At 38.8% G+C, this 144179-nt stretch overlaps 1 protein-coding gene across 1 annotated transcript; it reads left to right on the top strand.

Moving 5' to 3' along the window:
* Positions 1-47973: 47973 nt before the first annotated feature.
* LOC110778338 (RNA cytidine acetyltransferase 1-like) lies at positions 47974-114613 on the top strand. The gene is made up of 13 exons (XM_056831858.1): positions 47974-48078; positions 48326-48417; positions 72390-72561; positions 72659-72781; positions 73212-73322; positions 76194-76529; positions 76644-76853; positions 79167-79288; positions 80188-80260; positions 81784-81813; positions 97042-97140; positions 113988-114124; positions 114292-114613. The coding sequence occupies exons 1-13, from the start codon at positions 47974-47976 to the stop codon at positions 114611-114613; spliced, it is 1932 nt and encodes a 643-aa protein (XP_056687836.1).
* Positions 114614-144179: the final 29566 nt, after the last annotated feature.

Below are 144179 nucleotides of genomic sequence, written 5' to 3'. Positions count from 1 at the left end.
GTGATTTGAGATTACTTGTTTGAGAACTGGTTGCTTTGACGTTGACCAACCGTCGCACCGTAAAAGGAGGCTATAAAGGCAACGCTCAGGTAATCACCTATCAAACGAAGTCTAATCTCAAGATCGCAAGATTGGGATTGTCCTCCCATAAATCGGGATGAGATGCTTAAAAGTTGTACAAGGCCACTCGGAGAGCTAGAAACTGTGAAATGCATGGCCGTGCTCGGATGAATCATAGGCTATGATTATCTGTTTATTTGATCAGTTGAACTCTGAAACCGAGAAACACCTCTGGACATAATAAGGATGACAACTCTTACCTTATGTTCAAGAGCAAGCATCGAGCGACAAAGGAATTAGGAAATGCACACTTGTCCCTAAGGACAAGTGGGAGACTGAAGGAAATAATGCCCTTGGTCCAAGTATGCATTCAATGTTAAGTCTAATAAATGCGGTTCAGTATTAATTAACAAGTTAATAATTCAGTGAGATCAAGTGAGCTGAATGCCTAGCTAGAGGCCGCTTCAGTTCAAGTGGAATTAATGATATTAATCCACAGCTTACTCTTGACTGAACCCGTAGGGTCACACAAATAGTACGTAAACGGATCAAGTATTTAATGGCATTAAATACTCCATCTATGGATATTCGGAATCGACGGATCTTGGTTTCAGTGGGAGCTAATATCGTCACAGGCAAGAAATGAATATTCCGGAAACGATGATATTGCCGGAAACGGAAATATGGATCGTATCGGAAATATAAATATTTTCCAAGACTGTTAGGTTATGATACATATGACAATTCATAAATCATGCGGAAAAACCATAAAGCCAGGAAAACATATTATTTACACATAATCATTTAGCATAGTTTAGATGCATACTCTTTGTTGCGTGCCTTCCCTAGCTGCGCCCGAACCGAACAAGAACAAATCTTTAGGACTCCAAGTGTCGTCCCTCCGTAGATAGTCCACAGCACGTCCGGATCCGCCTTAAGATTGACCACTAGAATCGCCCTTAAGGTACTTAGAATTTTCGGCACTTTATAGGCAATTGTATGACTGAATTTTGCTCTCAAAACTCACTTTGAATACTTGAATGCTCGATGTAAATATGTGACCCTAGGCACCTATTTATAGAGTTATGGAAAAGGATTTGGAATCCTATTAGGATACTAATTTATTTAATTATAATCCTACTAGGACTCTAATTAAATAAACTAAATCTTATAGGATTAGATTTAATCATATGACAAATCCCGGTAGCTTTAGGATTCGAGTAGCACACAAACACACACGCACGCACAGCAGCCCACGAGGGGCGCCATGCGCGCGCGCGCAGCCCGCGAGCTCGCAGCCCACTGCCGCAAGCCCACACGCTGCTGTAGCCTTGGCGCGCGCTGGGCCTGCCTTGCGGTGGGCCTGACGCAGCCTTGGCTGGTGCGTTTTGAAGGAAATAATGCCCTTGGTCCAAGTATGCATTCTATGTTAAGTCTAATAAATGCGGTTCAGTATTAATTAACAAGTTAATAATTCAGTGAGATCAAGTGAGCTGAATGCCTAGCTAGAGGCCGCTTCAGTTCAAGTGGAATTAATGATATTAATCCACAGCTTACTCTTGACTGAACCCGTAGGGTCACACAAATAGTACGTAAACGGATCAAGTATTTAATGGCATTAAATACTCCATCTATGGATATTCGGAATCGACGGATCTTGGTTTCAGTGGGAGCTGAGATCGTCACAGGCAAGAAATGAATACTCCGGAAACGATGATATTGCCGGAAACGGAAATATGGATCGTATCGGAAATATAAATATTATCCAAGTCGTAGATGTTGCCGGAAACGGAAACATGGTACGTATCGGAAAATATTATCGGAAATGGAAATATTGCCAGAATCGGAAATATTGCCGGAAACGGAAATATTGTCAGAATCGGAAATATTATCGGAATCGGAAAATAATTCCGGAAACGGAAATATTAAATATTTGTTCGAAACGGAAATTGATTCCGGAATCGGAAATATTAAATATTGTTCGTATCGGAAATGAATTCCGGAATCGGGAATTTAATCGGAAGCGTATCGTACGAATTAGCATCGGACGAGGCCCGCTAGACGAAGGCCCAGCACGAAGCCAGGCCGTCGCCCAGCGAGCCAACGCGCACCATCGCACGCCAAGCCTCGACCAGGCCCAGCGCAAGGCCAGGCCCAGCCAAGGCCTTGGGCGCGCGCGCAAGAGCACATCAATGGGCCGAGCGCTGTGCGCCTAGCGTGGGCCGCAAGGCTTGCGCGGGTGTACGGTGCTCGTGCAATTCTTGTGCGGGAATCCTGAAGCAATCGGGATTCGAAGTGTGATTAAATCCTAAAACTATTAGATAATGATTATTTAATTAGAGTCCTAGTAGGGTTATAATTAAATAAATTAGTATCCTAATAGGATTCCAAAACCCTTTCCATAACTCTATAAATAAGTGCCTAGGGTCACATATTTTAGAGATTATTCAAGTATTCAAAGTGAGTTTTTGAGAGAAAATTCAGACACATTCCTTGACTATAAGTGCCGAAAATCTTTAGTACCTTAAGGGCGATTCTAGTTGGTCAATCTTAAGGCGGATCCGAACGTGCTGTGGACTATCTACGGAGGGACGACACTTGGAGTCCTAAAGACTTGTTCTTGTTCGGTTCGGGCGCAGCTAGGGAAGGCACGCAACAAAGAGTATGCATCTAAACTATGCTATATGATTATGTGTAAATAATATGTATTCCTGGCTAAATGGTTTTTTCCGCATGATTTATGAATTGTCATATGTATCATAACCTAACACGTTTGTGGCGCGCTGGCTTGCTGGGCGATGGCCCGGCTTCGTGCTGGGCCTTCGTCTGGCAGGCCTTGTCCGATGCTAATTCGTACGATACGCTTCCGATTAATTTCCCGATTCCGGAATTCATTTCCGATACGAACAATATTCAATATTTCCGATTCCGGAATCAATTTCCGTTTCGAACAAATGTTTAATATTTCCGTTTCCGGAATTATTTTCCGATTCCGATAATATTTCCGATTCTGACAATATTTCCGTTTCCGGCAATATTTCCGATTCCGGCAATATTTCCATTTCCGATAATATTTTCCGATACGTACCATGTTTCCGTTTCCGGCAACATCTACGACTTGGAAAATATTTATATTTCCGATACGATCCATATTTCCGTTTCCGGCAATATCATCGTTTCCGGAGTATTCATTTCTTGTCTGTGACGATATCAGCTCCCACTGAAACCAAGATCCGTCGATTCCGAATATCCGTAGATGGAGTATTTAATGCCATTAAATACTTGATCCGTTTACGTACTATTTGTGTGACCCTACGGGTTCAGTCAAGAGTAAGCTGTGGATTAATATCATTAATTCCACTTGAACTGAAGCGGCCTCTAGCTAGGCATTCAGCTCACTTGATCTCACTGAATTATTAACTTGTTAATTAATACTGAACCGCATTTATTAGACTTAACATTGAATGCATACTTGGACCAAGGGCATTATTTCCTTCAGTCTCCCACTTGTCCTTAGGGACAAGTGTGCATTTCCTAATTCCTTTGTCGCTCGATGCTTGCTCTTGAATATAAGGTAAGAGTTGTCATCCTTATTATGTCCAGAGGTGTTTCTCGGTTTCAGAGATCAACTGATCAAATAAACAGATAATCGTAGCCTATGATTCATCCGAGCACGGCCATGCATTTCACAGTTTCTAGCTCTCCGAGTGGCCTTGTACAACTTTTAAGCATCTCATCCCGATTTATGGGAGGACAATCCCAATCTTGCGATCTTGAGATTAGACTTCGTTTGATAGGTGATTACCTGAGCGTTGCCTTTATAGCCTCCTTTCACGGTGCGACGGTTGGTCAACGTCAAAGCAACCAGTTCTCAAACAAGTAATCTCAAATCACTCAGGTATTGAGGATTTAGTGTCTAATAATTTTAATGAAATTTACTTATGACAGATTTTCATCTCTTACAGTAAAGTTTCATAGGTCTTGTCCGATACTAGTATTCCCAAAGTAAGTATCTATGCAAATGATTATGACATTGCCATGTCCACATAGTTCAAGAAACAGAACTACTAGTCATCTTGCATTCTAGTCGTCTAACGTTTTCTATGCGTCCAATTTTATAGAAAACTCCGACTAGGGACCATTTTCAACCTTTGACATTCAAGTTCACTTGATAGACATTTCTTAGTCACAGGACTGGTCCTGACAGTCTATCTTGAATATATCGTCAATTTGAAGGGACTCATCATTTAATAAACCATAAATTAAATGGAAAAATGAATTCTTTTCATTTATTGTGAATGATTAACCAATAATGTTTTACAAATATTTAAACTCTAAAACTTTAAAACATTAAACAGGGTCATCAAAGCCATTCTCCAATATGCTTGATTCCCATAGCTGCAGTGTGCGAGTTGTGCTTCGCCTGCGGCAGAGGTTTAGTCAATGGATCTGATATGTTGTCATCAGTTCCGATCTTGTTTATCTCGACTTCTTTTCTTTCAACGAACTCTCGTAGAAGGTGAAATTTACGAAGTACATGCTTGACTCTCTGGTGGTGTCTAGGCTCCTTTGCCTGTGCAATAGCTCCGTTATTATCACAATACAGGGCTATTGGTCCTTTAATGGAGGGGACTACACCAAGTTCACCTATGAACTTCCTTAGCCATATAGCTTCCTTTGCTGCTTCATGTGCAGCAATGTACTCCGCTCCAGTTGTAGAATCCGCAATGGTGCTTTGCTTAGCACTTTTCCAGCTTACTGCACCCCCGTTGAGGCAGAAGACAAACCCAGACTGTGATCTGAAATCATCTTTGTCGGCTTGGAAACTTGCGTCCGTATAGCCTTTAACAATTAATTCATCATCTCCACCATAGACCAGGAAGTCATCTTTGTGCCTTTTCAGGTACTTCAGAATATTCTTGGCATCAGTCCAATGCGCGTCTCCTGGGTCTGACTGGTATCTGCTCGTAGCACTGAGTGCGTACGCAACATCCGGGCGTGTACATATCATATCATACATTATTGAACCAATCAATGATGCATATGGAATCCCATTCATTCGTCTACGCTCATCAAGTGTTTTTGGGCACTGATTCTTGCTTAGAGTCATTCCATAAGACATGGGTAGGTAGCCTCGCTTGGAGTCCGCCATCTTGAACCTATCAAGCACCTTATTGATATAAGTGCTTTGACTAAGTCCAATCATCCTTTTAGATCTATCTCTGTAAATCTTGATGCCCAATATGTACTGTGCTTCTCCTAGATCTTTCATCGAAAAACATTTCCCAAGCCAAATCTTGACAGAGTTCAACATAGGAATGTCATTTCCGATAAGTAATATGTCGTCGACATATAATACTAGGAAAGCAATTTTGCTCCCACTGACCTTCTTGTATACACAAGATTCGTCTGCGTTCTTGATGAAACCAAAGTCACTGACTGCTTCATCAAAACGTATATTCCAGCTCCTGGATTCCTGCTTCAATCCGTAGATTGACTTCTTTAGCTTGCATACCTTTTTAGCATTCTTTGGATCCTCAAAACCTTCAGGCTGTGTCATAAACACAGTTTCTGTTAAAACGCCGTTTAAGAAAGCAGTTTTGACATCCATTTGCCATATTTCGTAATCGTAATATGCAGCGATTGCTAACATTATCCGAATAGACTTTAGCATTGCAACTGGTGAAAAGGTTTCATCGTAATCCACACCGTGGACTTGCCTGTAACCTTTTGCAACCAATCTAGCTTTGAAAACTTCAAGTTTCCCATCTTTGTCCTTTTTCAGTTTGAAAACCCATTTGCTTCCAATGGCTTGGTAGCCATCTGGCAAATCGACCAAATCCCATACTTGGTTTTCTGACATGGAGTCTAATTCAGATTGCATGGCTTCTTGCCATTGCTTGGAGCTAGGGCTCGTCATAGCTTGTTTGTAAGTCGCAGGTTCATCACTTTCAAGTAATAGAACGTCATAGCTCTCGTTCGTCAAAATACCTAAGTACCTTTCCGGTTGAGATCTATATCTTTGCGATCTACGCGGGGTAACATTTCTAGTTTGACCATGATTCTCACCAGATTCTTCTAAAGATCTCTGAGTTTCATCGTGAATGTCATCTTGAGCATTCTCTAGAGTTTGTTGTTCGACTCGAATTTCTTCGAGGTCTACTTTTCTCCCACTTGTCATTTTGGAAATGTGATCTTTCTCCAAAAAGACACCATCTCGAGCAACAAACACCTTGTTCTCAGATGTATTGTAGAAGTAATACCCCTTTGTTTCCTTTGGATAGCCCACAAGGATACATTTGTCAGATTTTGGATGAAGTTTGTCTGAAATCAATCGTTTGACGTATACTTCACATCCCCAAATCTTCAGAAAAGACACATTTGGAGGCTTTCCAAACCATAATTCATATGGAGTCTTTTCGACAGCTTTAGACGGAGCTCTATTTATAGTGAGTGCAGCTGTATTTAGTGCATGTCCCCAAAATTCTAATGGAAGTTTGGCCTGACCCATCATTGACCTGACCATGTCTAGCAAGGTTCTGTTCCTCCGTTCCGACACACCGTTCCATTGTGGTGTTCCAGGAGGAGTCAATTCTGATAGAATTCCACATTCTTTCAGATGGTCATCAAATTCATAGCTCAGATATTCACCGCCTCTATCAGACCACAGTGCCTTAATCTTCTTGCCTAATTGATTCTCTACTTCACTCTGAAATTGTAATCCCCCGTAATTTTATTATATTTTATTTATATACTTTAACGTATATTTAATATATTTAAATGTTATTTACGAATTTTAGAAATGAATATGTAATTAAAATATAATTATGTTATTACATTTTGAATATTTTAAATGATTTATGAAATCAAAATTGATTTTTGAATTTTACGTTGAAACGAATTCGGATTTTGAAATCACGTTCTATTGAAATTAGAAAGCAAATCCTAAATTCTAAATTCTACTCCTAGCCCAATTGGGCAAAGCCCAAACCAACAAAACCCCAAAACCATACTCCCTTCTCTTTTCTAATTCACGTAAAACAAATCAAGCCCTTCTCTCTCTCCCCTCCATACTCACGTGAAACCAAAGAAAGAGAAAACCTCCACCCTTCCTCCAATCTCACGCACCAACTCACAGCCGTCCTCTCTCCCTCCACGCCGTCGCCGAGCCGCCGTCGCAGCACGCCTCAGCCGCCGCCCAGCACGGTAACACCCTCCTCTTCATCCTTCTTTTTCGTCTTCTCTCTTTCTTTCCCTCTGTTTTTCGAGCCACCCTAACCCTTCGTGTGTCGCAGCAGCCCGAGTCGCACAGCCGCCGCCAGGTCGCGCCGCCGTGCCCAGCCCTGCCGCGAGCCACCTCCGTCCGCCAGCTCTCTCTCTTTCCTCCTTATTGAATTGGTTACTTTCTTAAACCCTAAGTAACTAATTATTTTAAATTAAAGCTTGTTAATTTAGATTATGTTCTTAAATTAAATTTATAATTTTTATGGTGAATATGATTTTCAGATTTGATGTTGAGATTAAAAACGAATTAATTTTCAGTTTTGATTAATTAAAATTAAATTAGGGCTTAATCATGATTTATTAGTTTGAATTATGTTTTCTTGAATTAAAGCTATGGGTTTTGTGATGTAAATTATAAATTTAAGATTATATGAATTTTATAATAAAGTTATTGATTTTCAGATTATCTAATGACATTGAAATATTGGTTTTGATGGTTTAAAGTATGAAATTCAAGGTTTTTATGATTTTTAATCATGATAGGTTGAGTATGAATTATTGAATTGGTTGTTTTGAGATACTAGGAACGTAGATTGACCTTGGTGAAGCTTTTAAATGAATTAATATTGCTGAAAATTCAAAGTACGATGTTTGCAAAAGTTTTCAACGAATTTCAATCACTGGTTCAATAATTATGATGCTAGGAAAGCAAATGTTCAAGTTTTGATATTGGGGAAAGTTCTAAATCTATTTAGGATGCATTTAGAATACTTTATTATGGTTGTCAATGATTAGAAATTGATTGAGATTACTTGTTGGATTGTTTAGGCGGAGAATTCTCTTTAGGCGACTTTTGAAAGTGTTAAGGTGGCCTATCAGTTTGTTTACACAAGGTACGTACATACCTGTGTGCTTGGAATGTGTGCTAATTGTTGAAACCATGTTCAATTGTTGATGAACTTGGTTATGTTGATATCGTTGCTGAATTTAGTCAGGTTGAATATTGCATGTTTAATACTGTTGGTTGGACATATTGAACCTATATTGCATTTTGAGGATTATAGCATGTTAGTATGGATGGTTGATACAAACATGTTTGATTGGGAACACTAGATTACTTTGTATATAATTCAGATCAGTGGATTGTTGTTCCCTTTTAGCTTTTTCACTTCTTTATGAGGGCCGAGGACCTCATTTAGTAAGTTGAAACCTTATACCCATATACAGGGTTGATCAGTATTAAAGGAAGGATTGGAGTTAATTGGAATGAGTCTTGTTTGATGCCTTTGTGATCACTTACTTAATTCCAAGATAAAAACAGTTGTAAATAAATTTGGATTGTATGCCTTATGTGATTGTTAAGTCATAACAGGGTGTCAATTTGTAAATCATGTAAAGTGAAACTGAGTAGCAATAGCTTTAGACTGTGCACGTCTAAAGTGACGGACAAACATGAGTTGGGGTTCATGGTGGTAGCCCATGGCCTTTAACTCGGACCGGATTGATCACCGTGTCCTATTTTTATTCAAACGTTCCTCGATATCGCAGGTCATTGAGGTTACGGAGTCGCGCCCGTACCTCGTCTTCCTTAGTGAAGCATCTAGCTAGAAAACTCGGTCCATTGTCTATTTCGATTAAAATAATATTATTGTTATAAAAGTCCAGTCCAGTCTAGCCTAGTCTAGTTAAGTATGGTCGTTAAATTATCATATTTTGTCTGCCCTTGTTTATGTTCATTAGTATCATGTTAGGGTTGTTCGTTAATAGTATCATATTAGGATTATTATTGTTTTAGTATGTAGTACTCAGCTTTGCTGATTACGTGCTTTGTTTGTGTGTGTTGATTATGGCTATGCCTTATTGATCCTGTGATGACCCATCTTTGGTGAGCAGTCTCTAAGGATCAATAAGCGTTGCCCATCTACAGGTTTGAAGATGATGCATCATTGGGATCGGGATTAGAGAGCTTGTAGTTATATTTTCTTTATTAAGTGATTTAGTTTGTTAACTTAAATTTGAAATTTGTCGTACTATTCGCATTTCCTTATTTCAGTTAATTGGTTTTGGACCTAATATGTAATAAGATTATTTATGAACCTAAAAGTTAGTTTTATGTTTTCCGCTGCAAAATTCTGAATAAGCCGTTACGTTTTCACACGGGCGATAATACTTTGATAATTCCCTACAGTTATATTTAAAAAGGGTTATTTTAGAAAATGGGAATTGTCGGGGTGTTACAAAGTGGTATCAGAGCTAAAGGTTTTACTGACATTTCATGTCTACCTTTTTAAATTTTAGGCACCTAACTAACTAATTAGTTACATAAAAAGAATTTCGTTGAAGTAAACTACAACTAGTGAATAAATTGAAATTTATTAATTAGAAATGTTTGAATTTATTTTAAAATTAACTCTGGAATTACACGCTTTGAAATACGTTCCTATTTGTGTGACTTCATGTATTTCGGTTGTTTTAAATTAATATTTTCGTAATTATATATATAAAAAAAAAAAAATTTACTGCTGCTACAGTACCGTGAAAAAAAAACAAAAAAAATATTGTATTTATTTATTAATTATTTGTCGTTTAAATAATTATTCGTTTAAACAAATTAATTCTTATAAATCATTCTCGTTTTATTCTTTTATGCTTCAATGTTTGATATACTATGTTTATTTTGAGAGATGGGTAGCATAGGAAAGGGCATATAGAATAGAAACATTGTGTCAGCATTATGTCAACATGATTGTACTTTTGTGCCTGCTAACTGTCGTGTCTTTCCTATGCTTTGCCATTAATACATATTCTTACTTGTTGTGTATTGTGGGATCATACGGTAAGCGAGAGTACTAATTACTAACATAGAAACTATGTTTAATTGTTATAGATCACTAATCATGTCTGGCATACAAGGAAATAGAATAGGGAGCAATTCTAACCCTATTGTTCTAAGCGATGATGAAAATGAAATGGATTACGAGTCTGACATTAACAGTTACACCAACCATGAACTTGTTCTGCGTCAAGTTTTAAGACCAGGAGAACCTGATAGTGATGGTGAAGCCCTTCGTGAATTTGATCGTGCTAGAGGGCAAACTAGGGTCGATATTTATCAAGCTGTTTTGAGACCTGAAAGCGATTCGGAGCCTGAGTTTGAGCATGAATTTGGGTTTGAGTTCGAACATGAATTTGAGTTTGAGTTCGAGCATAAATTGGAGGTTGAGCCTGAGTTTGAGTTTGAGCCTGAACTCGAGCCTGAACATGAACCTGAACCTGAGCCCGAGCCAGAGGAAGCTAATCATCAACTTCAGGGTCTACGAAGATCCTCTAGGCCAAGAAAGGAAGCTTATTATTTTGATATGGATGATGATGATGAACTTAAATATGAGTTATTCACCCTAGAAGGTTATAGCGAATCAAAGGACAAGTCTGATGATGTTTCCCTTTAGCTTTGCTTACATATTTAGTTGTGTGTGAGAAAAATGTTGGACAATCCGCCAAACCATAGTTTATGTTTATATCGTAGAACCTTTTTACTTTATTTTGAGAACAGGTGTGTGTTAATATTTAGGATTGTTATTGACATTCTTCTGAGGAATAAAAGTTAGATTATTGACTATCTAAAGGATCAAAGTTTTACGGGCACGCAAGGGGAATGTTTTCTTCTTTTACTCTAACTTATTATTCGTGATGATTGAAGTTATTCCTTGTCTCTCAGTTGAATGTTTTGCATGATTGTTCATTTCGTGTGCATTTTGAATGTTGATGTGATATTGCATTGCTAGAGGATAATGTAAGTAAAGTTTTGAACCTGAATTAGAGTATATTAATTTCAGGTCGCGCTCTAGGATGGCCAATAATAGTGACCTAGCTGCTGCTATTCGCCTCTTGGCGGAAAAACTAACCCAGGAAAGAACTGAGCACCCCGATTATGCAGGGGACATGTTTGAAAGGCTTGCGAAAGTTAAGCCACCATACTTTAAGGGGCAGGCAGACCCCACCTTCCTTGAAAACTGGGTCAGGGAGTTTGAGAAACTATTTGGGGCGGTAAACTGTCCTGAGCATATGAAAGTAGGCCAAGCTGTCCTCTACCTGAAAGATGAGGCCGACCTTTGGTGGAGGGAAAATGGGACTAGACTAAGTGCTGCTGAGGGATTCAATTGGGATTCTTTTATTGTTGCTTTGAGGGGGAAGTTTTATCCTCCTTTTATGAGGAAGCAGAAAGCCCAGGAGTTTATCAACCTTAGGATGGGGAATATGACCATTGCTGAATACTACAGTAAGTTTATAGCTTTGTCGAGGTTTGCACCTGAGGTGGTAGCTACTGAGGAACTAAAGGCTCAGAGGTTTGAGCAGGGGTTAACCGATGAGATCCAACTGGGATTAGGCGGGGAAACCTTTACGTCCTTAGACATTGTGTATGGAAGAGCTGCTCATATTTATGGCCTGCAGACCAGGAGAGACAAAAAGAATATTGTTGTTGGGGATAAAAGGAAAGAGTTTAATGCTGGGGGAAGTCAGGGGAACTTCAAAAGGAATAGAAATGGGAATGGCAATGGTAATGGTAATGGTAATGGTAACGGTAATTTCCAGGGAAGAAATAACCAGGGGAATAACTACACCAACAAAAACCAGCCTAACAGAGTGCATCACTGTAAGATGTGCAACAACAATCACCCTAGGAAGGACTGTAAGGGGGAATTGGTAACTTGCAACTATTGTCGTAAGAAGGGGCATAGAGAGTATGAGTGCTTTACAAAGCAGAAGAGAGAGCAGAATGGTAGTGGGAGTAGTAGCCAAGGGAAACCAGGATTTAACCTTTCGGGGAACCAAGGTTCGAAGCCTGCTGGGGCACCAAATAACCAGGGAAACCAAAACAAACCTGCCAATGGAAACAACAATAACAACAAGGCTCCTGGAAAGCTGTTCGTAATGAGTAGAAATGAAGCTGATCGTTCTGCAGATGTAGTTTCGGGTACTTTCTCTGTTCACTCCTTACCTGTTAAAACGTTGTTTGATTCAGGGGCAACTTATTCTTTTATTTCGTCCTCTATTGTTAAAAGTTTGAAGTTAGTAGATTTTGAGGCAATTGATTTACCTGTTAGTATGCCTACTGGTGCAACCATAAGGTGTACGAAATTATTTAAGAACTTGCCCTTGAAGATAAAAGATTGCACTTTTCCATCTAATTTGATAGAATTTAGTTTGGGGGACCTAGATGTGATTCTGGGGATGGATTGGCTAAGCTTATACAAGGCCAGGATAGATTGCGAGATTCAGAAAGTAAGCCTAAAGAACCCTACTGGGAAATCAATATCATATAGACGTTTTGGGAAGTCTAGGAACTTTGGGGTGATCTCCGCATTACAAGTGAGGAAATTGGTCAATAAAGGGTGTGAACTATTTTTCTGTAGTGTTCAAGATGTGAGTAAGAAAGTTGGGGTAAAGATAGAGGATGTCCCAATCGTAAGAGAATTTGTAGATGTATTTCCGGATGAGATTCCGGGTATGCCACCGGCTAGAGCCCTTGAATTTACCATAGAGTTAAATCCCGAAACCGCACCTATATCCAAAGCACCTTATAGGATGGCACCCCTAGAAATGAGTGAGTTAAAGACACAATTGCAGGACTTGTTCGACAAGGGGTACATTAGGCCTAGTGCATCCCCGTGGGGAGCTCCAATATTGTTTGTCAAAAAGAAAGATGGGAGTATGCGGCTATGTATTGATTATAGGGAGTTGAACAACGTAACAATCAAAAACAAATATCCTTTGCCTAGGATAGATGACCTGTTTGACCAGTTGAACGGGGCAAGTGTATTCTCAAAGATTGATTTGCGTTCGGGATATCACCAATTGAGGGTAGCTGAAAAAGACATTCCTAAGACTGCATTTAGGACTCGTTATGGCCATTATGAGTTTACAGTAATGCCTTTTGGGTTAACCAATGCACCCGCCATATTTATGGATCTGATGAATAGGATTTTCCATGAGTTCCTAGATAAGTTTGTGGTGGTATCCATTGATGATATTCTGATCTATTCGAGGAATGAAAAGGAACATGATGAACATTTGAGGGTTATCTTGGAGACGCTTAGGAAGAACCAGTTGCATGCAAAGTTCTCTAAGTGCGAGTTCCGTCTGGAAAAGGTAGCATTTTTGGGGCATTATGTGTCAAAGGAAGGAGTCTCTGTGGATCCTGCCAAGATTCAAGCTGTGAGTGAGTGGCCTACTCCGAAGAATGTGTCTGATATTCGGAGTTTCTTAGGTCTAGCTGGGTATTATAGGAGATTTGTGAGAGATTTCTCAAAGATAGCAAGACCCATGACCAACTTGATGAAGAAAGAATCAAAATTTGAGTGGAGCGAAAAATGTGAGGAAGCCTTCCAAATTCTCAAAGAGCGTTTAACCTCAGCACCTGTTTTAACCTTGCCTGATGGGAATGAAGGGTTTGAGGTATATAGTGATGCGTCGAAAAATGGGTTGGGGTGTGTATTACAGCAAAATGGGAAGGTGATTGTGTATGCGTCGCGTCAATTAAAACCATATGAGGCTAATTACCCTACCCACGATCTAGAGCTAGCTGCGATTGTTTTCGCTTTGAAAATTTGGAGACATTACCTCTACGGGGCAACATGTAAGATCTTCACAGACCACAAAAGCCTAAAATACATTTTCACCCAGAAAGATCTCAACATGAGACAAAGAAGATGGTTAGAGTTGATCAAGGACTATGATTTGAACATCCAGTACCATGAGGGGAAAGCAAACGTAGTTGCCGATGCATTGAGTAGGAAATCTAGCCATAGTATGAATGTCTTGGTAGTGCCTGAAGAGTTGTGTCGAGACATGCAGAGACTTAGCCTGGAAATAGTAAATCCTGGGGAAACCAAAGCAAAACTGAGTGCATTATCGTTGGGGTTGTCTATATTCGAGGAGATTAGAGAAAGTCAAGCTGGGGATGAGTACTTAGGGAAGATCAAAGAAAAGATGGGTCAAGGGAAGGAAGTGGATTTCAAGATTCATGAGGATGGTAGTTTGAGGTTCAAAGGGAGATGGTGTGTACCACAAAAGTGTGAAGAACTCAAGAGACGTCTTATGGATGAGGGGCATAATACTCCATATTCTGTGCACCCTGGGGGTGACAAGTTGTACAAAGACCTGAAGCAAATCTATTGGTGGCCTAATATGAAACGGGAAGTTGCCGAGTTTGTGTCTAGATGCCTAACCTGTCAGAAAGTCAAAATAGACCACAAAAGACCCATGGGGAAAGTTCAACCTTTAGAAGTGCCTGGATGGAAGTGGGATTCCATTTCTATGGATTTTGTTACTGCCTTGCCTAGATCAAAGAACGGAAATGATACCATTTGGGTTATTGTGGACCGTCTAACAAAATCAGCCGTGTTTATTCCGATTAAAGAGACATGGAAAAAGAAACAGCTCGCAAAGACTTACATTAAGCATGTAGTGAGGTTGCATGGGGTCCCAACCGATATTATCTCAGACCGTGATTCAAGATTCCTCTCGAAATTTTGGCAAAAGGTCCAGTTGAACCTTGGGACAACTTTGAAAATGAGCACTGCTTTCCACCCTGCAACCGATGGTCAGACTGAGAGAACTAACCAGACTATGGAAGATATGTTGAGGGCTTGTGCGATTGACTTTAAGGGTAGTTGGGAAGACCATCTAGACTTGATCGAATTTTCATACAACAATAGCTACCATGCAAGCATTAAGATGGCACCTTTTGAGGCACTATATGGGAGAAAGTGTAGAAGTCCCACCTGCTGGAATGATTTCAGTGAGAATATAGTCTTGGGAACGGAATTCATTGAGGAGACTGTCAGGAATGTAAAAATGATTCAGGCTAGAATTCAAGCTGCCCAGGATAGGCAAAAGAGTTATGCTGATTTGAAAAGAAGAGATGATGAATTTGCAGTAGGTGATAAAGTGTTCCTGAAAGTATCACCAACCAAGGGTGTGATGAGATTTGGGAAAAAGGGCAAGCTAAGTGCCAAGTATGTAGGCCCATATGAGAATCTGCAACGAATAGGGAAAGTAGCATACAAGTTAGCCTTGCCAATGGAGTTCGAAAAAATGCACGACGTGTTTCACATTTCCCAACTAAACCGCTATATCCCTGATGAGCGTCATATCTTAGAGCCTGAGAGAATCCAGATTGATAGTAGCCTCACATACGAAGAAAGGCCTGTGAAAATCCTTGATAGAAAAGTGCGTAGTACACGCAATAAGGACGTCAGCATAGTGAAAGTGCTTTGGTCGAACCACGAGTACGAAGAGGCAACGTGGGAAGCCGAAGCTGAAATGAAGATCAAGTATCCAGAGTTATTTTCTGAGGTGAGTTACGAGGGCGTAACTCGTTTTCTTTAAGGGGGTAGAATGCGATAGAAATTCACGCTTTTTACCTATTTTTATGATATTTTATGCATTTTATGCTTATTTCTAGCAACCTTTACATGTTGATGCAAGTAAATAGATCCTCCGCATAAGAAAATGTGTTCTTGAGTATTGCAAGTAACGCTTAGTTGGCAAAAGAGTGCACAAGAGTGGCACAAAGTACTTCTACAATAAGAATAAGTTGAAAAGTTTGGAAAGATATGTGAATTTCCGTGTCAAGTTTCGGGACGAAACTTCTTTTAAGAGGGGTAGATTGTAATCCCCCGTAATTTTATTATATTTTATTTATATACTTTAACGTATATTTAATATATTTAAATGTAATTTACGAATTTTAGAAATGAATATGTAATTAAAATATAATTATGTTATTACATTTTGAATATTTTAAATGATTTATGAAATCAAAATTGATTTTTGAATTTTACGTTGAAACGAATTCGGATTTTGAAATCACGTTCTATTGAAATTAGAAAGCAAATCCTAAATTCTAAATTCTACTCCTAGCCCAATTGGGCAAAGCCCAAACCAACAAAACCCCAAAACCATACTCCCTTCTCTTTTCTAATTCACGTAAAACAAATCAAGCCCTTCTCTCTCTCCCCTCCATACTCACGTGAAACCAAAGAAAGAGAAAACCTCCACCCTTCCTCCAATCTCACGCACCAACTCACAGTCGTCCTCTCTCCCTCCACGCCGTCGCCGAGCCGCCGCCGCAGCACGCCTCAGCCGCCGCCCAGCACGGTAACACCCTCCTCTTCATCCTTCTTTTTCGTCTTCTCTCTTTCTTTCCCTCTGTTTTTCGAGCCACCCTAACCCTTCGTGTGTCGCAGCAGCCCGAGTCGCACAGCCGCCGCCAGGTCGCGCAGCCGTGCCCAGCCCTGCCGCGAGCCACCTCCGTCCGCCAGCTCTCTCTCTTTCCTCCTTATTGAATTGGTTACTTTCTTAAACCCTAAGTAACTAATTATTTTAAATTAAAGCTTGTTAATTTAGATTATGTTCTTAAATTAAATTTATAATTTTTATGGTGAATATGATTTTCAGATTTGATGTTGAGATTAAAAACGAATTAATTTTCAGTTTTGATTAATTAAAATTAAATTAGGGCTTAATCATGATTTATTAGTTTGAATTATGTTTTCTTGAATTAAAGCTATGGGTTTTGTGATGTAAATTATAAATTTAAGATTATATGAATTTTATAATAAAGTTATTGATTTTCAGATTATCTAATGACATTGAAATATTGGTTTTGATGGTTTAAAGTATGAAATTCAAGGTTTTTATGATTTTTAATCATGATAGGTTGAGTATGAATTATTGAATTGGTTGTTTTGAGATACTAGGAACGTAGATTGACCTTGGTGAAGCTTTTAAATGAATTAATATTGCTGAAAATTTAAAGTACGATGTTTGCAAAAGTTTTCAACGAATTTCAATCACTGGTTCAATAATTATGATGCTAGGAAAGCAAATGTTCAAGTTTTGATATTGGGGAAAGTTCTAAATCTATTTAGGATGCATTTAGAATGCTTTATTATGGTTGTCAATGATTAGAAATTGATTGAGATTACTTGTTGGATTGTTTAGGCGGAGAATTCTCTTTAGGCGACTTTTGAAAGTGTTAAGGTGGCCTATCAGTTTGTTTACACAAGGTACGTACATACCTGTGTGCTTGGAATGTGTGCTAATTGTTGAAACCATGTTGAATTGTTGATGAACTTGGTTATGTTGATATCGTTGCTGAATTTAGTCAGGTTGAATATTGCATGTTTAATACTGTTGGTTGGACATATTGAACCTATATTGCATTTTGAGGATTATAGCATGTTAGTATGGATGGTTGATACAAACATGTTTGATTGGGAACACTAGATTACTTTGTATATAATTCAGATCAGTGGATTGTTGTTCCCTTTTAGCTTTTTCACTACTTTATGAGGGCCGAGGACCTCATTTAGTAAGTTGAAACCTTATACCCATATACAGGGTTGATCAGTATTAAAGGAAGGATTGGAGTTAATTGGAATGAGTCTTGTTTGATGCCTTTGTGATCACTTACTTAATTCCAAGATAAAAACAGTTGTAAATAAATTTGGATTGTATGCCTTATGTGATTGTTGAGTCATAACAGGGTGTCAATTTGTAAATCATGTAAAGTGAAACTGAGTAGCAATAGCTTTAGACTGTGCACGTCTAAAGTGACGGACAAACATGAGTTGGGGTTCATGGTGGTAGCCCATGGCCTTTAATTCGGACCGGATTGATCACCGTGTCCTATTTTTATTCAAACGTTCCTCGATATCGCAAGTCATTGAGGTTACGGAGTCGCGCCCGTTCCTCGTCTTCCTTAGTGAAGCATGTAGCTAGAAAACTCGGTCCATTGTCTATTTCGATTAAAATAATATTATTGTTATAAAAGTCCAATCCAGTCTAGCCTAGTCTAGTTAAGTATGGTCGTTAAATTATCATATTTTGTCTGCCCTTGTTTATGTTCATTAGTAAAGCATCGAGCGACAAAGGAATTAGGAAATGCACACTTGTCCCTAAGGACAAGTGGGAGACTGAAGGAAATAATGCCCTTGGTCCAAGTATGCATTCAATGTTAAGTCTAATAAATGCGGTTCAGTATTAATTAACAAGTTAATAATTCAGTGAGATCAAGTGAGCTGAATGCCTAGCTAGAGGCCGCTTCAGTTCAAGTGGAATTAATGATATTAATCCACAGCTTACTCTTGACTGAACCCGTAGGGTCACACAAATAGTACGTAAACGGATCAAGTATTTAATGGCATTAAATACTCCATCTATGGATATTCGGAATCGACGGATCTTGGTTTCAGTGGGAGCTGAGATCGTCACAGGCAAGAAATGAATACTCCGGAAACGATGATATTGCCGGAAACGGAAATATGGATCGTATCGGAAATATAAATATTATCCAAGTCGTAGATGTTGACGGAAACGGAAACATGGTACGTATCGGAAAATATTATCGGAAATGGAAATATTGCCGGAATCGGAAATATTGCCGGAAACGGAAATATTGTCAGAATCGGAAATATTATCGGAATCGGAAAATAATTCCGGAAACGGAAATATTAAATATTTGTTCGAAACGGAAATTGATTCCGGAATCGGAAATATTGAATATTGTTCGTATCGGAAATGAATTCCGGAATCGGGAAATTAATCAGAAGCGTATCGTACGAATTAGCATCGGACGAGGCCTGCCAGACGAAGGCCCAGCACGAAGCCGGGCCATCGCCCAGCAAGCCAGCGCGCCACAAACGCACCAGCCAAGGCTGCGCCTGGCCTACCGCAAGGCAGGCCCAGCGCGCGCCAAGGCTACGGCAGCGTGTGGGCTTGCGGCAGTGGGCTGCGCGCGCGCGCATGGCGCCCCTCGTGGGCTGCTGTGCGTGCGTGTGTGTTTGTGTGCTACTCGAATCCTAAAGCTACCGGGATTTGTCATATGATTAAATCTAATCCTAAAAGATTTAGTTTATTTAATTAGAGTCCTAGTAGGATTATAATTAAATAAATTAGTATCCTAATAGGATTCCAAATCCTTTTCCATAACTCTATAAATAGGTGCCTAGGGTCACATATTTATATGGAGCATTCAAGTATTCAAAGTGAGTTTTTGAGAGCAAAATTCAGTCATACAATTGCCTATAAAGTGCCGAAAATTCTAAGTACCTTAAGGGCGATTCTAGTTGGTCAATCTTAAGGCGGATCCGGACGTGCTGTGGACTATCTACGGAGGGACGACACTTGGAGTCCTAAAGACTTGTTCTTGTTCGGTTCGGGCGCAGCTAGGGAAGGCACGCAACAAAGAGTATGCATCTAAACTATGCTAAATGATTATGTGTAAATAATATGTTTTCCTGGCTTTATGGTTTTTCCGCATGATTTATGAATTGTCATATGTATCATAACCTAACAGTGGTATCACGAGCCTCTTATTATTTTCATAATCTAAAATTGCATGAACATGGTTAAATATTACAAATTTGCAAGAATTAAAAGGGGTGATTAATTTTCGTAATTGTTAATTAATTGCAAATTGCGTTTATTTAATTATACGTACGCAATTTTTCGGCAGTTTCTTCGTTACTCATCCAAATCGAGTGATTTTTGTGTCAATTCCGCATGTAAAAGGCATTCTAAAATTTTGACAAAAATATTGTTTTTCTGCCGAACCCAGAATTCTCAAATTCGAAGCCTAACTATGACTTTTCGGAGGTTTTAGTTTTTCGAATGCAAAATTTCGTATATTTAAGATGTTAAATTAAATATTTGCGATTCTTGTTGATAAATCTTGAATTTTTGATTGACCTACTGTATATGTTTAACAAGTTTGAATGCCTAGCCTTGTTAATTATGCAATCTAATTTGTAATTATGATTAATTTGTTGAAAATTAGAATAATTTAGAATTAATTTGATTTTCATAATTAATTATAATTTAATTAGATACCTATGATTAAAAACCACCACAAAAATTGTAAATTTATGTTAAATTTTAAATTTTTATGACCTAGACTTGAATCCATGTTAATCGGAAACCAATTGAATAATAAATTTTCGATTTTTCGCCCTAAAATTATGAAATTAATATTATTTATTAATTTGTCATTAATTTTAAATATAAATTTTTTAAATTTTATGCGATTCGCTCATATAACTTGCACGCACAAAGCAATGGACGCTACGTGTTACCCTTAAGGGGTGTTGTATAGTGCGGGCATGTGACGACGAGCAAGGGAGCTCGTCGCCCATGCGGCACGAATGTAATGAGCAAGGCCATGGTGCACGAGCACAAGGCAGCAGCCCTGCCTTGTGTCGTGGGCTGTGAGCAATGGAGGAATGGGCGAGGGCGAAAGCAAGGCACAACAGTCGCGTGTGGGCAGCAAGCGAGCTACGCCACAGCGCGCACTGCCTCGCGCGCAGCGAGCGCAAGCTCGCGTGCCACGAGTGCTACGCCCAGCGTCGATGCCTCGCGCAGCGAGCGAGGCTCGCAGGATCGAGCGCTGGCAAGCGCGCGCAGCGAGCAATGGCCCGCATAAAGCGAGCGCTGGCTCGCATGAAGCGAGCATTGGCGAGCGAGCGCAGCGAGCGATGGCTCGCGTGTATCGAGTGCTGGCGCGCGCAGCGAGCACCAGCTCGCGTGATGCCTTGCGAAGGAGAGCAGCAGCAGCGATGCGACGCAGCGCATGGGCTGCGCGCACATGGCCAGCAATGGCTGTGTGCGTGTGGCCCATGGGCGTGCGTTGCGTGGGGTTGTTGCGTTGCGATTGGATCGTTTTGAAATTTTAATTTTAAATTTTCAGTTTACGTAATTTTAATTAATTTTAAAATTAATAATTTAAATTATTTTCTTGGATTTTAATTTTGAATATTGTAATTATAATAAATTTTATTTATTCTAATTATTTTACTAAAATTAAAATCATGAATTAATTTAAATACGACTGAAATTAAATTAAACTTTTTGGATTCAATTATAAATTTATATGAGCTTTAAATTTTAATTAAATTTGTATGTTTCCGGTTAGACTAGAAATACATTTTTATGTTTAAAATTAGTAAAGCATATGAATTTATTGGTTTAAGTGGGAGCACTTTTAGTCATAAACTCTTGATTAGGTCTACAAATCCTTAAGGTTAAAACAACTTGATTAGAATTAATAAGGGCTGAATAATTGGTAGATTATTGGCGCCCTTGATTAATTGCTGCAAATATTTATGTGATGCATAATGTGTTTTACTAACCAGCTATGTGGGCCATTCATGATAATGAATGGGTGAATGGTATATATTGTATATGAACTGTTTTGCAGGTTATGAAGTGACTAGTATGGCCCAAATAGGATAGAAAATATGGTATGCGTACCATTAATTTGAATGTAATTGGTCTAAAGTACCAAAGTTGTTTTTCAATTCAAATATGGTCTGCGTACCATCAAATAGTTGTAATTAGTTTTAATTATAGCTTATCCTATTTGAAGAAAATGGTGCCTCCCACGGAGATTTTCAAGACGGACTTTGAAGTTAAAGCTTCAAGATGAAGTCGGGCCATACTAGATCACATTTATCTTATGCATGTTTTAAGTTATTTATTGCTTTTAAATATGTCTTAAAATGCATGAGATCAAAAGCTTGATTATGTTGCATGATTAAGGATTTTAGTTCACTTAAAATCTAACCAACATAGTAAGAGCCTTAAGTTCCAAACTTAAAAATTGAGTTAAAAGGTGCCATGCCAAAATATACACTTGCTTGGATATCCTTTACATCAATCTAGTAATAGTTTTCGCTCAGCGAGGTGTTACTTATTGGTCCTAAAGGGGCAAGGTACATAAATAATTGTGAGTACATGTTAGTTTTGGTGAAACTCAACGATATAAGTAAGGAGTCCTTTTATGTCGTGGCAAAATCGATAGGTTTACCTAATAAGTTCTTAGACGTACCTATCAACCAAGAATAGTTTCTAGACTATTAGCAAAAGGCTTTTGCTTACCTAAGATGTTTTAGGATTAAGTCGACAAACTGTGCTTAGTTCTTCAATGATTTTAGGATCTTGGAATCATTTTATTCACACCTGCCGGAACACATAACTTGAATAAAATGCTTAATAAACATTGAATTATGCATGTATGCTAGAATTTAAGTTTATTAAGAGAAACTGTGAATGGTTATTTATTTGTTTATTCTTTTCGATTGTAGTTTTTAAATATGGCAAACAACAATCAAAACATCATCATAGGTTCTGAGCTTATGGTCAAGCTGAACCTGGCAAATTTTCTTGAATGGGAAGCTAAGCTAGTTGAAATAGTCAAACTCAATGGACTTGAGTATGTACTGTCACATCCCATGCCAAGCTACTATGCCAGAGACATGACCCCTGAGAGATTTTACGCCTGGGATGCGGATCTCAAAAAGGTTATGAGTCTCATGCTGAACAATATCCCTGATGATTGGGCTAGAAGGTTTGTAGCCTATGAACCTTTTACGCTCATCAAGAATCTGAGGGATATCTGTCGTGGAAGCACGGAGGACAGGGACCTGAACGTCCATGAGTTGATTGAATCAATGTCTGGTCTAAAGGTTAGTTCTCCCAACAGGTGTTATAGGATGGAGGTCCAAGAAACACATGTTCAGCTCCTTCGCACTAAACAGAGGGTAGGCGTCCCACTGAGGTTCCATGTGGATCTTATGCGTTCATACTTTGATCGCCTAAGTCTACTAGGAACACCAATAAGCGAAAGGATGGCAGTCTCTATCTTGCTCAATTCACTACACAGTGGGTTTGGTCGCTTCAAGCAACTATACCTAAGTGAACCAAGAGAAGAAACAGTCGCAGAATTTGTTCACCTTGTCAGAAAGGCTGAAATAATACTGGACTGTGAAGCCAAAGATTTACTCAAGGCTAGAAGGAGACCGTTCAAGAAAGGTGGAAAGTCCAAGGGCAATGCTAAATCAAAGCAGGACAAGTCCACATCAAGCTGTCTTTATTGTGATGGAATAGGCCATTACAAAAGAGAATGTCCAAAGCTAAAGGAAGATCAGAAGAACGGAACAGTCGTTCCATCTTCAGGTATTTTCGTTATAGACTGTATACTTGCTAATTCAACTTCTTGGGTATTAGATACAGGTTGTGGCTCACACTTATGTTCCAATCCACAGGGACTAAGAAGAAGTAGAAAGTTAAGCAAGGGTGAAGTCGACCTACGAGTGGGAAATGGAGCGTGGATTGCTGCATTAGCTGTAGGAACTTACTATTTGTCATTGCCCTCCGGGCTAATTTTGGAACTGGAAGAATGTTTCCATGTTCCAAGTCTTACTAAAAACATCATTTAAGTTTCTTGCTTAGATGCTAAGGGATTTTCCTTTTTTATAAAAGACAATAGTTGTTCGTTTTATTTTAAAGAGATGTTTTATGGATCTGCTAGATTAGTCAATGGACTTTATTTATTAGATCACGACAAACAAGTATATAACATAAATACCAAAAGGGCCAAAAAGGATGATTCAGATCTCACCTATCTGTGGCATTGTCGATTAGGCCATATAAACTTGAAACGCTTAGAAAGACTTCAAAAGGAAGGAATTCTAGAACCATTTGACTTAGAGGATTATGGTAAATGCGAATCATGTTTACTTGGCAAAATGACAAAGCAACCTTTCTCTAAAGTTGGAGAAAGAGCAAATGAACTATTGGGTTTAATCCATACAGATGTATGTGGACCAATGAGTACAAATGCTAGAGGTGGTTTCAGCTACTTTATCACTTTCACTGATGACTTCAGTAGATATGGTTATGTTTACCTAATGAAGCATAAGTCTGAATCTTTTGACAAATTCAAGGAATTTCAGAGTGAAGCAGAGAATCAATTAGGCAAGAAGATTAAGGCACTGCGGTCTGATAGAGGCGGTGAATATCTGAGCTATGAATTTTATGACCATCTGAAAGAATGTGGAATTCTATCAGAATTGACTCCTCCTGGAACACCACAATGGAACGGTGTGTCGGAACGGAGGAACAGAACCTTGCTAGACATGGTCAGGTCAATGATGGGTCAGGACAAACTTCCATTAGAATTTTGGGGACATGCACTAAATACAGCTGCACTCACTATAAATAGAGCTCCGTCTAAAGCTGTCGAAAAGACTCCATATGAATTATGGTTTGGAAAGCCTCCAAATGTGTCTTTTCTGAAGATTTGGGGATGTGAAGTATACGTCAAACGATTGATTTCAGACAAACTTCATCCAAAATCTGACAAATGTATCCTTGTGGGCTATCCAAAGGAAACAAAGGGGTATTACTTCTACAATACATCTGAGAACAAGGTGTTTGTTGCTCGAGATGGTGTCTTTTTGGAGAAAGATCACATTTCCAAAATGACAAGTGGGAGAAAAGTAGACCTCGAAGAAATTCGAGTCGAACAACAAACTCTAGAGAATGCTCAAGATGACATTCAGGATGAAACTCAGAGATCTTTAGAAGAATCTGGTGAGAATCATGGTCAAACTAGAAATGTTACCCAGCGTAGATCGCAAAGATATAGATCTCAACCGGAAAGGTACTTAGGTATTTTGACGAACGAGAGCTATGACGTTCTATTACTTGAAAGTGATGAACCTGCGACTTACAAACAAGCTATGACGAGCCCTAGCTCCAAGCAATGGCAAGAAGCTATGACGAGCCCTAGCTCCATGCAATCTGAATTAGACTCCATGTCTGAAAACCAAGTATGGGATTTGGTCGATTTGCCAGATGGCTACCAAGCCATTGGAAGCAAATGGGTTTTCAAACTGAAAAAGGACAAGGATGGGAAACTTGAAGTTTTCAAAGCTAGATTGGTTGCAAAAGGTTACAGGCAAGTCCACGGTGTGGATTACGATGAAACCTTTTCACCAGTTGCAATGCTTAAGTCTATTCGGATAATGTTAGCAATCGCTGCATATTACGATTACGAAATATGGCAGATGGATGTCAAAACTGCTTTCTTAAACGGCGTTTTAACAGAAACTGTGTTTATGACACAGCCTGAAGGTTTTGAGGATCCAAAGAATGCTAAAAAGGTATGCAAGCTAAAGAAGTTAATCTACGGATTGAAGCAGGCATCCAGGAGCTGGAATATACGTTTTGATGAAGCAGTCAGTGACTTTGGTTTCATCAAGAACGCAGACGAATCTTGTGTATACAAGAAGGTCAGTGGGAGCAAAATTGCTTTCCTAGTAATATATGTCGACGACATATTACTTATCGGAAATGACATTCCTATGTTGAACTCTGTCAAGATTTGGCTTGGGAAATGTTTTTTGATGAAAGATCTAGGAGAAGCACAGTACATATTGGGCATCAAGATTTACAGAGATAGATCTAAAAGGATGATTGGACTTAGTCAAAGCACTTATATCAATAAGGTGCTTGATAGGTTCAAGATGGCGGACTCCAAGCGAGGCTACCTACCCATGTCTCATGGAATGACTCTAAGCAAGAATCAGTGCCCAAAAACACTTGATGAGCGTAGACGAATGAATGGGATTCCATATGCATCATTGATTGGTTCAATAATGTATGCTATGATATGTACACGCCCGGATGTTGCGTACGCACTCAGTGCTACGAGCAGATACCAGTCAGACCCAGGAGAGGCGCATTGGACTGCTGCCAAGAATATTCTGAAGTACCTGAAAAGGCACAAAGATGACTTCCTGGTCTATGGTGGAGATGATGAATTAATTGTTAAAGGCTATACGGACGCAAGTTTCCAAACCGACAAAGATGATTTTAGATTACAGTCTGGGTTTGTCTTCTGCCTCAACGGGGGTGCAGTAAGCTGGAAAAGTGCTAAGCAAAGCACCATTGCGGATTCTACAACTGAAGCGGAGTACATTGCTGCACATGAAGCAGCAAAGGAAGCTATATGGCTAAGGAAGTTCATAGGTGAACTTGGTGTAGTCCCCTCCATTAAAGGACCAATAGCCCTGTATTGTGATAATAACGGAGCTATTGCACAGGCAAAGGAGCCTAGACACCACCAGAGAGTCAAGCATGTACTTCGTAGATTTCACCTTCTACGAGAGTTCGTTGAAAGAAAAGAAGTCGAGATAAACAAGATCGGAACTGATGACAACATATCAGATCCATTGACTAAACCTCTGCCGCAGGCGAAGCACAACTCGCACACTGCAACTATGGGAATCAAGCATATTGGAGAATGGCTTTGATGACCCTGTTTAATGTTTTAAAGTTTTAGAGTTTAAATCTTTGTAAAACATTATTGGTTAATCATTCACAATAAATGAAAAGAATTCATTTTTCCATTTAATTTGTGGTTTATTAAATGATGAGTCCCTTCAATTTGACGATATATTCAAGATAGACTGTCAGGACCAGTCCTGTGACTAAGAAATGTCTATCAAGTGAACTTGAATGTAAAAGGTTGAAAATGGTCCCTAGTCGGAGTTTTCTATAAAATTGGACGCATAAAAAACGTTAGACGACTAGAGTGCAAGATGACTAGTAGTTCTGTTTCTTGAACTATGTGGACATGGCAATGTCATAATCATTTGCATAGATACTTACTTTGGGAAGACTAGTATCGGACAAGACCTATGAAACTTTACTGTAAGAGATGAAAATCTGTCATAAGTAAATTTCATTAAAATTATTAGGCACTAAATCCTCAATACCTGAGTGATTTGAGATTACTTGTTTGAGAACTGGTTGCTTTGACGTTGACCAACCGTCGCACCGTTAAAGGAGGCTATAAAGGCAACGCTCAGGTAATCACCTATCAAACGAAGTCTAATCTCAAGATCGCAAGATTGGGATTGTCCTCCCATAAATCGGGATGAGATGCTTAAAAGTTGTACAAGGCCACTCGGAGAGCTAGAAACTGTGAAATGCATGGCCGTGCTCGGATGAATCATAGGCTATGATTATCTGTTTATTTGATCAGTTGAACTCTGAAACCGAGAAACACCTCTGGACATAATAAGGATGACAACTCTTACCTTATGTTCAAGAGCAAGCATCGAGCGACAAAGGAATTAGGAAATGCACACTTGTCCCTAAGGACAAGTGGGAGACTGAAGGAAATAATGCCCTTGGTCCAAGTATGCATTCAATGTTAAGTCTAATAAATGCGGTTCAGTATTAATTAACAAGTTAATAATTCAGTGAGATCAAGTGAGCTGAATGCCTAGCTAGAGGCCGCTTCAGTTCAAGTGGAATTAATGATATTAATCCACAGCTTACTCTTGACTGAACCCGTAGGGTCACACAAATAGTACGTAAACGGATCAAGTATTTAATGGCATTAAATACTCCATCTATGGATATTCGGAATCGACGGATCTTGGTTTCAGTGGGAGCTGAGATCGTCACAGGCAAGAAATGAATACTCCGGAAACGATGATATTGCCGAAAACGGAAATATGGATCGTATCGGAAATATAAATATTATCCAAGTCGTAGATGTTGCCGGAAACGGAAACATGGTACGTATCGGAAAATATTATCGGAAATGGAAATATTGCCGAAATCGGAAATATTGCCGGAAACGGAAATATTGTCAGAATCGGTAATATTATCGGAATCGGAAAATAATTCCGGAAACGGAAATATTAAATATTTGTTCGAAACGGAAATTGATTCCGGAATCGGAAATATTGAATATTGTTCGTATCGGAAATGAATTCCGGAATCGGGAAATTAATCGAAAGCGTATCGTACGAATTAGCATCGGACGAGGCCTGCCAGACGAAGGCCCAGCACGAAGCCGGGCCATCGCCCAGCAAGCCAGCGCGCCACAAACGCACCAGCCAAGGCTGCGCCAGGCCCACCACAAGGCAGGCCCAGCGCGCGCCAAGGCTACGGCAGCGTGTGGGCTTGCGGCAGTGGGCTGCGAGCTCGCGGGCTGCGCGCATGGCGCCCCTCGTGGGCTGCTGTGCGTGCGTGTGTGTTTGTGTGCTACTCGAATCCTAAAGCTACAGGGATTTGTCATATGATTAAATCTAATCCTAAAAGATTTAGTTTATTTAATTAGAGTCCTAGTAGGATTATAATTAAATAAATTAGTATCCTAATAGGATTCCAAATCCTTTTCCATAACTCTATAAATAGGTGCCTAGGGTCACATATTTATATGGAGCATTCAAGTATTCAAAGTGAGTTTTTGAGAGCAAAATTCAGTCATACAATTGCCTATAAAGTGCCGAAAATTCTAAGTACCTTAAGGGCGATTCTAGTTGGTCAATCTTAAGGCGGATCCGGACGTGCTGTGGACTATCTACGGAGGGACGACACTTGGAGTCCTAAAGACTTGTTCTTGTTCGGTTCGGGCGCAGCTAGGGAGGGCACGCAACAAAGAGTATGCATCTAAACTATGCTAAATGATTATGTGTAAATAATATGTTTTCCTGGCTTTATGGTTTTTCCGCATGATTTATGAATTGTCATATGTATCATAACCTAACAGAAATCTTTGTAAAACATTATTGGTTAATCATTCACAATAAATGAAAAGAATTCATTTTTCCATTTAATTTGTGGTTTATTAAATGATGAGTCCTTTCAATTTGACGATATATTCAAGATAGACTGTCAGGACCAGTCCCGTGACTAAGAAATGTCTATCAAGTGAACTTGAATGTCAAAGGTTGAAATTGGTCCCTAGTCGGAGTTTTCTATAAAATTGGACGCATAGAAAACGTTAGACGACTAGAATGCAAGATGACTAGTAGTTCTGTTTCTTGAACTATGTGGACATGGCAATGTCATAATCATTTGCATAGATACTTACTTTGGGAAGACTAGTATCGGACAAGACCTATGAAACTTTACTGTAAGATATGAAAATCTGTCATAAGTAAATTTCATTAAAATTATTAGACACTAAATCCTCAATACCTGAGTGATTTGAGATTACTTGTTTGAGAACTGGTTGCTTTGACGTTGACCAACCGTCGCACCGTAAAAGGAGGCTATAAAGGCAACGCTCAGGTAATCACCTATCAAACGAAGTCTAATCTCAAGATCGCAAGATTGGGATTGTCCTCCCATAAATCGGGATGAGATGCTTAAAAGTTGTACAAGGCCACTCGGAGAGCTAGAAACTGTGAAATGCATGGCCGTGCTCGGATGAATCATAGGCTATGATTATCTGTTTATTTGATCAGTTGAACTCTGAAACCGAGAAACACCTCTGGACATAATAAGGATGACAACTCTTACCTTATGTTCAAGAGCAAGCATCGAGCGACAAAGGAATTAGGAAATGCACACTTGTCCCTAAGGACAAGTGGGAGACTGAAGGAAATAATGCCCTTGGTCCAAGTATGCATTCAATGTTAAGTCTAATAAATGCGGTTCAGTATTAATTAACAATTTAATAATTCAGTGAGATCAAGTGAGCTGAATGCCTAGCTAGAGGCCGCTTCAGTTCAAGTGGAATTAATGATATTAATCCACATCTTACTCTTGACTGAACCCGTAGGGTCACACAAATAGTACGTAAACGGATCAAGTATTTAATGGCATTAAATACTCCATCTATGGATATTCGGAATCGACGGATCTTGGTTTCAGTGGGAGCTGAGATCGTCACAGGCAAGAAATGAATACTCCGGAAACGATGATATTGCCGGAAACGGAAATATGGATCGTATCGGAAATATAAATATTATCCAAGTCGTAGATGTTGCCGGAAACGGAAACATGGTACGTATCGGAAAATATTATCGGAAATGGAAATATTGCCGGAATCGGAAATATTGTCAGAATCGGAAATATTATCGGAATCGGAAAATAATTTCGGAAACGGAAATATTAAATATTTGTTCGAAACGGAAATTGATTCCGGAATCGGAAATATTGAATATTGTTCGTATCGGAAATGAATTCCGGAATCGGGAAATTAATCGGAAGCGTATCGTACGAATTAGCATCGGACGAGGCCTGCCAGACGAAGGCCCAGCACGAAGCCGGGCCATCGCCCATCAAGCCAGCGCGCCACAAACGCACCAGCCAAGGCTGCGCCAGGCCTACCGCAAGGCAGGCCCAGCGCGCGCCAAGGCTACGGCAGCGTGTGGGCTTGCGGCAGTGGCCTGCGAGCACGCGGGCTGCGCGCGCGCGCATGGCGCCCCTCGTGGGCTGCTGTGCGTGCGTGTGTGTTTGTGTGCTACTCGAATCCTAAAGCTACCGGGATTTGTCATATGATTAAATCTAATCCTAAAAGATTTAGTTTATTTAATTAGAGTCCTAGTAGGATTATAATTAAATAAATTAGTATCCTAATAGGATTCCAAATCCTTTTCCATAACTCTATAAATAGGTGCCTAGGGTCACATATTTACATCGAGCATTCAAGTATTCAAAGTGAGTTTTTGAGAGCAAAATTCAGTCATACAATTGCCTATAAAGTGCCGAAAATTCTAAGTACCTTAAGGGCGATTCTAGTTGGTCAATCTTAAGGCGGATCCGGACGTGCTATGGACTATCTACGGAGGGACGACACTTGGAGTCCTAAAGACTTGTTCTTGTTCGGTTCGGGCGCAGCTAGGGAAGGCACGCAACAAAGAGTATGCATCTAAACTATTCTAAATGATTATGTGTAAATAATATGTTTTCCTGGCTTTATGGTTTTTCCGCATGATTTATGAATTGTCATATGTATCATAACCTAACAGTGGTATCACGAGCCTCTTATTATTTTCATAATCTAAAATTGCATGAACATGGTTAAATATTACAAATTTGCAAGAATTAAAAGGGGTGATTAATTTTCGTAATTGTTAATTAATTACAAATTGCGTTTATTTAATTATACGTACGCAATTTTTCGGCAGTTTCTTCGTTACTCATCCAAATCGAGTGATTTTTGTGTCAATTCCGCATGTAAAAGGCATTCTAAAATTTTGACAAAAACAGTATTTTTCTGCCGAACCCAGAATTCTCAAATTCGAAGCCTAACTATGACTTTTCGGAGGTTTTAGTTTTTCGAATGCAAAATTTCGTAAATTTAAGATGTTAAATTAAATATTTGCGATTCTTGTTCATAAATCTTGAATTTTTGATTGACCTACTGTATATGTTTAACAAGTTTGAATGCCTAGCCTTGTTAATTATGCAATCTAATTTGTATTTATGATTAATTTGTATAAAATTAGAATAATTTAGAATTAATTTGATTTTCACAATTAATTATAATTTAATTAGATACCTATGATTAAAAACCACCATAAAAATTGTAAATTTATGTTAAATTTTAAATTTTTATGACCTAGACTTGAATCCATGTTAATCGGAAATCAATTGAATAATAAATTTTCGATTATTCGCCCTAAAATTATGAAATTAATATTATTTATTAATTTGTCATTAATTTTAAATATAAATTTTTTAAATTTTATGCGATTCGCTCATATAACTTGCACGCACGGCACGAATGCAATGAGCAAGGCCATGGTGCACGAGCACAAGGCAGCAGCCCTGCCTTGTGTCGTGGGCTGTGAGCAATGGACGAATGGGCGAGGGCGAAAGCAAGGCACAGCAGTCGCGTGTGGGCAGCAAGCGAGCTGCGCCACAGCGCGCACTGTCTCGCGCAAGCGTGCGGAGCCTCGCGCGCAGCGAGCGCAAGCTCGCGTGCCACGAGTGCTACGCCCAGCGTCGATGCCTCGCGCAGCGAGCGAGGCTCGTAGGATCGAGCGCTGGCAAGCGCGCGAAGCGAGCAATGGCCCGCATAAAGCGAGCACTGGCGAGCGCGCGCAGCGAGCGCTGGCTCGCATGAAGCGAGCACTGGCGAGCGAGCGCAGCGAGCGATGGCTCGCGTGCATCGTGTGCTGGCGCGCGCAGCGAGCACCAGCTCGCGTGATGCCTTGCGATGGCTGTGTGCGTTTGGCCCATGGGCGTGCGTTGCGTGGGGTTGTTGTGTTGCGATTGGATCGTTTTGAAATTTTAATTTGAAATTTTCAGTTTACGTAATTTTAATTAATTTTAAATTTAATAATTAAAATTATTTTCTTGGATTTTAATTTTGAATATTGTAATTATAATAAATTTTATTTATTCTAATTATTTTACTAAAATTAAAATCATGAATTAATTTAAATACGACTAAAATTAAATTAAACTTTTTGGATTCAATTATAAATTTATATGAACTTTAAATTTTAATTAAATTTGTATGTTTCCGGTTAGACTAGAAATACATTTTTATGTTTAAAATTAGTAAAGCATATAGATTTATTGGTTTATGTGGGAGCCCTTTTAGTCATAACCTCTTGATTAGGTCTACAAATCCTTAAGGTTAAAACAACTTGATTAGAATTAATAAGGACTGAATAATTGGTAGATTATTGGTGCCCTTGATTAATTGCTGCAAATGTTTATGTGATGCATAATGTGTTTTACTAACCAGCTATGTGGGCCATTCATGATAATGAATGGGTGAATGGTATATATTGTATATGTACTGTTTTGCAGGTTATGAAGTGACTAGTATGGCCCATATAGGATAGAAAATATGGTATGCGTACCATTAATTTGAATGTAATTGGTCTAAAGTACCAAAGTTGTTTTTCAATTCAAATATGGTCTGCGTACCATCAAATAGTTGTAATTAGTTTTAATTATAGCTTATCCTATTTGAAGAAAATGGTGCCTCCCACGGAGATTTTCAAGACGGACTTTGAAGTTAAAGCTTCAAGATGAAGTCGGGCCATACTAGATCACATTTATCTTATGCATGTTTTAAGTTATTTATTACTTTTAAATATGTCTTAAAATGCATGAGATCAAAAGCTTGATTATGTTGCATGATTAAGGATTTTAGTTCACTTAAAATCTAACCAACATAGTAAGAGCCTTAAGTTCCAAACTTAAAAATTGAGTTAAAAGGTGCCATGCCAAAATATACACTTGCTTTGATATCCTTTACATCAATCTAGTAATAGTTTTCGCTCAGCGAGGTGGTACTTATTGGTCCTAAAGGGGCAAGGTACACAAATAATTGTGAGTACATGTTAGTTTTGGTGAAACTCAACGATATAAGTAAGGAGTCCTTTTATGTCGTGGCAAAATCGATAGGTTTACCTAATAAGTTCTTAGACGTACCTATCAACCAAGAATAGTTTCTAGACTATTAGCAAAAGGCTTTTGCTTACCTAAGATGTTTTAGGATTAAGTCGACAAACTGTGCTTAGTTCTTCAATGATTTTAGGATCTTGGAATCATTTTATTCACACCTGCCGGAACACATAACTTGAATAAAATGCTTAATAAACATTGAATTATGCATGTATGCTAGAATTTAAGTTTATTAAGAGAAACTGTGAATGGTTATTTATTTGTTTATTCTTTTCGATTGTAGTTTTTAAATATGGCAAACAACAATCAAAACATCATCATAGGTTCTGAGCTTATGGTCAAGCTGAACCTGGCAAATTTTCTTGAATGGGAAGCTAAGCTAGTTGAAATAGTCAAACTCAATGGACTTGAGTATGTACTGTCACATCCCATGCCAAGCTACTATGCCAGAGACATGACCCCTGAGAGATTTTACGCCTGGGATGCGGATCTCAAAAAGGTTATGAGTCTCATGCTGAACAATATCCCTGATGATTGGGCTAGAAGGTTTGTAGCCTATGAACCTTTTACGCTCATCAAGAATCTGAGGGATATCTGTCGTGGAAGCACGGAGGACAGGGACCTGAACATCCATGAGTTGATTGAATCAATGTCTGGTCTAAAGGTTAGTTCTCCCAACAGGTGTTATAGGATGGAGGTCCAAGAAACACATGTTCAGCTCCTTCGCACTAAACAGAGGGTAGGCGTCCCACTGAGGTTCCATGTGGATCTTATGCGTTCATACTTTGATCGCCTAAGTCTACTAGGAACACCAATAAGCGAAAGGATGGCAGTCTCTATCTTGCTCAATTCACTACACAGTGGGTTTGGTCGCTTCAAGCAACTATACCTAAGTGAACCAAGAGAAGAAACAGTTGCAGAATTTGTTCACCTTGTCAGAAAGGCTGAAATAATACTGGACTGTGAAGCCAAAGATTTACTCAAGGCTAGAAGGAGACCGTTCAAGAAAGGTGGAAAGTCCAAGGGCAATGCTAAATCAAAGCAGGACAAGTCCACATCAAGCTGTCTTTATTGTGATGGAATAGGCCATTACAAAAGAGAATGTCCAAAGCTAAAGGAAGATCAGAAGAACGGAACAGTCGTTCCATCTTCAGGTATTTTCGTTATAGACTGTATACTTGCTAATTCAACTTCTTGGGTATTAGATACAGGTTGTGGCTCACACTTATGTTCCAATCCACAGGGACTAAGAAGAAGTAGAAAGTTAAGCAAGGGTGAAGTCGACCTACGAGTGGGAAATGGAGCGTGGATTGCTGCATTAGCTGTAGGAACTTACTATTTGTCATTGCCCTCCGGGCTAATTTTGGAACTGGAAGAATGTTTCCATGTTCCAAGTCTTACTAAAAACATCATTTAAGTTTCTTGCTTAGATGCTAAGGGATTTTCCTTTTTAATAAAAGACAATAGTTGTTCGTTTTATTTTAAAGAGATGTTTTATGGATCTCCTAGATTAGTCAATGGACTTTATTTATTAGATCACGACAAACAAGTATATAACATAAATACCAAAAGGGCCAAAAAGGATGATTCAGATCTCACCTATCTGTCGAATTGTCGATTAGGCCATATAAACTTGAAACGCTTAGAAAGACTTCAAAAGGAAGGAATTCTAGAACCATTTGACTTAGAGGATTATGGTAAATGCGAATCATGTTTACTTGGCAAAATGACAAAGCAACCTTTCTCTAAAGTTGGAGAAAGAGCAAATGAACTATTGGGTTTAATCCATACAGATGTATGTGGACCAATGAATACAAATGCTAGAGGTGGTTTCAGCTACTTTATCACTTTCACTGATGACTTCAGTAGATATGGTTATGTCTACCTAATGAAGCATAAGTCTGAATCCTTTGAAAAATTCAAGGAATTTCAGAGTGAAGTAGAGAATCAATTAGGCAAGAAGATTAAGGCACTGCGGTCTGATAGAGGCGGTGAATATCTGAGCTATGAATTTGATGACCATCTGAAAGAATGTGGAATTCTATCAGAATTGACTCCTCCTGGAACACCACAATGGAACGGTGTGTCGGAACGGAGGAACAGAACCTTGCTAGACATGGTCAGGTCAATGATGGGTCAGGACAAACTTCCATTAGAATTTTGGGGACATGCACTAAATACAGCTACACTCACTATAAATAGAGCTCCGTCTAAAGCTGTCGAAAAGATTCCATATGAATTATGGTTTGGAAAGCCTCCAAATGTGTCTTTTCTGAAGATTTGGGGATGTGAAGTATACGTCAAACGATTGATTTCAGACAAACTTCATCCAAAATTTGACAAATGTATCCTTGTGGGCTATCCAAAGGAAACAAAGGGGTATTACTTCTACAATACATCTGAGAACAAGGTGTTTGTTGCTCGAGATGGTGTCTTTTTGGAGAAAGATCACATTTCCAAAATGACAAGTGGGAGAAAAGTAGACCTCGAAGAAATTCGAGTCGAACAACAAACTCTAGAGAATGCTCAAGATGACATTCAGGATGAAACTCAGAGATCTTTAGAAGAATCTGGTGAGAATCATGGTCAAACTAGAAATGTTACCCCGCGTAGATCGCAAAGATATAGATCTCAACCGGAAAGGTACTTAGGTATTTTGACGAACGAGAGCTATGACGTTCTATTACTTGAAAGTGATGAACCTGCGACTTACAAACAAGCTATGACGAGCCCTAGCTCCAAGCAATGGCAAGAAGCCATGCAATCTGAATTAGACTCCATGTCTGAAAACCAAGTATGGGATTTGGTCGATTTGCCAGATGGCTACCAAGCCATTGGAAGCAAATGGGTTTTCAAACTGAAAAAGGACAAAGATGGGAAACTTGAAGTTTTCAAAGCTAGATTGGTTGCAAAAGGTTACAGGCAAGTCCACGGTGTGGATTACGATGAAACCTTTTCACCAGTTGCAATGCTAAAGTCTATTCGGATAATGTTAGCAATCGCTGCATATTACGATTACGAAATATGGCAGATGGATGTCAAAACTGCTTTCTTAAACGGGGTTTTAACAGAAACTATGTTTATGACACAGCCTGAAGGTTTTGAGGATTCAAAGAATGCTAAAAAGGTATGCAAGCTAAAGAAGTCAATCTACGGATTGAAGCAGGCATCCAGGAGCTGGAATATACGTTTTGATGAAGCAGTCAGTGACTTTGGTTTCATCAAGAACGCAGACGAATCTTGTGTATACAAGAAGGTCAGTGGGAGCAAAATTGCTTTCCTAGTATTATATGTCGATGACATATTACTTATCGGAAATGACATTCCTATGTTGAACTCTGTCAAGATTTGGCTTGGGAAATGTTTTTCGATGAAAGATCTAGGAGAAGCACAGTACATATTGGGCATCAAGATTTACAGAGATAGATCTAAAAGGATGATTGGACTTAGTCAAAGCACTTATATCAATAAGGTGCTTGATAGGTTCAAGATGGCGGACTCCAAGCGAGGCTACCTACCCATGTCTCATGGAATGACTCTAAGCAAGAATCAGTGCCCAAAAACACTTGATGAGCGTAGACGAATGAATGGGATTCCATATGCATCATTGATGTATGCTATGATATGTACACGCCCGGATGTTGCGTACACACTCACTGCTACGAGCAGATACCAGTCAGACCCAGGAGAGGCGCATTGGACTGCTGCCAAGAATATTCTGAAGTACCTGAAAAGGCACAAAGATGACTTCCTGGTCTATGGTGGAGATGATGAAGTAATCGTTAAAGGCTATACGGACGCAAGTTTCCAAACCGACAAAGATGATTTCAGATCACAGTCTGGGTTTGTCTTCTGCCTCAACGGGGGTGCAGTAAGCTGAAAAAGTGCTAAGCAAAGCACCATTGCGGATTCTACAACTGAAGCAGAGTACATTGCTGCACATGAAGCAGCAAAGGAAGCTATATGGCTAAGGAAGTTCATAGGTGAACTTGGTGTAGTCCCCTCCATTAAAGGACCAATAGCCCTGTATTGTGATAATAACGGAGCTATTGCACAGGCAAAGGAGCCTAGACACCACCAGAGAGTCAAGCATGTACTTCGTAGATTTCACCTTCTACGAGAGTTCGTTGAAAGAAAAGAAGTCGAGATAAACAAAATCGGAACTGATGACAACATATCAGATCCATTAACTAAACCTCTGCCGCAGGCGAAGCACAACTCGCACACTGCAGCTATGGGAATCAAGCATATTGGAGAATGGCTTTGATGACCCTGTTTAATGTTTTAAAGTTTTAGAGTTTAAATCTTTGTAAAACATTATTGGTTAATCATTCATAATAAATGAAAAGAATTCATTTTTCCATTTAATTTGTGGTTTATTAAATGATGAGTCCCTTCAATTTGACGATATATTCAAGATAGACTGTCAGGACCAGTCCTGTGACTAAGAAATGTCTATCAAGTGAACTTGAATGTCAAAGGTTGAAAATGGTCCCTAGTCGGAGTTTTCTATAAAATTGGACGCATAGAAAACGTTAGACGACTAGAATGCAAGATGACTAGTAGTTCTGTTTCTTGAACTATGTGGACATGGCAATGTCATAATCATTTGCATAGATACTTACTTTGGGAAGACTAGTATCGGACAAGACCTATGAAACTTTACTGTAAGAGATGAAAATCTGTCATAAGTAAATTTCATTAAAATTATTAGACACTAAATCCTCAATACCTGAGTGATTTGAGATTACTTGTTTGAGAACTGGTTGCTTTGACGTTGACCAACTGTCGCACCGTAAAAGGAGGCTATAAAGGCAACGCTCAGGTAATCACCTATCAAATCAAGTCTAATCCCAAGATCGCAAGATTGGGATTGTCCTCCCATAAATCGGGATGAGATGCTTAAAAGTTGTACAAGGCCACTCGGAGAGCTAGAAACTGTGAAATGCATGGCCGTGCTCGGATGAATCATAGGCTATGATTATCTGTTTATTTGATCAGTTGAACTCTGAAACCGAGAAACACCTCTGGACATAATAAGGATGACAAATCTTACCTTATGTTCAAGAGCAAGCATCGAGCGACAAAGGAATTAGGAAATGCACACTTGTCCCTAAGGACAAGTGGGAGACTGAAGGAAATAATGCCCTTGGTCCAAGTATGCATTCAATGTTAAGTCTAATAAATGCGGTTCAGTATTAATTAACAAGTTAATAATTCAGTGAGATCAAGTGAGCTGAATGCCTAGCTAGAGGCCGCTTCAGTTCAAGTGGAATTAATGATATTAATCCACAGCTTACTCTTGACTGAACCCGTAGGGTCACACAAATAGTACGTAAACGGATCAAGTATTTAATGGCATTAAATACTCCATCTATGGATATTCGGAATCGACGGATCTTGGTTTCAGTGGGAGCTGAGATCATCACAGGCAAGAAATGAATACTCCGAAAACGATGATATTGCCGGAAACGGAAATATGGATCGTATCGGAAATATAAATATTATCCAAGTCGTAGATGTTGCCGGAAACGGAAACATGGTACGTATCGGAAAATATTATCGGAAATGGAAATATTGCCGGAATCGGAAATATTGCCGGAAACGGAAATATTGTCAGAATCGGAAATATTATCGGAATCGGAAAATAATTCCGGAAACGGAAATATTAAATATTTGTTCGAAACGGAAATTGATTCCGGAATCGGAAATATTGAATATTGTTCGTATCGGAAATGAATTCCGGAATCGGGAAATTAATCAGAAGCGTATCGTACTAATTAGCATCGGACGAGGCCTGCCAGACGAAGGCCCAGCACGAAGCCGGGCCATCGCCCAGCAAGCCAGCGCGCCACAAACGCACTAGCCAAGGCTGCGCCAGGCCCACCGCAAGGCAGGCCCAGCGCGCGCCAAGGCTACGGCAGCGTGTGGGCTTGCGGCAGTGGGCTGCGAGCTCGCGGGCTGCGCGCGCGCGCATGACGCCCCTCGTGGGCTGCTGTGCGTGCGTGTGTGTTTGTGTGCTACTCGAATCCTAAAGCTACCGGGATTTGTCATATGATTAAATCTAATCCTAAAAGATTTAGTTTATTTAATTAGAGTCCTAGTAGGATTATAATTAAATAAATTAGTATCCTAATAGGATTCCAAATCCTTTTCCATAACTCTATAAATAGGTGCCTAGGGTCACATATTTACATCGAGCATTCAAGTATTCAAAGTGAGTTTTTGAGAGCAAAATTCAGTCATACAATTGCCTATAAAGTGCCGAAAATTCTAAGTACCTTAAGGGCGATTCTAGTTGGTCAATCTTAAGGCGGATCCGGACGTGCTGTGGACTATCTACGGAGGGACGACACTTGGAGTCCTAAAGACTTGTTCTTGTTCGGTTCGGGCGCAGCTAGGGAGGGCACGCAACAAAGAGTATGCATCTAAACTATGCTAAATGATTATGTGTAAATAATATGTTTTCCTGGCTTTATGGTTTTTCCGCATGATTTATGAATTGTCATATGTATCATAACCTAACAGCAGGCACCGTACGAGACCGGAACTCAAGATATCAAGGACGTTCCTACCATCGTTTCAACCCCGAAACAATTTGGCGCCGTCTGTGGGGATCGAGAGCAATAACCCATGAAAATCCACATTTTCATACTAACGTGTTCTACCACAAGAAATGGCCAAAAATTCAAAATAGCTGGCCAACAAACTCACGTTATCAAAATGGGTAGTGATGGTAAACTTATCTGGTGTTTACATAAACGGGTTGAAAAACTCAATATGTTTGGCCAAGATCTACCATTTCGGGTACTGCATCTCAAAAGGAACTGAAGTTTTAAGATCGGCCAAAGCCGCAAATTAATGCTCATGCCTGTAATAGTTAACTCACAAATAGTATTTTGTGGCTTAATGGGCGAGTAGTACGCACAACAAGCATCATTTGCTTGATCAACTCAAAGGCTAATAAATGATTGGAGGTGGCATCTTGCCGAGCAAAATATCCAATATCCTCAAAATTGGATTAAATTGGTAGCAGCAAAGCTAAATTATGCTTCTTGTTTTTATTTGCCAAGGAAAATCAGAAGCTCAGAGCAATCTACATCTCCGCCTTCGGAGCCGAAAACGAACTCCCGAAGCAGAGCATATTGCAAGAGAGTATGCCGAGCAAAGTAGCAAAGCAGCTACTATTATCTTGCAAAGGAAACTCCATTATTGCAACTCTAGTTGATGCCCACAAGGTGTTTGTTAAAATGCCCAAATGAAGTTCAGCAGTTGAGGATCATTGATAAGAGTTGTTTGCAACCCCAAGCTCAGTGCAAAAAGAAATGAAAAGGGAAGCTGCATTGCTCATTCAGTCACTTGCGATCTCCAAGCTAAATCTCCTAACTTTATATTTTGATGTTGTGCTTCATCCTACCATAATAAATTTGGTCTGTTAGTTTGGTAGAAAACAGGTGAATCTTACTTATCAACTTCTCGACTGACTTTCTGGACCTTGTAAAGGATCTTCCTCAAGCCATATGCCAGACTAAAGTCATTTGAAAAACCGCCTATCAGGTTACCGAGCAATGCCAAAGCTCCCGGGCTCAGTGCCGAAGACAATGTCGAGGCTCATAGCCGAAGCTCAATGTCGAGGCTAGTTTCCCGAGGTGACAAAGGCTCACTGCCGTGCATAACAGCTCTCTAGCTCAGAGCCGAGCTCAATGCCGAGGTCATGACAATCTCCCGAAGATGGCCTCCAAGGTTCACCATAGCTTCCCGAAGGCCGAGGCAGGACTTCACGAGGTGAACCGAGCCTTGATATTGCTGTGAGCACGAGCTGATAGCACGAGCTCAATCTAGTCCATATTTCTCACTTCGTACTCAAATGAGTACCGAAGGTCAGTGCTCAGGGCCGAACACAGCCGCCTAGTCTTGGTGGATAGTGATGATAATATAAAACCAACATAAATAAAGCAAAATCAATAGCTACCAAGCATGGTGTCAAGCTGACCTCCCAAGGTCTGAATCGAAGCTCCCGAAGCTCATTACTGAAGCTCACTGCGAAGAGAACATCGCCCGAGCATAGCAGCTACCGAACACAGCAATCTCGAAGCTCATCTCCCGAGCTTTGAAAAGTTGTCAGTGCTTTACTTGTCAGTGCCAAGGTGTGGACCAAGGTCCGAACCACAATGCTGAGGATAACCAGAGAGTATGTTAATCCACAACTGCGAATTACAAACCTCATTTCCATGGCCCGGTTGCAAGCTCAAAGCTAAGTTTCTTTATACATTAATGTGATATTTTATGAAATCATCATGCTTTCTTATAACATAACTAATTTGGTTTGGTAGAGAACTAGTACATCTATGTTGTTTGTCATTGATACACTGTTGTTTGGCAGACCTTTTAGTTGAGTTCATAATGATCAACTTGGTCGTGAAAGCTACTGCAAAGGAAACTTCATGCCTACAACTTCAGTTAACACTCACAAGGTGTTTGAAAAAATACCTCAAAAACTAGCCAAAGGTGAAGATCAGTCTCCCGAAGAGCTTCCCGAGGTCCAAACAACACGCCGAGGTAAATACTCAGCGGTCTGAAGGTGGAGCCACGGTTCGAGCCCGCGCTCCCAAGGCCAAACTCAGTACCGAGGTCAATGCCAAAGCTCCCGAGCCGAAGCTCAATGCCAAAGCTCCCGAGCAGTACCGAAGCTCCTAAGCAATACCAAAACTCAGTTCAGAGGCTCAAATTCCTGAGGTCAGTGCCGAAATTGAGCAACTGCTCCCGAAGCCCAGCCACGACTGACGAGGTTCACCACCTAGCCAAACAAAGTCCACCTATTTACTGTCGTTGTTATTTGATTATTCTACTCTTTATTTGAGTGATAATAAATGGTGCAAACTGTCGGCAAAATACAACAAGCAAGAAAAATGGAGTTATTTTACTTGATAAAATTACAAAGCTCATCATCATCTTGATGAAACTACAAAGCCCTGGCATCTCACCTCATCATCTTGAGTGGTCGATATGGAGCTGAAGTCAGCCCGTCCGAGGTTAGCCAATCCGAAGTTGACCACCGAAGTGGGTACCGAAGAGCATGGCTGATGGCTCTTAAAGTAGAAATGCTTCCCAAGGCAATTCCATGGCTCCTGAAGTTTGTGCCGAGGTCCGAACTCAAAGCTCCCGAAGCTCAAAATCATCAATTTGTCTACTGTTGTGATTCCGTATCAAAAAGACAAGAGCCTTGTAAGCAATGCCGAGGCTCATAGGCGAAGTTCAGAGCTATGCCTTAATGCCGAAGCTCAGAACCGAGGTCAGCAAATTCCCGAGCTCCGAGCTCACTAGCAAAGCAGCTACTAACTTACAAAGGAGCAACATGATTACAAAGTTCAAAATGCTCGAACGAGGCTCAACAGTCGAAACGGCTGAGCATGGAATGAGTGTCATCACCGAGCAGGGTCCCGAGGACCATCAAGGTAGATAAAAGCTAGATTCGCGAAGCCGGCGAGAGTTCCCGAACCAAACAATGGCTCCTGCAACCCAAAGCCAACTTCACAAGGGTAATTCCCGAAGCCCAGTGCATCAGATTGAAGGAAATTCTTCAAAGTAGCCAAAACTCTAAGTAGCTGCTCTCCGAAGACCTTCAAAACAGCTAAAAGCTACTTCCCGAAGTAGAAAAGCTTACCAAGTTCAGTCGGCAGAGCTCAAAGGTTGCATCAACCATGTCAGTAGAATGCACAAAGAGGATAATACGGTCTCTATCAATACGAACCAGAGATGTACTAGACCACCGGGAAGATCCGACGAGCTCAGTGCTGAAGCTCCCGATCAGCTATCGAGGCCAGCTTGCAAAGGTGAAACTACCAGAGCCTTCCTGAGGTCCGAACCAAGGTATACCGAGGTCAGGCAATTTGAAAAGCTCAAGTTGGTACCCACAAGGTGTTTGAAAATATCATGCCAAGTTGAGTAGCAAATCTGCTCCTACAACTCACGAAGGCAACTCCATCATCATCAATTCAGTTGTGCCCACAAGGTGTTTGATAAAATTGAAGGAAATAATGCCCTTGGTCCAAGTATGCATTCTATGTTAAGTCTAATAAATGCGGTTCAGTATTAATTAACAAGTTAATAATTCAGTGAGATCAAGTGAGCTGAATGCCTAGCTAGAGGCCGCTTCGGTTCAAGTGGAATTAATGATATTAATCCACAGCTTACTCTTGACTGAACCCGTAGGGTCACACAAATAGTACGTAAACGGATCAAGTATTTAATGGCATTAAATACTCTATCTATGGATATTCGGAATCGACGGATCTTGGTTTCAGTGGGAGCTGAGATCGTCACAAGCAAGAAATGAATACTCCGGAAACGATGATATTGCCCGAAACGGAAATATGGATCGTATCGGAAATATAATAATTATCCAAATCGTAGATGTTGCCGGAAACGGAAACATGGTACGTATCGGAAAATATTATCGGAAATGGAAATATTGCCGGAATCGGAAATATTGCCGGAAACGGAAATATTGTCAGAATCGGAAATATTATCGGAATAGGAAAATAATTCCGGAAACGGAAATATTAAATATTTGTTCGAAACGGAAATTAATTTCGGAATCGGAAATATTAAATATTGTTCGTATCGGAAATGAATTCCGGAACCGGGAATTTAATCGGAAGCGTATCGTACGAATAAGCATCGGACGAGGCCTGCCGGACGAGGGCCCAGCACGAAGCCAGGCCATCGCCCAGCAAGCCAAGCGCGCCACACGAACAGCCAAGGCCATGCCAGGCCCAGCGCAAGGCCAGGCCCAGCAGGCCAGGCCCAGCAGGCCATGGCAGCGCGCGCAGCAATGGGCTGCGAGCTGTGCTGCTGCTCGCGTGGGCTTGCGGCTCGCGTGGGCCGAGCGGCCGTGTGGGCTGTGCGCGGGCATGGCCTGCACGCTCGTGGGTCATGCTCGTGTAGAATTTGTGTTCACATACGAAACCTAAATTGTATAGGATTTGTTTGATGATTAAATTCCTAATCCTAAAAGGATAAAATTAATTAGTTAGAGTCCTACTAGGATTCTAGTTTAACTAATTAGTATCCTAATAGGATTCCAGTTCCTTTTCCATACCTCTATAAATAAGGGCCTAGGGTCATTATTTGCAGGTACGATTGAAGTATTCAAAGGGTAAGTTTTTGAAAGAAAAATCAACCATACACTTGCAAACACATAACCGAAATTCCTAGTAACCTTAAGGGCGATTCTAGTTGGTCTAACTTGAGGCGGATCCGGACGTACTGTGGACTATCTACGGAGGGACGACATTTGCAGTCCTAAATACTTGTTCTTGTTCGGTTCGGGCGCAGCTAGGGAAGGCACGCTACAACATGTATGCATCTATTCTATGCTAAATGATTATGTGTAAATAATATGCTTTCCTGGCTTTATGGTTTTTCCGCATGATTTGTGAATTGTCATATGTATCATAACCTAACAAAAATGCTTCAATGAAGTCAGATTCGCATTCATGCTACCATTCTTCAGTGAGTGGTTATAATTGATCTCCCGGAGTAGAACAAAGTAGTTCCGAGCAGCCTCCATAGCCAAAGCTCATCACGAAAGCTAAGATACGAATCTAAGATCCAAAGCAGCCTCCATAGCCAGATTTTCCCAGTTCATCTCCCGAGCTTACCAGCTCCCGAGCCGAGCTTAGTGCCGAAGCTTCCGAGCAGCACCGAGGTCAGCATGGGCAATGTTTCAAATGATCCATAAAGCTCTCCAAGTTGGAGCTCTGCAACTTACTAGGTGGTGATCAAGCATTCAAGCTTGTTGCCAACTGCCAAGTTACCAAATCACTAATATCAACATCCTAGTCTTATTTGATAATGATGCCAATACAAATCAAGCATCAAATAAAGCAAAACAAATTGCTGACAAACAGAGTGACTTACACCTCCAACATCGGAGTCGAGCACTTCGCTCCCGAAAACCTTCGGAGCAGCTAAAAGCTTCTTCCCGAAAGTCTGCATCGCTCCCGAAGACCTAACCAAGCATCTCCCGAAGCCCATTGGTGGAGCTTAAGGCTGAGCATAGCCACCTCCCAAGGTTCTTGCTGAAGCTCATAGCTGAAACAACAACATCAATCATCTTTACCAAGCTTAGTAATATGAAGTTGGAGATAAATTGGGTAAAAAAAATGGATCGAGCAGAGCACAAGTTCAACTAATTCCAGGACCCCGGATGCTTTGTCCTAGTCCTCGGAGCTCAAACATCCAGTTAATATAACCCACCTTGCAGTCACCCCAAAGCTAAGTCATTTATTTATTTATTTAAGCTTTGTACTTTATATTTTGTCAGCATACAATTTACTTGACTTGATTAATTTGATAAAAATGCAAAATATTCTTAGAGACTTAATTTGACAGACATTGTCTAACAATAAGTCATTTTGCAAGAGCATATACCTCAAATGGTTCATCATGTTCAAAACGAATTATAAATTCATGTTTTACAACACACAAGTACGCTAAATGTAGAATCAAAATTGTGTAGCCTCGTCTCACACCTTTTTGCATAATGGTAAAGTATAGTAGTCAAACATACATACATTATAATATTCACTTGAGTTACCAACAAGACGAGTAAAGCTCATAGTTGGTTAAACAATCGAGTAATGACAAACTTTGTGCATTTTTAAGATAGTATTCCATCAAATGGTCATCTTAGCACAACTACATTATACTTACCTTATCCAATACTACTCATAAGTCAACCAAAACTCAACTCATGAGTGGGGGGCATGATGAGAATATGTATTTCTTTTAAAAACGAAATCAAGTTTCATGAACATATGTCAAACAGTGCAAACTACATATACTCATATTACTTATCTGTTGATGTATCACACTATCGAAATTGCAAGTCAACTTCATAACAGCAAAATGAACAAAGACTAATGTTAAAATTCCCTTTTTGTGATAGAGCATCTCACCTAACCAAGTTTCATCCGCTCGGATATTCAGCAAACTCTTGCCCAGATCCTCGGATTTGAAGAACTTGGAGGGAGCAAGTTATGGAGCGATCTCCGGGTCACCACAACTTGGAGCAAGTCTTGGAAAATTCTGTTCGCAATAAAAGTCGCTCAAATCAAGTTATAAAACTTCGGCTCAGATCCATGGATCGCCAAAGTCATAACTAAGAGTCAGACTAGCGATTTCTTGCCCAGGTTTTCGAACCACAAGAAATCGGAAGAACAGAAACCAAGCAAGTCCCTTAGCAGATCTACGGATCACAAGAAACTTGGATAAACAAGCAAGTTATGGAGCGATCTCCGGGTCACCATAACTTGGAGCAAGTTTTGGAAAATTCTGTTCGCAACAAAAGTCGCTCAAATCAAGTTATAAAACTTCGGCTCAGATCCATGGATCGCCAAAGTCATAACTAAGAGTCAGACTAGCGATTTCTTGCCCAGATTTCCGAACCACAAGAAATCGGAAGAACAGAAACCAAGCAAGTCCCTCGGATAAACAAGCAAGTTATGGAGCGATCTCCGGGTCACCATAACTTGGAGTAAGTCTTGGAAAATTTCGTTCGCAACAAAGTCTCTCGAAGACAGTTATAAAGAGTTCGGCTCAGATCCACGGATCCCCAAAACTCATAACTAAGAGAGACTTGCGATTTCTTGCCCAGGTTTCCGAACCACAAGAACTCGGAAGAACGGAAGTAGACGTTAAAGAGCTCAAAAGTAGACTCTTAACAGATCCACGGATCTGAAGAGCTCAGAAGCAGACTCTAAACATGTCCAACACTTTAAAGAGCTCAAAAGCAGCCTCTTAACAGATCCACGGATCTGAAGAGCTCAAAAGCAGACTCTAAACAAATCTACAGACCTTAAAGGTCCAAAAGCTACCGAGTCTCTTAGCAAAATCTACGGATTTGAAGAACTCAAAGCAAGACGAGTCTCTTAGCAAAATCTACGGATTTGAAGAAACATGGACAAAACCGATCCGAAGGTAAATTCCGAAGGTAAAATCCGAGCCGAGATTACAACTCGAACCGATGTTACAATCCGAGCCGAGGTTAAAAACCGAGCCAAGATTACAACTCGAACCGATGTTACAATCCGAGCCGAGGTTAAAATTCCGAGCTGAAATTAACTTTCACTGCCAAATGATCAAAATCAAAACCCAACCCATTTTTCAAATAGAATTGGGTCTGGGGGGCATTTGTTGGGGTGTTAAAATGGGCCCACCATTTTAACCCAAAAGCCAACAAAACCCACTCAAGCCCAATATCACTTACAAGGCCTCAAAGGCCCAACAAGGCACTATATATACCCCTCAAAGGGCAAGGTAAAAGAGGTCATATTCTCTAACCCTAGAGAAGCCATCCTACTCTCTCTCTCCCCTAAACACCTCATTTTATACATCAATTGTACTGACTTGAGCGTCGGAGGCTCCGCCTCGGGAACCCTCCCTGGCCCGGAGTTCATCTTGCAGGCACCGTACGAGACCGGAACTCAAGATATCAAGGACGTTCCTACCATCGTTTCAACCCCGAAACAATCTGTATTAGGGTTATTATAACGTATTATTGTTTTTATAATGTACTACCATGGTATGTATGTTGTATGCATTGTATAATTGTGATGTAATTGGTGATTCATTATATGTAATTTGTGTCAGGTGTAGTAAACTATGAGGAAGAAGGTAGATGATCGCATCAGGACTTTGATTGAACATGGAGTTAAAGCTGGGCATCGCTCCATGTTTGTTATTATTGGCGACAAGTCCCGGGATCAGGTGAATTCTCAAGCCTGTGTAGCGTGTTTGTTCAATTTAACTAGACCAGTGTACTTAAGTGGTGGTAGGATTTGTGTGTGTTCAGTTTAACTAGACCAGTCTACTTAAGTGGTGGTACACAAAATGGATTCCAACCATGGGTCTTGGACTCGTGGTTCATGTGGGATTAGCGAATTAGGCAACATTGAACTAGATTGTTTCAATATTCTGAGTTTGTTCTCATCCTCGTCGTTGGTATTTCTTGTAGATTGTAAATCTTCATTACATGCTAAGCAAGTCTGTTGTTAAAGCTCGACCAAGTGTTTTATGGTGTTACAAGGAAAAATTAGAGCTCAGCAGGTTATTCCTTATTTATTTTCCTATAGTTTACATGTTGTATTTATCAAGTATAATTTCTTGTCTTTGCTTTGTTTATTCTATATACATATATTGCAGTTGTTCCGAGTATGGAACTGGGAGGATGTTCCGAAGCACCTTGGCCCTGTCAAGCAGAGCAAACGTGAGCTAACCTCGGGGGTTTAACCGAGGAAACCCCCTCCGATGCCTAAGTCAGCAAATAGATAAGAAGTCTTTAGAGAGGGAATATAGAGAGAAGGTGGAGCAAGTACCGTGTGTAAGAATGTGTCCCATCACGAGTGATGTGGGTGCTATTTATAGGCGTACTATTCTGTACTTTGGCCTACTCGGATGCTGCCACGTGTATGACGGTGATGTACTTTATTCCTTGTCGTTGTCGTTTAGCCTGCAGGTCCTTTCTTGGACTGATGCAGCTTTGTCGAGCTATGCTCTGTGTCCTATACGTGATCTGGGAGGTTTGATCTGCCTGGGTCGTATATGCTTGGTTTAGAGCTCGGAGTCTTTCTTTGACTTAGGTGTGTCCTGGGTGTCAGAGTTTGCTCTGCCACTAGTGTTCTGTCCTTGCTGGATATGACCCCGTACAACTAGTCCCTCAAGAGTAGATCTTAATTCTTCGAATTAGGTCTGCTCTTCTATTCTTGGCCTGGCCTCCTCAGGGCTGTGATGCTTGTTTTATCCATTTTTCGTTCTTGCTCTGGTTATATACCTTCTTATCACCAGTCCCTCAAGAGTAGATCCTAATTCTTCGAATTAGGTCTGCTTCTTTTTTTTTTTTTTTTTTTTTTTCAGGTGCGGGATTTGGGCGGGCTTTTCTTGAGGGTGAAATGGTAAGAAATCCTTGGGGATTTTAACCGTCATCTCTTTGTGCCACGCGTTGTCTATCTGAAGGGTCAATTGGAATCGTCGTTGAATCTGGGCCGTCTTTCCTTGTGTTTGAATTTGGTCGAATTGGGGTTTACACGTGTCCTTCATCCTGCGTGTGTAACTGTATCGTTGCTTAAATCTCAGCCGTTCCCCTTTGGCTTTAAAAAGGTAATTTCTTTCTCCGTTCTTCATCTTCGTTTCTTACCTTCTCTCTCCTTGGCGTTTCTGAAGAAAGTATTTGAGTACTCTCACCTTTTGTTGCCTACTAATCTGCAAAAATCTTTCCCAAAATTCGATCTTTTGTTCATTTTCGTGTTTCTCATCGCTTTTTCGGTTGATTACTAGTGCTTTTGGTGCTTGTTCGTTCTTCCAGTTTCTGTTTGCTGTTTCGCGAAGGGAGGGTTTCAGTTGCTGTGTTCTTTTTGATTCTATCCCCATCTTCTTTTTCCGGTAAGTTGCTATCTTTCGGTGTTTTTTCGAGTTTTTTTTGCCATTTTCGTTTGTTACTTGCTTGAATTTTGCGTTTCTGAAGGTTTTTGGTTTCAATTTCTGGTTTTTCGCTATTGTTGAGTAGTTGAGTTTCCGCCATTGTTTTTTTTTTTTTCTGTTTTTTTTTTTTTTTAAGTGTTATTTACCTTGGTACTCTTTTTCCTTTTTCTTATGGCTTTCAGTTCACTATGTCTGATGCGTCTGATAGTCAAAATCCTAGTAGTTCGGAAGCAAAAAGCGTTTCCTCTGCCTCTTATGTTACTTCCTCTCCCTCTTCTGTCTCTTTATCTTCTGATGAGGAGACCCAAGCCTTTGCTGAGCACAGAACTAAGTCTATGCATGACGTTTTGTCTCGTTCTGTGCCTGCTGTAATTCCTATTTCCTCCGATGATGAGTCTCCTGGGGAAAAATCTCCTTCCCCAGATACAGGTGGCCCTGGGTGTACCACCTCCACAGCTGACCTATCACCCTCTTTTTTCGCCAGACCCTTAGGGAAATGCGCCATGACTATCTTTCTCGGATAATTAGGATAAATCCGCCGTCTAATGCCCCTCCAGGGCTTGATGTTCAGCCTCTGTCTGAAAAGGCCTGGCTAGACGTCGATTTTGAGCAACTTGCTGGGGCTAATGAGTCTGAACTGTCTTTGTGTGTTTACAGACGCCGAGAATCCATTTTTCGCTCTATGATGGCAGAGCATGTTACCATTTCTGTGGATGAGCAAGATGATGGTGGGGAGATTCTGGCCCAGATCAATGAGTTAAGGCCTTTTCCTAATTATGTGGAAGAGGACGTCGTTGCTGGAGACCTTTCGCCGTTTTTATCTGAGGCGGTTGCCTTCGGTCCGTTAAACGCTAAGCTGAATGTTAAATGGACCGACGATGCTCGGAAAGAAAACCACGCTGCTGTTGGGAAAGATTTTTATGGCCTGCCTGATGGTTACCAGCTCATAGTGCCTGCTGATGATGCTCGGATTACCCATCCCCCTGAAGGATGTATAGGCGTCTATGCCTATAGTCTGGATTTCGGCTTGCGTTTTCCTCTGGATCCTACTTTAGTGAAGATTCTTCGGGCTTTTAATGTCTGTCTGGCCCAACTTCATCCTTTTGCTATAAGGACTCTGATCAGCTACATCTGGGTCTGTCGATTTTTGGGCTTTCCTGAGACCATTTCCCTGTGTAAGCGTGTACACCATCTGCGTAATAGCGGTACTGGCAGCAAGATAGGTTGGTTTTCCATTTACTGCAATCGTGGGAGGCTGACCTGTCATGGCATGCCCACTGGGCAAAAAGAGTGGAAGGATAGGTTCTACTGGCTTTCTGTCCCTGCTGATTTTCCTGTTGCCCGAGGATTTGTCCGGCCACGGACCCGGTTAGAGGGAGTGGAAATTTTAGAAGGTGCTGCTCTGGAAGAGAGGACATTTGAACATTTTTCTTCTGAGCCTAAGTTTAATGCCTCTGGGAAAGAGGTTGGTCGGTTGCCCAAGGTGTGGCTTCCCCATTCGAGTTATATTTTGCGGAACGATGTGCTTTCCGCAATGTTCCTCTGTTCTACCCATCCTCAAGGTCTGGCTCTGCTATCTTTTTTCTCTTTTCTCTTCTTTTCTTCTTTTTCTTTTTTGTTTTACACTCTATTGTTTTGTGTTGCTTATGTCTTTAGGTCGTCGATTTTTGGACCTTGAATAACTGGGTGTTAAGGCTGACGGTTCTTTTATCTGCGCTGCTCCCCCCGATCCTGCCGCGGATGGATATCAAATTCTGGCTGACCAAATAGAAGGTAGCCGGAGAAGCTCGACCCGTCGTTCTGGTCGGGGTGGGGCTTCGGGCTCTGTACCCAGGGTATCTAGGGTTGCTTCTTCTGCCCCTACTGGTCTGGCTGGTACCCCTGTTCGCCGAGTACAGACTTCCCGCGGAGCTTCTGCTCGAGGTGCTTTGTCTGGTTCTCGCCGTAGCCGAGCTGATTTCGATGCAGAGCTCGAGGTTCCGACGGGAGATGTTGAGCAGGATTTTGGGGAGGTAGCTAATGAGGTATGTGATCAGCCTGGTCGCTCTGGCTCTACGTCTGAACCAGTGGATATCGAAGCTGAAGATACCTTTGTCCAGCGCCCTGGGAAGCAGCCCAGGATTGAGGAAGAAGAAGGCGAGTTGCCTCGGCCTCCTCCTTCTGTGGTAGATCCTAATCGCAGCAATACCTCTAGGAGTTCGCTCAGGCAGTTTATAGAGCAAGAGCTTCGTGATACTGATCCCTTGGCGGATGATCTTGATCTGCATATCAGTGGTCGGCATGGGGAGTTCCTTGAGAATGAGTATCTTGATATCCGCCCTCATGTTGACTCTGAGCTGGCTTCGATCTTTGCTAGTCCCTCTGCCTCTGACCGTACCTTTGCTCCGCGCTGGGATGTTTCGGAATCAGAAACTCTGTATGGGAACTACCCCGAGAAAGGAGGTATGCTTGCCCTGCGGATGTTGCGAGGCTTGCAACTGCCTCGTGATTTGCCCAGGGAGCGCTTGTATGCTCCTGGGGCAAATGCATGCCAGAAGGTTATGGAGGTATACTTAGCTTTTTCTTCATTATGCCTGGTGATTTCTCCTTCCCTTGATATGTTTGTTTATCTCTCTTTTTTTTTTTTTTTTTTTTTTATACAGTGTGGCAATGCTGTGCGTGAGCTGGCAGAGGTGTTCATTGTCTATCAGAGGCGATTGGCGGCTAATGCGGCTCACACGGAGGCTCAAAAGAAAAGGATCGAAGACTTAACTGCTGAGTTGGAAGTGTCCTCCACCTGTCTGACCTCTTCCAATGATCAGCTAAAGATTGTGACTGACGAGCGTGAGCGGCTCCAAAATGACCTTACACAGTGCCAAATTGATCTGGTCTCAGAACGGCAAAAGGCTGAATCTCTTCAACAAGATTTTCTTGCTACTGAGCAGGCGCACGATAATGAAACAGCCCTTTTGCAAAATTCGATCGAAGATCAAGTTGCTGCTGCTGTTCGTGACTTTCGTCGTTCTGACGAGCAGTATGCTCTGCGTACCCAGAGTTATGATGGTGGCTGGAAGGCAGCTTCGTTAATAGTGCAGGAGAGACATCCTGATCTGGATTGGTCGTTGATTGAAACTGACTGGCTGTCCGGTCTCCATGTTGAGCTGCTGAAGAAGAAGAGGGAAGCTGAGCAGGCATCTCTGGCTGCAGGCAACCCAGTGCCAGAAGATGACGGGGTGCCTGACCATTGTGTTGAGAATGTTCATCCTGGGGATATGCCCTTGTCAGACACCGAAGGTAACGTAGAACAATAATGGCACAGGCGGCTGTCCCCATGTTCTTCTTGTACTACCTCAGCTAATGCGTAGTTAATTGCAACTTTGATTATTTTGTCCTCCCTGTGTGGAGAGTAAACTTGTGTTTTGAAGAATATATTTTTTTTTTGTTATGTTTTGATTTGGTCAACCATGGCCATTTTACCAGGCTGTACTTTGTATAAGTTTTTGAGGTATAGCCGCCAGTTTTGTTGCCCGCTAATTTGATGTTTTTGTTTTGGTTATACCGTTGCTTTATTATGGTCCTATTTACCTCGTGCTCTTTTTTTTTTTTTTAATTTGTTGCCTAAGTGATTGCTATGCTCTTTTCCCTCTTCCAAGGGTTGTAGTGCTTTCATACTTTGATTATTCTGATGCTGCGTTCAAAGAGTAACTTCATACTTTGTTTATTCTTACCCTTTTTGGGCTGCGCATCATTGAATTGCTCTGGCTTTGGCCAGAGCAAAACTCGAGGAGTGACTTCACACCCTGTTTATTCTTACCCTTTTTTGGGCTGCGTATCATTGAATTGCTCTAGCTTTGGCCAGAGCAATACTAAAGGAGTGACTTCACACTTTGTCTATTCTTACCCTTTTTGGGCTGCGCATCATTGAATTGCTCTGGCTTTGGCCAGAGCAAAACTCGAGGGGTGATTTCACACTTTGTTTACTCTTACCCTTTTTTAGGCTGCGCATCATTGAATTGCTCTAGCTTTGGCCAGAGCAAAACTCGAGGAGTGATTTCACCTAATTCTCGTTGAGAAAAACTCACCCAATAGCTTGGCTGATCAGACCAAGTTATTTGTGGATAGCGTTTTTCTCTGTACGAGTTTTGGCTACTTACCTTTTACCTTTCTAAGAGACTTGACGCGTTTTCTTTTTATCGAAGGTAGCTGGGCCAATTTTTACTATGCTTGCAAATGTGGAAAATTACAAAACTAAAGAACTACTCTGGCTTCTATTGCCTTGTTATAGTATTAATCTTTTGTGTCTATACATAGTATTTCTTTAGCATGTTGGCATTCCAGCTGTTCTTCAATTCTCTTCCTTCCATCGTCATTAAATGGTACGAGCCTGGGGCTACTTCTTTTGTGATCTGGTAGGGTCCTTCCCAGTTGGCAGTGAATTTTCCTTCTGCCTTTCCCTTTCCAGTGGCAGCTGTTCTTCTGAGGACCAGGTCCCCCACTTGCATAGGTCTGTGCTTTACCCTCTTGTTATATGCCCTGCTCATTTTCTCTTTGTTCGCTGCCAACCTGAGCTTTGCTTGCAGCCTGACCTCTGGTAAGAGATCTAATGCTTCCCTCATACGCTGCTCATTAGTGCCTTCCTCGTAGTACTGCACTCTAAAGCTAGGTAGACCCACTTCGACAGACAGGACCGCCTCGGCCCCAAAAGCTAGTTTTTAAGGACTTTCCCCTGTTGCTTCTTTTTCAGTGGTCCTGTTAGACCACAAGATCTCTGGGATGAGGTCGGCCCACGCACCCTTAAAGTCTTCTACCTTCTTTCGCAGCGCTCCCAGGATTTGTTTATTTGTTGCCTCCGCCTGACCATTGCTCTGGGGATGGCATACAGATGCGTATGCGAATTTTACTCTTAGTTCATCACAGTAATCCTTTATAGGAGTGCAGTCGAACTGTGTTCCATGATCGAAGACTAAACTTTCTGGGATGCCGAACCTTTTCACAATGTTCTTCCAGATGAAGTCCTTCATCCGCTTGGCTGTTATGCTTTTAGTGGGCTCTGCCTCAATCCATTTAGTAAAATAGTCAACTGCCACTATCAGAAATTTTCTTCCTCCACTTGCTGCTGTGAATGGTCCCAGAATATCCATTCCCCACTGGGCTAATGGTATAGGGTTGATGATTGGCTGTAAGTCATTAGAAGGCTGGTTGATCACTGGGGCGAATTTCTGGCACTTGTCGCACTTTTTAACATATGCTTGAGAATCACTTACCATGGTTGGCCAATAGTATCCTGCTCTGAGAGCTTTCAAGGCTAACGTCCTGCCACCTATGTGATTTCCACATATTCCCTCATGTATTTCCTCAATGACTCGTTGCGACTCCTCTGTTGATACACATCTCAGCAGAGGCAAGGAAAAGGATTTCTTGTACAGTTTACCCTGGTAATGACGAACCAATGCTCGTTTCGTTTTACTTTTTTCTGCTCTTGCTCTGCTGTGGGAAGGCCCCTTCCCAGCTTGTATGAAACTATACTGTCATACCACTGTGGCTCAGTGTCTATGAAGTTAACTGCAGGCTTTTTGTCAATGCTCTTTTCTTCCTGGACCTCCGCCATCACTGTTCTTTCCAAGTCCTGTAACGTCGAACTTGCTAATTTTGATAAGGCATCTGCTTGATTGTTCTCTGCCCTGGGGACCAGTTGAATCTCAAAGCTTTCTAGCTGGGCTACTGCTTCTTTCATCAAGGCCAAATATCTCTGCATAGATGGTTCTCTGGCTTCATATTCACCTCTATATTGACTGGCTACCAGCTGTGAATCGGTTTTGAGCACTATTTTCTTAGCATCTGCTGCTTTGCACATATGGATTCCTGCGATTGCTGCCTCATACTCTGCTTCATTATTTGAAGCTTTGAATTTAAATTTTATGGCATATTCGAAAATGTTGCCTTCTGCTGAGACCATTATGATACCTGCACCCGACCCTGTGACCGCAGCGGAGCCGTCTACCGAGATCTGCCAGGTCCCCAATGGCTCTTCCTCCTCTTCGTACGAGGCCTCTGCTATAAAATCTGCCAGTGCCTGTGCTTTTATGGCGGTTCTGGGTTTGTACTCGATGTCATATTCTGAGAGTTCCACTGCCCATTTCAGGAGTCTACCAGAAATATCTAACCTTTGCAATGACTTCTCTAAAGGTTGATTGGTTAACACTTGCACTTTATGTGCATCAAAGTACGGTTTCAATTTCCTGGTAGCTATCATGATGGCAAAAGCCATTTTTTCAATCATGGGGTACCTCTGTTCTGCAGGGTTAAGGATGTGGCTGACAAAGTAGACTGGCTGCTGGATCTTATCTTTTTCAACTACCAGAGCTGCTGCTACAGTTTTCTTGGAAGCAGAGATGTATAGCTGCAATATGTCCCCCACTTCTGGTCTGGCTATAGTTGGGAGGCTTTTCAAATGGTTCTTTACCTCCTTGAATGCTTTCTCTTGTTCTTCTCCCCATTTAAACGTTTTATTTCCCTTTAACACCTGGAAAAAGGGAAGGGACTTGTCCGCGGATTTGCTGATGAACCTGGTGAGTGCTGCCATTTTTCCAGTCAACCTCTGGATGTCTCGTATGCTTTTAGGCTCTGGTAGGTTGAGTATGGCTTCTACTTTCTCTGGGTTGGCATCAATTCCTCTTTCACTGACCAGGAAACCCAAAAAATTTCCGGACTTCACGCCAAATACGCACTTTTTTGGGTTTAACTTCATACCAAATTGCCTCAGTGTTGCAAAGGTTTCTCTCAGATCTTCAACGTGATCAGCTTCCTTTTTGCTCTTGACTATAGAGTCATCTACATACACCTCCACGTTTCGACCTTTTTGCCCTGCAAATATTTTGTCTACCAGCTTCTGGTATGTGGCCCCTGCATTTTTCAGACCAAACGGCATAGCCTTGTAGTTGTAAACTCCCGCGTCTGTAATGAAGGCGGCTTTTTTCCGGTCCGACTCTAGCAAACTGATGTGGTGGTAACCTGAAAAGGCGTCCATGAAACTCAGTCGGGCATGTCCACTGGTGGAATCTACCAGCTGATCTATCCTGGGCAGTGGGTAACAATCCTTCGGGCAGGCCCTATTTAGGTCTGTAAAGTCTACACACATCCTCCACTGACCATTTGCTTTCTTTACCATCACAACGTTAGCCAACCATTCTGGGTAATCACTCCTCTATGAACTTGGCTGGTAGCAATTTGTTGATCTCTTCCTGAATAGCTACATTTTTCTCTGCCGAAAAAGTTCTTTTCTTTTGCTTTACTGGTCTGATTTCCCTGTTAACATTCAATCTATGGACCATGACGCTGGGGTCAATCCCTGGCATTTCGTCAGTAGAGAAAGCAAATATTGTTAGGTTATGATACATATGACAATTCATAAATCATGCGGAAAAACCATATAGCCAGGAAAACATATTATTTACACATAATCATTTAGCATAGTTTAGATGCATACTCTTTGTTGCGTGCCTTCCCTAGCTGCGCCCGAACCGAACAAGAACAAGTCTTTAGGACTCCAAGTGTCGTCCCTCCGTAGATAGTCCACAGCACGTCCGGATCCGCCTTAAGATTGACCAACTAGAATCGCCCTTAAGGTACTATTATTTTCGGCACTTTTATAGGCAATTGTGTAATTGAATTTTGCTCTCAAAAACTCACTTTGAATACTTGAATTCTCTCTATAAATATGTGACCCTAGGCACCTATTTATAGAGTTATGGAAAAGGATTTGGAATCCTATTAGGATACTAATTTATTTAATTATAATCCTACTAGGACTCTAATTAAATAATCATTATCTAATAGTTTTAGGATTTAATCATATTTCGAATCCCGATTGCTTTAGGATTCCCGCACAAGCATTGCACGAGCACCGTACACCCGCGCAAGCCTTGCGGCCCACGCTAGGCGCACAGCGCTCGGCCCACTGCTGTTGTGCTCTCGCGCGCGCGCCCCAAGCCTTGGCTGGGCCTGGCCTTGCGCTGGGCCTGGTCGAGGCTAGGCACGCGATGGTGCGTGTTGGCTCGCTGGGCGATGGCCTGGCTTCGTGCTGGGCCTTCGTCTAGCGGGCCTCGTCCGATGCTAATTCGTACGATACGCTTCCGATTAAATTCCCGAATCCGGAATTCATTTCCGATACGAACAATGTTTAATATTTCCGATTCCGGAATTAATTTCCATTTCGAACAAATATTTAATATTTCCGTTTCCGGAATTATTTTCCGATTCCGATAATATTTCCGATTCTGACAATATTTCCGTTTCCGGCAATATTTCCGATTCCGACAATATTTCCATTTCCGATAATATTTTCCGATACGTACCATGTTTCCGTTTCCGGCAACATCTACGACTTGGATAATATTTATATTTCCGATACGATCCATATTTCCGTTTCCGGCAATATCATCGTTTCCGGAGTATTCATTTCTTGCCTGTGACAATCTCAGCTCCCACTGAAACCAAGATCCGTCGATTCCGAATATCCATAGATGGAGTATTTAATGCCATTAAATACTTGATCCGTTTACGTACTATTTGTGTGACCCTACGGGTTCAGTCAAGAGTAAGCTGTGGATTAATATCATTAATTCCACTTGAACTGAAGCGGCCTCTAGCTAGGCATTCAGCTCACTTGATCTCACTGAATTATTAACTTGTTAATTAATACTGAACCGCATTTATTAGACTTAACATTGAATGCATACTTGGACCAAGGGCATTATTTCCTTAAGTCTCCCACTTGTCCTTAGGGACAAGTGTGCATTTCCTAATTCCTTTGTCGCTCGATGCTTGCTCTTGAACATAAGGTAAGAGTTGTCATCCTTATTATGTCCAGAGGTGTTCCTCGGTTTCAGAGTTCAACTGATCAAATAAACAGATAATCATAGCCTATGATTCATCCGAGCACGGCCATGCATTTCACAGTTTCTAGCTCTCCGAGTGGCCTTGTACAACTTTTTAAGCATCTCATCCCGATTTATGGGAGGATAATCCCAATCTTGTGATCTTGAGATTAGACTTCGTTTGATAGGTGATTACCTGAGCGTTGCCTTTATAGCCTCCTTTTACGGTGCGACGGTTGGTCAACGTCAAAGCAACCAGTTCTCAAACAAGTAATCTCAAATCACTCAGGTATTGAGGATTTAGTGTCTAATAATTTTAATGAAATTTACTTATGACAGATTTTCATCTCTTACAGTAAAGTTTCATAGGTCTTGTCCGATACTAGTCTTCCCAAAGTAAGTATCTATGCAAATGATTATGACATTGCCATGTCCACATAGTTCAAGAAACAGAACTACTAGTCATCTTGCATTCTAATCGTCTAACGTTTTCTATGCGTCCAATTTTATAGAAAACTCCGACTAGGGACCATTTTCAACCTTTGACATTCAAGTTCACTTGATAGACATTTCTTAGTCACAGGACTGGTCCTGACAGTCTATTTTGAATATATCGTCAAATTGAAGGGACTCATCATTTAATAAACCACAAATTAAATGGAAAAATGAATTCTTTTCATTTATTGTGAATGATTAACCAATAATGTTTTACAAAGATTTAAACTCTAAAACTTTAAAACATTAAACAGAGACATCAAAGCCATTCTCCAATATGCTTGATTCCCATAGCTGCAGTGTGCGAGTTGTGCTTCGCCTGCGGCAGAGGTTTAGTTAATGGATCTGATATGTTGTCATCAGTACCAATTTTGCTTACCTCGACTTCTTTTCTTTCAACGAACTCTCGTAGAAGGTGAAATCTACGAAGTACATGCTTGACTCTCTGGTGGTGTCTAGGCTCCTTTGCCTGTGCAATAGCTCCGTTATTATCACAATACAGGGCTATTGGTCCTTTAATGGAGGGGACTACACCGAGTTCACCTATGAACTTCCTTAGCCATATAGATTCCTTTGCTGCTTCATGTGCAGCAATGTACTGCGCTTCAGTTGTAGAATCCGCAATGGTGCTTTGCTTAGCACTTTTCCAGCTTACTGCTCCTCCGTTGAGGCAGAAGACAAAACCAGACTGTGATCTGAAATCATCTTTGTCGGTTTGGAAACTTGCGTCCGTATAGCCTTTAACAATTAATTCATCATCTCCACCATAGACCAGGAAGTCATCTTTGTGCCTTTTCAGGTACTTCAGAATATTCTTAGCAGCAGTCCAATGCGCCTCTCCTGGGTCTGACTGGTATCTGCTCGTAGCACTGAGTGCGTACGCAACATCCGGGCGTGTACATATCATAGCATACATTATTGAACCAATCAATGATGCATATGGAATCCCATTCATTCGTCTACGCTCATCAAGTGTTTTTAGGCACTGAGTCTTGCTTAGAGTCATTCCATGAGACATGGGTAGGTAGCCTCGCTTGGAGTCCGCCATCTTGAACCTATCAAGCACCTTATTGATATAAGTGCTTTGACTAAGTCCAATCATCTTTTTAGATCTATCTCTGTAAATCTTGATGCCCAATATGTACTGTGCTTCTCCTAGATCTTTCATCGAAAAACATTTCCCAAACCAAGTCTTGACAGAGTTCAACATAGGAATGTCATTTCCGATAAGTAATATGTCGTCGACATATAATACTAGGAAAGCAATTTTGCTCCCACTTACCTTCTTGTATACACAAGATTCGTCTGCGTTCTTGATGAAACCAAAGTCACTGACTGCTTCATCAAAACGTATATTCCAGCTCCTGGATGCCTGCTTCAATCCGTAGATTGACTTCTTTAGCTTGCATACCTTTTTAGCATTCTTTGGATCCTCAAAACCTTCAGGCTGTGTCATAAACACAGTTTCTGTTAAAACGCCGTTTAAGAAAGCAGTTTTGACATCCATCTGCCATATTTCGTAATCGTAATATGCAGCGATTGCTAACATTATCCGAATAGACTTTAGCATTGCAACTGGTGAAAAGGTTTCATCGTAATCCACACCGTGGACTTGCCTGTAACCTTTTGCAACCAATCTAGCTTTGAAAACTTCAAGTTTCCCATCCTTGTCCTTTTTCAGTTTGAAAACCCATTTGCTTCCAATGGCTTGGTAGCCATCTGGCAAATCGACCAAATCCCATACTTGGTTTTCAGACATGGAGTCTAATTCAGATTGCATGGCTTCTTGCCATTGCTTGGAGCTAGGGCTCGTCATAGCTTGTTTGTAAGTCGCAGGTTCATCACTTTCAAGTAATAGAACGTCATAGCTCTCGTTCGTCAAAATACCTAAGTACCTTTCCGGTTGAGATCTATATCTTTGCGATCTACGCGGGGTAACATTTCTAGATTGACCATGATTTTCACCAGATTCTTCTAAAGATCTCTGAGTTTCATCCTGAATGTCATCTTGAGCATTCTCTAGAGTTTGTTGTTCGGCTCGAATTTCTTCGAGGTCTACTTTTCTCCCACTTGTCATTTTGGAAATGTGATCTTTCTCCAAAAAGACACCATCTCGAGCAACAAACACCTTGTTCTCAGATGTATTGTAGAAGTAATACCCCTTTGTTTCCTTTGGATAGCCCACAAGGATACATTTGTCAGATTTTGGATGAAGTTTGTCTGAAATTAATCGTTTGACGTATACTTCACATCCCCAAATCTTAAGAAAAGACACATTTGGAGGCTTTCCAAACCATAATTCGTATGGAGTATTTTCGACAGCTTTAGACGGAGCTCTATTTATAGTGAGTGCAGCTGTATTTAGTGCATGTCCCCAAAATTCTAATGGAAGTTCGGCCTGACCCATCATTGACCTGACCATGTCTAGCAAGGTTCTGTTCCTCCGTTCCGACACACCGTTCCATTGTGGTGTTCCAGGAGGAGTCAATTCTGATAGAATTCCACATTCTTTCAGATGGTCATCAAATTCATAGCTCAGATATTCACCGCCTCTATCAGACCGCAGTGCCTTAATCTTCTTGCCTAATTGATTCTCTACTTCACTCTGAAATTCCTTGAATTTGTCAAAGGATTCAGACTTATGCTTCATTAGGTAGACATAACCATATCTACTGAAGTCATCAGTAAAAGTGATAAAGTAGCTGAAACCACCTCTAGCATTCGTACTCATTGGTCCACATACATCTGTATGGATTAAACCCAATAGTTCATTTGCTTTTTCTCCAACTTTAGAGAAAGGTTGCTTTGTCATTTCGCCAAGTAAACATGATTCGCATTTACCATAATCCTCTAAGTCAAATGGTTCTAGAATTCCTTCCTTTTGAAGTCTTTCTAAGCGTTTCAAGTTTATATGGCCTAATCGACAATGCCACAGATAGGTGAGATCTGAATCATCCTTTTTGGCCTTTTTGGTATTTATGTTATATACTTGTTTGTCGTGATCTAATAAATAAAGTCCATTGACTAATCTAGAAGATCCATAAAACATCTCTTTAAAATAAAACGAACAACTATTGTCTTTTATTAAAAAGGAAAATCCCTTAGCATCTAAGCAAGAAACTGAAATGATGTTTTTAGTAAGACTTGGAACATGGAAACATTCTTCCAGTTCCAAAACTAGCCCGGAGGGCAACGACAAATAGTAAGTTCCTACAGCTAATGCAGCAATCCGTGCTCTATTTCCCACTCGTAGGTCGACTTCACCCTTGCTTAACTTTCTACTTCTTCTTAGTCCCTGTGGATTGGAACATAAGTGTGAGCCACAACCTGTATCAAATACCCAAGAAGTTTAATTAGCAAGTATACAGTCTATAACGAAAATACCTGAAGATGGAACGACTGTTCCGTTCTTCTGATCTTCCTTTAGCTTCAACCAATCTCTCTTCCAATGCCCCTTCTTCTTGCAGTAGAAGCATTCGGATTCATAAGTGGGTTGACTGACCTTCCTCTTTACAGATTTGGCGCCAGTTTGCTTAGTTGGGCTGGCCTTGTTGCCACCTTTCTTAGCATTCCTCTTCTTTCCAGATTTCTTGAACTTGCCCCCACGCACCATAAGCACATCCTGCTTATCACTTTTGAGCGTCTTTTCAGCGGTCTTCAGCATACCGTGAAGCTCAGTGAGCGTTTTGTCCAGACTATTCATACTGTAGTTCAGTTTGAACTGATCATACCCGCTATGAAGAGAATGGAGGATGGTGTCTATAGCCATTTCCTGAGAAAATTGCTGATCCAGCCGACTCATATTCTCAATGAGTCCAATCATTTTGAGAACATGTGGACTTACGGGCTCGCCTTTCTTAAGCTTGGTCTCAAGAATTTGCCTATGAGTCTCGAATCTTTCGACTCGAGCCAGATCTTGGAACATGTTCTTCAACTCACTGATGATTGTGAAAGCATCTGAGTTGATGAACGTTTTCTGCAGATCCGCACTCATGGTGGCGAGCATTAGACATTTCACATCCTTGTTGGCATCAATCCAACGATTGAGGGCTGCCTGAGTGACCCCGTCGCCTGCGGCTTCGGGCATCGCCTCATCTAGGACATACTCCTTTTCTTCCTGCATAAGAACTATTTGCAAGTTCCTTTGCCAGTCAAGGAAGTTTTTCCTGTTCAACTTCTCCTTTTCGAGAATTGATCGAATGTTGAATGAATTGTTGTTTGCCATATTAAAAACTACAATTGAAAAGAATAAACAAATAAATAACCATTCACAGTTTCTCTTAATAAACTTAAATTCTAGCATACATGCATAATTCAATGTTTATTAAGCATTTTATTCAAGTTATGTGTTCCGGCAGGTGTGAATAAAATGATTCCAAGATACTAAAATCATTGAAGAACTAAGCACAGTTTGTCGACTTAATCCTAAAACATCTTAGGTAAGCAAAAGCCTTTTGCTAATAGTCTAGAAACTATTCTTGGTTGATAGGTACGTCTAAGAACTTATTAGGTAAACCTATCGATTTTGCCACGACATAAAAGGACTCCTTACTTATATCGTTGAGTTTCACCAAAACTAACATGTACTCACATTTTTTTGTGTACCTTGCCCCTTTAGGACCAATAAGTAACACCTCGCTGAGCGAAAACTATTACTAGATTGATGTAAAGGATATCCAAGCAAGTGTATATTTTGGCATGGCACCTTTTAACTCAATTTTTAAGTTTGGAACTTAAGGCTCTTACTATGTTGGTTAGATTTTAAGTGAACTAAAATCCTTAATCATGCAACATAATCAAGCTTTTGATCTCATGCATTTTAAGACATATTTAAAGCAATAAATAACTTAAAGCATGCATAAGATAAATGTGATCTAGTATGGCCCGACTTCATCTTGAAGCTTTAACTTCAAAGTCCGTCTTGAAAATCTCTGTGGGAGGCACCATTTTCTTCAAATAGGATAAGCTATAATTAAAACTAATTACAACTATTTGATGGTACGCAGACCATATTTGAATTGAAAAACTACTTTGGTACTTTAGACCAATTACATTCAAAATTAATGGTACGCAGACCATATTTTCTATCCTATTTGGGCCATACTAAAATCACTTCATAACCTGCAAAACAGTACATATACAATATATACCATTCACCCATTCATTATCATGAATGGCCCACATAGCTGGTTAGTAAAACACATTATGCATCACGTAAACATTTGCAGCAATTAATCAAGGGCACCAATAATCTACCAATTATTCAGTCCTTATTAATTCTAATCAAGTTGTTTTAACCTTAAGGATTTGTAGACCTAATCAAGAGTTTATGACTAAAAAGGGCTCCCACTTAAACCAATAAATTCATATGTTTTACTAATTTTAAACATAAAAATGTATTTCTAGTCTAACCGGAAGCATACAAATTTAATTAAAATTTACGGATTTTTCATGAAATACCCCCGAATTTTGGCGTAATTCACCAAATGCCCCTCGACTTTCAGAAATTCACCAAATGCCCCTCACAAATGACTTAATACCCAAAATACCCTTACTAATGATGCGCCGTTAGTCCTCCGTTAACCTAATTTTCAAATTCACCAAATACCCCTATTTTAATACTTATTTCACCAAATACCCTTATTCAGAAACTTAATTCACCAAATACCAATAACTTAAAATTACTCATTTTGATGCTCAACGGCTAGTTTTTGTGTTTGAAAATTAGCCGTTGCTTATTGTTTGCTTATAAATACTCTTTTTCTGACGGTTTATTGTAGTTTTCCTATTATTTTGTTAATTTCATATCATTTTTGTCATGAGTTTTCTTTCAAAATCATCATCCACACCCAATGAGTCCACATATGTAAGAGTCCCAAATAAATTTTGTTATCATGGGAGAAAATTTGACATCCGAATATCTTATACAACACTCAATCTGAAGCTCCGGTACAACACTAAAACATAAAACACTCCTAAAAACACCTCAAAACGTCGCAACTCTTCAAGAAAATAGCTACTTCTTTTGTACCTTATTCTTTATGTGACCAATTAATTATATTTACCATGCAATCGGAAGGTATTCCTTTTTCAATATGGGAAATATCTTTAACATATGCAAACAGATTAAAAATAAAGCTCTTATTAATTTTATTCTAACGCATATGTTCCAGCTACCTCGGCTTCTATTGCTTCCATGCCACATATTTAACGTTAACTCCCTTTTGTCTCCTGTCTCTACTGCCTCCAAACATCTTTCTTCAATCTCCTAACTTTCTCTCAACCTTACAGTCGAGGCATAAAGGTTTTCCCACTTTTCTTTTGAGCTAGGTCCTATTGACATGGTCAGATTTATGGACAAATGTCTATTTTTGGATTTGAGGGAACAAGAAAAAAAAAATGAAACTAAGGTATGTTCCAAAGCTCATGAACCAGTGAAAAAACATGAATCTTGGCACAAAGATTTGCCTCCAAACTCAAGATTTTCACATCATGAATCCAAGTTGAAATCGAGGTTGTGATAAAAATATATGTGTTATTGAACTTGATTTCTTAGTTTCTTTACCATTCGGACAATAAGAAAATTAAGGTGTTAGCTTTAGATTGAATTACTTCAGCTTCACTTACATAAGATCCCTTTGAAAATGGGGTTTTTTGGCCTTTTGCTCAGCTAAAGTGCATTGTCTTTACTGGATGAGGCCTGAACTTATTGGATCATAATTGAAACTTACTGAGTGTTGTATCGGAGCCTCAGATGGAAATTTCCTCCCATAATATTAGAAATTGTTTGGGACTCTTACATATGTGGATTCATGGGTGTGGATGATGATTTTGAAAGAAAACTCATGACAAAAATGATATGAAATTAACAAAACAATAGAAAAACTACAATAAATAGTCAGAAAAGGGGTTTTTATAAGCAAACAATAAGCAACGGCTAATTTTCAAACATAAAAACTAGCCGCTGAGCATCAAAATGGGTAATTTTAAGTTATGTGTATTTGGTGAATTAAGTTTCAGAATAGGGGTATTATATGAAATAAGTTATAAAATAGGGGTATTTGGTGAATTTAAAAATTAGGCTAACGGAGGACTAACGGCGCGTCATTAGTAAGGGTATTTTGGGTATTAAGTCATTTGTGAGGGGCATTTGGTGAATTTCTGAAAGTCGAGGGGCATTTGGTGAATTACGCCATAATTCGGGGGTATTTCATGAAAAATCCGTAAAATTTAAAGCTCATATAAATTTATAATTGAATCCAAAAGTTTAATTTAATTTCAGTCGTATTTAAATTAATTCATGATTTTAATTTTAGTAAAATAATTAGAATAAATAAAATTTATTATAATTACAATATTCAAAATTAAAATCCAAGAAAATAATTTAAATTATTAATTTTAAAATTAATTAAAATTACGTAAACTGAAAATTTCAAATTAAAATTTCAAAACGATCCAATCGCAACGCAACAACCCCACGCAACGTACGCCCATGGGCCACACGCACACAGCCATCGCTGGCCATGTGCGCGCAGCCCATGCGCTGCGTCGCATTATTGTTGCTGCTTTCCTTCGCAAGCCATCACGCGAGCTGGTGCTCGCTGCGCGCGCGCCAGCGCTCGATGCACGCGAGCCATCGCTCGCTGCGCTCGCTGCATGCGAGCCAGCGCTCGCTGTGTGCGCTCGCCAGCGCTCGCTTTATGCGAGCCAGCGCTCGCTGCGCGCGCTTGCCAACGCTCGATCCTGCGAGCCATCGCTCGCTGCGCGAGGCATCGACGCTGGGCGTAGCACTCGTGGCACGCGAGCTTGCGCTCGCTGCGCGCGAGGCTCCGCACGTTTGCGCGAGGCAGTGCGCGTTGTGGCGCAGCTCGCTTGCTGCCCACACGCGACTGCTGTGCCTGCCTTCGCCCTCGCCCATTCGTCCATTGCTCACAGCCCACGGCACAAGGCAGGGCTGCTACCTTGTGCTCGTGCACCATGGCCTTGCTCATTGCATTCGTGCCGCATGGGCGACGAGCTCCCTTGCTCGTCGTCACATGCCCGCATTATACAACACCCCTTAAGGGTAACACGTAGCGTCCATTGCTTTGTGCGTGCAAGTTATATGAACGAATCGCATAAAATTTAAAAAATTTATATTTAAAATTAATGACAAATTAATAAATAATATTAATTTCATAATTTTAGGGCGAAAAATCGAAAATTTATTATTCAATTGATTTCCGATTAACATGGATTCAAGTCTAGGTCATAAAAATTTAAAATTTATCATAAATTTACAATTTTTATGGTGGTTTTTAATCATAGGTATCTAATTAAATTATAATTAATTATGAAAATCAAATTAATTCTAAATTATTCTAATTTTCAACAAATTAATCATAATTACAAATTAGATTGCATAATTAACAAGGCTAGGCATTCAAATTTGTTAAACATATACAGTAGGTCAATCAAAAATTCAAGATTTATCAACAAGAATCGCAAATATTTAATTTAACATCTTAAATTTACGAAATTTTGCATTCGAAAAACTAAAACCTCCGAAAAGTCATAGTTAGGCTTCGAATTTGAGAATTCTGGGTTCGGCAGAAAAATACTGTTTTTGTCAAAATTTTAGAATGACTTTTACATGCGAAATTGATACAAAAATCACTCGATTTGGATGAGTAACGAAGAAACTGCCGAAAAACTGCGTACGTATAATTAAATAAACGCAATTTGCAATTAATTAACAATTACGAAAATTAATCACCCCTTTTAATTCTTTCAAATTTGTAATATTTAACCATGTTCATGCAATTTAGATTATGAAAATAATAAGAGGCTCGTGATACCACTGTTAGGTTATGATACATATGACAATTCATAAATCATGCGGAAAAACCATATAGCCAGGAAAATATATTATTTACACATAATAATTTAGCATAGTTTAGATGCATACTCTTTGTTGCGTGCCTTCCCTAGCTGCGCCCGAACCGAACAAGAACAAGTCTTTAGGACTCCAAGTGTCGTCCCTCCGTAGATAGTCCACAGCACGTCCGGATCCGCCTTAAGATTGACCAACTAGAATCGCCCTTAAGGTACTATTATTTTCGGCACTTTTATAGGCAATTGTGTAATTGAATTTTGCTCTCAAAAACTCACTTTGAATACTTGAATTCTCTCTATAAATATGTGACCCTAGGCACCTATTTATAGAGTTATGGAAAAGGATTTGGAATCCTATTAGGATACTAATTTATTTAATTATAATCCTACTAGGACTCTAATTAAATAATCATTATCTAATAGTTTTAGGATTTAATCATATTTCGAATCCAGATTTCTTTAGGATTCCCGCACAAGCATTGCACGAGCACCGTACACCCGCGCAAGCCTTGCGGCCCACGCTAGGCGCACAGCGCTCGGCCCACTGCTGTTGTGCTCTCGCGCGCGCGCCCCAAGCCTTGGCTGGGCCTGGCCTTGCGCTGGGCCTGGTCGAGGCTAGGCACGCGATGGTGCGTGTTGGCTCGCTGGGCGATGGCCTGGCTTCGTGCTGGGCCTTCGTCTAGCGGGCCTCGTCCGATGCTAATTCGTACGATACGCTTCCGATTAAATTCCCGAATCCGGAATTCATTTCCGATACGAACAATATTTAATATTTCCGATTCCGAAATTAATTTCCATTTCGAACAAATATTTAATATTTCCGTTTCCGGAATTATTTTCCGATTCCGATAATATTTCCGATTCTGACAATATTTCCGTTTCCGGCAATATTTCCGATTCCGGCAATATTTCCATTTCCGATAATATTTTCCGATACGTACCATGTTTCCGTTTCCGGCAACATCTACGACTTGGATAATATTTATATTTCCGATACGATCCATATTTCCGTTTCCGGCAATATCATCGTTTCCGGAGGATTCATTTCTTGCCTGTGACGATCTCAGCTCCCACTGAAACCAAGATCCGTCGATTCCGAATATCCATAGATGGAGTATTTAATGCCATTAAATACTTGATCCGTTTACGTACTATTTGTGTGACCCTACGGGTTCAGTCAAGAGTAAGCTGTGGATTAATATCATTAATTCCACTTGAACTGAAGCGGCCTCTAGCTAGGCATTCAGCTCACTTGATCTCACTGAATTATTAACTTGTTAATTAATACTGAACCGCATTTATTAGACTTAACATTGAATGCATACTTGGACCAAGGGCATTATTTCCTTCAAATATGTCTGCATGTTCTCGCAGTAGATCGATGATATTTACCCTCAGTGAAAGATCTATATCTGTGCCAACTCGGACTGTCCTGTCCTCTACCCCTTCCTCCATTTCTATCTCTTCTGTCTCCTCTGTCAGTGCTGGTTTAATCAGTTCTTCCTCCCGATGCTCAAATTTCTCCATGTTCAGGATAGAGTCTTTTTTTCGTTCTGCTCTCTTTCTTTTTCTGGACAGGGGAATGCCTGCCTCTGCCAGGGGCGGGGGTCTGGGTGGCTGCTTTAGGGCTGTGTGGTAGCATTTTTTGGCCTGTTCCTGATTTCCCCTAACCTTGGCCGATCTATGATCATTTGTGGTGTACATCATGGTAAGGTGATAAGTGGATACTACTGCCCCTGCGTCGTGGATGAAAGGTCTGCCCAGGATGGCATTGTAGGCTGCGGGTACCTTTACTATCATGAAGTACACCATGACATCTTTGATGTCTTTACCCTGCCCAATCTGCACTGGCAGGCTGACTATGCCTTCTGGTATCACTGTTGCCCCTGTGAAGCCAATTACCGGGTAATTGACTGGTTTTATACGCTTTTCATCAATCTGCAATTCTTGGAAGGCTGGCCAAAATAAGATGTTTGCAGAGCTGCCTCCATCTATCAGGATACGGTGGATTCTCCTGTTAGCTACATTCAACGCCAGCACCATGGGGTCATCATGGGGGTAAATTATGCCTTTGCAGTCGTCCTCTGTGAAAGTGCACTGTGGGATCTTCGGGGGGGGGGGGGCAGGCCATCTGCCAGAGTTGTGATAATTGACCTGGTGCTTAAATTCACTTATACTGGCCTTGGCACCGCTAGTTGTGGTTCCAGCATAAACCGGTCCTCCTGTTATGACTAGAATGTCGCCTGACCGTTTTTGATCTGCTGGGTAACTCTGCTTGGAGTCTACCTTCTTGCTGTCGAATCTGTTATCATTGTCTCTGTTTTCATAGGTTCTGCTATAAGAACTCTTTGCTTTGAACTGTGTCAAGTATCCCCTCCGGATCAAGTCCTCAATATTATCCTTCAAGTGAGTACATTCCTCCGTGAGATGACCATGATCTCTATGAAAATCACAATATTTCTTTGGGTCTCTGTATTTGTTATACACTTTAGGTGGTCTCTGCCACTTTTCATCCTCCTTACTGATAGCAAAAATTTGAGTTCTGGATGCGACTAAGGGAGTATATTCACTGAACTTACCCCTCTTTTCAGTTCTGAATTCATTACCTCTTCCTCTGGCCTGCCTGTGCCAATCTTTTCTGGGCTGCTGATTTTCTTTTCTGTCTGGGTATTCTTTTTTGTATGGCTCTTTCTTGCTCTGACTGCCGTAATTATTCTCACTTGCCACATATCGACGTGAGGTTGCTCTGCCAATCTCTTCACTCTTTATAAATTCATTTGCCTGTCCCAGCACCTCTGCCAGGGTTGTGAATGATTTTCTGCCCAGATAGCTTTTGAACTCTCCATCACGCAGACCAGTCATCATAGCCAGGACTGCTACCTCTTGCTGCAACTTGGGTATATTCGACGCCTCCATATTAAATCTGGATATGTATTCCCTCAGAGATTCCTGAGGCCCCTGGATGACTGACATTAGCTCCCCTGTCATCCTTTCTCTGGCAATGTTTGCCACATATTGGGTGCGAAACAAGATAGCTAACTGTCGGAAAGAGGTTATGGTGCCTTTGGGTATTTTACCAAACCAGCTCTGTGCTATCCCCTCCAGTGTGGAAGGGAAGACTTTACACCACATAGAGTCTGTGTTGGTGTATAGCATCATGTGTCCCCCAAAGGCAGAGAGGTGATTCGTTGGGTCTGTCTTTCCGGAGTATTTGCAAGTGGGCATTTTTATCTTTTCCATTTTTTCGGAGAGTATTTCATCGCAGAAGGGAGAATTATCAGGCTTAACTACTGCTTGAGTGGGATTTGGCGTACCTGACACGGAGTGGTGCCTCTGACTGGGTGCTTGTTCGGTCCTTGCTCGGGGTTGAGCTCTGCTTGGCGTGATACTTTCTGCCTCATACTCTTGACTGTCAGCCCCTTCCATTTCCTGCTGCAGATTCCTCCTCCAAACATTCGGACTGTTTTGGGGTCTGGGACGTTTTCTCCTCTGCTCAACCTCAACCTCTGGGGCTGTCCTCATGACCTGGGCTCGTGGTGTTGTTTGAGTAAGGAATGTCAGGACTTCTATGGCTGTGCGCATCTGGTCGGGTGAGAACTGTACCCCCAGTCGTGCTAGCGAGGCACTGGTTGGAATTGGGATACCCTGGCCCTGGCTAGGGGTTGCCATAGCTCTGGGTTGTGGTGTTTCTCTTGGCGGACCAAGACTTTGAGGCATTCCGAACAAGGGTATGTTTGTGGTTTTCTGGTTGTTTTTTGAGGTGGGTGGTTCTATCTGTTGGATTACCGGTTCGCTTGACTCGGTCATTATGTGGGACGGTAGATCTTTGAGAAGCAAGGTCTGGGAAGTCCCCTCCTTCTAGAGCCACTTGTTCCGAGTATGGAAGTGGGAGGATGTTCCGAAGCACCTTGGCCCTGTCAAGCAGAGCAAACGTGAGCTAACCTCGGGGGTTTAACCGAGGAAACCCCCTCCGATGCCTAAGTCAGCAAATAGATAAGAAGTCTTTAGAGAGGGAATATAGAGAGAAGGTGGAGCAAGTATCGTGTGTAAGAATGTGTCCCATCACGAGTGATGTGGGTGCTATTTATAGGCGTACTATTCTGTACTTTGGCCTACTCGGATGCTGCCACGTGTATGACGGCGATGTACTTTATTCCTTGTCGTTGTCGTTTAGCCTACAGGTCCTTTCTTGGACTGATGCAGCTTTGTCGAGCTATGCTCTGTGTCCTATACGTGATCTGGGAGGTTTGATCTGCCTGGGTCGTATATGCTTGGTTTAGAGCTCGGAGTCTTTCTTTGACTTAGGTGTGTCCTGGGTGTCAGAGTTTGCTCTGCCACTAGTGTTCTGTCCTTGCTGGATATGACCCCGTACAGCAGTCATAAGAAAAAACGTGTTAAGCAAGTGAAGAAGATGATGCAAAGGGGACTACTTGATCCCGAAAAGGTTGATCCTTTTTCTTTATTTATTGAGAGCGGAGTGGTCTCTCATTGCTTGTATCGCGATTCAGAGAGGATACTTGGAAATACTTATGGCATGTGTATTCTGCAGGTGGATGCTTCTTTCTTTCAACTAATTTTTTTATATAGAAATCTAATCTTTGTGTTCAGCCTGCTAATGCTCATACGAGTTCTTTATCCTTGTCTAGGATTTTGAAGCTTTGACGCCAAATATCCTTGCAAGAACTATCGAAACTGTGGAAGGTGGTGGTTTAGTGGTTTTGCTTCTTCGTTCTCTTTCTTCACTTACCAGCCTATGTACTGTGGTCATGGTATGTTCAAATATCTTTATTGTATTATCTGCAACTAAATGGCTAATTATACAACAACATGCTTTGTATCCTGTCGGCGTTGCAATATGATTTTATCTCCACTATGCACTTCCATATTATTCTTTGTAAATAATATGTATTCCTGGCTAAATGGTTTTTTCGCATGATTTATGAATTGTCATATGTATCATAACCTAACAGTTCTATCCTCTATTGAACCCTGGAAGGTAAACTAACTTTTTTTCGATATTTTTGGGGAGTAAATTTTCTCTCTTTTTTGATATAGGCCTTAAGTGGAGCTTAATCTTGAATTGGATATAAGTTTTTTGACATTTTCCCATGGAGACTCTCTTGGAGTCTTGGTAGTTTCATGTATTGTAAAAATTTGAATGTGGCATCAGTTCGAGTCAAAGTTTTTCTTTGTGATTAGGATAATAAGTCTTTCTCGGAAGCACAAGAAGAGTTGAAGAAGTTGAAGGGACAGCTTCATGATGTCTTACCTGTTGGCCCATTGGTTAGTGCTTGCACGACATTAGACCAGGTTAGTGGGATGTCCATGTAGCTACGTAGAATATGTTTTGCTTCCCCATCCCTTCTCGCTCCAAAACCTATAGTGATGAAACTGTATATGTTATTTTCCTGTTGTTTCTTTCTCTTATTTCTTTAATTCCTTTTTTATAAAAAATAATTTTCCTTTTGGGGTTGTTGGTGGGGGTGTTTGGCAGGGCAAGTCTGTTTCAACACTCCTCGATGCCATCTTGGACAAAACACTTCAAGCCACATTTGCACTCATTGTATCTATGTTGTGTTGTTTTAATTGTTTATAGTTAGGATTCTCTGTATCGTAAGGATTCTTAAGTATACACAAGTAAGGAATCATAGCATAAATAAAATTTACATATTTATTCTCCCTGCGTAGTTTAAAAAGAGATACACTTTCCTTAAAATGTCGTATTTTAAAAAGAGATATATACTTTCCTTTCTTGACATGTTTTGGTCCCCACTTCCTAGGGCTGTCAATTTTCAACCCGAACCGTTGAACCCGCTGGGTTAACCCGAACCGTTAATAACCCGAACCGTTAATAACCCGTTAGTTGAAACCGAAAACAAACCGAACCGATAACATTCAACTCGAACCCGAACCGTTTCGAGAATATTAACCCGATTAAGACCCGATACCCGATAACAAACCGTCATGCGTCAACCCGAACCGTTTGAACCCGAACCGAATGGACCCGAAAACCGTTAATGACCCGAAAACCGTTAATGACCCGATTTATTTCTACCCGAACCGTTTCAACCCGGAAAACCCGTTCACAACCCGAACCGTTTCAACCCGGAAAAACCCGTTCACAACCCGAACTGTTTCAACCCGAACTGTTTATAACCCGAACCGTTTACAGCCCGGAGCGTTTACAACCCGGATCGTTTTAATTCCATTTTAATATAGATGATTTTGATTCCATTTTAATAATATGATTAATAAATATTACAGGACATAATAAAAGACATTGACTGACTTTTCTTAATTAAGTTTATGAAATTAATTAGATAGTGAACATACTACATTAGTTGTTCGTCAAAAAAGAAAATAACATTAGTTATAAATCACGTAATCAAATTTTATTGCCTCTTTTACCTTTTTTGCTTTAATAATGTTGATATTACAATATAAACGCATTGAAAATTGTGATTTTAGTAATAACCCGACATTGTTTAAAAATTTGTATCCGAATTGATCTGATTAGACATGAACCAGACACGATATAAACCCGATTCGGTTACAAGCAGGCTAAACCCGTTAACAAACCGAACCGAATGGACCCGACCCGATTATAATCCGACCCGATTATAACCCGACCGATATGAACCCGAACCGATATGAACCCGACTTAACCCGTTTATGACCCGACCAAATATGACCCCACCCGATATGAACCTGACCGATATGAACCCGTACCACATAACCTGAACCCGAACCGAATCGTTAATTTTTCAACCTGAATCGAATCGAACTGATAGCAAAATGAACCGGTTTCAACCCGAACCGATGAACCCGAACCGAAACCGAACCGATGACCCGATTTGACACCCCTACCACTTCCCATTATATTAATATTTCTCTCTTTCTTGTGGTTCCTGCATTTATTCATATTATCTTTTTACTATGATAAATAATTCACCCACTACCCCACTTTTATCCTATTTTTATTAATTCAAATCACTCTCCTAAAACTACGTGCCGGTCAGAGTGTATCTCTTTTTAAAATACGAAGGGAGTAATATTTACCATCATTTACCTTCGTTATCAAGGTTCTTTCATAGCTGGAAATGTGAACTGGGTGTTCTATCCGAGAACGTGACAATGTAATCATCAATTGAGTAGCTGAAATGAAATTCATCGACTGCAACTTTTGTGATGTATAAAATCACTGAGGCTCTAATAAATTATAGATTCTCTGCTGGTCTTCCTGCGGTTGAATATCCTTAATTCTCGACCTTGTAGTTTCATTCTTTTTCCTGTCATCTTCATTATGACATCACTTTTTACTATTATGTGATGGACTAGCGGTGCTTAAAGAGAGAGTTAAGGGAGTCCATACAATAAAATGGTTTTAAGTTGACTGTACTTAAAATGTAATGGGTAAACGACATGTCAGATTGTAAATTTTAGTTTTAGGTGGGAAATGGTATATTTTAGGAGGGAAAGGTTTTCATTTTTTCCGCCAGTTTGCTCTTCACAACGGGTATTCTAGCGCCCAAAACTCCTCTGAAAAGTTCCCCGCCTAAATACCCCCCAAAAAAAAAAAAAAAAAAAAGAAAAAAAGTGAAGGTGAACATTAAGTATCCACAGAAGGTTATCACTTACCAGGCTTGTTGTAAGAGGTGAATATTCATGAACTCCATTTCTACTTCTCATGTAATACAAAGCAATTACTAAGTAATCTTTTAACTTTGTTATCTACAAATTTGTTCTCGTTTTATGTTTTTTCTTAGTAAATTTTTTTCCTGAATATAATCCTTATTAATGTATTGTGATTTTATCATTGTCGTATAATCTATGAACCATTAATTAATCAAGCGGAGTAACCAATGTTGTTGATTGAAGTTGACGGAGAAACCTATGTACCGTGTGTGTATAAACATTTATTTTCGTGGATAACTTATGTATGTTAACCATTTTAATTTAATTAATTGTATATGTATAATTAAAAACAAAATGATATTTTATTATATCAATTAATTATTTGTTTATTTGAATTAAATTTGATTTGTATAAAAGCATCCAATGCATCGGAGACTATAAAAGCATCCAATGTATCGGAGACTCCCGCCTCAATTAATCTTCCCCTATATGTACAGTATGGAGACTGCATCCATTGATGTGGATATTAAGATTCGGGAAATACAGATGATGGCAAGACATGCGCGTGAGATTGAGAAAGGAGAAAGCTCTCCAAGTGAAGGGAGTGAATTGGATGAACAAATTCCAAACGAGATGCACTTGGTAGAGAGAGATACTGTTGAAGGACTTAAGGACTCGATTTGGAGTGATGTATTGGAGAAACAAGCATCCAATGTACTGTCATTCATAGGGGAAGATGTTTCAGAGGAACATGTTGAAGGTGACATGAATCTCACGAATAACGTTTTAAGTGAAGAATCTGCCGAGGTTTCTGGGGGGGGAATGGATGTGGGGCCTCATAGCATTTCGAATGGTAGGATAAGTGGTCATTCAAAAACCCAAGTTAATAGTTCTATTCAAAGCCATGATATACCTATTTATATGTATAAAAGCATTGTATGATTTATTTAAATTTGTATTAATAATTAACTTGTTTAATTTCATTTGTTATTCCAGAGTACAATGGTTACTATAGACCTTAATGTTGAACCTGTCGTTGGAGAAGGAACTATTGTGAATTCAACTACGCCTACCACCTCTTGTCCAGGAATGTGTTTTGAGTCCGGTCTTGAGTTTAGTGAATTTTACCATCGTTATGCTTACATGACGGGTTTTGAGTTGTTTGTAATTGGTAATAGGATAAAGAAGGAGTACAAGGATAAGGGTGTTAGTAAAATTAACTTTTGATGAAAATAAAAGGAAAATATAAATAACATCCTACTTGTGCACCCTCCTTACAAATTAATAATAATTAAATTGTTATTTATGTTACATTCTTTTCAAATATTTCTATCACTAACGACCAAGCTCGTTATTAATGTATTTATTAATTAGATGGTTATTTCGATCTAATTGTTTTAATTTTTTCGAGTATGTTAGGTGTCTCGTGTGTTTTTATGGACAAATAAAGTACGTGTAAGCTCCCTCTCAAAGCCAACCCTTCCATGTGTCCAAAGCAATTCTCATTCCCGGATAACCTAGTACACTGACACCTAAGTAAACTCGATCGTCTAAGCCAACCCTTTCATGTGTCCCAATCGATTCTCATTCCCGGATAACCTAGTACCATGACACTTAAGTGAACTAGTTACGAGGATTAGCCAACCTTTCGTCCGACATGTAGGTGAGTAGGTGTAAGCTTTTCCAATTTTCAAATTAACTTTTGATGAAAATAAAAGGAAAATATAAATAACATCCTACATATGCACCCTCCTTACAAATTAATAATAATTAAATTGTTATTTATGTTACATTCTTTTCAAATATTTCTATCACTAATGAACAAGCTCGGTATTAATGTATTTATTAATTACATGGTGATTTCGATGTAATTGTTTTAATTTTTTCGAGTATGTTAGTGTCTCGTGTGTTTTTATGGACAACTAAAGTATGTGTAAGCTCCCTCTATCAAAGCCAACATTTCATGTGTCCCGGTCGATTCTCATTCCCGGATAACCTAGTACCATGACACCTAAATAAACTCATCGTCTAAGCCAACCCTTTCATGTGTCCCGATCGATTCTCATTCCCGGATAACCTAGTACCATGACACCTAAGTGAACTTGATCGTCTAAGCCAACACTTCATGTGACCCGAACAATTCTTATTCCCGTATAACCTAGTACCATGACACTTAAGGAAACTAGTTACGAGGATTAGCCAACCCTTTCATGTGTCCAAAACAATTCTCATATTCCCGGATAACCTAGTACACTGACACCTAAACTCGGTCGTCTAAGCCAACCCTTTCATGTGTCCAAAACAATTCTCATTCCCGGATAACCTAGTACACTGACACCTAAGTAAACTCGATCGTCTAAGCCAACCCTTTCATGTGTCCCGATCGATTCTTATTCCCGGATAACCTAGTACCATGACACCTAAGTAAACTCATCGTCTAAGCCAACCCTTTCATGTGTCCCGAGCGATTCTCATTCCCGGATAACCTAGTACCATGACACTTAAATGAACTAGTTACGAGGATTAGCCAACCTTATTAGCAAGACACTTATGTAAACTATGTATAACAATAATATGGACACATACGTACCCCAAAACCAATAATAAGAAAATCATTTAATTAATATGTATACATGATAAACCAAATAACATCGAGGAAATTAAAAACGCATACACACTTCATATGTAAATTAATGTTAAATCTATGGTGGATCCGGCTACTAATTGCTCATGCTGGTATTGGTTCGTTAGTTGATTGGATGCAGCAATAGCCCTTAGTATAGGCGGGAAACAATACAGTAGTGTGTAATAAAAAAACAAAAACACATAAACTTGCATTCATCCCAATCTGTACTACGATTTCATCAATAAAATTAAATAGCACAACATGTTAAATAATTTCTTAAGGCTATAATAAAACATTTGCAACCCATATTAAGTCTAGTATTCCCGCAATTTCTCCAACATTTAAATTTTGTAGCAGGCCCTGCCCAAGATGTTGTGAATGAGATGCATTACAATCAGGCCTACATCGATATGGAAGATCAAGATTTTGTAAACAATGTGGTGGCCTAGTTCTGGAACTAAGGATGCGTGTAACGGTACAAAAATTCTGATCGACTTCGTAATAACCTAGTTTTTGTTGTACGTATTTGAACTAATTCTATGGAAACCTTTTGATGTTGCATACATTAAAGTAACGTATTAAGGAAGTTGGGTGAATGTTTGACAATCTTAAACTTGGATTAATACCGACTCAATCCCGAATTTTACTCCAAACATGTTTGCGATAACCAAACTCCAAAACATATATTGTACAAAACAACGGATTGAGTGGTAATGGATTAAATAGGTTCATTAGAAATTCATAAAAAAAATACATGTTCTAATTTATATTACAACTTAATCTTTACACTAACTAAAGTTTATACACAATACAATTTCAGAATTTTAATTGTATAAAAAATAATAAATCAGCGATTTCCTTTTTTACAATATAATTTACATTGTATTTTACAGATACTGAAACCAAACAAATACAATTTCTACGCAAAACCAACAATGGCTTCGGCCTCACGTCACAATGGTCACAACTACAACATTAACATAGAGCATTGCTTGCACGCTGGTCACGAGTTCGAGTACTGGCTTGAGCATATAGAAACGCGCATTAATATTCTTCCCTAGAAAATCCACCCCCATCCCCAACCCTTTTCTTTTGTTTTACAATTTTTTTTTTCATTCCCTGCAATACTCCATTTCTATAGATTTGTCAACACAAATCATGTTTGAAATTGACAAAATTAAACAAAAAATTGATCAAATTACAAAATATGAAGAGCAAACTACGGTGAACTAATTAAAAACAAACCAATTTCAACATTGGAAACATCGACAAAATGAAAAATTACTACACTCCATTAACAAAAAAGCTCCGAAGAAAAAGAAGACTTAACCAAAACAATGATTCTATTTTCGATAATTATAAGATAATAATCAGATCAAAAACTATTGAGGAGATGAAACTCTTTGGTTTCATCGACAAAAAAAAAAAAAAATATTCATCTCTTTTATTTGAAATTCAAATTCAAAATGGCAATGAAAATATTTGAGATGACTAGGCAGTGACAAGGACATTAGCTGGCAATGGTACCCAATTGGTGAACATTTTATGATGACTCATCTTAGAATGGTTTTATGTGTGGGTTTTGCGGAGGGGAGTTCATACACATAAAATGGTTTTAAGCTGACTGGACTTAAAATGCAATGGGTGAAGGACATGTCAGATTACTATTTTTTGATTTAGGTGGAAAATGTTATACTTTAGGAGGGAAATGTTTTCAGTTTTTCCGCCACTTTCCTCTTCACAGCGGGTATTTCACCGCCCAAAACTCTCCTGAAAAATTGCCCGCCCAAATTTCACTTGACTAAATAAAAAAAAAAAAAAAAACTGCCCTGTCTTTTGCAACGGAAAATAGTCATTCCCTCAGATCTCTTATCTTTGCCGCAGATTTTTTTGACCGAATTGAAAATATATTAGCACAATTGACTTGGGTAACGTGGATATCTCTGATGATCTTCTCTATGGGATGGAAAAATCAGATCTTTCATTGGTGCACTTTCTGTGAGGTTATGATACATATGACAATTCATAAATCATGCGGAAAAAACCATAAACCCAGGAAAACATATTATTTACACATAATCATTTAGCATAGATTAGATGCATACTCTTTGTTGCGTGCCTTCCCTAGCTGCGCCCGAACCGAACAAGAACAAGTCTTTAGGACTCCAAGTGTCGTCCCTCCGTAGATAGTCCACAGCACGTCCGGATCCGCCTTAAGATTGACCAACTAGAATCGCCCTTAAGGTACTAGAAAATTTCGGCAATTTGAGCAAGATGTGTGTTTGAATTTTCTCTCAAAAACTCACTTTGAATACTTTGAAACTTGTGTTATAAATTGTGAGCCCTAGCCTCATATTTATAGCGGTATGGAAAGGGAATCGTAATCCTATTCAAATACAAATTAATCAAACCTAGAATCCTACAAGAACTCTAATTTAATTAATTTATCAAATAGAATTAGGAATTTAATCATTAACCGAACTCTGCATGTTTTGGGAAACGTGCACGAACACAAACACTTGCACACACACGCACGGCAGCCACGATGGGCCTCATGCGTGCGCGCGAGCAGCAGCCTACTCAGCGCCCGCGCGCGCTGCGCGTGCTGTGCGCGCTGTGCGCGCGCTGTGCGCGCTGCGCGTGCTGTGCGCGCTGTGCGCGCTGCGCGCTGCGCGTGCTGTGCGCGCTGTGCGCGCTGCGCGTTGCGCGCAGCCTGCTGGGCCTGGCCTTGCTGTTTGTGCGGCGCGCTTGGCTTGCTGGGCGATGGCCTGGCTTCGTGCTGGGCCTCGTCCGGCAGGCCTCGTCCGATGCTTATTCGTACGATGCGCTTCCGATTAAATTTTCCGATTCCGGAATTCATTTCCGATACGAACAATATTTAATATTTCCGATTCCGGAATTAATTTCCGTTTCGAACAAATATTTAATATTTCCGTTTCCGGAATTATTTTCCGATTCCGGTAATATTTCCGATTCTGACAATATTTCCGTTTCCGGCAATATTTCCGATTCTGGCAATATTTCCATTTCCGATAATATTTTCCGATACGTACCATGTTTCCGTTTCCGGCAACATCTACGACTTTGGATAATATTTATATTTCCGATACGATCCATATTTCCGTTTCCGGTAATATCATCGTTTCCGGAGTATTCATTTCTTGCCTGTGACGATCTTAGCTCCCACTGAAACCAAGATCCGTCGGTTCCGAATATTCATAGATAGAGTATCTAATGCCATTAGATACTTGATCCGTTTACGTACTATTTGTGTGACCCTACGGGTTCAGTCAAGAGTAAGCTGTGGATTAATATCATTAATTCCACTTGAACTGAAGCGGCCTCTAGCTAGGCATTCAGCTCACTTGATCTCACTGAATTATTAACTTGTTAATTAATACTGAACCGCATTTATTAGACTTATCATAGAATGCATACTTGGACCAAGGGCATTATTTCCTTCAGTCTCCCACTTGTCCTTAGGGACAAGTGTGCATTTCCTAATTCCTTTGTCGCTCGATGCTTGCTCTTGAACATAAGGTAAGAGTTGTCATCCTTATTATGTCCAGAGGTGTTCCTCGGTTTCAGAGTTCAACTGATCAAATAAACAGATAATCATAGCCTATGATTCATCCGAGCACGGCCATGCATTTCACAGTTTCTAGCTCTCCGAGTGGCCTTGTACAACTTTTAAGCATCTCATCCCGATTTATGGGAGGACAATCCCAATCTTGCGATCTTGAGATTAGACTTCGTTTGATAGGTGATTACCTGAGCGTTGCCTTTATAGCCTCCTTTTACGGTGCGACGGTTGGTCAACGTCAAAGCAACCAGTTCTCAAACAAGTAATCTCAAATCACTCAGGTATTGAGGATTTAGTGTCTAATAATTTAATGAAATTTACTTATGACAGATTTTCATCTCTTACAGTAAAGTTTCATAGGTCTTGTCCGATACTAGTCTTCCCAAAGTAAGTATCTATGCAAATGATTATGACATTGCCATGTCCACATAGTTCAAGAAACAGAACTACTAGTCATCTTGCATTCTAATCGTCTAACGTTTTCTATGCGTCCAATTTTATAGAAAACTCCGAATAGGGACCATTTTCAACCTTTGACTTTCAAGTTCACTTGATAGACATTTCTTAGTCACAGGACTGGTCCTGACAGTCTATCTTGAATATATCGTCAAATTTGAAGGGACTCATCATTTAATACTAAACCAAGATTAAATGGAATATGAAAATACATTTCATATATGATAAATGTTCAACCCCAATGTTTTATAACCATGGGCCTCAAACCCATCTTCTAAAACAATTCATGGAATTCAAAGCTATGCTTGATTTCCAGTGCGACAATGTGAGTGTTGCTTCTCACTTGTTGCATAGGTTTAGTTATCATTCTTTGCCAATCTTAATATCCTTTTTCATCGAATGTTCTTCGAGATATGATGAATAAGATCTTTTGAGTTTGTTTATTATGCGATCTAGTCTTTCTTACTTCGATGGTGGTTTTACTCATTTTGCAATGAAGAACCATCAAGTTAGCAGACGTTTTTCTTGCTTCAAGAGTGGTTCTACGCATTTTTCAATGAAGAACCATCAAGCCAGCAGATAGGTGATCTACCCAAGTTCAGTGAAGAACTTTAAACAACCCTGTTTTATTGCTTCTTAGGCAACAATCACTTTTACTTCAACTGTATAGGTTGCTAGTGATGCTTTGTTTGGATTTACCTATCCAAGCAGTTCATAGATATGTGGAAGACTCTCCAACTATATCTTAGAACATAGAAATTAATATTTTAATTTCCCACGCAACAACTCATGGTCTCCAATCCATGTTGCCATTTCAAAACACGATACTCTATAGCTCGTCCTTATCAATGGTTAACTCAAAAGGGTCTTGCTTGATCCTTTGCAGTGTTTATGCGTGTAGCATCAATATTTAGCATATCTTTATTTCCTTGAATCAAGAACTATTCCTATGTACTTTTTCAAGTACCATAAGTATTCTTGATCTCAACCTAGTTGATCTTCACTTAGATCAATAGAGATTGGTATATGTTCGTCATGCCTAAAGTCATACGATACGTTTTTGGCGATCCTCATATTATATCATACATGATAAATTCTTTTTCAGAATAATTCCCAATTGAATTCTATTCATGTAATTTTAGCTCATTCAATTTCAGCAGATACTGAATCCAGCTAAATTCTTTGACATATAATATAGGTTTAAGAATCTCATTTAGACTCTTTGATGTTTAACTTAGTAAATGCTTATACATAGTTCAAACATCCTTTACTTAGATTTATTCACATGGGTCGAATATCTCCAATGGAGACTTTCGTGTTTGATTTAGTAAATGCCATTACTTAATCCAAAACAATATCATAAGATCTTTGTAAATAGATCTTAATACCCAGTATGTACTAAGTTTCGCCATGGTCCATCATTGATGAATAATTTCAAATCTAAGTCATTAGCATTTGAATGTTATTTTACAATAGAGATATATGTGTGTGATACACATAGGACCAATTAAGTTTTATGTACTCCCACTAAACTTCTTATATATCTATAAGAATCATGTACATTTTATGAAACTAAAATACTTATTAGCTTCACTAAAATACATTTCTAATTCCCAATTGCTTGCTTAAATCTGTACTTAGATTTCATAAGCTAGCTTTCTTTTTCAAGCATTTATTTGGATCCACAAATCCTATGACATACCATGTACATAGTTTATTCCAACATTTTATTGAGGAATTGTTTTGTCATCCAATTGCTATATGTACTGATATGCAATCATTGCTTGAATTATAGACTTGAGCATTACGATTATGCATGAGGTTTCAACACAATCCATGCCATGAATTTGCTTGTAACCTTTTAGCAACTAATCTAGCTTTGTGCGTGAACACAATTCCATGTTTGATGGTTTTTATCCTTAAAACAAACTTGCAACCAATAGGTGTGAAACTATTCTTGCAAATCAAGAAAATTTCAATTTTTGTCATCAAAACATTGAGTATGTTTTATGGCCTTTAACCAATTAAACATATAGTCTATATATGGCCTCTAACCATTTTAGGGAATCTGGGTTTCGTCATAGCTTTCTTACAAGTCACAAACTCATTAATCTACATGATAATAGTTTGACTGTAAGTTGTAGGTTTCTTCACTATCTAATAGAAGAATTGCATAGTTTCAGTGAGTTGAACTCTATGCCTACTTGGGTATAGAACATCAAACAATAGAATATCAATAGTCACTTGAAAGTCCTTTGAATATTCTGTTCTCCTTGAAGCACTTGTAAAGTCTTCTAAGAGATGTTTATTCTTTAAAGCCACTTGTAAAGTCCTTACAGAATAAGTTCGGATTTTCTGAAGCACTTCGAAAAGCCTCCGGAATGTCCGTTTATGTTTGTTGTTCGCCTCGAAGATTTTCGAGGTCTATTTTCTCCCACTTGTCATTTTGGAAACGAATCTCCAAAAGGACATTATTTCGAGCAAACAAACATTATGTTCTCAAAAATTCGTGGTAGAAACAATACCCTTGTGTCTCATTTGAATAAATCACAATGAAACATATATCTAGACTTGGGCCTTAGTTTGTTGAATAACAAACACTAAGCTCCCACTGAGTTTAGCAACTCTTTAGATATATATAATTGAAAAGATATCCTGAAATTACTTTTCAATAGCTTTGACGAATTTGGTTTAGTTTGGTGGTAGTTGAGCATTTTGTTTTAGAAATTATAGGAAAAGTCTTTATGATTCATCATTGATCGAATCAAGTACTAATTGACTTCGATCATTCCAACGTAGATATGCCATATCTTATGGAGCTAGATTGTGAAATTACAACACACAATCATTGATGATCATATTTGGTCTCAAGTAATCATCAACATGATCTAACCTAGATCTTTATGATTTCTTGCCGAGTGGATTTTATACTTCTGAATCTTTGAACTAGCCAAACAGATTCATCTTATATCACATTGAGTAAATAAACCTATATTCACTCAAATCCATGTGAAATAATAAAGTCATAAAACCTTTCTTTAGCTTTGAACTCTATCGTCTAGGCGTTCTAACAATAGTTCATATTCTTTGTTACTTTCAACAAGTAAGACTAGCTTGTCTTAAGTTGATCTAGAAATCAACCAACTTTCAAAAGTCCATCAAAATAGAGCTTATGAATGTTAACTTGTTGATATGGTCTAAGCAACAATGCCAAAGATTTAATGGAACTCAAATCAAGGGTTTGATTTGAACCTAGTAAAGTTCTTTAAAGAGTTGTTTGTTTTAATCAAGCATATTGACTCAACCAGTAATTGACCATTTCATTCAAATAAACAAACAAACAAGCATTGTTTTTGTTCTTCTGAATGTGAGTCTTTCTGTGTTTGAAGCAGAAATTTAGGTATGCTGATTATGGAACAAAATAGCCATTAAGTTCCAGCCTTTGAAAGGACTTAAACAAACTAGATGACCCTACAACTAATGTAGCATTGCCATGCTTCATTTCCCACTTGTAGGTCATTAGTGTATCCTAGCTTCCATTATTTGAGTTATTACCGAAGTAAGAACCACAAGCGGTATATGATACCAAGGAAGTTTGATTGCTAGGTCACTTCTCTTTAAACATAAATTTATAGGTAGAAACGGAATCGTAAATTCCTTTCATTTGTTCCTCGTTTTCCTATTTCTTGTACCCTTTCTTATAGTCTTAAGAATTGAATTCTTTAGTGTTGACTTTTATACTTTGTTAGACATGTCCAATGTCACCAACAAGGTTCTTTACCATTTTAATTTATGTTGAATATTCTGTTTCAACTAGATGATCTTACCAGAAGCTTCTAAAGTTCTCTAAGCATCGATCTATTCGAATGTCTAGGAACTAGACTCATTCGAGAATTAAATGGAAAAAGGATTTTAGGTTGTTAACCATTGGTAAAGCTGAGCGTTTAAACTCAATGCTTTATGATCTCAAAACCACATTGTATTTTGAATTCACAAGCACCAATCGGTTTGCCATTCGACTTTGATACTCGAAAACAACCATAAAAGTCGATATAAGAAACGTACATTTTAAATTGCTCACTTTCTCTCATTTCCGTGAATCGTTCTTGGATTCACTACCAATCGAGGAAATTTACTGTTACCTTTCTAAAAGGATTTATTGCAGTGCAAGATATTTAATTATAAACAATAATTAAAACATACATTGAAGCATGCAAAGTCTAAACATTTATCATGAATAATAACTTGAAATTAAAGCAACCATGCAATTCAAACAAGTTATTAGCATTTTATTCGATTTTATTGTTCCGGCAGGTGTGAATAAAATGATTCCAAGACCCTAAAATCATTGAAGAACTAAGCACAGTTTGTCGACTTAATCCTAAAACATCTTAGGTAAGCAAAAGCCTTTTGCTAATAGTCTAGAAGCTATTCTTGGTTGATAGGTACGTCTAAGAACTTATTAGGTAAACCTATCGATTTTGCCACGACATAAAAGGACTCCTTACTTATATCGTTGAGTTTCACCAAAACTAACATGTACTCACAATTATTTGTGTACCTTGCCCCTTTAGGACCAATAAGTAACACCTCGCTGAGCGAAAACTATTACTAGATTGATGTAAAGGATATCCAAGCAAGTGTATATTTTGGCATGGCACCTTTTAACTCAATTTTTAAGTTTGGAACTTAAGGCTCTTACTATGTTGGTTAGATTTTAAGTGAACTAAAATCCTTAATCATGCAACATAATCAAGCTTTTGATCTCATGCATTTTAAGACATATTTAAAACAATAAATAACTTAAAGCATGCATAAGATAAATGTGATCTAGTATGGCCCGACTTCATCTTGAAGCTTTGACTTCAAAGTCCGTCTTGAAAATCTCCGTGGGAGGCACCATTTTCTTCAAATAGGATAAGCTATAACTAATTACAACTATTTGATGGTTCGCAGACCATATTTGAATTGAAAAACAACTTTGGTACTTTAGACCAATTACATTCAAATTAATGGTACGCAGACCATATTTTCTATCCTATTTGGGCCATACTAGTCACTTCATAACCTGCAAAACAGTACATATACAATATATACCATTCACCCATTCATTATCATGAATGGCCCACATAGCTGGTTAGTAAAACACATTATGCATCACGTAAACATTTGCAGCAATTAATCAAGGGCACCAATAATCTACCAATTATTCAGTCCTTATTAATTCTAATCAAGTTGTTTTAACCTTAAGGATTTGTAGACCTAATCAAGAGTTTATGACTAAAAAGCGCTCCCACTTAAACCAATAAATTCATATGCTTTACCAATTTTAAACATAAAAATGTATTTCTAGTCTAACCGGAAACATACAAATTTAATTAAAATTTAAAGCTCATATAAATTTATAATTGAATCCAAAAAGTTTAATTTAATTTCAGTCGCATTTAAATTAATTCATGATATTAATTTTAGTAAAATAATTAGAATAAATAACATTTATTATAATTATAATATTCAAAATTAAAATCCAAGAAAATAATTCAAATTTATTAATTTTAAAATTAATTAAAATTACGTGAACTGAAATTTTCAAATTAAACATTCAAAACGATCTAATCGTAACGCAAACACCCTACGCGTTGCACGCCCATGGGCCGTACGCACACAGCCATTGCTGGCCATGTGCGCGCAGCCCATGCGCTCGTCGCATAGCTGCTGCTTCCCTATCGCAAGCCTTCGCACGCATTGATGCTCGCTGCGCGCGCCAGCGCTCATCGCACGCGAGCTATCGCTCGCAGTGCGCGCGCGCGACATCACTCGCTGGGCGCGCGACATCGCTCGCTGTGCGCGCGAGCCATCGCTCGCTGGGCGCGCGACATCGCTCGCTGGGCGCGCGACATCGCTCGCTGTGCGCGCGAGCCATCGCTCGCTGGGCGCGCGACATCGCTCGCTGGGCGCGCGACATCGCTCGCTGTGCGCGCGAGCCATCGCTCGCTGGGGCGCGACATCGCTCGCTGGGCGGACGACATCGCGCGCTGTGCGCGCGAGTAATGCTGGGCGCAGCGCTCGTGGCACGCGAGCTTGCGCTCGCTGCGCGCGAGGCAGCGCGCGTTGTGGCGCAGCTCGCTTGCTGCCCACACGCGACTGCCTTGGCTCGCCCTTCGCCCATGCCCATTCGTTCATTGCTCGTGGCACACGACACAAGGCAGGGCTGTTGCCTTGTGCTCGTGCACTACGCCCTTGCTCATTGCATTCGTGCCGCACGGGCGACGAGCTCCCTTGCTCGTCGTCGCATGCCCGCATTATACAACACCCCTTAAGGGTAACACGAAGCGTCCATTGCTTCGTGCGTGCAAGTTATATGAACGAATCGCATAAAATTTAAAATTTATATTTAAAATTAATGACAAATTAATAAATAATATTAATTTCATAATTTTAGGGCGAAAAAATCGAAAATTTATTATCCGATTGATTTCCGATTGATATGGATTCAAGTCTAGGTCATAAAAATTTAAAATTTATCATAAATTTACAATTTTTATGGTGGTTTTTAATCATAGGTTTCTAATTAAATTACAATTAATTATGAAAATCAAATTAATTCTAAATTATTCTAATTTTCAACAAATTAATCACAATTACAAATTAGATTGCATAATTAACAAGACTAGGCATTCAAACTTGTTAAACATATGCAGTAGGTCAATCAAAAATTCAAGATTTATCAACAAGAATCGCAAATATTTAATTTAACATCTTAAATTTACGAAATTTTGCATTCAAAAAACTAAAACCTTCGAAAAGTCATAGTTAGGCTTCGAATTTGAGAATTCTGGGTTCGGCAGAAAAATACAATTTTTGTCAAAATTTTAGAATGCCTTTTACATGCGGAATTGACACAAAAATCACTCAATTCGGATGAGTAACGAAGAAACTGCCGAAAAACTGCGTACGTATAATTAAATAAACGCAATTTGCAATTAATTAACAATTACGAAAATTAATCACCCCTTTTAATTCTTGCAAATTTGTAATATTTAACCATGTTCATGCAATTTAGATTATGAAAATAATAAGAGGCTCGTGATACCACTGTTAGGTTATGATACATATGACAATTCATAAATCATGCGGAAAAACCATATAGCCAGGAAAATATATTATTTACACATAATAATTTAGCATAGTTTAGATGCATACTCTTTGTTGCGTGCCTTCCCTAGCTGCGCCCGAACCGAACAAGAACAAGTCTTTAGGACTCCAAGTGTCGTCCCTCCGTAGATAGTCCACAGCACGTCCGGATCCGCCTTAAGATTGACCAACTAGAATCGCCCTTAAGGTACTATTATTTTCGGCACTTTTATAGGCAATTGTGTAATTGAATTTTGCTCTCAAAAACTCACTTTGAATACTTGAATTCTCTCTATAAATATGTGACCCTAGGCACCTATTTATAGAGTTATGGAAAAGGATTTGGAATCCTATTAGGATACTAATTTATTTAATTATAATCCTACTAGGACTCTAATTAAATAATCATTATCTAATAGTTTTAGGATTTAATCATATTTCGAATCCCGATTGCTTTAGGATTCCCTCACAAGCATTGCACGAGCACCGTACACCCGCGCAAGCCTTGCGGCCCACGCTAGGCGCACAGCGCTCGGCCCACTGCTGTTGTGCTCTCGCGCGCGCGCCCCAAGCCTTGGCTGGGCCTGGCCTTGCGCTGGGCCTGGTCGAGGCTAGGCACGCGATGGTGCGTGTTATGATACATATGACAATTCATAAATCATGCGGAAAAAACCATAAACCCAGGAAAACATATTATTTACACATAATCATTTAGCATAGATTAGATGCATACTCTTTGTTGCGTGCCTTCCCTAGCTGCGCCCGAACCGAACAAGAACAAGTCTTTAGGACTCCAAGTGTCGTCCCTCCGTAGATAGTCCACAGCACGTCCGGATCCGCCTTAAGATTGACCAACTAGAATCGCCCTTAAGGTACTAGAAAATTTCGGCAATTTGAGCAAGATGTGTGTTTGAATTTTCTCTCAAAAACTCACTTTGAATACTTTGAAACTTGTGTTATAAATTGTGAGCCCTAGCCTCATATTTATAGCGGTATGGAAAGGGAATCGTAATCCTATTCAGATACAAATTAATCAAACCTAGAATCCTACAAGAACTCTAATTTAATTAATTTATCAAATAGAATTAGGAATTTAATCATTAACCGAACTCTGCATGTTTTAGGAAACGTGCACGAACACAAACACTTGCACACACACGCACGGCAGCCACGATGGGCCTCATGCGTGCGCGCGAGCAGCAGCCTACTCAGCGCCCGCGCGCGCTGCGCGTGCTGTGCGCGCTGTGCGCGCTGCGCGCTGCGCGCAGCCTGCTGGGCCTGGCCTTGCTGTTTGTGCGGCGCGCTTGGCTTGCTGGGCGATGGCCTGGCTTCGTGCTGGGCCTCGTCCGGCAGGCCTCGTCCGATGCTTATTCGTACGATGCGCTTCCGATTAAATTTTCCGATTCCGGAATTCATTTCCGATACGAACAATATTTAATATTTCCGATTCCGGAATTAATTTCCGTTTCGAACAAATATTTAATATTTCCGTTTCCGGAATTATTTTCCGATTCCGGTAATATTTCCGATTCTGACAATATTTCCGTTTCCGGCAATATTTCCGATTCTGGCAATATTTCCATTTCCGATAATATTTTCCGATACGTACCATGTTTCCGTTTCCGGCAACATCTACGACTTTGGATAATATTTATATTTCCGATACGATCCATATTTCCGTTTCCGGTAATATCATCGTTTCCGGAGTATTCATTTCTTGCCTGTGACGATCTTAGCTCCCACTGAAACCAAGATCCGTCGGTTCCGAATATTCATAGATAGAGTATCTAATGCCATTAGATACTTGATCCGTTTACGTACTATTTGTGTGACCCTACGGGTTCAGTCAAGAGTAAGCTGTGGATTAATATCATTAATTCCACTTGAACTGAAGCGGCCTCTAGCTAGGCATTCAGCTCACTTGATCTCACTGAATTATTAACTTGTTAATTAATACTGAACCGCATTTATTAGACTTATCATAGAATGCATACTTGGACCAAGGGCATTATTTCCTTCACTTTCATCTCAGAAGGTGTAGAAATTTCACTCTCAGTGGTATATATGTTCTTTTGAACGCGTATCAGTCCTTACAGACTTTCACTCTCAGTGACAAATTTATTTGTTTATTTGAATCAATTAATGATATTTTTCTTAGTGAATCCGAATTAACTTATTGTGATTTTATCATTGTCGTATAATCTATAAACCATCAATTTATCAAGCGGAGTAACCAATGTTGTTAGTTTATGATGACGGAGAAACCTATGTACCTTATATGTGTAATGATTTATTTTCGTGAGTAATTTATGTATGTTAACTTTTCTTATTAAATTAATTGTATATGTGAAATTAAAAATGAAATTATATGCTAGTATATGAATTAATTATTTGATTATATGAATAAATATGGTAAAATGGACATACTTATTTATATGTATAAAAGCATTGTATGATTTATTTAAATTTGTATTAATAATTAACTTGTTTAATTTCATTTGTTATTCCAGAGTACAATGGTTAGTATAGACCTTAATGTTGAACCCGTCGTCGGAGAAGGAACTATTGTGAATTCAACTACACCTACCACCCCTTGTCCAGGAATGTGTTTAAATTTGAGTCCGGTCTTGAGTTTAGTGAATTTTACCATCGTTATGCTTACATGACGGGTTTTGAGTTGTTTGTAATTGGTAATAGGATAAAGAAGGAGTACAAGGATAAGGGTGTTAGTAAAATTAACTTTTGATGAAAATAAAAGGAAAATATAAATAACATCCTACTTGTGCACCCTCCTTACAAATTAATAATAATTAAATTGTTATTTATGTTACATTCTTTTCAAATATTTCTATCACTAACGACCAAGCTCGTTATTAATGTATTTATTAATTAGATGGTTATTTCGATCTAATTGTTTTAATTTTTTCGAGTATGTTAGGTGTCTCGTGTGTTTTTATGGACAAATAAAGTACGTGTAAGCTCCCTCTCAAAGCCATCCCTTTCATGTGTCCAAAACAATTCTCATTCCCGGATAACCTAGTACACTGACACCTAAGTAAACTCGATCGTCTAAGCCAACCCTTTCATGTGTCCCGAACAATTCTCATTCCCGGATAACCTACTACCATGACACCTAAGTAAACTCATCCTCTAAGCCAACCCTTTCATGTGTCCCGATCGATTCTTATTCCCGGATAACCTAGTACACTGACACCTAAGTAAACTCGATCGTCTAAGCCAACCCTTTCATGTTCCCCGAACAATTCTCATTCCCGGATAACCTACTATCATGACACCTAAGTAAACTCATCCTCTAAGCCAACCCTTTCATGTGACCAAAAACAATTCTCATTCCCGGATAACCTAGTACCATGACACCTAAGTGAACTTGATCGTCTAAGCCAACCCTTTCATGTGTCCGAAACAATTCTCATTCCCGGATAACCTAGTACACTGACACCTAAGTAAACTCGATCGTCTAAGCCAACTCTTTCATGTGTCCCGAACAATTCTTATTCCCGTATAACCTAGTACCATGACACTTAAGTGAACTAGTTACGAGGATTAGCCAACCTTTCGTCCGACATGTAGGTGAGTAGGTGTAAGATTTTCCAATTTTCAAATTAACTTTTGATGAAAATAAAAGGAAAATATAAATAACATCGTACTTGTGCACCCTCCTTACAAATTAATAATAATTAAATTGTTATTTATGTTACATTCTTTTCAAATATTTCTATCACTAATGAACAAGCTCGGTATTAATGTGTTTATTAATTACATGGTTATTTCGATGTAATTGTTTTAATTTTTTCGAGTATGTTAGTGTCTCGTGTGTTTTTATGGACAACTAAAGTATGTGTAAGCTCCCTCTATCAAAGCCAACATTTCATGTGTCCCGATCGATTCTCATTCCCGGATAACCTAGTACCATGACACCTAAATAAACTCATCGTCTAAGCCAACCCTTTCATGTGTCCCGATCGATTCTCATTCCCGGATAACCTAGTACCATGACACCTAAGTGATCTCGATCGTCTAAGCCAACACTTCATGTGACCTGAACAATTCTTATTCCCGTATAACCTAGTACCATGACACTTAAGGAAACTAGTTACGAGGATTAGCCAACCCTTTCATGTGTCCAAAACAATTCTCATGTTCCCGGATAACCTAGTACACTGACACCTAAGTAAACTCGGTCGTCTAAGCCAACCCTTTCATGTGTCCAAAACAATTCTCATTCCCGGATAACCTAGTACACTGACACCTAAGTAAACTCGATCGTCTAAGCCAACCCTTTCATGTGTCCCGATCGATTCTTATTCCCGGATAACCTAGTACCATGACACCTAAGTAAACTCATCGTCTAAGACAACCCTTTCATGTGTCCCGAGCGATTCTCATTCCCGGATAACCTAGTACCATGACACTTAAGTGAACTAGTTACGAGGATTAGCCAACCTTATTAGCAAGACACTTATGTAAACTATGTATAACAATAATATGGACACATACGTATCCCAAAACCAATAATAAGAAAATCGCTTAATTAATATGTATACATGATAAACCAATTAACATCGAGTAAATTAAAAACGCATACACACTTCATTAGCAAATTAATGTTAAATCTATGGTCGACCTGGCTACTAATTGCTCATGCTGGTATTGGTTCGTTAGTTGATTGGCTGCAGCAACAGCCCTTAGTATAGGCGGGAAACAATACAGTAGTGTGTAATTTATAAAAAAAATACATGTTCTAATTTATACTACAACTTAATCTTTACACTAACTACAGTTATACACAATACAATTTCAGAATTTTAATTGTATAAAAAATAATAAATCAGCGATTTCCTTTTTTACAATATAATTTACATTGTATTTTACAGATACTGAAACCAAACAAATACAATTTCTACGCAAAACCAACAATGGCTTCGGCCTCACGTCACAATGGTCACAACTACAACATTAACATAGAGCATTGCTTGCACGCTGGTCACGGGTTCGAGTACTGGCTTGAGCATAATAAAACGCGCATTCAACTTCTTCCCTACCAACCCCCCACCCTTTTTTTTCTTTTTTTTTCCAATTCTCTGCAATTGTCCATTTCTATAGATTTGTCAACAACAAACCATGTTTTTTATTTCCAAACTTAAACAAAACATTCATAAAATTAGGGAAAATGGATATCAAACTACGATAAAATAGGCAACAACAAACCAAATCCAACATTGGAAATATCGAAATATAAAATTAAAAAATCAAAGAAAATACTCCATTAACATAGATGCTCCGACGATGAAGAAGTGTTCGGCAAAACATATAATCTTTTTCTACCAGTATTCAATAGCTGCATTCTTAAGACTGTTAAGACACTTAGACCTAAGCGGCAGTTTTGCAATCCACATTTATCTCGGATCATCAACGATTAAAGATGCTCAAGGTAAATCATAACCATTGACAATTCAAAGGAAATATGAAGTTCCATCAATACTTCAATCTCCAAGGTTTAAATTTTCCCCTCCTGATTCAAGTATCAAATAATTATAAACTCCCGGTAGCTTAATTTACTCTATTACTAACTTCCCCAATACTGCATTGAGCACCATAGTGCATAAAATTCAAGTGTGAAACTATACAATTTCTTTCATTAAAGCCATAAATGAACCCATATTCATTGATAGAACACAAGGGAAATAAAGATAATTGCTTTTCACTAATGCTTCAGTTGGATCTCTAAGGATTCTAATTACTTATACCATCTTATTTCAAATTGATCACCTACATTAACTTATTACAAATACATTCTCCCATTTCAAGAGAACAAATTGCTGCAAATACAAGGGAGATAAAGATAATTGCGTTCCACAAATCCTTCACTTCAATATCAAAAGATTCTAATAACCTATTTATTTCAAATTCATCCCCTATACCTTATTTCATATTCAAACACTACCCCTTATTAAAGGCACAAACTTAGCAGAACCTAAAGCTTCTTCCAAACCAATAAAAGAAAGCAATTTAAAACAGCACAAACACCTGAATGAGCATTAGAGACGGTTATCAAATGGAGATAAGAACACATTTCATATCACACAAATCAACATCCATATATAAACCAAACCTGCTGAAAACTAGTTCATTTCATTTAATCCAAAATGAATCAAGAACAGCAAAAGCGTTCTCAAATCCCAGATCAAGCGTTCTCAAATCCAAAATGAATCAAGAACAGCAAAAGCGTTCTCAAAAGCGTTCTCAAATCCCAGAAAAGAGAGGAGTTTGAGAGAGAGATTGATTGTAAGTTTCTGTATCTTTTGTGGAAATAAACGATGAATTTATAATGAGGCTTTGGGAAACTGCAACAGCAAAAAACGGCTAGTGGAGAAGTTACGGGAGTAATGGGGAACTGCAACAGTCATAAAACGGCTAGTGGGGAGTAATGACGTGATTAATTGAGCAGTTTCCAAAGTTAGTGGGTTGATTAAGTCTTCTGACTTGATCAAACCGCCCTTGACCAAAAAGAATAACCCGGCCCACAAAACCCACCCCACGCCCGCGAACCGCAAGTACCAAGTACCACGGCCCACGGCCCACGGCCGAGCCCATGCCACTCACATGCTTTCTTAAACAAATGTTTCCCTCAAACCCCCAAATATAAACATTGAATATGGTTTGTGTTTTTCCCATGTGGGACTTTTCATATTCTCACATTTTCCCACTCATTTTCTTTTGTTTTCTCACTAGGATTTCCAACAAAAAGTTCCTCCTAAAATCAAAACATATAAACCAAAATTGCAATAAACTAAAAATGAAAAATACTTAGGCAGTGAGAAGCACAGCGCCACCATTCTCCTTGATCTTCTTTTCAGCGACCTTAGAAATCAACTTAGCCTTAACAACAACAGGCTGAGAATTAGGCAAAACACCCTTACCAAGAACCTTAAAGAACCCAAACTGAGTGACATCAATGACTGGAGCCTTGCCTTCTTTTTTGGCCTTCTCCTTGACATCTTCAGGAACCATAGACCAGAGTTTGTCGATGTTGACGATGGGGCAATGGAAACTGTTCCTCAGCTTGTGAAAGTAACGCATACCAGAAAATCAAAACATACGAAACATAGCAGATCAAATGAATTTGGGGAGATGAATACACATTGGTTTCATCGACATTTCAACAAAAAAAAAAAAAAATTTGTTTTATTATTTGAAATTCAAATTCAAATCTGCCTTGAAATTTTTTCAGCTGACTAGGCAGTGACAAGGCAATGAGCTGACAATGATACCCAATTGGTAAACATTTTAAGCTGAGTCATCTTAAAATGATTTTATGTGTGGGTTTTGCGTACTAGCAATCATATAAGAAAAACAGCATGCCCTTGTTTGAGTATTGCTCTGCCATAGCATAAGCTAGCTATTTGCCAATTGTAGCCAAGTCTTTGTATCCGGAATGTTTCATTCTGGTGCTTGGTAAGGACATTGGAACATAGCTGGACACTCAGCTGGTTATTTTGCGTTCCATCTTATTAGCTCCTTTTTTTTCTTCTTCTAATATCTTCATTATATCTCTTTTATTGGTCGATTCTTAGGAGCACACACATTTTGACGTGGTAAGAAGCACAGATCCTACTCTTCGAAAGGCAATAACACAGATAAATATCTTTAAAGAGCACAGGCAGATAGTCCAAGTTTTTTATCTCTCTCCCCCTGCGTTTGAAATTTCGGTGGATTTATGCATGTGTTGGCAGTGGCGGAGCCAGGAATTTTTTTTTGGGGTGTCGGCAGTGGCGTTCCCAGGAATTTTAGAGTGTTGTGTCCGGTGATCTTCCAGAACACACAATATATTACGAAAAAAATATATCGTCCTAAAATTAATCAATATTCATATTATATTCGTGCAAAATTATTACAATTATAGATGTGTGGTAAAAACTGAAAAGAATTACTTAATTTAAGAAAGCGGGTGTTTAAAATCAAAACCCTAAGTGACCAGTTATTTAAAAAGACTGGTCTCGGATTATCCCCCTATATTTTTTCAGAACTCTAAGAGATCAGTTCTTTGGAAAGGATGGTCTCTTATGATTATCTCTATAATATACCTGATGTCTTACCTGCGGAGCGGGTGTTTTTAAGTAAAAACTAAGATATCAGTGTTATATAATAACAGGTCTCTTAGCTTTCAGCTATAAGTACTTTTTTTCCTACCTGGCTCCGCCACTGTGTGTTGGTTTCTTTGTCATTCTTCCTTTTACAAGTCTTTGTTTTATGGCTCGTCTGGCATGCATGTGTTAGCCTGAATTTGTTCAATTAATTTGTTTAACATAGGAAGCATTAGAACATGTAATTATTTTGTGAGTGTGATGTTGTATTTTACTGATAGCTAGTAATTATTTCTCTTTAATGTGAGAGAGGTTAGTTATCTTATTTTCTTTAATGTTATATAATTTTTTTTCCTTATTTTCTTTCTATGTGCTTCATCATCTATATCAGTGGGTACATAATTATACTCCTTTATTTATTTTATTTTAATTTTTTTAATGATATAAGGACCCACTTTCCATTAAGGTTTTTTTTTTTGTTTTTAACTTTTTACCCACTTCCACTTTTTTTGTGTCAACACATTTTACCATCTTTCCCATTTTTCCCATAATATTTACACCTTTTCACTCACTACCTCCTACTTTATGGACGTTTTTCTTATGCGCACCCACCATTTACTTCCTCTCTCTTACTTTATCTACTTTTTTCTGACACCCACTTATTTCTCCTAGAAACAAAGAGTCTACAGTAAGTTGGTACATCATAAAAAACACGGAGTATTTTTTCCTGGATCTAGCAAGATAATACTAAAATGAAAAATACTTGGGGTATTTTTAGTATAATTGTTTGTTGGACTTCCTCTGCTGTATTATTAATATTTTTTTTAAAGAGTGTGCCACAGACTGAAATGATTTAATATATAGCTCCAGCAAGTAGCAGATAAACCCTACTAGTTTATCAGTGTTAGATTTTATATGTATTACACTAGGCTGCATGCAATCACACAAGAAGAAGGTATTGTTAAAAGAAATAGAAAAGATTGGGATGTTTGAGTTGTAAACTGTCATGCCTGATTCTTGAGCTTTATGGTCTGTATTCAAATGTTCTGCTGATCAACTTTATGCCTAACTGTCGTAAGCTATAAAAATATATAAGATGTATTGAAAATGGGCTAATTCTGTCATAAACTTGCTGTACTAAATCAGCAACGCGCGGATGGTACAGGCGCGTGCACCTAGATCTAGGTGCACCTGCACCAAAACGCAGAAAAATAAGAACAAAGCGCAAAAACATAAAAAAGCAACAAAAAACATAAAAGAACACAAAAACATAAAAGAAAGAACATCAAGAATTAAACCAAAAGAACAATAAGTAAAACAGGAAAGAACAATAACATTGAAAACCAAAAAAGGTTAAAACAACAAAAGAATGATTTCTCTGTCCTAATAAACTATAAAAAAATATGAAAAAACACGTAAAAGAACATAAAACACTAAAAAGAAAGATCATCAGCAATTAAACGAAAGAACAAATAGAAAAGAACAATCATATTAGAAACCAAAAAGATTAAAACACGTAAAAGAACATAATACACTAAAATGAGAGAAGATCAGAAAGTAAAGGAAAAGAACAAAAAGAAAAAAAGAAAAACACAAACATATTAAAAACCAAAAAGGTTAAAACAAGGAAAGAACGATTTCTCTGCACTTTTAAAAAGAACATGGCAAATGCAACACCAGACGCACAAAAAAAGAAAAGAACCAACGAAAAGAACAACAAAAACGTTAAAAAGTGAAAAAACCGCCAAACAGAAGTTTTTTATTGAAATAATGAACGTGGCAAGAAAAAAACCGCAAAACAGAAGTTTTCCTATGAAAACATAAAACGTGGCAGGTAATTTCTCTCTCCTCAAAATCTTTTAATAAAAAAAAATTAAATAAGTTACTTGTCTTTCATTTTGTATTTTAAAAAATAAAAAAATAGATTACTGTTTAAAATAAAAAAATATAATTTAAGTAAAAAACAGTAATAAAAAACAAATTTAAAAATACTAACAACAGATAATAAAAAGAACACAAAGGAGACTCAAACGAACATCATTTTCTTTACTTATAGGCCAAAAGAACAAAAAAGCGGACGAAAAGAACAAAAAAAAAAAAAGGAAGTTTAAATTTGAAAATACTGTAGCAGTTATTTTCTCTCTCTTCAATTTATCATATATAAATACATCATTGAATGCGACATTTATTTTCACTTTCACACTCAACCTACATGCAAAACCTCCACTCACCAACAATCAAAAAAACAGTGCAAAACCTTTCAAATTCTTGCAAATCCGAACTTCCCCAATTTGCAATTCTACTATTTTCACTCTAAAAACTTCCCCAATTTGTTTTTTGGAAGTGATAATCTGGTTACAAAAACTTGAACCCTAACAATTGAAAATGGGGAAATCGAAAAAAGGAGAAGAAGTTGATGCGAAATGTTCTATTGAGTAAGAATTCAACTTCATTTTTCTTTTTTTTCTTGAATTTCAGTTTAATTTTAATTTTTAGAGAATTTCCCATGAATTTTAATTTTCTATAAAATTTCATTTGAAGGGATGATGTTCCTTTGACAACGACTTTATTGAACTTAAGAAACAAAAAGAAGAAAGAGAAAGAAATTACACCAACAATTGATGCGGATTTGTTGGAAGATATCAACAAAGAAGTTTCAGAAACGGAAGAAGAAGAAGAGAGCGAGTAAGTGGATTTTTTAAACAAAAACCTAGGTTCATTTACACCTTCTCTTTGTTCTTTTTGTTTTCCTTAATGTTCTAATTACAATAACGAAACCAAATACATTTTTTAACGAATTTAAAAGTAGATCTACATTTATGTTTTTTTTAAATGTATTTTAAGTCACTGATCATACACTTAGAAGAACAATGGTATAGATTTAAAAGAACAACGAATGTTAACTCAAAAGAACAGTGGAAATTTAAATTAAATAAATAGATCTATGTTCTTTTATTTATTTAGTGTCTGTTCTTTATTAGCCTTACTTTTTGACGAACATATAAGCGTACCTTGATTTTGTGATGTTAAGCGTACACAGATCTATGTTCTTTTATTTATTTACTGTCTGTTCTTTTTATTAGCCCTACTGTTTGACGAACAATTCGCCCAGGTTAAAAGAACAACAAATAGACTAAAAAGAACAGTACAATTTTGACGAACTTAAACCTAGATCTATAATTTTGTTCTTATCTATTGAATTTGATCTATGTTCTTTTTTATCTTGTTCTTATCTATAAAAACTTAAAAGAACCAACTGTGCAGGTTTAAAGAACAATCAATTTAGACTCAAAAGAACAACCAATGTACACTCAAAAGAACAGTACAATATTAATGTAGGCTTAAAAAGAACTATGCATGGAAAAGAACAGTCCATGTCTACTTAAAAGATCACTAGGCATTAAAAGAACAATCAATGAAAATTTAAAAGAACAATGTGCTTAGATTTGATGAGATGGTGTTCTTTTTACTTGTTCTTAAATGTATTTTAAAAAATAAAGAACAATCAATCATGGATAAAAGAACAAACCATCTACATTTAAAAGACAAACCTAAAACTGTTGGCACACAGTAAAAGAACACTTAATAAAAAAAACATAAGAAAAGGAACATATAAGCATACCTTGATCAACAGTTGAACAACATTTATCAACAACATCAACATAAATCCTCAGCAAATGATCACAATCCTCTTGAATTTCATTATCTCCTTCAATTTTCTTTCTACGAAAATTAGCAAATTGTATTTTTTCATCTCCTGAGAATTAGTATTCTGATTAATTCACTAATTCTCCAAAAAACAAGAACAATAATGCGAAAAGTTGGAGAGAGAAGAAAGTAGAAATCGCATTTCACTCTTTCTCTCTCTTAAATTCTCTCTTCTGTTGAGAGAAAATAAAACCTCTCATTTTTCTCTCTCTAAAATGTGTTGCTAAAATTATGAAATGATGAATGAATGAGAATATGGAGGACAAACATTATTTATATAGTATATGAAAAAATAAAAAAAATCAGATGAATAAGATATTGTATAAGGGTGCAGGATGAGAACTGTGCACTTGTTTTTTGTGTTGTTCCTTTTTTCATAATATGTGTTCTTTCCAAAAGCATAGCTGTGTTCTTTTGTACACGACATGTTGTTCTTTTTCCATTACATGTGTTATTTCAAACATTTTTCTGTTGTTCTTTTTTCATAACATGTGTTTTTGGTGTTGTTCTTTTTTTCATGACATATGTTTTTTCATTATAGACTTTCCAAACAAAGGAAAGCATTGCAAGAACAACAGAAGATGGTGCAAGCACTTCAGGAAAAGCTGCTACAACAGGAAAAGCAGCTGGATCTGATTGAACAAAAAAAGAAGGGTGGAGAAGGACAAAAAAATTCCAGCAAAGATCCTGAAAAGCAGGAAGAAGCTGAAAAGAAAGAGCATGAAGTAAAAGTGCATGAAGAGGTGAAAGAACCTGAAAAAGAGGAGGCTGAGGTAAAAGTTCCAGAAGAGATGGATGAACCAGAGAGAAAAGAAAAGAAAACGAACTTAAAAATTACTTTGAGGTATCATCTGTGTTTGTTAATACTATTTCATATTTACATTGTAGTTGTTATTTTCGTTTCTTAAACATACTTTTGCATTTATGTTTTTATTAGAAAGAAAAAAGACGGAGAAGAAGCTGGTGAGGAACCTGAAAAAGCAAAGGGGAAGTCTTGGAAATCAATACCAAACAGGAAAAGGACAAGGTACCTTACATAAATGGTGTTCTTTTTTATTTTCTGTGTTTTTCTTTTTTTTACTACTTATGTTCTATTGTTTTGGTCAACAGAAGTCAATTGCTGAAAGAAGAATTTCCCGATCTTATCAAAGAGGTAAAGCAGGAATTGGAAGAGGCACATAGGAAGAAGAGCTTGTTGCCTGCTGAGAAAATTTCAACAAAAAAAGTTGCACCAAATGCTAAGAAGGGGAATGGAGTTACTTTGAAAAAGACTGCAGCACCTAAGGTAAACTTCACATTACCCTTTTTGTATATCTTTTTATTTACCTTAATGTTATATTATAATAGAGATAAATGTTGTGTTTTAAATAAAGAATGTTCTTTTTTTCCTGTCTTGTGTTCTTTACATCATCATTTATGTTCTTTTTTCATTCAGAGGGGTAGCAAAGTTAATCAGATAGTTGTGAGGGAGGTTTATGAAGACGTGGAAGATGAAGAAGGAGGTGAAGAAGAAGGTGAAGAAGTAGAAGAGGAAAGTGAACCCTTAATGAAGAAGGGGAAAAAAGTAGTTGAGAAGGTCAAAATTTTTCTTTAGTTATTTGTTCTTTTTCTTCCTTATAATGTTCTTTTACTCCCTGACTAATGTTCTTTATATTTTTTCTTTTTTCCAGAGAGCAACAAGAAGTAAACAAATTGTTGTTTATGATGAGGTCATGGAGGTGGTGGATGATGAGAAACCAAAATCTTTGGTTGTTGCCAAGCCAAAACCTGAAGAAAGGAAACTAAATCTAAGGCAAACTCCGCAATTGATGATGCGATTCTTGAGGGGAATTGCATCTAATGAACCAGATGATATAAGAAAACAACAAGCCATCGTGGAGTTAGGCTTTGGATCTCTTCTGCATCTTGACATCCCACAAAACGAAAATTCATTCCCGTACGAGTTGGTTAGGAATTTCAACTCGTCCGACCGGTCCTTGCATCTACCAAAGTCTTCCCTTGATATTACTGTAGAGGATGTATACCTGGTGTACGGTATACCTATTGGAGGAGCTCCGGTCGTGGAATGGACTGATGAACAAGATCCTGAAGTGTTGAGGGTTTTTGCTGAATTTTGGGCATACTGGAAAGTGAGGTCTGGATGCCCAAAATTGAAAGAAATGGTTGAAAAACTGATCAAAGATGAGACTCCAGTTGATGATAACTGGAAAAGATCTTTCCTAGTGGTTGCAGTTAACACCTGCATTAAATCCACTACTAATTTATCGGTATACATCAAAATTCCTTTGTTTCTCATTAATGTTCTTTTGTTTCTCATTAATGTTCTTTTGTTTGCGTATTATGTTCTTTTAAATGTTTATTAATATTTTTATTGTTCTTTTATTTGTTTGTCGAATTCCATGTTCTTTCTTTCTCTTTCACTGTTCTTTTATTCTGTATGATGTTCCTTTCTTTTCCATTGAATGTCCTATTGTTGTACTTTCCTTTATATGAATGTTAGTTGTATTCTTTTCAGTTGTATTCAATATTCTTTTTCTCTTCTTTCATTGTTCTTTTCATTCTCTCTAATGTTCCTTTATTTTCTATTGAATGTTCTATTTTCTTATTCTATTTAAAAACATAATTAATGTTCTTTTCTTTTATATTTTTCTGTTTCAAAAGCCAAACTTCAGATTCCTAGCAAGCACTGTTGACTTGGAGCAAGTGAGGAATCTAAATTGGTGCCAGTATGCATACACCAGCCTTCTTGGGGCAGCTATGTACTGGTATGTGGACCGTAGCAGATGGTTTGCTGGTCCACTACCATTTCTAATGGTAAATTGCAATCATTAAGCTAGCATTTCCCTTTGTTATATATATTACTTTCATCTTCTTCTTTCACCTAACTAACAATAAATTATGTTGTTATTGTTAAATTAGGTATGTTATTTCGATCGGGTGCAGATCATGGAAGAGTACCCTCCAAGGAACTTCCCCCTAATTTCTTGCTGGACAAGAGATATGATAAGCAGCAGGGTCGCAATGACAATGCTACAGGCTTCGGACATGGCTTGATTCTGGACAGAATTCAAGGTCCACCTGAGCTACAACTGTACAGGGAGGAGATGGAGCTGCTCAAACAGCAAAAAGCACTCAGTGAACAACCACCACCACTTCTTCTTCAACACCCACAACAACAACAGCAGCAACATGATGAACAACCACCGCAGCTACCACTGCAGCAACCACAACAGCAACATCAACACCAAGAGCCTAACTGGTCCACAAATGATGTGCCCAGAGAACATCAAGGTGCACCAGTGACTCAACTCGGGGATGACAAAGATTTGCCAGAGCAACAGGCAGACCCCAGTGAGAAAGCAAAAGTCCCTTCTACAATTGAGGTAAAAATTAAATTCACTCAACAAAACCATTGCATTTATTTTTTCAACGTTTTTGTTGTAATGTTCTTTTTCCTACAACAAATGTTCTTTTACGTCTTCAATATAATTTTTTTTCCTACCATGTTTTTTGCTTTCTGTGTTTATGTTCTTTTTATCAAAAACTAGTTCTTTACGTTCTTTTACATGTTCTTTTAAATGTTTATTCATGTTATTTAAGCATGTTCTTTTTTCTTAAAAGATGTTCTTTACATTTGAATATGTTCTTTTATATGTTTAAGCATGTTATTTACATGTTCATTTATCTCTTTAACATGTTCTTTCGATCTTTAACAATGTTTCTTAGCTCTTCATGAATGTTCTTTTAGGAATCTCTCTTGTTCTTTTTTCCATTCGAATGTTCTTTTTATTTATCCAGTCCTTATTGTTGTTATTGTTAAACAGGAATTCCATGCTGAATTCACTAAAACCACTACTGAGCTCAGTAGTGTCATGAACAAGTTTAACGACTTATTGTCGTTGTCCAGAAAGTTCTTTGACACTACTATTGATGTCAAAAAAAGTCTGCCATTCAATATGGCAAAAATGTGGTCAACATGCTCTGGAACTGAAATTCCAGTTACTTTTGAGAAGGGAAACTCTACAGAAGAGCGGCAAGAAGGAAGGAATACTGAGGAGATTGGTTCAATCCTCAGTCAAGATAAAGAATTTTTCAGCTCAGACTACTTCACAATACTATTTGAGGAAGCAATACGAAAGGCAACAAAAGGAAATGAAAGAAAGGAAATCGAGGAATCTGAGGATGTTCCATTTGATTTGCCACCATTTTTAACACCTCCGATCATGCCTTCCCAGCCTAATGTATTTGCTGATTTGACATTGAAGCTTGGAATGGTTTCCGATTCAAATCCTCCTCCTCAGGCACACGACTATGAAGAGGAAATGAGATTAGAAGCAATCTTGGCAAACAAAACTTTGACTGAACGTGATTTGGAGACAATTTCAGGGGACAACAAAGATGAAGCTGAAAAACAACAGCCACCTACAGAAAAAACTGAGTATGCGTTCTTTTAAAACAGTTCACATACACATGTATAATAAATATGTGACTGTTTCTTTCATTATTCACAATGTTCTTTTATAAACAATTATTTGTTTTTTTATTCGTTTGATTTGTTCTTTTTATTAATTCTCTGTCTTTATACAATTACTTAATGGATCTTTTGTTTCTTTTATTCGGAATGTTCCTTTCATATATTTCTTTATGTTCTTTCTATATTTACTTTAATATCTTCCTACTTTTAATATTAACTTATATGTTCTTTTTCATTGCACTTTTGTTCTTTAATTCTTCTCATTGTGTTCTTTGTTCCTCCTCACATGTTCTTTTTTTTTTTTTTTGTAATACACAGAGAACCTGAAAATGTGAGATCAGATATGGAAGGTTTAATCCAAGGAGCTGAAGATGGAAAACCAATGTCTCCAACCGTTAGAACTGAAGACTCTGAGTTTCAGACTATGGAAGGTTTAATCAAAGGAGCTGAAGATGGAAACCCCATGTCTCCAACTGTTAGAACTGAAGAATCCGAGTTTAAGACTCCGACTGCCGCTGAGTCGCAGACTGAAATGGAAACTCCATTAATGTTCCCGAAGTAAGACTACTATATTTTATTAAAATATAATTTTCATAATCTTCAATTTAATGTTCTTTTCTTTCTCGCTTTTGTTCTTTTTATTTATAGTAATATATTCTTTTCTTTCCACTCTTTTAGCACTCCAAGTGCGGTTTACTCGCAACCAGAAAATGCACCTACATCTATGAACATAGAGTATGACTACTGCATTTTATTTTATAAGTTATTTTTCGTTTATTATTACAAGTTATTTTTCATAATCATTTATAAAATGTTCTTTTCTTTTCACTTTGTTGTTCTTTTTATTGTTAGTCTGAATTCGTTTTCCCCTCTAATATGTTCTTTTTACTTTATAATGTCTTTGTTTTCATAAGTGAGGAAGAGGATCCAGATAACGTACAAGTACCTAAACTTGTTAAGAGAAAGAAAAATGTTCCCCTCAAGTTACTGTCACCCTTCTTAACTCAGTATTCACACCTACTGGTTTGGGAAGAACAGTTGAATCAAAAGGAAAAGGACATGCGATGCGTACTGGATTATGCCTTTGGAAAGGGAAGACCAACGTAAGAATTTTATACTATTACAAGTATTTGAATGTAGATGTTCTTTTTGTACATGTTCTTATGGAAATTTTATTTTCATTCTTATAACAGTCAGGTGTTGTACACTGATGATTGGAATATAGTTACCAGAGAAGAGTTTCAAACCCTAGGTATATATTTAATCATTGGAATTTAAAATGTTCTTTTAAATGCTGTTGATGTTCCTTTTACTCATATTTTTGTTCTTTTCCTTTAAAACAGCTCCCAATGTGTGGGTGATGAATAATGTTATTGACACTTTTGCAAGAATACAGAATGATGATCCAGATCAAAGTGTCAAGAGTAACTTGAAGTTCTATTTCTCTACAATCCCTTTCGTAAGTTTTAATATCACTAAAAAATCATTTTTTCGTACTTCTTCAGTTATTTTTATTATATAAGATATATTTAAAATTATATTTTTTTGGTGCAGAATATGCTCTGCCAGAATGAACCGTATGGTGGATCACAGGATAGTCAAGCAACCGAGGGCAAACGCTTAGAAAATTTTATTTTAAGTGTACGCCATGAGTATGTAACTGCTGGTGTGAAGTCTTTGAAGGGATTCCATCTGGTAAAATTATAAAATTGTTCTTTTCTTTTTTACATATGTTCGTTTTCCTTTGTTTAATGTTCTTTTCTATGCTTGTAGTTGTTCTTTCCAGTCTGGTCTGGTGATCATTTTTATCTCATTGTAATCAACCAAAAGGCGAAGAAGGTGGAGATCATTGACAATCTCTCCTTACCTGAAGGAATTACATATGATTTAAAATATAAAACATTTGCAGAAAGAACTGTAAGTCTATTTGCAGAATTTCCTCTTATATATTTTATTTGTTCTTTCCTTTGTTGTTCTTTATTCTTTTACTAAATTAAATGTTCTTTTTTTCTTCCTTTGTTGTTCTTTGTTTCTTTGTTGTTCTTTGTTCTTTGTTCTTTTACTAAGTTAAATGTTCTTTTTATTTCAGTTTGAAGCATGGACAATATTTTGTGAACAAGAAGGACATCCTTTGCGGAAGGCACAGATTTCAGCATATGAAATTGTGTTGCTTGAAATGCCATGGAAAAACAGAACAAACAAGACTGATTGTGGGATATATGCAATGAGGCATATGGAGACCTACAAAGGCAACCAGACTTGGAATTGTGGCTTCAAAAACACAGATGAAGATGTAAGTAAATTCTGAATATATGTACGTATATTATTTTAATATATAATCTTTTATTAATGTACTATTTTATGTTTTCAGAAGGACTTTATTTGCAAGCTGAGAATGCGGTACGGTACTGAAATCTTATTATCCGTTCTGAACAAAAGGCATGAGCTAACGTATCTGGCATTGAAGAGAGCTAATCAAGTTGAATAGTTGGTTGTTTTCATGAAGGCAGAATAATAGTTACTTTTTATTAGAAGTATGCTTTAAAAAACAATGGTATATTTTGTAGATATCAATGTGGTTATTGCTGGAGTTATGGGTTGTTCTTTTAAACATGTGTGATGTTCTTTTGGAAACAATTAGATGTTCTATTAGTTGCAGATAAGTAGTTTGGATATTTTAAGCAAGTATTTCAATTAAAGGTTCAAGTTCCTTTCAATCCCAGACCATGTTCTTCTATATCATGGGATATGTTCTTTCCTTTCCAAAATTCTTTTTATTCTCTTTTAGTAAGTTCTTTTCACATTTAAGCATATACTCTTTTATGCAATAATTTTACAATCCTAATTTCACAAAAATCAAAATAAAAATAAGAATATATACAACTAAAAATTCTCATTTCAAAATATTGATTGAGCGAAACATCAGTAGCCCGTAAAAATATACATCAAAAGAGTAAAAGAACATTAATGAGAATACAAAAAAAATGATAAAAAACACAACAAACTAAAACTCAAAATATTACCAATCGTAAATGAATCTACAAAGGATGTATGTGTACTCCAAAATAATCATCTGGAACATATGCTTCCAATTGTGAATTTGAAGATGTTGGATGAACCAAAACCCCACCAACAGGTAAATTTATGATACACTAAAAAAGAACAAAGAAACAATAAGGAAAAAAATAACATGATTAGGAAGAAAAAAGAACAAAATAGATAATAAAAAAGAACAGTTCAAAAAAAGAACATAATAAACATTAAAAGAACAAATAGATGTTCTTTTAAAAAATGAACTGTTTAGCAAAAGAACATAAACAAAAAGAAAAAAAGAACATATAGGAAGAAAAACGAACAATGATAAACAAAAGGAACAAACTAAAGGAATAAAAGAACAAATAGATTATTAAAAAGAACAATTTGCCAACAGAACATAATAAAGTAAACTAAAAGATCATTAACAAAAAGGATAAATAGAACATAAAAATGGAAAAAAGAACAATGATAAACAAAAAGAACATTCTAAAGTAATAAAAGAACAAATAAATGTTTAAAAAGAACAGTGTACCTGATCAGTAGACTGAGTTTCCTCCCTCAAATTATCAACATGTCTTTCTCTTCTCTTGTTCCAACCTTTCAGTTTATTGCGTTTCTTCTCAACAATTCCTTTAGGTCTCACATTCCTCTCATTAGCCTTTTCAGTCCCGTTCTTAATCTTCCTCTTTCGCTTTGGTGGATTTTGAATCATTGTTGGAATGACTTTTTCAGCAATCGGTTCCACAACATCCGGCAAAACTGTGTCTGTTGAAGGCTCAACGACATCAAGTAGAGTTTCATCTCGCACATACTTGTTTGATACATTACCATCCCCTTCAACACCAACAATATACTCCTTTACTTTGCATGACATATCCAACACACCCAAATCAATAAGCTTCCTTGCAGCCGGACAATGTTGAGCTTCATTTATAACTTTAATGCAATTTCTTATGCTTTGCATCCTCCAAACTGAAGCAGAAACAACACTTACTTCATTATCTCTATCTTCTCCTTCTTCAACAATCGTGTTCATAGCCTTTTTGGTCCATCTCTTCATAATGTATTGTTTGGGAATCTCTTCAACATTATGGACAATGAAAACTCGAAGAATATGAGAACAAAGAACTCCTATCTCTCCATATGACTTGCAAGTACAATCAACAACCATCTCTTGCTCATTAAACATCACAACATGTCTAATAAAATCCTTTGTAGGATGCCCAACAATGTACTTAGAAACTGGAAACTCATAGGAAATGCGTTGACACCTCAAACCAATTGCTTTGATGAATCGTTGCTCAAATATCAAATATATTGCAATGGTATACACATCCCGCGCATGCAAACATAACATGTTATCCGCACATGCGTAATATCTATTTCCAGTAGAAGAATTATAATCTCCCTTGTTCTCCTTACTTTTCCATTCATCAATTACATCTAAAAAACACTTATAAAAATCACATAAACCATTCGTTTTATGCAACCTCCTAGAAATAGAATGATTTGTAGTCTCACTCCTTTGAGAAGACAAAACACCCCCAGAAAACCAATCTTTGTTATATGCAGGACACCATTTCTCCTTCAAACTATATAATCTTATTATCCATGAATGTTTAGCGCAATTGTAATCAGACAAAAGACTACAAAAGAACAAACAAGGAGAACAAAAGAACAATCAGGGACACAAAACGAACACCCTGAGTAAAACAAAGAACAAATGAAGACAAAAAAAAGAACAATATACAGTACAATAAAACTTGAAAAGAAAGTACACACAATCATAGTTCAAGAAGTATGGACTCTATTAAACAAAGAAAAGAACATTAAAATACCAGATTAAAAGAACAAGTTTCATCAACCATGAAAAGAACACTACTTAACATTACAAAAAACATGTTGTCGAATGAAAAGAACAAAACAAAAATTTAAATACTAATCAGTCTATTAGCAAAATAATTTTTACCTATTCCAATAATGCTCGAACTCAGCAACTGTGTCAGTATATTTCAAAACATAATCAAACCGACGTTTGAAACCTTCTTTGGCCATAACACCTTTGATGTTTACAACAGCATTTTCCCCAATGTGCCATGTACACAACCGATGCCTCGATTTTGGAAACACTTCCCTAAAAAAACATAAACCAAAAAAATAGATAAAAATATAAACTAAACAGAAAGACAAAAGAAAAAGAACATAAAAAATAGTACAAAAATACAAAAGAACAAAAATGTTTGATGAACGAACATACAAACAACCTAAAAGAACTTTACCTTATAGCCTTGTCCATGGCAGAAGATTGATCAGTCATGATAGTCACAGGCTGCTTCCCTCCCATTGAAGTCAAAAAAGAATTAAAAAGCCAGTCAAAAGTACCTGCCTTCTCATTCAATATAAAACCCACTCCAAACATGATATTTTGAGTGTGAAGATTCATTCCAACAAAAGGCCCACAAATCATATCGTATTTATTAGTACGATAAGTTGTATCATGAATCAATAAATCACCAAAAGCTTCATAATCAGACCGCATTCTTCCATCTCTCCAAAAAAAATTGATCAACTGATTCTCTTCATTCAATTGAAAATCATAATAAAAATCATGTTCTTTAGCTTGCCTCATAGCGAACCATCTGATCAACTGATTTGAATCACAACCATCCAACTTTTTCTTCTTCTCTGCCAAAACAGCATCATACGCGTCAGGAACAGTGAAGCCTAAATTCGCCTCACCACCAACTTCTTTCCTCATAGCTCTAAGAACATCAGCAAGCTTCGTGCCACTACAAGTAAAAGTAGTAAGAAAAGCCAATTGTTCTTTTGAAATGCGCCTATGTGACCTAATAAGGTGTCTCTTATTAGCAGGAACCATTGAATGGTTATGCAGACGTGAATGTTTAGAAAGAACATACACTCCAGTTTTCTTATCAACATCAAACTGAACTGAAGCCTTGCATCCAGTTCTCCTATCAATTTTTTTAAAGGATTTAGGCACAACACCATCTGGATTTTTAAACCCCTCGTATGCATAAACAAAAAACCGTTGTCGAACTATTCTAGTACCACTTCTATACTCCTTTTTACCCTTCCTAGTACCAAAACCATTCCTAAATGCATGACTGTTGTATAACTCATACGCCTCATCATCATCCTTAACTACACTTCCCTCTAATGAAACTGGTTCTTCAAAATCTGCATGACGATAAAAAAGAACACAAAGAACATCATAAGTATGATAAAGGAACAAACACAAGACGTAAACGAACATTGTGATAAACAAGTAAAAGTACAATTCATGTACCTTGGCCAACAACCACATAGGATTCAAGATCCTCATTAGCATCATTTTGTTCTGAATTATTAAGTGCATTATTTAATATATCTGGAAATTTATAAAATAAAAAAAATCAGAAAAAGAACCCAAACAAAAGAACTTAAAAGAACAGTAGCTATTAAAAAGAACAATGCACCAAGAGTAAACGAACAATCCATGTAGACTGAAAAGAACACTAGGCATGAAAAGAACAATCAATGAAGAGTTAAAAGAACAATCAATTAGTCAATCAAAAGAACACATTAAAACTTAAAAGAACAATTTGGGCAGATATAAAAGAACAACCAATAAAGAAACAAAAAGAACAGTACCTATTAGAAAAGAACAATGCATCAAGAGTAAATTACACACTCCAACTAGACTGAAAAGAACACTACGCATTAAAAGAACAATCAATAAACAGTTAAAAGAACAATCAGTTTTGTCAATCAAAAGAACACATTAAAACCTAAAAGAACAATATCGGCATAATTATCAACAATCAGTTTTGTCAATCAAAAGAACAATGTAAACTCATAAAAACATAAAAGAACAATCCGTGCAGATATAATAAAAAAACCAATAAAGAATCAAAGGAACAGTAACTATTAAAATGAATAATGGAAATAGAGTAAAGTAAACGAACACAAAAGGTGACCGAAAAGAACACTATGACTTAAAGAACAATCAATGAAGAGTTAAAAGAACAATCAATAAAGAACAATCAGTGTACATTTGAAAAGCTAAATATAATAAAAAGGAACGTCTCAATACGTATTCTAAACATGTTCATTTGATACTGTAAAATGTTCTTCTGAAATGATACAATGTTCTTTTCTGCAAACAAACAAAATCAACGTATATTCCTTAAATATAATAGTTATTACACAATCAGTTTCACCACATAAATGAAATAAATGCGAAATCAACGAAAAACCCAATTCGTAACCTTCATTATCAACAATCACCAAAATCAACGAAGAATGAGATTCAAAATTAAATTAATCAAACTAATTACATTCACAAAAAACATAAAAAGTACGATTATTATGAAATCGAAATCATAAAATCAAAGAAAAATGCAAATCGTTATTACAAATTGAAAGAATACCTTCGTAAGTCTGATTTTCAGCTGAAGAATTCAGATGAGAAGAAGAAGAATCATTCGAAATTGATGTTGAAACAGAGAAATCATGGAATATTTGAGAATTTTCCATCAGTTTCTCTCTCTAAAAAAAATTTATGCACAAATGTAAGCTTTCTCTCTCTCCTATTCACACTTTTTGAATTCAAAATTATGAAGCCCAAACATATAAATACCCGCAAAAAGGAGCGAACAACAAAAAAAATCGCGAAAACTAAACAGGGAAGAACAGAGCACATGATGTTCTTTTGTATTGTGAGACTTGTTCTTTTTAACTGCAGAATTAATGAAAATACGCGTTTTGTTTTAAAATGTTTGCGTTTTAATCCCGGTGCACCTAGATCTAGGTGCACACGCCTGCACCATCGAAATTGCGCTAAATCAGTGGTCTGAAGTGTGAACGTTGGTTTATGAAGTTATATATATAGATATATATATATATATATATATATATATATATATATATATATATATATATATATATACATATATTTTCCTTTCAAGTCTAAACTTGTCTTGAGTGTTAGGTTGTATATATTCTTGTTTTCCTGAGCATTTGAATTTTGAAAAAAGTGATTTTTGTGATCTTTATTTGTCTTGTTAAATCCATATGAGATGAATTCTAGTTTAACTGAGCACCAATAACTCTGTGAAGCTTTGTAGAGCAATTGCTTTTAGTTTTCTGCATGGTGTGAGGTACTCTCATGGATGTTTCATTACTTGTAATTGTAATTCTAACTGAACACTTGTGACAGTACGTTGAACCACAATACCATGTGAGGGTTTCGCAAGCAGATCTCTTGATCATTGACGAGGCAGCTGCTATACCGTTGCCTGTTGTCAAGTCATTGCTGGGTCCCTACCTAGTTTTCTTATCATCTACAGTGAATGGGTACGACGTGCAAGCTCACCTCGTCTTTTCTAGTTCATGGTCATTATGAAATAGACTTGCTTACTTATTGATAGTTCTTGGGAGTTTTCTATCCTCTTTTAGATGAAGTATACACACATGTTTTTAGTTTTTCTGATCACTGAGAATCTGAGATGTATTTGTTATAGATATGAAGGCACTGGACGCTCTTTGTCCCTGAAGCTTCTCAGTCATTTGGAAAAGCAGAGTCATAGCCCTGCGACCGGTGTTATTTCAGGCCATTCTGGTAGTAGTTTATTTACTTTCTGCCGTGGAATCCTTAAGAAGGATGTTTTTGTTTTGTATCTCTTCCCACTTGAAAAACTGTTACTGGGATGGATTAATGTGATATGTGATTCTGCTCTTTTAATTCTGAAAAAATATCTAGGCGTTACTCTTAAGAATTTACCGTTTTATTTGAATGTCACCAGTAATTTAGACTTGAGTTTTGCATGCCTTCTTACTTCTTAGTGAGGTTGTCAATCCTAGTGCTGAAATGGTAAAGTATGTCTGGAATTTGGACCGGAAGAAATTAAAATTTTAATTTTGTGATTTCTGTTACTGTTGAGTTGTTAGGTTTCCGCATCCCAGGGAATGCAATTTGTATTATGTAAATCGAGACACCCTGTTCTCTTTCCACAAAGAGACTGAAATATTTCTAAAGGTATTCCAGATGCTCAGAGCTACGTTGTACTGTTGGTATTCCAAATGTTACCTTTCTTATTATCGCCAAAAGTCACAGTTCCACCTTCGTAGGTCGTGAGTGAGAGAAATCTATTTCTGTCTCCCGTCATGTGCTTGGAACAACCACTGTCTAGGTACCATGTGTTGTTCCCCCTCACTTCGACCTGCATGAAGTTTTTAGTTAGAGTTTTTAGGAACCCAGCATAGCTTGGGTTCCTTACTTGGAATCAAATCACTTTTCTTTACCCATTTAGTTTTGGTGAATTCGATGTTCTTTTCCAAGTACCTTTGGTTTTTAGGGCAAGATACTCTATAGTGACCGATTTGACCACAGAAGGTGCATACTATGTCACTGTATAAATCTACTCTGGTTTTTCTAGGATGATGCTTTTTGTGGTTAAAACCTAAACCTTCTGTGCGTTTGGTTCTAGCTTCTTCTATCCATTTTGGTGTTACCTCTATTTTGTGTCTGGTCCTTTTAGCCAATTCACTTTCTAGATGGGTCTTTTCTTGGTGAATTTTTACTAGTTCTAACTGAGCTTTTTCTAGTTCTGCTTTATAGAGGTTCTTGGTTTTGGCTATTTCTAGGTCAATCAGATCTTGTTTTAGCCAGGAGTTTTCATTGCGTAAGGCTTCACACATTTCTTTTATATGAAGGTTCTGATCGAAGAGTTTAAAGAAACGATTGTCAATATCCAAGTTTGAGTTTCTGGTCCATTCTAACTCCTGTGTGAGTTTATTGACAATGTCTTGGTGTTTTCTGTCTGAGTCTAGTTTTTCTTTTAGGAGATCCTCATAATCACTAGTGAGACAAGAAAGTAACTCAAACAATTCTACTTTAGACATGGATTCAAGCCTACTTTTAATATGAACAAGACTTGCCTGGAATTTATCAGATTCTGAGTTTGATTCGTCTTCTTCATGTTCAGCTACAAGACACAGGTGAGCAATTTCTTCGTTGGGCTGTTCCTGTTCCTCATCAGAAGAAGTATCTCCCCATGCAGCAATCATGGCTTTTCTTACCTCAGTTTTGGAAAAGGAGTTTCTGTTGTCTTTGAATCTATCTTTTGTTGTTTCCTTTCCTTTTCCTCGTTCTTGATCCCATAGAGGACATTCCCTAATGCGATGTTCCAAGTTTCCACACTTATGGCATCCAGTGTCAGTTTTAGGGAACTTTCGATTTGGTTTGCTTCTGTGTTCCACATCTTTGTAGTTCCTAAACATTCTTCTGAACCTCCTCGCAAACAGAGCTGTCTCTTCATCTTCTTCAGAGTTTTCATCATTTTCGGTTTTTAGAGCAAGAGCTCTATTTTTGGTATTCTCTGAAGGTCGTGCGTTCAATTGCAGTTCATGAGTTAGGAGAGATCCAGCCAGTTGTTCCAGGTTAAATTTGGTGAAGTCTTTAGTTTCCTGGAGGGCTGTGACTTTAGCCATCCAGGGATCTTGTGGTAGACTTCTTAGGACCTTCCTGACTTGTTCCTCGGGAGTTATGATTTTGCCAAGAGAATTTAGTTCATTGATAATGTTTGTGAAACGAGTGATCATGTCTTGAATCGTTTCAGATGTCTTCATGGTGAACAGCTCGTATTGGTGCATCAAGAGATCAATCTTCGATCTCTTAACTTCGTTTGTTCCTTCATGAGTAACCTGGAGCAGATCCCAAATCTGCTTCGCGTTCTTGCAGCCTATTACTCTGTTGTGTTCATTTGGACCTAGTCCACAATGAAGGATTTTGACAGCCATGGCATTGAGTTCAAGCTTTTCATAGTCGGCTTTGTCAAATTCATCAACAGGTTTGGGAATAGTTTCTCCAGAGGTATTCAGCTTAGTGACTTGGAAGTCTCCAACTTCAATCACTCTCCATACTTGATAGTTTTCAGCCTTAATGAAAATCTCCATCCTGTTTCTCCAGTAGGAATAGTATTTGCCACTAAACATTGGAGGTCGTTGTGTTGAGTATCCCTCTTCTAGTTTCTCCGTAGTGTTCATAGCTTCAGAATCGTTTTTCCCGTCAGCGTTACCTGCAGTTTAAAGGGTTCTGGCTCTGATACCAATTGTTAGTTTTACAGAGTTCCTCAAGAGGGGGGGTGAATTGATATTTTACGTATTTATAAAAATTAAACTACTAGGAACAGAAATAGTAAAATATGCAAGCAAGATTTAGCGTGGAAAACTCTCTAGGCCCAATAGAGAGGAAAAAACCACGGCCCCTTTGGGGACTTAAACACTTGTACTAATTAGGAAAAACAACTCAGTTTCTTTACAAACCTAATCTACTCGGGCCACAATCTGCCAATCGCCTCTGATTGCAGATGACTAGGAACAACCCTCTTTGTTCCTTCCCTTATGGAAACAGTCCCTCAACTGTTCCTACTCACTGATCTCTCGTGAGATCTTCACTCTTGCTCAAGTAAGCCTGACTCAGGCTTATCATACAATAACTCAACACTTTAATCAAACGTATAAGAATTAATTAACTACTAACAGACGATATAAGACCAAGTAACAAATACTGCTCTATATGGGAACAGGAACAGACTTCTTTAAAGATTAAGACTTTAAGGGTGATACCTGAAAGCTTCCGGTTGATGTAAATAAGTCTGATAAAAAAATTTCGCAAAGAACATAGGTTGTATTTATAAGAATCTAAGTGTTTACCCTAGATTCAAATCCAACACAGTTTAGGACTCTTTTTAATAGATAGATTTTCGCAAATCCTACTTCAAACGCGTTTAGGTAAAATCAATCTTTTCGTATTTTGAGAGTTATATGTTAACTCAAATTCAAGAGTATAACTTCAAACAGTTTTGTAAAATCAGTTTAAAAACTTTGACGTTTATCTTTTTGTAAAATTAAAACTGATTTATTTCGTTTCACGATATAACTAGGACTCTTCAAAATACTCTGTTCCCATACTAAGCTTGTACTAAATTACGCTGGTCTTATACCTTTCGACACTTATAGAATTTGCTTGTTTTGATCCTTGATTTAATCTTGCCACGTACTTTGAACTTGATTACTTCAAAGCTCCCTAGCTTGCTTCGGTTTTGCATTTGTTCTTCTTAGATATTAACCTGTTCCTAACATTCTCCAAAACGAACTATTAGTAGAAGGTAAGCTTGTCATCATCAAAACCAGGAATCAACAATTTCCCCCTTTTTGATGATGACAACCTTACAACTTGATAGGAGTAAATAACTTAAGGAATGAGATATGTAACCTGACAATCCAGAGTCAAAAACTTAACCAGGAACAGATGTGTCGCGTAGGTGGTAAACCCAGTATAAAAACAAATATAATTGAACACAAGTTGTCCTCTCAATATCTTCCCCCTTTGGAATTATCAAAAAGGGAGTAGGGAAAAACGCCGAACCAAAGGAGAAGAAGAAGAAGGAGGATATGGGAATCATATTACCCTAGCAAGCAGATAGTCATCATGCAGCTCAAGTCGGTCAACGAGTTTGAGCGCACCCCTGCAAGCAGAACAAGGTAAACGCAACATATAGCACAACACAAGCAAAAATTCTACAAGTCAGAGTGGGGCAACTATCAGAACATAGGAAAAGCGCACTAATGAGAATTAGTCATAAACTTGGCGCATCCAAAAACCAACAACAAAAATAAAATTGTTCAAAGAGCCAGCAAAACAAAATAAAATGTTTGATGGACAGCAGATTATATGGGGTAGGGTAAGCAAAGTTTGTGTAGCAGGGTCAGGTTTGGGGAGATCCAGGAGCAGCATCCTCAGCATGTGTCACCTCCTCGACGATCATGTCATTCAGGCGTTCTGTCATATCATTGAAGAACTCAGCCTGATCTTGGCTCACCTTGTTGATCAACTCCTGCAAAGATGAAACAGCAGACAACAGAACTGCATTGTCCAGCTGCAATTGATCCACTTTGGCTATCAGGAGCTTGACAGAATTATCTGGTGAGGGTGCAGCAGACTGGGTTTCTCCATCCTTGTCTGATTCAGAGTCTTCAACCCTGTATACTGGAGGCATTTCCTTAGATGAACTGGCAAGACGGCTGCTGCGACGAATGGGCTGAGTAGACACAGGAGGGGGATGTGGCTTGTTGATAGGTGAGGTGGCTGGCATTGAGCATTTCTCCTTTGGGCATGCAGAGTGTGACATCTCCTCTGACTGGCCCTCCTCTTCCTGACAGGGAAAGGCCGCCTCACCTACGTCCTCCAAAAACTCCTCCTCATCATCTACATCCTCCTCTCCCTCATCTTCCTGTGGGGTGGCTTCTTCAGCACTCGACTTCCCAACACAGACCACCCCATCCACCACACTTAGACTGATCCCATTTAGGCAGGATTTGTTAAGAATGTGGGCTGGTGTATGTGGCTCAGCAGTGTAACGGGTAAGGTCCACTCCTACCTTTCGCATAATGAAAGTAAGAAGAGAACCATACCCGATCATGTTGTTTTGGGAGATGGAGTGAGAGAGATGGGAGATAAAAACAACAGGAAAGTTAATTTTGAAGGAAATAATGCCCTTGGTCCAAGTATGCATTCTATGTTAAGTCTAATAAATGCGGTTCAGTATTAATTAACAAGTTAATAATTCAGTGAGATCAAGTGAGCTGAATGCCTAGCTAGAGGCCGCTTCAGTTCAAGTGGAATTAATGATATTAATCCACAGCTTACTCTTGACTGAACCCGTAGGGTCACACAAATAGTACGTAAACGGATCAAGTATTTAATGGCATTAAATACTCCAACTATGGATATTCGGAATCGACGGATCTTGGTTTCAGTGGGAGCTGAGATCGTCACAGGCAAGAAATGAATACTCCGGAAACGATGATATTGCCGGAAACGGAAATATGGATCGTATCGGAAATATAAATATTATCCAAGTCGTAGATGTTGCCGGAAACGGAAACATGGTACGTATCGGAAAATATTATCGGAAATAGAAATATTGCCGGAATCGGAAATATTGCCGGAAACGGAAATATTTTCTGAATCGGAAATATTATCGGAATCGGAAAATAATTCCGGAAACGGAAATATTAAATATTTGTTCGAAACGGAAATTAATTCCGGAATAGAAAATATTAAATATTGTTCGTATCGGAAATAAATTCCGGAATCGGGAATTTAATCGGAAGCGTATCGTACGAATAAGCATCGGACAAGGCCTGCCAGACGAGGGCCCAGCACGAAGCCAGGCCATCGCCCAGCAAGCCAAGCGCGCCACACGAACAGCCAAGGCCACGCCAGGCCCAGTGCAAGGCCAGGCCCAGCAGGCCGTGGCAGCGCCCACAGCGCGCGCAGCGCGCGCAGCTGCGAGCAGTGGGCTGCGAGCATTGCTGCAGCTCGCGTGGGCTTGTAGCTCGCGTGGGCCGTGCGGCCGTGTGGGCTGTGCGCGGGCATGGCCTGCACGCTTGCGGGTCATGCTCGCGTAAGTGTTTGTGTTCGCATACGAAACCTAAAACGTGCAGAATTCGTTTAATGATTAAATTCCTAATTCTATTTGATAAATTAATTAAATAAGAGTTTTATTATAATTCTAATTTAATTAATTCGTATCCTAATAGGATTCCAATTCTCTTTCCATACCCCTATAAATATGTGGCCTGGGTTCACAATTTATAACGAGTTATTCAAGTATTCAAAGTGAGTTTTTGAGAGAAAAATTCAGTCACACATCTTGCTCAAAAGTGCCGAAAATTTATAGTACCTTAGGGGCGATTCTAGTTGGTCAATCTTAAGGCGGATCCGGACGTGCTGTGGACTATCTACGGAGGGACGACACTTGGAGTCCTAAAGACTTGTTCTTGTTCGGTTCGGGCGCAGCTAGGGAAGGCACGCAACAAAGAGTATGCATCTAAATTATGCTATATGATTATGTGTAAATAATATGTATTCCTGGCTTAATGGTTGTTTCCGCATGATTTATGAATTGTCATATGCATCATAACCTAACAGTGGTATCACGAGCCTCTTATTATTTTCATAATCTAAATTGCATGAACATGGTTAAATATTACAAATTTACAAAAAGGGGTGATTAATTTTCGTAATTGTTAATTAATTGCAAATTGCGTTTATTTAATTATACGTACGCAGTTTTTCGGCAGTTTCTTCGTTACTCATCCAAATCGAGTGATTTTTGTGTCAATTCCGCATGTAAAAGGCATTCTAAAATTTTGACAAAAAAAAAATATTTTTCTGCCGAACCCAGAATTCTCAAATTCGAAGCCTAACTATGACTTTTCGAAGGTTTTAGTTTTTCGAATGCAAAAATTTCGTAAATTTAAGATGTTAAATTAAATATTTGCGATTCTTGTTGATAAATCTTGAATTTTTGATTGACCTACTGTATATGTTTAACAAGTTTGAATGCCTAGCCTTGTTAATTATGCAATCTAATTTGTAATTATGATTAATTAGTTGAAAATTAGAATAATTTAGAATTAATTTGATTTTCATAATTAATTATAATTTAATTAGAAACCTATGATTAAAAACCACCATAAAAATTGTAAATTTATGATAAATTTTAAATTTTTATGACCTAGGCTTGAATCCATGATAATCGGAAATCAATTGAATAATAAATTTTCGATTTTTTCGCCCTAAAATTATGAAATTAATATTAATTTATTAATTTGTCATTAATTTTAAATATAAATTTTAAATTTTTATGCGATTCGTTCATATAACTTGCACGCACAAAGCAATGGACGCTACGTGTTACCCTTAAGGGGTGTTGTATAGTGCGGGCATGCGACGACGAGCAAGGGAGCTCGTCGCCCGTGCGGCACGAATGCAATGAGCAAGGGCATGGTGCACGAGCACAAGGCAGCAGCCCTGCCTTGTGTCGTGGGCCACGAGCTATGGACGAATGAGGCATGGGCGAAGGCAAGGCACGGCAGTCGCGTGTGGGCAGCAAGCGAGCTGCGCCACAACGCGCACTGCCTCGCGCAAGCGCGCGCAGCCTCGCGCGCAGCGAGCGCAAGCTCGCGTGCCTCGAGCGCTGCGCCCAGCGTCGATCGCGCGCAGCTAGCAATTGCTCGCGCACAGCGAGCGATGGCTCGCGCACAGCGAGCGATGGCTCGCGCACAGCGAGCGATGGCTCGCGTGCATCGAGCGCTGGCGCGCGCGCAGCAAGCACCAACTTGTGCGATGGCTTGCGATGGGTAGATGCAGCAGCTATGCGACGAGCGCATGGGCTGCGCGCATATGGCCAGCGATGGCTGTGTGCGTGTGGCCCATGGGCGTGCGATGCGTAGGGTGTTTGCGTTACGATTAGATCGTTTTGAATGTTTAATTTGAAATTTTCAGTTCACGTAATTTTAATTAATTTTAAAATTAATAATTTAAATTATTTTCTTGGATTTTAATTTTGAATATTGTAATTATAATAAATTTTATTTATTCTAATTATTTTACTAAAATTAAAATCATGAATTAATTTAAATACGACTGAAATCAAATTAAAATTTTTGGATTCAATTATAAATTTATATGAGCTTTAAATTTTAATTAAATTTGTATGTTTCCGGTTAGACTAGAAATACATTTTTATGTTTAAAATTAGTAAAGCATATGAATTTATTGGTTTAAGTGGGAGCGCTTTTTAGTCATAAACTCTTGATTAGGTCTACGAATCCTTAAGGTTAAAACAACTTGATTAGAATTAATAAGGACTGAATAATTGGTAGATTATTGGTGCCCTTGATTAATTGCTGCAAATGTTTACGTGATGCATAATGTGTTTTACTAACCAGCTATGTGGGCCATTCATGATAATGAATGGGTGAATGGTATATATTGTATATGTACTGTTTTGCAGGTTATGAAGTGACTAGTATGGCCCAAATAGGATAGAAAATATGGTCTGCGTACCATTAATTTGAATGTAATTGGTCTAAAGTACCAAAGTTGTTTTTCAATTCAAATATGGTCTGCGTACCATCAAATAGTTGTAATTAGTTTTAATTATAGCTTATCCTATTTGAAGAAAATGGTGCCTCCCACGGAGATTTTCAAGACGGACTTTGAAGTCAAAGCTTCAAGATGAAGTCGGGCCATACTAGATCACATTTATCTTATGCATGCTTTAAGTTATTTATTGCTTTAAATATGTCTTAATTATGCATAAGATTGTGGCTTGATTATGTTGCATGATTAAGGATTTTAGTTCACTTAAAATCTAACCAACATAGTAAGAGCCTTAAGTTCCAAACTTAAAAATTGAGTTAAAAGGTGCCATGCCAAAATATACACTTGCTTGGATATCCTTTACATCAATCTAGTAATAGTTTTCGCTCAGCGAGGAGTTACTTATTGGTCCTAAAGGGGCAAGGTACACAAATAATTGTGAGTACATGTTAGTTTTGGTGAAACTCAACGATATAAGTAAGTAGTCCTTTTATGTCGTGGCAAAATCGATAGGTTTACCTAATAAGTTCTTAGACGTACCTATCAACCAAGAATAGTTTCTAGACTATTAGCAAAAGGCTTTTGCTTACCTAAGATGTTTTAGGATTAAGTCGACAAACTGTGCTTAGTTCTTCAATGATTTTAGGATCTTGGAATCATTTTATTCACACCTGCCGGAACACATAACTTGAATAAAATGCTTAATAAACATTGAATTATGCATGTATGCTAGAATTTAAGTTTATTAAGAGAAACTGTGAATGGTTATTTATTTGTTTATTCTTTTCAATTGTAGTTTTTAATATGGCAAACAACAATTCATTCAACATTCGATCAATTCTCGAAAAGGAGAAGTTGAACGGGAAAAACTTCCTTGACTGGCAAAGGAACTTGCAAATAGTTCTTATGTAGGAAGAAAAGGAGTATGTCCTAGATGAGGCGATGCCCGAAGCCGCAGGCGACGGGGTCACTCAGGCAGCCCTCAATCGTTGGATTGATGCCAACAAGGATGTGAAATGTCTAATGCTCGCCACCATGAGTGCGGATCTGCAGAAAACGTTCATCAACTCAGATGCTTTCACAATCATCAGTGAGTTGAAGAACATGTTCCAAGATCTGGCTCGAGTCGAAAGATTCGAGACTCATAGGCAAATTCTTGAGACCAAGCTTAAGAAAGGCGAGCCCGTAAGTCCACATGTTCTCAAAATGATTGGACTCATTGAGAATATGAGTCGGCTGGATCAGCAATTTTCTCAGGAAATGGCTATAGACACCATCCTCCATTCTCTTCATAGCGGGTATGATCAGTTCAAACTGAACTACAGTATGAATAGTCTGGACAAAACGCTCACTGAGCTTCACCGTATGCTGAAGACCGCTGAAAAGACGCTCAAAAGTGATAAGCAGGATGTGCTTATGGTGCGTGGGGGCAAGTTCAAGAAATCTAGAAAGAAGAGGAATGCTAAGAAAGGTGGCAACAAGGCCAGCCCAACTAAGCAAACTGGCGCCAAATCTGTAAAGAGGAAGGTCAGTCAACCCACTTCTGAATCCGAATGCTTCTACTGCAAGAAGAAGGGGCATTGGAAGAGAGATTGCTTGAAGCTAAAGGAAGATCAGAAGAACGGAACAGTCGTTCCATCTTCAGGTATTTTCGTTATAGACTGTATACTTGCTAATTCAACTTCTTGGGTATTAGATACAGGTTGTGGCTCACACTTATGTTCCAATCCACAGGGACTAAGAAGAAGTAGAAAGTTAAGCAAGGGTGAAGTCGACCTACGAGTGGGAAATGGAGCACGGAGTGCTGCATTAGCTGTAGGAACTTACTTTTTGTCATTGCCCTCCGGGCTAGTTTTGGAACTGGAAGAATGTTTCCATGTTCCAAGTCTTACTAAAAACATCATTTCAGTTTCTTGCTTAGATGCTAAGGGATTTTCCTTTTTAATAAAAGACAATAGTTGTTCGTTTTATTTTAAAGAGATGTTTTATGGATCTGCTAGATTAGTCAATGGACTTTATTTATTAGATCACGACAAACAAGTATATAACATAAATACCAAAAAGGCCAAAAGGGATGATTCAGATCTCACCTATCTGTGGCATTGTCGATTAGGCCATATAAACTTGAAACGCTTAGAAAGACTTCAAAAGGAAGGAATTCTAGAACCATTTGACTTAGAGGATTATGGTAAATGCGAATCATGTTTACTTGGCAAAATGACAAAGCAACCTTTCTCTAAAGTTGGAGAAAGAGCAAATGAACTATTGGGTTTAATCCATACAGATGTATGTGGACCAATGAGTACAAATGCTAGAGGTGGTTTCAGCTACTTTATCACTTTCACTGATGACTTCAGTAGATATGGTTATGTCTACCTAATGAAGCATAAGTCTGAATCCTTTGACAAATTCAAGGAATTTCAGAGTGAAGTAGAGAATCAATTAGGCAAGAAGATTAAGGCACTGCGGTCTGATAGAGGCGGTGAATATCTGAGCTATGAATTTGATGACCATCTGAAAGAATGTGGAATTCTATCAGAATTGACTCCTCCTGGAACACCACAATGGAACGGTGTGTCGGAACGGAGGAACAGAACCTTGCTAGACATGGTCAGGTCAATGATGGGTCAGGCCGAACTTCCATTAGAATTTTGGGGACATGCACTAAATACAGCTGCACTCACTATAAATAGAGCTCCGTCTAAAGCTGTCGAAAATACTCCATACGAATTATGGTTTGGAAAGCCTCCAAATGTGTCTTTTCTTAAGATTTGGGGATGTGAAGTATACGTCAAACGATTAATTTCAGACAAACTTCATCCAAAATCTGATAAATGTATCCTTGTGGGCTATCCAAAGGAAACAAAGGGGTATTACTTCTACAATACATCTGAGAACAAGGTGTTTGTTGCTCGAGATGGTGTCTTTTTGGAGAAAGATCACATTTCCAAAATGACAAGTGGGAGAAAAGTAGACCTCGAAGAAATTCGAGTCGAACAACAAACTCTAGAGAATGCTCAAGATGACATTCAGGATGAAACTCAGAGATCTTTAGAAGAATCTGGTGAGAATCATGGTCAATCTAGAAATGTTACCCCGCGTAGATCGCAAAGATATAGATCTCAACCGGAAAGGTACTTAGGTATTTTGACGAACGAAAGCTATGACGTTCTATTACTTGAAAGTGATGAACCTGCGACTTACAAACAAGCTATGACGAGCCCTAGCTCCAAGCAATGGCAAGAAGCCATGCAATCTGAATTATACTCCATGTCTGAAAACCAAGTATGGGATTTGGTCGATTTGCCAGATGGCTACCAAGCCATTGGAAGCAAATGGGTTTTCAAACTGAAAAAGGACAAGGATGGGAAACTTGAAGTTTTCAAAGCTAGATTGGTTGCAAAAGGTTACAGGCAAGTCCACGGTGTGGATTACGATGAAACCTTTTCACCAGTTGCAATGCTAAAGTCTATTCGGATAATGTTAGCAATCGCGGCATATTACGATACAAAATATGGCAGATGGATGTCATAACTGCTTTCTTAAACGGCGTTTTAACAGAAACTGTGTTTATGACACAGCCTGAAGGTTTTGAGGATCCAAAGAATGTTAAAAAGGTATGCAAGCTAAAGAAGTCAATCTACGGATTGAAGCAGGCATCCAGGAGCTGGAATATACGTTTTGATGAAGCAGTCAGTGACTTTGGTTTCATCAAGAACGCGGACGAATCTTGTGTATACAAGAAGGTCAGTGGGAGCAAAATTGCTTTCCTAGTATTATATGTCGACGACATATTACTTATCGGATATGACATTCCTATGTTGAACTCTGTCAAGATTTGGCTTGGGAAATGTTTTTCGATGAAAGATCTAGGAGAAGCACAGTACATATTGGGCATCAAGATTTACAGAGATAGATCTAAAAAGATGATTGGACTTAGTCAAAGCACTTATATCAATAAGGTGCTTGATAGGTTCAAGATGGCGGACTCCAAGCGAGGCTACCTACCCATGTCTCATGGAATGACTCTAAGCAAGACTCAGTGCCCAAAAACACTTGATGAGCGTAGACGAATGAATGGGATTCCATATGCATCATTGATTGGTTCAATAATGTATGCTATGATATGTACACGCGCCGGATGTTGCGTACGCACTCAGTGCTACGAGCAGATACCAGTCAGACCCAGGAGAGGCGCATTGGACTGCTGCCAAGAACATTCTGAAGTACCTGAAAAGGCACAAAGATGACTTCCTGGTCTATGGTGGAGATGATGAATTAATTGTTAAAGTCTATACGGACGCAAGTTTCCAAACCGACAAAGATGATTTCAGATCACAGTCTGGGTTTGTCTTCTGCCTCAACGGAGGAGCAGTAAGCTGGAAAAGTGCTAAGCAAAGCACCATTGCGGATTCTACAACTGAAGCGGAGTACATTGCTGCACATGAAGCAGCAAAGGAAGCTATATGGCTAAGGTAGTTCATAGGTGAACTCGGTGTAGTCCCCTCCATTAAAGGACCAATAGCCCTGTATTGTGATAATAACGGAGCTATTGCACAGGCAAAGGAGCCTAGACACCACCAGAGAGTCAAGCATGTACTTCGTAGATTTCACCTTCTACGAGAGTTCGTTGAAAGAAAAGAAGTCGAGATAAGCAAAATTGGTACTGATGACAACATATCAGATCCATTAACTAAACCTCTGCCGCAGGCGAAGCACAACTCGCACACTGCAGCTATGGGAATCAAGCATATTGGAGAATGGCTTTGATGTCTCTGTTTAATGTTTTAAAGTTTTAGAGTTTAAATCTTTGTAAAACATTATTGGTTAATCATTCACAATAAATGAAAAGAATTCATTTTTCCATTTAATTTGTGGTTTATTAAATGATGAGTCCCTTCAATTTGACGATATATTCAAGATAGACTGTCAGGACCAGTCCTGTGACTAAGAAATGTCTATCAAGTGAACTTGAATGTCAAAGGTTGAAAATGGTCCCTAGTCGGAGTTTTCTATAAAATTGGACGCATAGAAAACGTTAGACGATTAGAATGCAAGATGACTAGTAGTTCTGTTTCTTGAACTATGTGGACATGGCAATGTCATAATCATTTGCATAGATACTTACTTTGGGAAGACTAGTATCGGACAAGACCTATGAAACTTTACTGTAAGAGATGAAAATCTGTCATAAGTAAATTTCATTAAAATTATTAGACACTAAATCCTCAATACCTGAGTGATTTGAGATTACTTGTTTGAGAACTGGTTGCTTTGACGTTGACCAACCGTCGCACCGTAAAAGGAGGCTATAAAGGCAACGCTCAGGTAATCACCTATCAAACGAAGTCTAATCTCAAGATCACAAGATTGGGATTGTCCTCCCATAAATCGGGATGAGATGCTTAAAAGTTGTACAAGGCCACTCGGAGAGCTAGAAACTGTGAAATGCATGGCCGTGCTCGGATGAATCATACGCTATGATTATCTGTTTATTTGATCAGTTGAACTCTGAAACCGAGGAACACCTCTGGACATAATAAGGATGACAACTCTTACCTTATGTTCAAGAGCAAGCATCGAGCGACAAAGGAATTAGGAAATGCACACTTGTCCCTAAGGACAAGTGGGAGACTGAAGGAAATAATGCCCTTGGTCCAAGTATGCATTCTATGTTAAGTCTAATAAATGCGGTTCAGTATTAATTAACAAGTTAATAATTCAGTGAGATCAAGTGAGCTGAATGCCTAGCTAGAGGCCGCTTCAGTTCAAGTGGAATTAATGATATTAATCCACAGCTTACTCTTGACTGAACCCGTAGGGTCACACAAATAGTACGTAAACGGATCAAATATTTAATGGCGTTAAATACTCCAACCCATGGATATTCAGAATCGACGGATCTTGGTTTCAGTGGGAGCTGAGATCGTCACAGGCAAGAAATGAATACTCCGGAAACGATGATATTGCCGGAAACGGAAATATGGATCGTATCGGAAATATAAATATTATCCAAGTGGTAGATGTTGCCGGAAACGGAAACATGGTACGTATCGGAAAATATTATCGGAAATAGAAATATTGCCGGAATCGGAAATATTGCCGGAAACGGAAATATTGTCTGAATCGGAAATATTATCGGAATCGGAAAATAATTCCGGAAACGGAAATATTAAATATTTGTTCGAAACGGAAATTAATTCCGGAATCGAAAATATTAAATATTGTTCGTATCGGAAATAAATTCCGGAATCGGGAATTTAATCGGAAGCGTATCGTACGAATAAGCATCGGACGAGGCCTGCCGGACGAGGGCCCAGCACGAAGCCAGGCCATCGCCCAGCAAGCCAAGCGCGCCACACGAACAGCCAAGGCCACGCCAGGCCCAGCAGGCCGTGGCAGCGCGCACAGCGCGCGCAGCTGCGAGCAGTGGGCTGCGAGCATTGCTGCAGCTCGCGTGGGCTTGTAGCTCGCGTGGGCCGTGTGGGCTGTGCGCGGGCATGGCCTGCACGCTTGCGGGTCATGCTCGCGTAAGTGTTTGTGTTCGCATACGAAACCTATAACGTGCAGAATTCGTTTAATGATTAAATTCCTAATTCTATTTGATAAATTAATTAAATAAGAGTTTTATTATAATTCTAATTTAATTAATTCGTATCCTAATAGGATTCCAATTCTCTTTCCATACCCCTATAAATATGTGTCCTGGGTTCACAATTTATAACGAGTTATTCAAGTATTCAAAGTGAGTTTTTGAGAGAAAAATTCAGTCACACATCTTGCTCAAAAGTGCCGAAAATTTATAGTACCTTAGGGGCGATTCTAGTTGGTCAATCTTAAGGCGGATCCGGACGTGCTGTGGACTATCTACGGAGGGACGATACTTGGAGTCCTAAAGACTTGTTCTTGTTCGGTTCGGGCGCAGCTAGGGAAGGCACGCAACAAAGAGTATGCATCTAAATTATGCTATATGATTATGTGTAAATAATATGTATTCCTGGCTTAATGGTTGATTCCGCATGATTTATGAATTGTCATATGCATCATAACCTAACAAATTTGGCGTTGGGATTCTAGGAGAAAGATGTAGATGAGATCTAACCTGCTAGCCAAAGCGCGCTTGTCATGACGCGGAACCAGACCCCGTCGAACAACATTGAAAAGGACCTTTTGAAACGGAGTCAGGACAGACTGATTGAGAGCTTTTGGGTGTTTCCCTTGTCCCCCAAAATAGGAATAAACCTCCTTCATAGTCGCACCCCCAAGCTCAATTTGGCCCTTACCCTTGTGATAGACCTCCTCACCCAAGACGGGGACCTTGAACCAGGAGCCTAACTTTTCAGCATCAAAACTAAATTGTTTCCCATTAACTTCAGAATGACAAACCCCCTTTGTATTTACGAAATTAGAGCAAAATTCCCCCATTGCTTCTGGATACATACTAGCTTTTGAACAGACCTCAAAAAGATGAGTCCATCCCTGAGATTCTATGGTCTCCATCAACTCGACGAACCCGACTTCTCGACACCACACAAAATCAATACTGAGACCAGGGAGCATACGATCGGGGGGAAAATAGAAGAATTTTGTAGGTTCAAGTTTGACCTTCTTCTCCATCGGAAGGTGAGGTTCCCCCTGAGTTAGTGCGGCAACTTCCTTTTTCATGACCAGCTTCCTTTTGGTGGTGACCTTTGCGGTGGATTTCACAGCGGATGGTTTGGGAGTTGGTTGTTTGGGAGGCTTTGTTTGAAGCGGTATGACGGTGATAATTGGTGTGGAAGGAGAAGAGGGATCGGTAGGGTTTGGGAATTGGAGTTTGAAGAGAGTCATGATTTTATAGGGGTGAGTGTTGCGATTTACTAGGAGAGTTAAGATGGGATTTCAAAATTTAAATTTTGGGGATTTGACGAGAAGTAAGGGATGTTCCGTGAGTTTTTATAGACGGAATGATTTGGAAGTTGAAGGGTTTGTATTGGGAATCAGAGTGTGGGAAGCGTGTTTGAGTGTAGAAAATGGAATAGTAATGCATGTACCGAGTTTTGTAAGATTCGATGAATCAAATTAAATGCTTTCCATTCATTTTTAGTATTCCCACTTAGACCTCGAATTGAATGCAAGTATTGGGAAAAAGTGCGATTACCTTAATAATGTGCAGACGTGGCTGTGGTAATGCACAGCTGGTTTTTGCAATCCGAACCTGGTTGTTAGTCCATTCAGAAAATATGGTGCATACGAAAAAAGATAATTAAAAACATTTTTTTTTTTTTTTTTTTTTTTATTTTCCAGTGAGGTTAGAAAATTGTTAAGGACAACAGGTATTATTGTATTCGTATCATACCAAGTTCTAACCTGAGCTTGTCGTGTCTGTCCCTGTTAAGTGGTTTGGTCAAGATGTCAGCTACTTGATCTTCTGTGGGACAGAATTCAAGTTTGAATAGTTCCTTTTCCACATAATCTTTTAAAAAGTGATGTCGAATTTGAATATGTTTGACCCTTGAGTGGTGCACTGGGTCTTTTGATATGCAGATTGCACTTGTGTTGTCGCATAGGATAGGAACATACTTTAATTTCATACCAAAATCTCTAAGTTGTTGTTTGATCCATAGCATTTGGGAACAGCATGAAGCAGCAGCTACATATTCAGCTTCTGTTGTGGATAATGCCACTGTGTTTTGTTTCTTTGAAGCCCAGGAGACTGCACATGCTCCTAGGAATTGAACCATTCCTGATGTGCTCTTTCTGTTTACTAGGTCACCTGCATAGTCAGCATCTGTATATCCTTTGAGATCAAAGTGATCATAGTTAGGGTACCATAGGCACAAATCGTCTGTTCCTTTTAGATATCTTAGAATTCTTTTGACAGCTGTAAGGTGAGATTCTTTTGGATTTGATTGGAAGCGGGCACAGACACCTACACTGAATGCGATGTCTGGTCTGCTTGCTGTAAGATAAAGTAGGGAGCCTATCATACCTCTGTACCTTGTTTGATCTACACTTTTACCTTCTTGATCCTCATCCAGTCTCGTGGTTGTTCCCATTGGAGTGTGGTTGCTCTTAGCAGACTCCATTCCATATTTCTTGATGAGGTCTTTTATGTATTTCTGTTAATGTATCATGATCCCTTGTTCCGTTTGCTTGATTTGGAGACCTAGGAAGAAGTTGAGTTCTCCCATCATGCTCATTTGAAATTCTTGCTGCATTAGGTCAGAGAATTCCTTGCAAAGATCTTCGTTAGTTGCTCCAAATATAATATCATCAACATAGATTTGAACAATTAATATGTCTGTATTTCTTGACTTAAGGAACAGAGTTCTATCAACCTTACCTCGATTGAACTTATTGTCTAGTAAAAAGTGTGAGAGACGTTCATACCAGGCTCTTGGTGCTTGTTTCAGTCCATACAGTGCCTTATCTAGTTTGTAGACATGTGCGGGATATTCTGGATCCTCAAAGCCTGGAGGTTGTTCCACATAGACATCTTCCTTGAGAATACCGTTTAGGAAGGCACATTTTACATCCATTTGATAGAGTTTGAATCCCATATATGATGCAAATGCTATTAGTATGCGTATTGCCTCCATTCTGGCAACTGGAGCAAATGTTTCTTCAAAGTCTATTCCTTCTTGTTGGTTGTATCCCTTGACAACTAGTCTGGCCTTGTTCCTGGTAATCGTAGCATGTTCATCTTGTTTATTTCGAAATACCCACTTGAGAACTATTACTCGATTGTTCAATGGTATAGGCTCAAGATGCCATACTTTATTTCTTTCGAATTAATTAAGCTCCTCCTGCATGGCAATGATCCAATCAGAATCAGTTAGTGCTTCTTTGTAATTTTTAGGTTCAATCATGGATAAATAAGCATAGAAAGCACAAAAGTTTTTGAGTTGGGATCTGGTCGTAGTTCCACGTCCAAGATCACTGATTATTTGGTCAAGGGGATGTGAGCTTTGATGTTTCCAAGGTCTGGGTTGGAAAGGTGTGGTTGTTTCCACAACAGACTGTTCAACTTGCTCATTTGTTTCTGCATGATCTTCGGCCTGTACTGGTTCCTCTTCAACTATGTTATCTTCAGATGTTTCTTCGACTTGAGTTTGTTCTTCTGATTGGGAACTTTTCCTTATCTCTTCGTCTTCTGTTTCTCTAGTGAGTCCTAGTTCGAAGTTTCCATCAGAAGTTGTACCTGCAACATAGTTTTGGGAGTCAGTTTCATCAAATATAATATGTATGCTTTCTTCCATGCACATGGTCCTTTTGTTGAATACTCTATAAGCTTTGCTGTTTGAGGCATATCCTAGGAATATTGCTTCATCACTTCGTGCATCAAATTTTCCCAGTTGATCCTTTCCATTGTTGTGAACGAAACACTTGCAACCAAAGATTCTAAGATGAGTTATAGAGGGTTTTCTTCCTTTGTACAGTTCATATGGAGTTTTGTTTTTGATTGCTCTAATTAGCACTCGATTGAGCACATAGCATGCCGTATTTAGAGCTTCGGCCCAGAAAACTTTTTGGAAGTCCACTAGCAATCAACATAGTCCTTGTCATGTCTTCAAGAGTTCGGTTCTTTCTTTCTACAACACCGTTTTGTTGAGGTGTTCTGGGAGCAGAGAAGTTGTGATCTATTCCTGAACCTTTACATAGATCATCAAATCTTTTATTTTGAAATTCTGTACCATGATCTGATCTGATGTGGACCAGCTTATGACTGCTTTGTCGTTGAACCTTTGTGGCGAAAGCCAGGAATTCTTCAAACGTCTCTTCCTTGTTGGATAGGAAGATCACCCATGTGTATCTTGAGAAATCGTCTACAATTACGAGTACGTACTTCTTTCCACTTCTGCTCTGTGTCCTCATTGGTCCACACAGATCCATGTGGATCAGCTCCAGTGGTCTTGTTGTACTGATTACCCCCTTTGATTTAAAGGACGTTCTTACTTGCTTTCCTTTGATACAGGCATCACAGACTGATTGTTTTGCAAACTTTGTATTTGGGAGACCTGTGACTAAATTTTTCAATTTTAATTTGTTCATTAGAGAAAAGCTAGCATGACCAAATCTTTTGTGCCATAACAAAGGATCATCTTCAATAACACTGAGACAGGTTAGATTGGAGTGAGGAACCGTGTTGAGGTTAACCACATATGTGTTCCCTTTCCTCTGTCCCTCTAAGATCACTGTCTCTGTGTTACTATTGATGATTAGACATTTATTTGAGAAGAATTTAGCATAATTACCTTTGTCACAGAATTGAGAAATGCTTAATAAACTATGACCTAGTCCCTCAACTAAAAACACATTATCGATGGAGTGAGACTTTGACTTACCGACCTTACCAATGCCAATGATGTTACCTTTCTTATTATCGCCAAAAGTCACAGTTCCACCTTCGTAGGTCGTGAGTGAGAGAAATCTATTTCTGTCTCCCGTCATGTGCTTGGAACAACCACTGTCTAGGTACCATGTGTTGTTCCCCCTCACTTCGACCTGCATGAAGTTTTTAGTTAGAGTTTTTAGGAACCCAGCATAGCTTGGGTTCCTTACTTGGAATCAAATCACTTTTCTTTACCCATTTAGTTTTGGTGAATTCGATGTTCTTTTCCAAGTACCTTTGGTTTTTAGGGCAAGATACTCTATAGTGACCGATTTGACCACAGAAGGTGCATACTATGTCACTGTATAAATCTACTCTGGTTTTTCTAGGATGATGCTTTTTGTGGTTAAAACCTAAACCTTCTGTGCGTTTGGTTCTAGCTTCTTCTATCCATTTTGGTGTTACCTCTATTTTGTGTCTGGTCCTTTTAGCCAATTCACTTTCTAGATGGGTCTTTTCTTGGTGAATTTTTACTAGTTCTAACTGAGCTTTTTCTAGTTCTGCTTTATAGAGGTTCTTGGTTTTGGCTATTTCTAGGTCAATCAGATCTTGTTTTAGCCAGGAGTTTTCATTGCGTAAGGCTTCACACATTTCTTTTATATGAAGGTTCTGATCGAAGAGTTTAAAGAAACGATTGTCAATATCTAAGTTTGAGTTTCTGGTCCATTCTAACTCCTGTGTGAGTTTATTGACAATGTCTTGGTGTTTTCTGTCTGAGTCTAGTTTTTCTTTTAGGAGATCCTCATAATCACTAGTGAGACAAGAAAGTAAGTCAAACAATTCTACTTTAGACATGGATTCAAGCCTACTTTTAATATGAACAAGACTTGCCTGGAATTTATCAGATTCTGAGTCTGATTCGTCTTCTTCATGTTCAGCTACAAGACACAGGTGAGCAATTTCTTCGTTGGGTTGTTCCTATTCCTCATCAGAAGAAGTATCTCCCCATGCAGCAATCATGGCTTTTCTTACCTCAGTTTTGGAAAAGGAGTTTCTGTTGTCTTTGAATCTATCTTTTGTTGTTTCCTTTCCTTTTCCTCGTTCTTGATCCCATAGAGGACATTCCCTAATGCGATGTTCCAAGTTTCCACACTTATGGCATCCAGTGTCAGTTTTAGGGAACTTTCGATTTGGTTTGCTTCTGTGTTCCACATCTTTGTAGTTCCTAAACATTCTTCTGAACCTCCTAGCAAACAGAGCTGTCTCTTCATCTTCTTCAGAGTTTTCATCATTTTCGGTTTTTAGAGCAAGAGCTCTATTTTTGGTATTCTCTGAAGGTCGTGCGTTCAATTGCAGTTAATGAGTTAGGAGAGATCCAGCCAGTTGTTCCAGGTTAAATTTGGTGAAGTCTTTAGTTTCCTGGAGGGCTGTGACTTTAGCCATCCAGGGATCTTGTGGTAGACTTCTTAGGACCTTCCTGACTTGTTCCTCAGGAGTTATGATTTTGCCAAGAGAATTTAGTTCATTGATAATGTTTGTGAAACGAGTGATCATGTCTTGAATCGTTTCCGATGTCTTCATGGTGAACAGCTCGTATTGGTGCATCAAGAGATCAATCTTCGATCTCTTAACTTCGTTTGTTCCTTCATGAGTAACCTGGAGCAGATCCCAAATCTGCTTCGCGTTCTTGCAGCCCATTACTCTGTTGTGTTCATTTGGACCTAGTCCATAATGAAGGATTTTGACAGCCATGGCATTGAGTTCAAGCTTTTCATAGTCGGCTTTGTCAAATTCATCAACAGGTTTGGGAATAGTTTCTCCAGAGGTATTCAGCTTAGTGACTTGGAAGTCTCCAACTTCAATCACTCTCCATACTTGATAGTTTTCAGCCTTAATGAAAATCTCCATCCTGTTTCTCCAGTAGGAATAGTATTTGCCACTAAACATTGGAGGTCGTTGTGTTGAGTATCCCTCTTCTAGTTTCTCCGTAGTGTTCATACCTTCAGAATCGTTTTTCCCGTCAGCGTTACCTGCAGTTTAAAGGGTTCTGGCTCTGATACCAATTGTTAGTTTTACAGAGTTCCTCAAGAGGGGGGGTGAATTAATATTTTACGTATTTATAAAAATTAAACTACTAGGAACAGAAATAGTAAAATATGCAAGCAAGATTTAGCGTGGAAAACTCTCTAGGCCCAATAGAGAGGAAAAAACCACGGCCCCTTTGGGGACTTAAACACTTGTACTAATTAGGCAAAACAACTCAGTTTCTTTACAAACCTAATCTACTCGGGCCACAATCTGCCAATCGCCTCTGATTGCAGATGACTAGGAACAACCCTCTTTGTTCCTTCCCTTATGGAAACAGTCCCTCAACTGTTCCTACTCACTGATCTCTCGTGAGATCTTCACTCTTGCTCAAGTAAGCCTGACTCAGGCTTATCATACAATAACTCAACACTTTAATCAAACGTATAAGAATTAATTAACTACTAACAGACGATATAAGACCAAGTAACAAATACTGCTCTATATGGGAACAGGAACAGACTTCTTTAAAGATTAAGACTTTAAGGGTGATACCTGAAAGCTTCCGGTTGATGTAAATAAGTCTGATAAAAAAATTTCGCAAAGAACATAGGTTGTATTTATAAGAATCTAAGTGTTTACCCTAGATTCAAATCCAACACAGTTTAGGACTCTTTTTAATAGATAGATTTTCGCAAATCCTACTTCAAACGCGTTTAGGTAAAATCAATCTTTTCGTATTTTGAGAGTTATATGTTAACTCAAATTCAAGAGTATAACTTCAAACAGTTTTGTAAAATCAGTTTAAAAACTTTGACGTTTATCTTTTTGTAAAATTAAAACTGATTTATTTCGTTTCACGATATAACTAGGACTCTTCAAAATACTCTGTTCCCATACTAAGCTTGTACTAAATTACGCTGGTCTTATACCTTTCGACACTTATAGAATTTGCTTGTTTTGATCCTTGATTTAATCTTGCCACGTACTTTGAACTTGATTACTTCAAAGCTCCCTAGCTTGCTTCGGTTTTGCATTTGTTCTTCTTAGATATTAACCTGTTCCTGACATTCTCCAAAACGAACTATTAGTAGAAGGTAAGCTTGTCATCATCAAAACCAGGAATCAACAATTTCCCCCTTTTTGATGATGACAACCTTACAACTTGATAGGAGTAAATAACTTAAGGAATGAGATATGTAACCTGACAATCCAGAGTCAAAAACTTAACCAGGAACAGATGTGTCGCGTAGGTGGTAAACCCAGTATAAAAACAAATATAATTGAACACAAGTTGTCCTCTCAATATCTTCCCCCTTTGGAATTATCAAAAAGGGAGTAGGGAAAAACGCCGAACCAAAGGAGAAGAAGAAGAAGGAGGATATGGGAATCATATTACCCTAGCAAGCAGATAGTCATCATGCAGCTCAAGTCGGTCAACGAGTTTGAGCGCACCCCTGCAAGCAGAACAAGGTAAACGCAACATATAGCACAACACAAGCAAAAATTCTACAAGTCAGAGTGGGGCAACTATCAGAACATAGGAAAAGCGCACTAATGAGAATTAGTCATAAACTTGGCGCATCCAAAAACCAACAACAAAAATAAAATTGTTCAAAGAGCCAGCAAAACAAAATAAAATGTTTGATGGACAGCAGATTATATGGGGTAGGGTAAGCAAAGTTTGTGTAGCAGGGTCAGGTTTGGGGAGATCCAGGAGCAGCATCCTCAGCATGTGTCACCTCCTCGACGATCATGTCATTCAGGCGTTCTGTCATATCATTGAAGAACTCAGCCTGATCTTGGCTCACCTTGTTGATCAACTCCTGCAAAGATGAAACAGCAGACAACAGAACTGCATTGTCCAGCTGCAATTGATCCACTTTGGCTATCAGGAGCTTGACAGAATTATCTGGTGAGGGTGCAGCAGACTGGGTTTCTCCATCCTTGTCTGATTCAGAGTCTTCAACCCTGTATACTGGAGGCATTTCCTTAGATGAACTGGCAAGACGGCTGCTGCGACGAATGGGCTGAGTAGACACAGGAGAGGGATGTGGCTTGTTGATAGGTGAGGTGGCTGGCATTGAGCATTTCTCCTTTGGGCATGCAGAGTGTGACATCTCCTCTGACTGGCCCTCCTCTTCCTGACAGGGAAAGGCCGCCTCACCTACGTCCTCCAAAAACTCCTCCTCATCATCTACATCCTCCTCTCCCTCATCTTCCTGTGGGGTGGCTTCTTCAGCACTCGACTTCCCAACACAGACCACCCCATCCACCACACTTAGACTGATCCCATTTAGGCAGGCTTTGTTAAGAATGTGGGCTGGTGTATGTGGCTCAGCAGTGTAACGGGTAAGGTCCACTTCTACCTTTCGCATAATGAAAGTAAGAAGAGAACCATACCCGATCATGTTGTTTTGGGAGATGGAGTGAGAGAGATGGGAGATAAAAACAACAGGAAAGTTAATTTGGCGTTGGGATTCTAGGAGAAAGATGTAGATGAGATCTAACCTGCTAGCCAAAGCGCGCTTGTTATGACGCGGAACCAGACCCCGTCGAACAACATTGAAAAGGACCTTTTGAAACGGAGTCAGGACAGACTGATTGAGAGCTTTTGGGTGTTTCCCTTGTCCCCCAAAATAGGAATAAACCTCCTTCATAGTCGCACCCCCAAGCTCAATTTGGCCCTTACCCTTGTGATAGACCTCCTCACCCAAGACGGGGACCTTGAACCAGGAGCCCAACTTTTCAGCATCAAAACTAAATTGTTTCCCATTAACTTCAGAATGACAAACCCCCTTTGTATTTACGAAATTAGAGCAAAATTCCCCCATTGCTTCTGGATACATACTAGCTTTTGAACAGACCTCAAAAAGATGAGTCCATCCCTGAGATTCTATGGTCTCCATCAACTCGACGAACCCGACTTCTCGACACCACACAAAATCAATACTGAGACCAGGGAGCATACGATCGGGGGGAAAATAGAAGAATTTTGTAGGTTCAAGTTTGACCTTCTTCTCCATCGGAAGGTGAGGTTCCCCCTGAGTTAGTGCGGCAACTTCCTTTTTCATGACCAGCTTCCTTTTGGTGGTGACCTTTGCGGTGGATTTCACAGCGGATGGTTTGGGAGTTGGTTGTTTGGGAGGCTTTGTTTGAAGCGGTATGACGGTGATAATTGGTGTGGAAGGAGAAGAGGGATCGGTAGGGTTTGGGAATTGGAGTTTGAAGAGAGTCATGATTTTATAGGGGTGAGTGTTGCGATTTACTAGGAGAGTTAAGATGGGATTTCAAAATTTAAATTTTGGGGATTTGACGAGAAGTAAGGGATGTTCCGTGAGTTTTTATAGACGGAATGATTTGGAAGTTGAAGGGTTTGTATTGGGAATCAGAGTGTGGGAAGCGTGTTTGAGTGTAGAAAATGGAATAGTAATGCATGTACCGAGTTTTGTAAGATTCGATGAATCAAATTAAATGCTTTCCATTCATTTTTAGTATTCCCACTTAGACCTCGAATTGAATGCAAGTATTGGGAAAAAGTGCGATTACCTTAATAATGTGCAGACGTGGCTGTGGTAATGCACAGCTGGTTTTTGCAATCCGAACCTGGTTGTTAGTCCATTCAGAAAATATGGTGCATACGAAAAAAGATAATTAAAAACATTTTTTTTTTATTTTTTTTTTTTTTTATTTTCCAGTGAGGTTAGAAAATTGTTAAGGACAACAGGTATTATTGTATTCGTATCATACCAAGTTCTAACCTGAGCTTGTCGTGTCTGTCCCTGTTAAGTGGTTTGGTCAAGATGTCAGCTACTTGATCTTCTGTGGGACAGAATTCAAGTTTGACTAGTTCCTTTTCCACATAATCTTTTAAAAAGTGATGTCGAATGTGAATGTGTTTGACCCTTGAGTGGTGCACTGGGTCTTTTGATATGCAGATTGCACTTGTGTTGTCGCATAGGATAGGAACACACTTTAATTTCATACCAAAATCTCTAAGTTGTTGTTTGATCCATAGCATTTGGGAACAGCATGAAGCAGCAGCTACATATTCAGCTTCTGTTGTGGATAATGCCACTGTGTTTTGTTTCTTTGAAGCCCAGGAGACTGCACATACTCCTAGGAATTGAACCATTCCTTATGTGCTCTTTCTGTTTACTAGGTCACCTGCATAGTCAGCATCTGTATATCCTTTGAGATCAAAGTGATCATAGTTAGGGTACCATAGGCACAAATCGTCTGTTCCTTTTAGATATCTTAGAATTCTTTTGACAGCTGTAAGGTGAGATTCTTTTGGATTTGATTGGAAGCGGGCACAGACACCTACACTGAATGCGATGTCTGGTCTGCTTGCTGTAAGATAAAGTAGGGAGCCTATCATACCTCTGTACCTTGTTTGATCTACACTTTTCCCTTCTTGATCCTCATCCAGTCTCGTGGTTGTTCCCATTGGAGTGTGGTTGCTCTTAGCAGACTCCATTCCATATTTCTTGATGAGGTCTTTTATGTATTTCTGTTGATGTATCATGATCCCTTGTTCCGTTTGCTTGATTTGGAGACCTAGGAAGAAGTTGAGTTCTCCCATCATGCTCATTTGAAATTCTTGCTGCATTAGGTCAGAGAATTCCTTGCAAAGATCTTCTTTAGTTGCTCCAAATATAATATCATCAACATAGATTTGAACAATTAATATGTCTGTATTTCTTGACTTAAGGAACAGAGTTCTATCAACCTTACCTCGATTGAACTTATTGTCTAGTAAAAAGTGTGAGAGACGTTCATACCAGGCTCTTGGTGCTTGTTTCAGTCCATACAGTGCCTTATCTAGTTTGTAGACATGTGCGGGATATTCTGGATCCTCAAAGCCTGGAGGTTGTTCCACATAGACTTCTTCCTTCATAATACCGTTTAGGAAGGCACATTTTACATCCATTTGATAGAGTTTGAATCCCATATATGATGCAAATGCTATTAGTATGCGTATTGCCTCCATTCTGGCAACTGGAGCAAATGTTTCTTCAAAGTCTATTCCTTCTTGTTGGTTGTATCCCTTGACAACTAGTCTGGCCTTGTTCCTGGTAATCGTAGCATGTTCATCTTGTTTATTTTGAAATACCCACTTGAGACCTATTACTCGATTGTTCAATGGTATAGGCTCAAGATGCCATACTTTATTTCTTTCGAATTCATTAAGCTCCTCCTGCATGGCAATGATCCAATCAGAATCAGTTAGTGCTTCTTTGTAATTTTTAGGTTCAATCATGGATAAATAAGCATAGAAAGCACAAAAGTTTTTGAGTTGAGATCTAGTCGTAGTTCCACGTCCAAGATCACTGATTATTTGGTCAAGGGGATGTGAGCTTTGATGTTTCCAAGGTCTGGGTTGGAAAGGTGTGGTTGTTTCCACAATAGACTGTTCAACTTGCTCATTTGTTTCTGCATGATCTTCGGCCTGTACTGGTTCCTCTTCAACTATGTTATCTTCAGATGTTTCTTCGACTTGAGTTTGTTCTTCTGATTGGGAACTTTTCCTTATCTCTTCGTCTTCTGTTTCTCTAGTGAGTCCTAGTTCGAAGTTTCCATCAGAAGTTGTACCTGCAACATAGTTTTGGGAGTCAGTTTCATCAAATATAATATGTATGCTTTCTTCCATGCACATGGTCCTTTTGTTGAATACTCTATAAGCTTTGCTGTTTGAGGCATATCCTAGGAATATTGCTTCATCACTTCGTGCATCAAATTTTCCCAGTTGATCCTTTCCATTGTTGTGAACGAAACACTTGCAACCAAAGATTCTAAGATGAGTTATAGAGGGTTTTCTTCCTTTGTACAATTCATATGGAGTTTTGTTTTTGATTGCTCTAATTAGCACTCGATTGAGCACATAGCATGCCGTATTTAGAGCTTCGGCCCAGAAAACTTTTTGGAAGTCCACTAGCAATCAACATAGTCCTTGTCATGTCTTCAAGAGTTCGGTTCTTTCTTTCTACAACACCGTTTTGTTGAGGTGTTCTGGGAGCAGAGAAGTTGTGATCTATTCCTGAACCTTTACATAGATCATCAAATCTTTTATTTTGAAATTCTGTACCATGATCTGATCTGATGTGGACCAGCTTATGACTGCTTTGTCGTTGAACCTTTGTGGCGAAAGCCAGGAATTCTTCAAACGTCTCTTCCTTGTTGGATAGGAAGATCACCCATGTGTATCTTGAGAAATCGTCTACAATTACGAGTACGTACTTCTTTCCACTTCTGCTCTGTGTCCTCATTGGTCCACACAGATCCATGTGGATCAGCTCCAGTGGTCTTGTTGTACTGATTACCCCCTTTGATTTAAAGGACGTTCTTACTTGCTTTCCTTTGATACAGGCATCACAGACTGATTGTTTTGCAAACTTTGTATTTGGGAGACCTGTGACTAAATTTTTCAATTTTAATTTGTTCATTAGAGAAAAGCTAGCATGACCAAATCTTTTGTGCCATAAAAAAGGATCATCTTCAATAACACTAAGACAGGTTAGATTGGAGTGAGGAACCGTGTTGAGGTTAACCACATATGTGTTCCCTTTCCTCTGTCCCTCTAAGATCACTGTCTCTGTGTTACTATTGATGATTAGACATTTATTTGAGAAGAATTTAGCATAATTACCTTTGTCACAGAATTGAGAAATGCTTAATAAACTATGACCTAGTCCCTCAACTAAAAACACATTATCGATGGAGTGAGACTTTGACTTACCGACCTTACCAATGCCAATGATGTTACCTTTCTTATTATCGCCAAAAGTCACAGTTCCACCTTCGTAGGTCGTGAGTGAGAGAAATCTATTTCTGTCTCCCGTCATGTGCTTGGAACAACCACTGTCTAGGTACCATGTGTTGTTCCCCCTCACTTCGACCTGCATGAAGTTTTTAGTTAGAGTTTTTAGGAACCCAGCATAGCTTGGGTTCCTTACTTGGAATCAAATCACTTTTCTTTACCCATTTAGTTTTGGTGAATTCGATGTTCTTTTCCAAGTACCTTTGGTTTTTAGGGCAAGATACTCTATAGTGACCGATTTGACCACAGAAGGTGCATACTATGTCACTGTATAAATCTACTCTGGTTTTTCTAGGATGATGCTTTTTGTGGTTAAAACCTAAACCTTCTGTGCGTTTGGTTCTAGCTTCTTCTATCCATTTTGGTGTTACCTCTATTTTGTGTCTGGTCCTTTTAGCCAATTCACTTTCTAGATGGGTCTTTTCTTGGTGAATTTTTACTAGTTCTAACTGAGCTTTTTCTAGTTCTGCTTTATAGAGGTTCTTGGTTTTGGCTATTTCTAGGTCAATCAGATCTTGTTTTAGCCAGGAGTTTTCATTGCGTAAGGCTTCACACATTTCTTTTATATGAAGGTTCTGATCGAAGAGTTTAAAGAAACGATTGTCAATATCTAAGTTTGAGTTTCTGGTCCATTCTAACTCCTCTGTGAGTTTATTGACAATGTCTTGGTGTTTTCTGTCTAAGTCTAGTTTTTCTTTTAGGAGATCCTCATAATCACTAGTGAGACAAGAAAGTAAGTCAAACAATTCTACTTTAGACATGGATTCAAGCCTACTTTTAATATGAACAAGACTTGCCTGGAATTTATCAGATTCTGAGTCTGATTCGTCTTCTTCATGTTCAGCTACAAGACACAGGTGAGCAATTTCTTCGTTGGGTTGTTCCTGTTCCTCATCAGAAGAAGTATCTCCCCATGCAGCAATCATGGCTTTTCTTACCTCAGTTTTGGAAAAGGAGTTTCTGTTGTCTTTGAATCTATCTTTTGTTGTTTCCTTTCCTTTTCCTCGTTCTTGATCCCATAGAGGACATTCCCTAATGCGATGTTCCAAGTTTCCACACTTATGGCATCCAGTGTCAGTTTTAGGGAACTTTCGATTTGGTTTGCTTCTGTGTTCCACATCTTTGTAGTTCCTAAACATTCTTCTGAACCTCCTAGCAAACAGAGCTGTCTCTTCATCTTCTTCAGAGTTTTCATCATTTTCGGTTTTTAGAGCAAGAGCTCTATTTTTGGTATTCTCTGAAGGTCGTGCGTTAAATTTAAGTTTTTCAGTATTTAGTAATAAATAATTAAAAT

The sequence above is a fragment of the Spinacia oleracea genome, chromosome 6, assembly GCF_020520425.1.
Source record: "Spinacia oleracea cultivar Varoflay chromosome 6, BTI_SOV_V1, whole genome shotgun sequence".
Lineage (NCBI taxonomy): Eukaryota > Viridiplantae > Streptophyta > Magnoliopsida > Caryophyllales > Amaranthaceae > Spinacia > Spinacia oleracea.
This window is presented reverse-complemented; position numbering and strand designations above follow the sequence as displayed.

Excerpts from the sequence above, each read along its gene's own strand:
- LOC110778338 (XM_056831858.1), top strand. The coding sequence starts at position 47,974 with ATGAGGAAGAAGGTAGATGATCGCATCAGGACTTTGATTGAACATGGA. Across the intron at positions 81,814-97,041 it reads TGCTTGCTCTTGAACATAAG|GAGCACACACATTTTGACGT; the intron begins GTAAGAGTTGTC and ends GTCGATTCTTAG. Across the intron at positions 97,141-113,987 it reads AGCACAGGCAGATAGTCCAA|TACGTTGAACCACAATACCA; the intron begins GTTTTTTATCTC and ends CACTTGTGACAG.